At 41.0% G+C, this 144179-nt stretch overlaps 6 protein-coding genes and 1 pseudogene across 9 annotated transcripts in view; 2 read left to right on the forward strand and 5 right to left on the reverse strand.

The window, feature by feature from the left end:
- Positions 1–22671: 22671 nt before the first annotated feature.
- Positions 22672–69368, reverse strand: ppp1r37 (protein phosphatase 1, regulatory subunit 37). Its single transcript, XM_034097081.1, has 13 exons — positions 67570–69368; positions 46134–46231; positions 35019–35064; positions 34807–34907; positions 32197–32316; positions 29553–29703; positions 29262–29417; positions 28390–28502; positions 26467–26608; positions 26213–26379; positions 23961–25668; positions 23761–23846; positions 22672–23473 (listed from the first exon to the last, which is right to left on the reverse strand). The coding sequence occupies exons 1-12, from the start codon at positions 68321–68323 to the stop codon at positions 23770–23772; spliced, it is 3633 nt and encodes a 1210-aa protein (XP_033952972.1). The 5' UTR covers positions 68324–69368; the 3' UTR covers positions 22672–23473; positions 23761–23769.
- Positions 69369–70718: 1350 nt separating this feature from the next.
- On the reverse strand, positions 70719–77609 carry LOC117457580 (uncharacterized; annotated as a pseudogene).
- A 10524-nt stretch (positions 77610–88133) lies between these two features.
- Positions 88134–88920, reverse strand: LOC117457579 (late histone H2A.2.2-like). The gene is made up of 2 exons (XM_034097732.1): positions 88841–88920; positions 88134–88606 (listed from the first exon to the last, which is right to left on the reverse strand). Exon 2 carries the CDS (start codon positions 88597–88599, stop codon positions 88183–88185), a length of 417 nt encoding a protein of 138 aa, XP_033953623.1. The 5' UTR covers positions 88600–88606; positions 88841–88920; the 3' UTR covers positions 88134–88182.
- A 2799-nt stretch (positions 88921–91719) lies between these two features.
- Positions 91720–92477, reverse strand: LOC117457578 (late histone H2A.2.2-like). Its single transcript, XM_034097730.1, has 2 exons — positions 92427–92477; positions 91720–92192 (listed from the first exon to the last, which is right to left on the reverse strand). Exon 2 carries the CDS (start codon positions 92183–92185, stop codon positions 91769–91771), a length of 417 nt encoding a protein of 138 aa, XP_033953621.1. The 5' UTR covers positions 92186–92192; positions 92427–92477; the 3' UTR covers positions 91720–91768.
- Positions 92478–110415: 17938 nt separating this feature from the next.
- On the forward strand, positions 110416–112095 carry LOC139434939 (general transcription factor II-I repeat domain-containing protein 2B-like). The gene has a single exon (XM_071205168.1). The coding sequence runs from the start codon at positions 110416–110418 to the stop codon at positions 112093–112095; it is 1680 nt and encodes a 559-aa protein (XP_071061269.1).
- Positions 112096–114326: 2231 nt separating this feature from the next.
- LOC139434995 (THAP domain-containing protein 6-like) lies at positions 114327–117261 on the forward strand. 4 transcript variants are annotated; one of them, XM_071205280.1, is made up of 6 exons: positions 114327–114430; positions 114707–114899; positions 115037–115150; positions 115617–115825; positions 115940–116066; positions 117173–117261. In XM_071205280.1, the coding sequence occupies exons 1-4, from the start codon at positions 114351–114353 to the stop codon at positions 115812–115814; spliced, it is 585 nt and encodes a 194-aa protein (XP_071061381.1). In that variant the 5' UTR covers positions 114327–114350; the 3' UTR covers positions 115815–115825; positions 115940–116066; positions 117173–117261. The 4 variants fall into 4 exon arrangements, 3 of the variants coding, with proteins under 3 accessions (XP_071061381.1, XP_071061380.1, XP_071061382.1); XM_071205279.1 differs by lacking the exon at positions 117173–117261 and adding an exon at positions 116149–116298; XM_071205281.1 differs by lacking the exon at positions 117173–117261 and adding an exon at positions 116149–116298 and having other exon boundaries at positions 115617–115748.
- Positions 117262–143501: 26240 nt separating this feature from the next.
- Positions 143502–144179, reverse strand: part of LOC117457439 (uncharacterized) — a 2270-nt gene continuing 1592 nt past the window's right edge. The window contains exon 4 of the mRNA XM_034097531.2: positions 143502–144018. Within this exon, the coding sequence (XP_033953422.1) occupies positions 143788–144018 (231 nt within the window). The 3' untranslated portion in view covers positions 143502–143787. The remainder of the gene's footprint in view (positions 144019–144179) is intronic.

Genomic DNA, 144179 nt, shown 5'->3' on the forward strand with positions numbered 1-144179 from the left:
TGACGTAATCGCCTGTGTTGAGCGTTCGCCGTATTTTCACCCTTTTCAAAGCTTTTTTCTCTCTTTTGAGTGATATATTAGGATTAAACAGCAAACGGCTGAATACATAATGTGCATACAATTGCGAGGAGGCTCGTTTTAAGGACACGTTTTTCAGATCTGTCACAATCTTCGTATTGGAATAAACTTACGTTTTTGAGTGTATAGTCCCACTCTGTTATATTCCTCCTTCCTACAGAACAGACAATGACAGGATAATATGTGATTTGTCAATAGTCCTATTTCTTAAAACCTTCTCTGTTGTATAAGTGTCTGATAACCACGAATAGTAAGCAATGATATAACAGTAATGCTATCACATATATGATCATGTCAGACACTGTGTTATTTTCAATCAAGCCTAAAAAATAATGTGTTCAAACTGGCTTCACTCACTTGAATTGCTCCTTTGAATATCCTTTTTATATATCCCTACTCAACACATGTTTGTATTGTAATGCCACTCCTATTTTTTTTCAATTGTATTTTAAGGTGACATTGAATGTTTTGAAAGGTGCCCTAAAATAAAGTGTATTATTGATCTTGTATCTGTGCCTCTATTACATTACATTTCATTTTCTATCACACTATTAATGTTCCTTATTTTAGACTAGGTTAATCCTGGTGTCAATAGGGAAGATCTGAACTGTTCTCTACATAACATGTTCAGAGCAGGTATTTCTCCTGCCGGATTTGGAACCCCCCCTATATCTTTCTCCAGGATAGTCACAGACTCACCAAAATTACACTGGTGCTGGCTGTTCCCCTTTAGTTTATGCTCACAAAAGCATTTCACACTGGGACCAGCAGGTACAAAAATAAATAGGGGCTTCAAAATCCGGCAGTGCAGTTGCTAAAGTACCGGCACTAAAGTACCACGGCACTAAATCCGCCAGGGGGCTAGTGCCAATCGCATTCACACCGCAGTACTTTCCCTGAGGCACGATTACGCTGACGTCACTTCGTCTTCTTCTTCTCTGGGTTTACTGGCAGGCCGCAAAACCACTTCACGGCGAGTACAACAAAAAAACGAGAGAAGAAGAACTACACGGGGGGGGGGTGGGGAGGGGGTATAAAGCCCATCCGCTGTATGAGGCGTTTGTTTACTTTCCGACCTCAGACATGAAGGAGTTCATAAGGGTAATTTACAAATAAAATACCCCATTATAACAATGGACTTTATCTTTATGTATTTATTATATATTGACCCCTCAGGCTGATTTTGGAAAAGGACATCAACCCTTGTTTGGTGTTTTTCCCTTATTTATCTAAAACAAATGACATGATCAATTACTTGTGTTTATGTGTGTAAGACTTGTGTTTCTGATAAATTCAACCACCGCCTGTCTGCTCTCACATTCTTCTATTCTGCAAATTTGGGGTGGGACACAATAAATAAAGCTTCGCCAGTTTGTTTGTTTTATTGCACAGTCAAGACATAACAATAACGGCATCATGCTGTTCCAGGTGTGTCGTATGCATGTAAATTGAAGTTAAATAACAGTGTGAAATGTAAAATAAAGTGTAAGTAGTTTCAAAACAATGTAACAGTGGCAATATATATAGCAGCAGACACGCCTTAGTGCAAGTTAGGTGTCAGTATTAAAAAAACAGTGGCAATATATATATATATATATATATAATAACAATAGAAAATCGTTGCCACTCTTATTATTGTGGTCTTTAATTTTTTTATAGTCCTGCCTGAGTTTCTTTATTTTTACCCGGCATCCGTGTGCACTGTGCACGATTCCCAGCTCAAGTAGCGAACATCGCTCAAAACATTTGGAGTTTGGAACTGCTTTCTGTAGAAGCTGCTGCATCCCGTCCTTGGAGTAAATTGCCAGAAGCGCCGACACTTCCTCATCATTCCACCGCTCCGGTGTTGTAGTACGTGTGGTCATAACTGCTTTAAAGTACAAAAAAACTACTCGCTCAGGTGTGGATGTGGTTTTGTAGCGAGGAAAAAAATGGCTGCCTAACAAAACAAATTCAGAGTCTTAACGGGGCGTGGTTTGCAATTCGCCCAGCCAATAGAAATAGAATAGAAATTGGCACTCTTTTGTCACCAGGTTCGTACCACCTCTCTAGCAGGGACTAAAAAGTACCAAAAGAGTTCCAAAAGAGTTCCCGGCACTGAGTAGTCCCGGCGGTGTGAACGCGACATTATTGGTACTAACGGAACTAAAGAACTAAAGTACCAGGGAAAGTCCTGCGGTGTGAACGCGGCTATAGAGAGATGGGCTCTGCGCTGGGGTATTGCTCTCATGTCAAGAAGCATCAGATCAGTGCATGCACTAGTGATGTGTCGGTCGCGAACGAGCCGGCTCTTTTAAAGGGAAATGGAAACACTTTTCAAACTGCTTTCCATGCGACAATATTACCATTAGGAAATGTATTTATCTAGTCTATTTCCAATGTAAACGATCGAGATACGCGAATTTACTTTTTGAAATACGTGCCTAATGACCATGGGCGCTTCCATTGCTCCGGGACTTTTCCAGTGACGTCACTGATTGGGTACGGCTTCCTGGGCCAAAGCTCAATAACAAACAACATGGCGTGCAATGCACCAGTAGTTTACATTACAAGAAAACGGTCGTCGTCAAGACAATGACAGTGTCAACAAACGTGAAGTTCGAGCCACCAAACGAGTTGCTTCAGCTGCCGAGAGAGAGGTAAATATTGCAGCACTACCAGATTACTAGCTCACACATGTATTTACTGACACAGTGTGACCTTATTAATTAACGCAATCGCGTCCAAACTAAATGGTAGCTATTATTATGACGCACAATAGAGAATTGGGGGTGTTCTATAGCTCAACTAATTAAACTGGCATACACACGCTCATCTGTCGAAAACAGCCCTAAAAAGGCTAGTATTGCTATTGATGGATGGTATTGCAGGACCCAGAGCGCACGGAGCACAGAGCGGACAGCAGATAACGGAATTGCAGTTGTATTGCTTATATTATATTGATTATCAGAACATTTCAAAGGGGACACAGCCCCATTGGATATTAACCTATGGATTAACTACATCATCGTTTTTATCGTTGTAATGCCATTGAAGACCAGTTTAGACCAGACAATGAGGAAGGTAAGCCGTTAGCCTGGCGTATGTTAGTACCTAGCGCCACTTGTTTTGATGTACGTTTTTGTGGATAACCTCGCGAGTTTGTATCTTTCAGTGTTGAGGTGGGCACCGTTAGATTCTGTGTCTCCTTGCGATCATAAACGATGTGTTGGATGTGCGGCTAGGATAAGTAATAAGGGAGCTAGGAGTGATTTTCGGTGCAGTAATAGGTTAGCATTTTCGCTCGGGGCTAATTCAGAGGCTCACTGTTAGCATTGTGTTTTTTTAATTTTTTTATTCCGGATCGTATGCCACTCTATTCGACCGAATCGGTTCATAAGCATAGGCCATGGGATGCCTGGTAACTGTAGATGCTTCCACATCAATGTCATCTCCCGACGAATAGTCAAATTCATCGTTCAAAACGTCGATCTCATTGCAAAATTCCTCCATCGCTGCCATATCTGCTACGTTGTGTTGACTTTCGGTGGAGCGAAAACACAGCCAGTGACGTCACCATTTGGGACTCCCCTAATGGCGGCGGCCTGGTCCCGGAATTCCCCACCCAGCCGGCGGATAATTAATTTTCTTTTGGCGAGTAATATCATATACAATAAATATTACGATCAATATCCATTGTAAAATGAATAAACTACCGGAATATTATAACTGTAATTGGTGTTTCCTTTCCCCTTTAAGTGAACGACGGGAGCTGGCTCTCGCCCGCGAACGAGCCGTTTTTTGTTTTGTTTTTGCGGAGGGATCTAGATCGGCATGAAGGCACATAATGCAATGTGGACATTATCCCGCTTATTACACATGGCCACATTCTCAACAAAGTAACGACATGACTCCCAATAATAATTGAAATGCTTTTACGGATTTAGAAAAAGATTTTATTGATTTAAAAAATAGTTTTATGTATTGATTTAAATTGACATGCATCCGCTAAGAAAAGTAGTCCGTTGTTACTGTTTGAACTAACGTAACAACGGCAGGAACTGCTTCTATAGTGTTTTTGAGGAGCTTTTTGATTACAGATTTGAAAACATCGTTGCTTGCTTTAAAAGTAGCACAATTCATTATGTCAAACCTTGGAAAGTATCTAGATATCCCTGCCCTAATGCCAAAAGTAACTGGCAACTGAATATGTGTCGCCGTTTGATGTCTATGTATGGACCGCTGCGTAAAAAGGAAGGTTTCTGCCCCATTACTTCTCTTCTTACTTCTATATGAATAAAACACGGAGGACGGAGATCTCTTTTTGTCCCCGCTGAGAACACTCATTAACCCTATGTAACTGGTTTGCAGTTAATAAATTATCCCTTAATGTGGCCAAAACAAATTACATGTTATTCAATACAAAGTCTGAGAGTAGAAATGACTGTATTATACGGATTTGCAATACTGAGATAGAGAAAGTTGGTGCATGTACATTTTTAGGACTCATTGTTGATGAAAAACTCAACTGGAAGCACCATATAAATTATGTACAAACTAAACTGTCAAAAACAATAGGTATTTTGTATCGTACTAAGAACATTCTCGAGGAAAAAATACTCAGAACTCTTTATAACAGTCTATTTCTCCCTTACCTTTATTACTGCTCCGAAATATGGGGAAACACGTACTCAACAAATCTACAAAAAATAATAATATCTCAAAAAAAAGTATTACGAATAGTCTGTGGTGTTGGTAAATATGAACACACAACTCCCATATTTAAAAAACTCAATCTATTCAAATGTGTTGATATAGTTAAGCTTTAAACAGTACTGATTGTGCACAACATATACCTGGGCAGGCTCTGTTTGTCAAAATGCCTTCTAACATACAAAAGAAGTTCCAAACCACAGTCAGGAAATACCCAACTAGGCATCCTAACTGGTTGTGTAGCAAGCCCTGTAGAACAACCATCAAATCACACAGCTTATCCATAATCAGAGTTAGAACGTGGAATGGACTTCACCCAGACCTTTCAAGTATTACTAGTCATCAACAATTCAAAACTAAAGTAAAAACAATTCTATTTGCAGCTAACAAATATTGGATATTCCCAGTATTATTTATATATGCATTTACTTTTTTCTTGCCCTAACTTTTATTTTATTTTTATTTTTTTTCCAGTTTTCATTAGTTTTCTTTATTTCTTTGTACTCCTTAATTTCTATACGCTTTTGACAAAATAAATGCCATTGTTATATTGATGCTAATGATGATGCACGGGAGGGCTACTCCCCATAAGCTATGCTTCAGCCCTCCCACTTCTACTAATTTTGTTCATTTGTGTGTGTGAATTATACGTTTTTGTTTTTGTATGATTTTAGTAGAATAAATAAAAAATAAAAATGAAACAAATAATGTCCAGTTTCTTCTTACCTTTGTCGGAGGAAATTAAAATCTCTGTGGATCTAACAAAACATCTTCTCAGAAAGAAAACATTTACAGACTCTGGACCCTCAGGTCAGAGCCATATAATAGAAGAGTTACGACAACGGAAGTCCAAAAACGGTTATCGTCACGTGGTTCATGTAGACGAGGGCTGCAGTCGAATAGTCCAAAGATCAGCTCCTAAATTCTAACCCTATCGTCTATTCCTTGACCTCTGAGTGAAACGTCACGGGGTTAAGGGATAGTGGACAGGAGAATTCAAAAGGACTTAGGAGAAGAGACTGCGGTACTTTAGAGAATCCGAATGCACTTTCACTATCCGACGTGTTTATGATGCGCCAGCGGACGTCATGAATGTGCGTCTGCTGCTGTGGGGGAACTATGGAAACTACAGTTTTCTATACGGCGGACTACAACATGGATGTTTAATAAGAACGAGGGACTACTGTAAACTCATCTAGAGACTCTGCACCGTGCTCTGATGCTGTTGCTTTGCTTTATGAACATGGACAACAGAGAAACATATTCTTCATGACCAAAGTTGGAATTGAAATAAAAAAGGAAAGTGAAACTTATGCTCGTCACCCTCTCCCTCCGGTCCACATTAATACCAATGATCCCAATATGTATGATTGTATGAACTAAAGATCTTAAAATCAATACAAATGTATTTATTATAAACGTTAGTCCTTAACATCTATCACTGTGTATATCACCATTCAAACATCTTTTAAAAGTTGAACAAACTCCACACAGCTCAGTAAAGACTGAAATGTTGACTTTATTTGATAATTTCAGTAAAAACTAACGTTCATATTTCTCTTTTTGATTATAATACTGATGAACGTTCAAAACAAAGCACTTTGGCAACTTACCACCTATGTTTTAAAATGCTTAATAAGCACCGTAACTTTCATGATATAATTTCTCGGTCATAATCGGTTGTTTCCGTGAACGGCCGACTGTTGAGTGACGGCAAATGCTGCGGCTGCAAGGCATTGTGGGGCAGCATTTTCGCTTCTCCTGTCGGTTAGGGAGGTCCAGTGGTTCCTAAGCTAAAGGAGGTTATAAAGGAAGTTTGAAACCTCCTTTCCTATCATTCTCATCATTCTAGAGAATTCGAACGGCACTTATCATGGCTGCCACTGAGGGACTTCCGGGTCATTTCACTCCTTTAGGAAGGTTCCTAAGCTAAATGGACTATTCAACTTCAGCCGAGGATCATTCCCCGGAAGTTAATGGCGGGCAATGTGAATGCATTGATAACAGGAGATAGAACTACGATTTTTGGTAATTATTAGTGAATAAAGGTTTTGATTTGCAATATTTATACAACAAATCGATATGTGTATGTATTTACATCAATATGTTTTAAAAAATAAAATCGAATTTGCTAATATTAAGTGATAATATTAGGATTAGTGTGAACAACTAGTTTACATGTTAGGCTGTTGCTGTTTATTTATAGCTTTGAATTCTTTCAAACCAATATTATCTTCTTAAACTTGTATGGTAGTCAGGAGCATCACTTTCTAATGTTTATCGATACATTTAGAGGGAGGGGATCTAAAGTAATGCTTTAAAATTCAGATTAGATTCATTTCTACCATGTTCTTAAATTCATGGTAGTTTCAGTAATCCCCTGGTAATTGAGGACACAAGCTATCTAAATGACTAATGTCATCTTTATGGCTTCAGAAAGGACAGGAGACCGACAGGTGACTATCAAAGGACTAGCAGCAGCAGCAGCAGCAGCAGCAGCAGCATGATGATGATGATGATGTTAAATGTGTTGCTTTAGGAACATCCATTGCAAATACATGGAATTCAATAAACATTGAATAGCATATCATGCAGTTTGTCGGTGCCTTTTCCTCCGTGTTGTCCTGGTTTGCTGTGCTGCCTCCTAGTCGCCACCATGGTTTGCTGTGCTGCCTGGGGATGCTCAAATCGCTCAGAGAAAGGAGTACGAATGTACGGCTTCCCCACTGACACAGAGCGGAGGAAAAAATGGCTGGCTCAAGTCAGCAGGAGCAATTTCACGACCAACAGCAACAAAATATGTGATGTAATTATATACAAACACTGCATTTGCACTTTTTCACAAAACGAAAACCACACCATTGGGAAAGCTTAATGTTTTGTTTAATACAAAAAAACAGGGAAAGGCTTGAAAAACACTGAGAGTTGAGACTCAGGGTGCAGGGTGAGGGTCTCAGTGCAGGTATTCAGGCTCCATTGAATCCCCCTCTGGTTCTTGTGCTGAGAGAGGGAGTAACAGACAGGAGAAAGGGTTATACACACCTATATAGCACACCTATTGCCTTGGGGAGATAAGGTGTTTACTTATATAAAACAGTAGTATTAAACTTACCTTGTGTTTCACTCTCACTTAAGTCCCTCTCCCTTTGCCATCAATCCAGAATCAGCTGAGCGGCAACATTATACAGACGGATAATAATCAACAGAATCACAAGGACACAATATGGCTCTGCTAAAAACACTCACTCTTACACGCACCAAAGTTATATTTATCTAATATTTAACTCCCTCCACCCCCGCATACAATCCCGTTTAGAAGCCCCTCTTCTCTAATTCAACATGTTGGACGAAATGACATTAAGAGAACGGAATTTACAATTAAAAGGCTGTTCAACGTGTGTTGCTAACTTGCTTCGGTATGCTAGCTTAATCTGTTATCTGTAAACGTTCCCTAAATCTACTAATTTAGGGATAATCCACTGACATCCTTTGATACACATGTTAATTTGAATCACATGTACTGATTAGTGATGTTACGTATTGCGCCGAGGCTTCGGAGCGTGTGTCGAGTAATCCCCGAAGCTTTTTGTGAAGCATGTATCGAGGCTTCTATCGTTTTGGGCCAGTGACGTCATCGATGACAAACGAAGCCTCGCTGCCTGTCGATACCACATGACTGCTTCACGAAGCGATTCAGATCGGTTGAACCGTTGAACCACGACGCTCATATTACCCATGTATAATAAGAACCATATTACCCCTCCTGTACCCGGGCCCGGTGACACGATGGAATCAAGAGAGCTCAGACCCTCACTTATAGAGGTCGGAACATGTCATAAGTATAAATAGATACAAGCATAAATAAATGTAGGAATAAAAACATCAATAAATACAGCAATAAATATGTTGCAGTGTTTTCAGGGAGCTTTAGTGTGTGTGCTGTGGCTCAGCTGGAAAGCAGTTGACTCATGACCGCAGGGTCCCTGGTTCAACGACTGGACAATACGTATTTGTTGTTGTTTATAAAAGCTACAGCTAAATGAGATAATGTAGTTAATAAATGTATTCTTTGATATGGTTTAGCCTTTCTCAGGCTACAACATGGTTACGTTTATGAATATTATTAAGGAATACAAATCCCTCTTTGCAATGTGTCAGCCTCCTTAGGATTTTCAATCACAATCATTAAACTGGAATAAATACAATATTGTTAACATGAAAATATGATTTTATGTTCGTTCGATGTATTCTAAGGCTTTACTCAATGGGAACTCGGTATGAGATAGAGCACACTGTTGAGATGTCCAATCGGCCTGTTTTACACACTTTGACCAACAGGGGGGTTTGTGTTCAAATGAAGCCCATGATGAAGCCTCATGAGATGAACCCTTTTGCGAACCAATTGGCTGGAAAGCTTCAAAGCTTCATAAGGCTTCATCTCGCCATCACTAGTACTGATAATATCCGCAATATAAATCTTTAAACTTCTTCTTACCTTTAAAAGTCCGTCACGAACGGTCTATTATGCTGCAACTCCACAGCTCTGCCAGCCTTGGCGCTAACTTCCGGGGAACGATTGAGAGGCTCCACGATCCGCCATTGCTGTAAAAAAGTGGTCCATTGGAGTGAACGGAGATGTCGTAACTCTTCTATTATATGGCTCTGCCTCAGGTGCTCACTCACATGTTTCATGTCGATGTGAACAGAGACAGCACCTCAGGAGCTGCTCTGGCCACATGAGTCGTGAAAACAGAAAACAGAAGACAGAACATTTGGAAATGTTGTAGTTCAACAACAAATGTACAGGAACCCCAAAAAGAAGACAAACCAAACCTGTGCTGCTCCTTTTATCACTCAGTCCCCAACATAATGCATCATGTGCACTGAACAGTAAATATACAAAAAACACACCAAACAGTAAATATACAAAAAGCACACAGAACTACAACAAACTGCAATCACTGTTTATCAGGGTTGTGTGTGCTCGGTTTTGAGGCGATATTATGAACCACGTAAAGCGGAGGTGATAGGGGCTAGCAGAGCTTGACCTTTTTCTGGTGCAAGGGTACTGAAAGGTATGGAAGCCTGTTTGCGCCACTGGAAAAAAAAATAAAAATCTTGTAAGTCATTATAATGACTTACTATCTCATTATAATGACTTACTATCTCATTATAATGACAATATAATAGTATATAGTCAATATAATGAGATAGTAAGTCATTATAATGACTTACAGGATTTTTATTTTTTTCCTGTGGCGCAAACAGGCTTCCATAGTATGGGGCTACGGCTGCTACTGCTTAGCTAAACTTTATGCGGGTTGGATAATTTAACTGTCGCGGGCTGCGCATGGGCAACAGCGCTGCTGATAGGAGCCGACGTGTAGTGGTGGACAACTTGCTACAAAAATGTGACATTCTATGCTTGCAAGAAACTTTTTTACCAAAGCAGGATTTGGGAAAGTTGAACTCTCTTATTAATGACCATGTTCACGGGGCTGGTGAGTCTACTACGGACCAGGGCCGTAAAATATATATTTTTTAAATTTGTATTCTGCCTAATTTTCTGCCCTTGATGTAATACATTTACATTAAAGGGCCCATGTCATGCTTTTCCGGTTATTACCCGTCCCCTTGTGTGTTATGAAGGTTGTAAGGGAAACTTCTGTGTAGCAATGCAGTGGGAGTCACCGACTCAGGAAGGAGACACGGTAGAGCAGGAGCTTTGATGTCAAACACTGGAGGTTTATTTGGAGTTACGGCCGGAGAATTCACATCACAAGTCACAGCAGTCACGGTCTGACTGCACGGGTGGATTGCCACGTCAATTCTGGAGAACCTCTCTCTCGTTAGCCCATTTAACTGGTTTCACAGAGAGTAATCAACATATTTTGTTAAGATAGTTTAACCAGTTGGGCACACTGAGTCACTTGCGTCCGTCGTTTATGGCCTTGAAGATGTCATACCTTGGAGTCCACAAACAACAAATAATTCCTTACATTTATTATAGCGCTTTTCCAGATGCTCAAAGCGCTTTACAAAGAAGGAAGTGTCCCAGTGCACCCACAACAACAGACCATCTGTGACCTAGTGTTGACCGGTCACAGAATGGGAACAATAACATTATGGCTCAAGCAGCCTATGTCCTTAAAGGAGATAAACAGACGTCAGGGTTGGTCCTGTACATCATATCTAGGAGTCTAGGTCAATAATTTCCCTAACAAAGGTTTTTATGCATGTGAACGGTCTGCAGAGTCAAAAACCCTTAAAGTACACCCTGTAGCGAGTAAAACTCTAACACAGTCTATGCTGCCCCAGAACGCCTCGTTGGAGATTTCTCATTTTCCATTGTTTGCTTCCTGGGTTCTCTGACGCGTGAACACCCAAATCAACAACAAATGACCGGATTGGCCCAAATGGACCAATCCGCGGAGCACCTCACACACCAGGATCCCTTGGCTAACTAACAGGGAGTCCCCATTGACTTGCAGAGCTCCCTGAACGCTGGGACGAGTTGGGATCGCGGAGAAATGCTCTCCGCAGACCCATTCTCACAGCATTACAAACCTTTTTCTTACTCAATAGCAAGCCACACTTATTGTTTTTACTTCGGCTGTGAGTGTTTGTGTGTGCTCAGGATGAGTTTCGCTTGTTCTCGCTGTATCGCCGACCCGGAAATCTGTCCGCTCCTCGCAGCAGCTGCTTGCAACAACGAGCTTGCAACGTCCGGGGGGGGGGGGGGGGGGGGGCAGGAGCTCCAACAAGCCGTTTAGGACAGAGAGTGAATACAAATACTATACAGAGATGCTCTATGAGAAACCAATTAATGTTCATACAATAATTAATACATTTGAAACCTTTATGTATATAACCAACATGTCAATACGTTTTTGTTTTTGTAGTGTATTGGTCTTTTGTAGAGATTTTTCATTTATTCTTTATATATTCTATTGTGTATTGCTTGGAGGGGGGGGAACCAAATCATAATCTCGTCTAGGGCACCAAAATGTCTAGGGCCGGCCCTGCTATGGACCTATCTCTGGGAATAGTGAGAGGAAGGATAGCAGGGGGCGGGGCTATCCCGTGGCACAAAAAGCTGGACGCTGTCAAATGTCATCAGGCTTGAAGTTGACTGGTGTATTGCTGTGCAGATCAAAATGAATAACAAGGAGTTTAGCATTCTCAATGTATATACACCGTATGACTCACACCATAATGAAGATGAATACCTGAACAAACTTGCTTTTATAAATTCTTTTATTTGTGATAATCATTCCACCAGTGTTTGGGTGATATGAATGCTGACCTATCAGACAAAAGTTCCTTGTTTGCTAAGCATATGCTACAGTTCTGTGATGATAATCTTATTTTATCAAGCCAAATACCTTTGCCTACAGATAGCTATTCATATATAAGCGAGGCCTGGCACACAACTTCATGGCTTGACCATTGCATCAGCACTGCTAATGCCCATGACATTGTAAGATCAATTGAGATTGTGTATGAGGCATCCATGTCTGATCACATTCCTTTTGTAATGTCACTAGATTGTGATAGTCTCCCTGAGATGTCTCAGGAGGTTAAAAATGCCTGTAACATTAAAGTGGATTGGTCCAAGCTCACAAATGAGGATAGGCTATTGTACTATGGGAGAACTGATGTCCTATTGAGTGATGTATATCTACGCAAAGTAGCAACTCTGTGTGTTGATGTGGGTTGTAATGAAAGCTCTCACCGTGAAGACCTCTGTAACATGTATGATTGTATTGTGGGAGCTTGTGATGGCCACAGCCACACAGGGTAAACCAACTACACTGCATCCTCACCTTCAGTAGTTTTGCTTTAGTGCAGCTACAATAAAACATGCCAATTAACACCACACATTTGCTCTAGATGTTAAACTTTTTATTTGATTGTAATCTGACATTACTTCAAACATTTTAGCACAGCTAAAACACAAGTATTTGTTCGCATTAATTACATTCTTTGTCTCTTGAGTTACCATGTCCATTGGGGGAGGTTACTTCCTGGTTCAGCAAAGTGTGTGGCCGAGCGCTGAGGGCTCATAAATACTGCAAGGAGCCAATTGGGACAGATTGGGACAAACCACCTGCTTCCATGTCAAAGGGGGGATTTGGGTTTTGTCAGTGTCCTGTGTATGATGTGACTATTAATTATCCCTTGGGTTCAACTTGGTTTGGCCAAGCCACTATATAGGTTCCTTGGTGTTTCATTGTAGCAGGTCCGTTTGTTGAGTTAACACCTGTTATGTTTCTTTGAGGTATTTTCTGTTGACCTCCTTTATAGGCCTTGCTATTTATATGATGTTTTGTGGATTTTTGGGTAAATAAAAACCCTAGTTTATTTAAACCACTCCTGTGTCCTGTTGTCTTACTGCTTGGTCCCTGACAGAGCTGTATGTGAGGCCAGTAGACCGTGCTATACCTACTCTAGGAAGAGACACAACGTCAAGCCAGGGTGGAATAAACAAGTGGCTGATCAATATGCTGAAGCTAAGAATGCTTTTGGGGCCTGGGTCCAGGCAGGAAGGCCCAGAGAGGGGCCTGTCCTGGATCTGAAAAAGCTTACAAATGCTAGATATAAATATGCAGTTTGTTATGTCAACAAACATACACAAACATTGAGAGCGGATTCTATAGCTGAAAAGCTCCTTCATAATGATGTGACTGGCTTCTGGAAGGAGGTGAGAGCTCTGAACAGGGCCAGTACGTCGTTACCGTGTACCATAGCAACCCAGTCTCACGGCATTTCGTGTTCACCAACACGATTTTTAATCTATTGATTCGTGTTCACCAACACGATTTGCCCCTTTTTTCGTGTTGCACAGCACGATTTTAAAAGCAATGTATTTCTACTGCCTGCAGCACGTCTTTTTCTCCGGTCGGGTCGAGGAAGACCGGAAGCTGTGTGGTTCATAAAAACATGTTCTTACTCAATATCAAGCCACAATGATTGCTTTTATTTTAAATCGTATAATTTCGGACTTTTGTTGCCGTCTGTGAGGAAAATAAATGGGGCTCAGACAATAAATGGGGCTCAGAGCCTCAGAATACTGAAATCTGTATTTTTTTTAAATCTTTTTTTCCTGCTAATTTGTTATTCTTTTCAAAATAACACACTGTTATTTTCTCACCAATAACACTCAATTATCCTTGCTTTTATTTATTGGTTTAATTCCATAATCTCGGGCTTTTTTGGCGTCCGTCAGGAACTGAATTTCAAAATAAAAATAACCGGAAACAGACGTAGGCATTTCGAGCGATTACCCAAGATCCTCAGCTATGGTTTTAAACTCGCTTATTGGATGTTTTAGCCGCAATGCATTTTAAAAGAATAAAATAATACTTAATTCCGAGTGTTCTTGCTTTTCTCTTTGAAAGTCATCACATAATGGCATTGTAATACACGGTTCGGCTGCATTGTATATTACAGATCTGCCGTAGTTCTTTATTTATAGAGCCCTGATGAGAAGACCTTTGGAAAAACTGAGAAAATGCCGCCGAAACTGAATACTTGACGTGGATCATAAATATATTCAACAATTAAACAACATCTTCAATTTCTCTTCACACAATACGTCTCCTTGCAGTATCAACACTAATTCGGCTGACTTTTACATTTGATCTAATTCACAGATAGGTTATATTTACACCATAACGGTGCACAGCTGATATAAAAGGACTGTAGTTTTTAAAGATATTACTGATTTTCTTTGAATGTAAGAATGTAAATACTGAGTCTGAAATCGTATAGCAATATGCTGTAAAATTATGTGAAAGCATGAATAAAATGTGTCCTACACTGATAATACAAAGTTATTATGGCTGTGTGTACCTTGTGTGCACCGCCTAGTGGTTAAAGCATGTTATTGAATTATTGTTTTGATGTGTTATAATATAACACATATAAACAATAATGTACTCTTAATATTTTTTTCATCAAATATTATTTGAATATTTGAATAAAAATATGAAGAGTACATACTTTCATAGCGGGAAAGTAGAAGGTCTGTGATAGAAATATAGAATATAAAAAATCAAGAAGATACTATAAGTGATCTCTACAATAAAACAGTTTAGTGTAGGATGTATAAAGATATTAATAGGAGGAGGTGCAAAACAGAAAAACGAATTAACCTTTATTTAAACATTAAATAACAGATTAAGGTCTTCTTTTAAATAAGAAAAAAACTTTGGGGGTATCTATCTACAGATAAATATTAAGCCTGACAAAGTACTTAACGTCTAATATATTGCTTTCCTGCAATGTTAACTATGTTGAAGCACTTATTTTAAATGATATTATACACATTAATTATACTCTTATGTATGTAGATAGAATAAGAAATGTGCAGAATATGAATATGTTTAATGGTGGAGGTATACACATATTGATAGATGTCTTGTAATGCACTGTTGAGGAACCTGTGACCCAAGTGTTTGCAAAATAGCCATAATATACAGTCTTTAATTAACTATTAGTAGAGAATAACGAGTAATGAATATACTTTATTACTCGTTTCCATTCATGTCAATTGCAGATGCATGTTTAGTCTTCTCAAGCACCAACTATCAAATATCTCTCCTGATTGTTGGCACTTGACAATCACCTTACCTGAATTTTACTCAGGTCACGTGTAACTAAAGTCTGATTTAAGGGTTGTTTATATTTCACATAATTAATCAGAATCTGCAAAGTAACTCAAATAAATGCAGTGGAGTAAAAATACCAGGTTAACCTCTGAATTGTCCTGGAGTAGAATTACAAAGTAACAATGAGCTGTCATGTGGGTATATATTAATGCTGCGCATTATGGACACAAGCGATTTTCACCCATTTATTAATTATATGTTTTACATTTGATAACACCAATGTGTTTAATACTGGCAACTTCTAATTGTGGGAAAAACGAAAACCTTCAGTAGAGACGTCCCATAGAACATTTTGCGAAACACAATAGCCAGCATGTGTAGTTCTGGGGGGGCGTTCGATTCCAGTTTTGGATAGTCTGGCGTGGTTTCGTTCCATTTCACACAGCTGTTTGACGCTCTGCGTAACCTTACGGGGACTGTAGTCCTAAACGATAGCTGGGGATTATGGGTAGTGTAGTGTCTTCGGCCATCCTAAACTCAGACATTTTGACAATCGCAATGATGCTCGAAATGTCCCTTATAGGCCTACGTCTGTTTCCGGTTATTTTTATTTTGAAATTCAGTTCCTGACGGACGCCAAAAAAGCCCGAGATTATGGAATTAAACCAATAAATAAAAGCAAGGATAATTGTGTGTTATTGGTGAGTAAATAACAGTGTGTTATTTTGAAAAGAATAACGAATTAGAAGGAAAAAAATATTTAAAAATACAGATTTCCGTATTCTGAGGCTCTGAGCCCCATTTATTGTCTGAGCCCCATTTATTTTCCTCACAGACGGCAACAAAAGTCCGAAATTATACGATTTAAAATAAAAGCAATCATTGTGGCTTGATATTGAGTAAGAACATGTTTTTATGAACCACACAGCTTCCGGTCTCCCACGACCCGACCGGAGAAAAAGACGTGCTGCAGGCAGTAGAAATACATTGCTTTTAAAATCGTGCTGTGCAACACGAAAAAAAGGGGCAAATCGTGTTGGTGAACACGAATCAATAGATTAAAAATCGTGTTGGTGAACACGAAATGCCGTGAGACTGGGTTGACCATAGAGGGAGTATCTGGAGCCGTGAAAAGTGACACAGTGGGAATCACAGCTAAAGAGGTTTATCGAGCAATTGCACAGCTAGCTGATAACAAAGCAAGCGGCTCTGACCGAATCACTGCAGGGCACCTTAAACTGGACCTATCATGCTATATTTGAATAATATATTGTAGGGCCATACCTATATAAAACATGTCTGTGAAGGTTTTTTTTCAAAATACCAAACAGATCATGCATTTTAGCCATGCCTCATTTCGCTCTATTTGCGCTATGGGGCGAGGCACGAGCATCATGTTATACCATGATGTTACCATGCTGTTACCATGCTGTTACCATGCCACGCAACCTCTCATTCCCCTGATAGGTGGAGAGCAGGGGCGGACTGGCCATTGGGAATACCGGGAGTTTCCCCGGTGGGCCGGTGCTGTGTGTGGGCCGGAGGGCCAAAAAAAAAAAAGTTAATAAAAAAAAAAAAAAAGATCTTTTTTTTTTTGCCTAAATCCTACCGGCCCACATTTGTAAGTGTTCCGGCCACTCCCTTTTTTTTTTTTGCTTACCTATATCCTACCGGCCCACATTTGTAAGTGTTCCGGCCCAGCCCAGCCCAGTGGGGTGTGGCCAGGGTTGGGTTGTAACGGAATACATGTAACGGCGTTACGTAATCAGAATACAAAAATCAAGTAACAGTATTCAGCTCGTGTTACATTTGAAAAATGAGTAATTTGATTACAGTTACTTTCGTAAACCTGAAGTGAATACATTTTGGATTACTTATTGGAATTATTGGTGGAAAGATTTCCTCACAACATGTAATATTCATTACTAAAGGTACAGCCTCGTCTGGTTTCTTACTCAAGGGCACCACGGCAGGGCAGGAGGTGAACTGGGACCTCTCCAAGTAGAAGTCCACACTCCAAATAGGTCTGGTAGGGGACCCTACGGCTCACAGTCCAAGCCCCTACTGACTGCAATAGATTTAGTGCCTAATTTTGCTCTCAAAATGGACCAGATTGATGCATTTAACTTCAACATTTAAAAAAAAATCTTCCCGGGGGAGCTTGCCCCCGGACCCCCTAGAGGAGGTGAGGTCCATCACCTGCCCACACCCCCTGTTAAATTGTCTCACCCACATTGAGGATGCTTCGTACGTCGCCCATGTTTTATTCCATGTGTCGAGTCAGGCAAATTGGGTCAAAATGTTATTGCATCAATGATCTGTTAACATTAAAATCACTAAATATATGCCGTAACTATTTTTGCTCAAGGCAACTCAAGGGCTCAATGTGATTACTATATGAATAATTGTCCAAAATAACATTAAAACCATAGGGTTTTTTGTTAAGTACTTTCGTCGCCGGCCGGCCGATACATGCCGCGCATTAAGTGGGCCTGTCTGTCAATTAATCCCCAGGCCACTTTTTCCCCCCAGTCCGCCCCTGGTGGAGAGTTGCCCATATAGGCGGAGCCCTTTGTTTCTGACGTCAGAGATATTTCAAATCTGTATCAGTCTGTATCAGATCCGTTGCAGCCCCGTTTTTAGAGATTGGGGTATGGAGGAAAAGAGAGAGGGTTGTGTTTTCTGACACTTGGTGAGTTCCCTGACACACCGGGGACACATATTCATGTATAAAAGACGTACAAAATTGCATTTTGCATGATAGTTCCCCTTTAAACTGGCAAGCTCAAAGGTTGCAGTTCTTCTTGCCATTTGTTTTACCGGCCTCATGACTCATGTTGCCGGACTCCATGTTGTCTGTTAGTTTGGTGCCTGTCATTAAGGACAAAGCGGGCAAGGTAGGGAGCTTGGATAATTATAGACCAATTGCTCTAGCCAGTGTGTTATCCAAAGTCCTGGAAATAATTTTGTTAGACAGATTATGTTCTTATTTATGTACCTCAGATAACCAGTTTGGCTTCAAGGCTAAGCATGGTGAGCTATGCATCTATGCTTTGAAGGAAATGGTAGAAACATATAGAAGACAGAATTCCACTGGTTTTATTGATGCCAAGGCTTTTGACTGAGATAATCATCATAAACTGTTTTTAAAATTGAGATAAAGAGGTGTGCCCAACAGTATAATTAGGATCCTGGCTTATTGGTATGCCAAACAGAGCATGCGGATAAAATGGGGGAATGCAGTCTCGGCGGCTCCTCTCACCATGCCTTTTTAATATCTATATGAATGATCTATCAGATGATTTAAGTGGCTGTACAACCTTGATTTTCCAATATTCTACCTATCAGGACAGGTGCTGTCTGTTTGCTGCAAAACTAAGTATCTGGGAAACATCATTACAGATTAAATGGCTGATGATGATGACATGTAGCGGCGTGTCTTATATATACAAGCTAACATGTTGGCTAGAAAATTCTCTTGGTGTTCAGATAAGGTTAAGGTGAACCTCTTTAGAGCTTATTGTACTCCTCTTTATACGGCCCCCATGTGGGTCAAGTTTAAGAAAGCGAGCCTCCAGAAGCTCCAGGTTGCTTATAATGATTGTTTGCGTATACTGCTTAGAAAACCAAGGTGGTGCAGTGCAAGTGAAATGTTTTGTAATGCACGAGTCAACACGTTCCATGCACTCTTGAGAAATCTAATGTACAAATGTATCTGTCGATTGAATGTTTCTCATAACTCATTATGCTGCTTTCAAATCCGCCTCTCAGTGCTGTACGATACCAGTCACCTCTGTGGAAACATTGGTGTAACTGCATTTTCTTATTGATATTTGAGTGTTGTATGTCTTTTGGAAATGGACCTAGAGTCTCTTTAATTAAAATAAAAGCTGAATATCCATAGATTTAATACACTGGCACATGGGACAGACACTTCTGTTTCGCAGTATATAGGTTTTGTGTGAGCTGACAAATGCACACTATAACCTTTAAACACTCAACAATAATAAAAAAACATATTAAACAATAGGTTTTCCTCCATTTAGACCAGTGGCTCCCAACAAATGAAACCGGATCCTTTAAAGGGGCCACAAGACAAAATATCTGATCTTCACAGCTGAAGCTTTAATTAAACGTTCTTAATGGTTAAGTAAAAGCATTTCTTGGTTCATACCTTGGAAAAAGATTTAGGCAACTATGATCAATCTTTATTCAACCAGATGAAACCAGATAGGATAAAACCTCTGGTGATCTGGCCGTGAAGGCAACCAAGTTAAACGTCAACACATAAATACAAATAATCATTGCTACAGATGAAAGGCAGAGGACCCTGTGTTACATGTCAGACATTTGACTCACTGGGGTTGCCTGGTAATGTTGAATGGAAGTTGAAATAACAGTTGAATATCTTGTCACTGCTCCTGGGTGGATTAGTGCACCACAGGAGAGTGAGGGGGAGAGGGGGTTTCTATGTTTGGTTGGAATCATTTTAAACATAAATGATCCCAAATGATTACAAGACATTTTAGAGGAACTTGTGAAAAACACAGGTTTGGGAAGCAGAAACATGTTTAATCCTGTAAATCTTCTTTTTGGAAAAAGATGATTATCACTATTGAATATTTTACATGTAGTTTTAGTCTAGCAGTGTGGCTCTTTGGCAATGTCATTTTGGTTCACCACTTTTGACCAATATATCTCAACAACATTTGGAAGTAATACCTCAATAATAATATTCCCATAAGTCTTAGTTTACTTTATTGAGTGCTGGTTATCGTCAGGTTTACCAAACATTTGACTCATTCTCTATTTTTGCACTCGCTACAGACAGCATTCCTTCTTCTCATCTGACTGAGCCATCGGGATAAAGAGGCACTGAGAAATTTGCCTGCCGGCTACGCAGAATTTTACCAAAACATTTACAACAAAAAAAGCTATGCAGTTTTGGGTCAAGAAGTCTCAATCTGCTGAAGAGGAAAACATCATTGTCCTTTCTGTGATCTCCCTCTGGCCTTCAGGAATACAGATACAAACTAAATCGTAGCGCTGTTTAACACAACGTCACAAACATTTTGGGGAAAACAACAAATTACTTATTTACACGTTTGCTAATGAGCAAATTACAGTGGTAGATACATACATGTAACCGCTCAGTCAAGATGAGTCATCAATTTGCGTTTTTACTGGAAGAGTAGAAGAGGGATTTTTATATAAAAATATTCAGAAATGATTTTTCAACACAAACTACATTGCAAGACATACATGAACAATTAAGGTACAGAAAAAGAACTTTTATTTTTCATTTAATTGTTTCAAATCATGGTTTTCCCAAATGCCAAGTTCATGGAGGCTATCTGTCATTTTGACTAGGAAACTTGGATTTAAAATGATACAGAAGTACTTGAAAATCAAACAAATATGGACACCTTATATGTGCAGGATTTTAATCAGTATCACACCTCTGTTATCATACAGCTGTGTTTATGATGCTAAAGCTTGCAAGTTCTCAACATGGGAATTGTTTCTATCCATAACATCCGTCCTATAAACTCTGCATAAATACAGCCCGACTGACTCTTGGTCTTTGTTCATCTTCGATAAAACAACAGATCATTATCAGAAGACACCAAAGCAAAAAGAGAAATGTCTAACAGTTTAACCTTAAGTTGAAGAATTGTTTATTACTATCTTCATGTTCCAGTGTCAGGGGCAGTTTGTTACAGAAAACACCTGACCAAACAAAAAAAACATTGTCTGTAACCAAAACTCCCTGAACTGAAAAAACTGAAGCCTTGACTTTGATTAAATGTATTATGTCCACACATTTCATATAACTGTAGTTGTTAGTTGAAAGCAATAGTATTAAGTTGAGCCTAATATTTTATTTAAACATAACAGTATTGCTTTCACATAACTTAATGCAGTTACGTGAAATCTGTTGACATAATAAATTTAATTGAAGCCAACGTTTCAGATTTTTCAGTGTGCAGCAGATGTAAGTGTTGTTTTGGTATTTATTAACAAAACATTTAAATACAAATCTACTTCTATGGCGACTGTACCTTTCAATCTTGTATTGAATAACCAATACTGTTTTATAGAAGTGACGTTTGGACTGTTCCCGGCAAAGCATTTCGTAGTGGTTTAAAGAGTCAGCAGCTGAGTCCAAAAATCTGATCACATATCTTCTCCTGCAGTTCAGACATTGAAACATTCAGTCATATAATTTAGTCATTACATGCATTTATTTGAGAGGAACACATTTGCCATACATATCTTTGTGATTACCAGCACATTTCAATTAAGTTAACAAATTATTATTAAAAATGTCTAAAAATCAAAGTATAACAAACAGTGGGCAGTGGGGGCAGACTATCTGTTGGGTGGAGAGGAGCAGGAGGGTTGAGTGCTGCTCCTTTGAAGAAAACAAACAAACAAACAAACAAACAAACAAACAAACACCTGCCTGTTTGTGCCTCAGGAAGTGATCAGAGCAGCTTCAGGACAGGAGCTGGATTTGGGCGGAGACATCAGCTGATCAGATGTGATGTCTTTATTTCTGTCTCCTCTGAGGGAAGAACCACCAGCGCCCTCTCGTGGCCACAGCTTCACCCAGCAGAGTAAACAATAACAACAACAACAACAACACTTTGATATGAAATAAAGTTTGCTGCCTCCTTGTGTTCGCTTTCATTACTGCACCCCGACTGCTACCATATAGTCAACTATATTTACCTTTCCCTCCAATACAGATTACCCAACCCCCCCAAACACAAAACAAAAACTAAATATTTGCTCTAATTTGAATCTGAAATATACATCAAAAAATATGGGGTTACTCTTTAAAAGCAAACCCCAAGATGGAAAATAAATGACAGAATGAGGATGGGGGGTGAAGAAGAAAAAGGGGGGAAATAAATCAAGAGAAGGCTCGTATAGCTATACAATAAATAGAAAATAAGTGATTTCTCAAAGCAGCCCAAACAAAACGAAGACTGAATCTGGTGAGTTTTGAAGGCAACATGAATGATGAGAGCGGAGAGATAACAGACAGTACCAGAGGAAGACTGGGGGGGAGGAAGAAGGGGGGGGGGGGGGAGGAAGAAGGGGGGGGGGGGGGAGGAAGAAAGGGGGGGGAGACCATATCAGATATTTCACTTTCCCACAAGTTCTGGGTTTTTCAGCTGGGAGCAAAATGGCCGACTTTCAGGAAGGGTTGTTTTGTTATATTAGTGTAGAGACCGTTTCAGCTCCTCCACATCTGAGGGGGACGCTGATTCCTGAGGGGCCAAAGTGAGCAAAGGGGGAGAAAACAGATGGGGGGGAGGTCACTTTGGCAGAGTTTCTTATTTTTTTCCAGAAGGGGCAGAAATGGCCGGGGGAGTAGGGGGACACAGACATAAAACGCTGACATTTAAACAGACATATTAACACCCCCCCCCCTTAGATATAAAAGCCTCTGACAGCGACATACTTCCCCCTCTAAACACACGCAGGTCCGCTCAGCAGGGTCCGTTATTTTGTCTCGTGACTGTGCCATCAACCCCACTTTCCTCTCATTGCCGATATATCTTTGTGTCTTATGAGGAAAAAAAACAAACTTTAATTGCTAGATATTTTACCGAGTACAGTGGAGATCTACACAAGAGGGCAAGACGAGGGCTGTGAGGAAGGTCTGTTCTGTCTTTGGCTAGTGTTTTATCCCCCAGCTGTCTTTGCTCTCACGTACAGGCGGCTGCTTGGGTTTAAAGATTGCAGATTGACAAAATGTAGTGATGACAGTGTGATTTTATTCCTTTACCCCCCTCATCCTCATAGTGTGCATATGTATGTGTTTCAGTGGTTGATGTAGTGTGGACGTGAAAGGTTCCTTATTGGTCACAGCAAAGCTCCAAAGTAGATTTGAGTCCTCCTGTGTCTTTCCATGATTCGCTTGTGTAGAGATTCGGCTGTAACACCAGTTCTTCTGGCCTTTGTGGAAAGGTCGTGTTGGTGGTAAAGTCAAAGGAATGACGAAAACATTGTAGGGCAATGCACGTCACGTGGTAGAGCCAGACAAACTATCCAAGTGCTTTTTGTCTTCACCGTCCCTGTGGGAGCACAAGAGAGAAGATACAGTATTTCTAATTATTCTAACAACTAAATAGCAAACATTATAATCCATGATTGATACAAATCTACTTGAGGGTAAACTGATGCCCAATCTTTGCTCACTGTAGTGTCAATTTTTTTGTAGTACATTTTTGTCTTTTATGTTACTTTAGCTGCACCAATACATGCACATTTTCTTCATATTTAGACCAATATTCAGCATGAAGACACTGATGGAGATGAACTACTTTTGAAGATTAGCCTGTCTGTACAGATAAAAGTTTACCTCACGACCTCATGGTGCGTCTCTCCCCGTCTCCAAACTGGCTTCCAGCAGCAGCTCCTCCAGCTCCTGTCCGCAGCCGACACTCACTACACACGGGACACACGGGACAAATTCAACCAAAAACATCTCCAACCTCAAACTAATGCACATGTGACTCCTCCTCCCATAATAAGCAGGGATCGGCGGTTACAGAGACTCACCGTGCTCCATCACACAGCTGCCGGGCTTTGGGCTCTCAGCGTCGAGGAGATGGAGGGAGAACTCTGGCTTCAGGCCGTTGGGTAGAGCTGAAGCGATGATCTGTTCCTCCGGGGCCTCGGCGAAAACCTCGTCCTCGTCCGCAGAGCTCTCCTCCAGTGAGTCTTCGTCTTGGACTGCAGAGACGGACTCGGCTGCGGCAGGTTCGGTCCTCTGTGAGGCGTCTCCTGCTGCAGGGTTTAACTCCTGAGCTGCTCCCTGAGAGACTTCCTCAGTCTGGACAGAGAGGACAGGCTCTACTTCCTGTTCATCGCCCTCAGTTTCCTGCTCTGGACATGGTTCCTCTTGTGTTGGTTGGCTGTCCTCTATGTCTGTTAAACTGGGTTTTGCATTTTCTGAAAGGTTGGCTGGTGCTTCCTGTTCTTCCTGTAGTGGAAGTGTCTCCTTCTCTTCTTCTTCTTCCGTTTGGTTCGGTGCTTGCTGCTCCTCTGAGACAGATTCTACCTCCTCCTGTATCTCTTCCTGCTGCTGCTCTGTTTGAACCGCAGGGATACTAGTCTCAGTTTGACTCGGTTCCTCTAACAGTTTACACTCTCCTTCTGTTCTCCCTGTCTCACCCTCTAAACGGCCTTCCTCTTCCTTCCCCTCCTCTCCTTCCTCTTTTCCTTCTTCACCAGTGGGCTCATGTGTGAAGTCTTTAATGCTCTCTGCCTCCTCCTCAGTGGGCTGAAGCGCTGCCTCCTGCACTGATGAGGAATCTGAAGGCAGAGCTGGTGCTTGTTGACTTGGGTCGGTCTCCTCTGGATCTAAAGTGCTGGCTGTCACCTCCTCTGAGGGCGGACTCGTAGACTCTGACTCGATCTCAGTATCTAGCGCTACAGGACTCTCCTCTGCGAGCGTACAGTCTGTTGATGGAGCAGCTGGGGTCTTCTTCACCTCCTCCTGGGTCACTTGTGTTTGGGATAAAGGCGGGGTCTGCTGTGTTGAGGGTGTGTTCACATCTACAGGCTTCTCTGAGGCCTCTTTCGGCTGGCGGGGGGCTGCAGGGGCTCTCGTCGGAGGTTGAAGAAGCTGAAGCTGCTGCTGCTCAGGGGGGCTCTCCACCCGAGTGACCATGAAGATCTTGTGCCCCCTCCCTGGACTAGAGACTGATATACAGCGCCCAGGAGAGGGAGGGGTCCCGGGGGGAACTGTTGCCTCTGTGACGGTGATGCCTGATATAACACTGGGCCCAGGGGCGGGTGAGGCAGGTGGGGGGCAGGATGTGGCTGAGGCACTGCGGGGGGGCTGGGTGGTCTGGGTTTGAGCAGAAGTCTGGCTAAAGCGAGTGGAGGAGTTTGATGTGGAAGAAGACTTCGTCACCACCTCCTCTCCGTCCTCATCATCAGTGTCCGAGTCCGAGTCCAGGATCATCTGAGGAATGCTCGTCTCGGTGCCCTCTCCTGATTGGCTGACTGTCTGTACTTCATCTCCTGTTGCTTCAACTTTTCCCTCTCCCTCTTTCCCCTTTGCGTCCCCTCTGCCCTCTGCTGCCGGCTGCTCCTCCTCTTCTTCTCTGGTCCCATCCTCTGTAGCGATTTCAGCCATGGACGCCGACTGCCTCATCATCTGCTCGGTTTCCTCCTTCTCCTTGGCCAGGATGAAGTTCCTCTTGCAGCCGTTCTGGATCTCAGCCAGCAGGGCGCGCTGGGTCTCAATGAAGCTCTTTACCTGAGGGACAAAAAATAAAGAAATGTCAAAAAAAAAAAAATGGGACACAAACCATAAGAAATCAGAATAAACAACTAAATCAAAACAAATCCTGTGTCTTTCTAGCCCTGAGGCTGCTTTAGGTCTTTACTTAAAAACATAATGCTCTTCAAAAAGCCATAGCCGACTGCGCTACGGTTACCTACGGGTTGAGGAGACTTCCAATCTCTCTCTCTCTCTCTCCTCATTTCCTGTCCTCTCCACACAGCTATTTATTAAGATACATATTTAGTTAAGACATGTTCGGACGCACGCGCGCACACACGCGCACGCGCGCACACACGCGCACGCGCGCACACGCGCGCACGCGCACACTATCTTTGGCTACTTTTTTGAGTTTGATGGAGCCGTGTTGCACTTTTGCCCCAGAAAAAAATCCCCTTGGGGAAAATAAAGTATATCTTATCTTTACTTCCCATCTTTTTTTATTTTGTTAAACAATTTTTGTTACGTCCCTTTACTTCCTCTCCTCTATCCCCTTCCCTCTGTATTTCCCCATGCTCACAGTTTCTTTCTTGGGCTCCCGGTCCAGGTCCAGGCGCAGCAGAGAGGTGTTGACTTTGAGAGCGAGCGACAGGGCCATCAGTCCGCCCGTCTTTATCTCATTCTCCCGAAGGTCCAGGCGCAGCAGTCTGGGACTCTCAGCGATGAATTCAGCCACAGCCACAGCTCCTAGAGCACAAACAACAGAAGAAAGAGGAGTTCAAAAATAGCCTAACAGCAAAACCTCCACAAAAAGTGACAGACACTAGTCCCCACCTTCGCAGGACAGTTTGGTGGAGGCGAGGCCCAGCCTGAGCACAGAGCGGTTTCCAATCAGTCCGTCTTTCAGCTTGTGGACCCCTTCGTTACCCACGGAGTTATGGCCGAGGTTCAGGGTCTCCAGACTCTGCGTGCATGGCTGAGGGAGACAAACAAACATCAGAGATATTGATGTGTTGTAATGGTGTTTAAAAAAAATAAAATGTAAAGCTATGGGAGAAGGCATTTAAGTTTTAACATTTCTGTCAGTGTGTTTCATGGTTTTCAAGAAATGTGTGTACTATCATATGAACCATTTTCAAAAGACTTTCAAATATGTAATGTATTTTATAGGGATGTAACGATACCAAAAACTCACGGTACGATAATATCGCGATAAAAAGTCCACGGTACGATATTTATCGCGATATTGAAAAATAAAGAAAAAAATGTAAAAAAAAATAATTATTCTTTTTTCTTTATTAAATAATAAATCTGATTTTTACAGCATTTTAGTAGGATAGTAGTATTTTAAAGTGTCAATATCTTTTTCAGTGTATAAGAAATGTCTATTTCTCTGTTCATTGTCAGCGTAAAGGCTTTCTTATGATACTGTTACTGTTAAATATCCAACGTCACCATCTCACGCAATGTGGAGATAACTCGCACTGTGGTTATGATTCACAGTCATGGGATGTCCTTTATCAGAATGAATAACGGTTTTAAGTGCATTTCGGTTTGTCCTGCAACATCTCACAACCATCAGCCTTAGACAAATTACTTGGGAAGAAATCTCCAGTATATACACAACCATGATGTGTTACGGGAACACTTTCATGCGTCATAATTCTCCATACATAACATCTAAGAGGTTGAAAGCATTCATTTGGCTGTTTTTGTTTGGTAAAATCATTTCAGCTCTAGTGATTTCTCTAAACATGCAGAATTATAGGCATTCAATAATCGCTTCCAAACTTGCGAGTTGGTTCTAATAATACGACACAACCGTATTAAAATGGCCGACTTAATGTAGACGCTGTCCTACCAAAACAATGACTAATTGTAATTGATTATCTGTCAGACTGCTGTGAATTCAAAACAAGAGGATGAAGAGAAATGGAACACGCTCCCAACTGTTCACTGAGTGTCACACGTATTACTGAGGAGGCCACGCAGAAATGTCCAGGAGAAGCAGACATCACAACCCCTATCTAGACTGCAGAGGCATCCCTCACCTCACAGCTGTCACTCACACGTTTACACAGGTTAATCAGGTAATGGTTTCTCTAGTGAAATGCATACATGAGTCATTCATCTAAGAATCAAAGACGTTTGTTTTGAACAAGATCTATCAGACACTAAGGAGGTTTAAAAGAAACATGATCAAATAATGTGTTCAAATCAGATTATCCCTTTGTTTTACATTGACATTAATGTGGAGCAGCTTCACTCTCTGTTGTCAGTGAAACTGTGTATGTGTGTACAGGGCTTTTATTGTGAAAGGTAAGAGCAGTTAATGGTTACTGTGATGATCTTTACAAGGTGGGATCAACTAACGAGTTAGCCGTCTTGGTTCAGACTACAGATCATTGTGTTATTTTATTGCCTTCCGAAGCAAAGACTTAACTCGAGCGCTATCTTCCTTTCCCAGAAGTCAAGAGTGGGCTTAAAGTGCGGCTAATAGGGAACAAATATAAATGCTTATGATGTCATTATTCTACAGCAATTTCAGTGTGCAAACAACATTTATTTTATAATGCTACAGTAAGGAAAAAAACTGCGTTTTCCTTTTTTTGGTTTTAAGTGGTAAAAACTCACATTTGATTCATCTTAAAGCATCTGATAAGTGAGTGTGTGAGTGGATGTATTGTCCCACAGTGTGTGTGTGTGTGTGTGTGTGTGTGTGTGTGTGTGTGTGTGTGTGTGTGTGTGTGTGTGTACCAGTGCAGCAGCGAGGTAGCCCATGCCATTGTGTGTGAGCTGGTTGTTCCATAGCACCAAAGTGACGAGGCCTTTCCTCTGCTCTTTTAGCCCTTCACACACGTAGGCCAGACCTGCGGTGACAAACAGAGGCAGACACATTTAGTACATCTGTGTTTAAAATATCAACAACATATCATGAGAATTATAAAAAATGTGAAGTGTTCTGGTCCACTAGCAGCAGCTTGAGTGCACTTTTGCATTGCTTTGTAGAAGAAAAACATTAGTTATTTTAAACAATTTTGATGCGCTCAGCTATTCTGTAACACAACAACAACAACATCACATCCTATGTATTTGCATGCAGAAGTGCTGAGTCTGAGAAGAAGAGGGAAAATACTGTATTTATTGGTGGAAAAGTTTAAGAGAAAGCAAATAAAAGGGCTAAATGTAATACTTTGCTGTTTTGCTGAGAGGCAAAAAAGTAAGTTAATCATATTGTGAATTTCAATGAAACCAAATCATTATAACAAAGTTAGACTGGTGATGTGTTTAACGCAGTGAACAGATGATCAAAATCCTTATTGCTTTGTGCTGCAGCTATAGAATACACAGAGGCACATTTTAAACATCTGAGGTCAAGGCCCACTGGTTTCTATTCCCCTGCATGCCACAATACTGTGTATAAAAACATGCTCATATGTAGAGTAATGAGTATTTATGTATCTGTACAATACTTGCATGGGTTTTATTATGTTGTGTTTGTTATATTATTTTGCATTTATGTGGGTCAATATACTATAATTTTATCTCAGTTTGTGAACAAGGCAATTAATAAACACGTCTTTTTAACCAAATAACGCAAACTAAAAACGTGCTACAGTGCATTGTACCAGAGTCCAGGATGTGGTTGTTGCGCAGGTCCAGGATCTGAATGTTGTAGTTGAACTTGAGTAGGTTGCCGAGTTGAGCAGAGTCCTGCAGGCCGTTGAGCTTGTTGTCTGCCAGGTACAACTCCCGCAGGTTCATGTTCATCTTCAGAGCCGTGGCTGTCCGGAAGAATACATTATAAAAAGGTAAGGTGCAGGAAGAAGAAATACAAAATGTCAGGAACAGAGGAACACATTCAGAAATGGGGATTATCAAACACTGGGTTGAAAGAGAAAGCACTCTGGGAATCTTACACAGTAACATGAGCGGTCTGCCCGACAGACCGGCGTTCTCCAGGTGGAGCACTGCCAGGCTGCCGCTGATTCTGAGCGCTCGTGCCACAAAGGGAGCCGAGTGGTCCAGCAGAGGAGTGTTGCGTGCATCCAGGTACTGCAGGGAGCTCGTCTGAGGGGGAAACACCAGCAGATATTCATTTACCATGCAGGATTAAAGTTGCCAAACTCTTCTTCTAACCTACAAAGCACTAAATGGAAAGGCACCATCATACATAAAAAGATCTTTTAATCCCCTATTGTCCCTCTAGGCCATTACGCTCCAAGAGTGCAGGTCTTTTAGTAACTCCCAGAGTCCGGAAACCAGATCAGGAGTCAGAGCTTTCAGTTACCAAGCTCCCTGGCTCTGGAACCAACTTCCTGTTTTTATTAGGGAGGCAGACGGTGTCCAACATTTTAAGAGCTCGTCGAAGACTTTCCTTTTTAATAAAGCCTTTATACTTGGAGCTGGTTTTAGATTTCCCTATGTTTGTCATCCTGACTCCATTTTATTGGTATATTATTTAATTGTTTTTACTGTCTTTTTGTTGTATTTGATCTCGTTATATATTTATGTGGTTCTTAGGTTCAATAAAACATGTATACAGACAGAGAGTACATTCAACAAGTGAAATGGAGATTGATATGAGCGTGTTTTGAGGATTTTAAGCAATCAAGTATGACATTAGGTGACCTATAACACCTGGCTAAAACACAGAAATATCCTTTGTCCTTTATTCCTAATCCTGTATAACCTCTTGTTAGCCGTGATAACAGCGTTAACCACTGAACAGTTAGGAGTCAATCAGATTCCATAAGTTAAACATTATCAAATGAACACTGTTGCCTCGATGAAAGAAGTTCAATGTTGGTTTCCATGTGCTACATCCTCTGCCTCCCGCAGGGAAACAAAGACACTCTTGTCAAAGTATAAGTGCGTTAAGATCTATTGGGCTTTACTGAAATGAGCTACTGTGGCTTTTTATTGACCGGCAAACTACACGCTGGTGTCTGCTCTTCATTAATCATGAGGCTGGTAAGAGTGTAAAGGAGTGCTGTTTATAAACCCTGATCAGATGAGAAATGAGCTTCTCACGCAGTCATGGTTGTGATTAAAATACCACTGAGGTTCGGTTATGTATAATTAGTTCCTGTGATTATTAATTGGTTGTTTTCCCTTCAGGAAGAACTACATCTTAGATAAACAAATAAATAGGCCACAATATATATAAATAATAAAGACTGACAAGTAATTTGTGGTTTGGCAAACAGATTAATGTTGTTCACTGCCGTGCACAACACAAAACACATCCACAGCTCCACAAGCTAGCTCCCTAATATACTTTACATTATCTTTTTATTGATTTAACATTTGGTTTAGTATTGTTCTTTACAAGTATCATCTAACACTTCTTCTTACACCTGGAAATCACAGTATTTGTTTGACTTCACCACCCTCTCTATTCGTCTGAAACAAAACAACAAGTTCCTTCACATGGTTCGTTTCACAAAATCTAACCAGCAGCTGTTGGTATCGATGTGTCTTCCCACACATTTTGCTCGAGAGGTTGAATTAATGTGTTTGCATGGAAAACCATTTGAATATCGACATCAGTGATGATTGATGTTGAGGAGCATCACAACTGGCACATGATAGACGTGAGGAGCAAGCGAGGACAGCTTGAAACCCTTATGTCTGAGTGCTGACAGAAAACAGCCCAGCAGGAATTTAGCCAGAGATAAAAAAACTATGATTAGATCGATCTACTCTCCTGGGCACAGAGCTACTAACTGAAGTAGAGACTTAACGTCAGAGGTAGTTGGGACAATACTGTACACCTTCTTTTCGGCAAAACAAAATGACATAGGATAAAGTATTCGGCCTTGCCACTGAAGAAGACAAACACTCAGACCGGTGTACTTTTTCTTTTACCTAGAATTGTCCGCTATAACTCTCCCCTTTGAGGAAAGAAAATCACTTTCATAATCCTGTTTACTCTAATTTAGCACAAAAGGGGCTTGAAATGGTTGTATGCCACTTTCTAAGAATACGGGAGGCGTGTGGCGTAGTGGGTTGTCCGTAGGTGTTCGGATCAGGGGGTCACAGGTTCAAACCCCGCTGCAGCATGTCGTTGTGTCCCTGGGCAAGACACTTCACCCCAAAGTGCTCCTGTGGGGATTGCCCACAGTATTGAGTATGTAAGTCGCTTTGGATAAAAGCGTCTAACAAGTGACATGTAATGTAATGTAATATACATTAATAAACGCATGACACTGACCCTCGTGGTCAGTTATGAAGCGACCTGCAACTGTTGAAACTGATATTATTCGTTGTAGGAATCCAAAATTACACCAAATAGCTACAACAATGTGCAGAACAGTAGTTTTCTTATTCTGTACATATTACACCAAATGGTAGCATTCATAACGTTTATGTGTTTGGTTTTGTATTTAAGAACGAATTTAGTGTTTTTTACATCATAAAAAAAAAATCCTGGGACCATTTTGGGGTAAAAGTGTCCTCACTTTTGGATTGGAGTACTTTGTTGATCCATAAATAAATCATATCCTTTCCCATCATGTCCCTTTTCTCTGCAGACGATGTTTTCCACTGATGGTCTCTCACCTTTCTCATCATGTGAGCTGCGGCCTGCCATCCCCGGGTGCCGATGTGCTTGTTGGAGGAGATGTTGAGATGTGTGGCGGACTCGTAGTACTCGATCATGTCAAACAGAGCTGACGCACCCTGAGGAGCACAGACGGAAAATAAGGGGAACATATGAATTACATTTCAGATTGAAATCATACAGTTTTAAACAAAGTCGCCGTGTCAAAGTCCTTGAAGGGATGTTAGGTGATATAATGTGGAGCAGCTGTAGTTGCCACGGTAACAGTCCCTGGGAGTAGGTGAGGTACGGTCTATAGTTGCAGATAAAAAGTCAGTGGACCTTTGAAAAAACGGCTACCATCTTCTAGATATCATTCGGAATGAAAGTGAGTAGGGCTGTGACTGACTTACTTTCACTATTGATTAATCAGCAGAAATTTCCCTCGATTAATTTTTTTGTATTAAAAGTAATTGAACATTCGGCAAAGATTTCTCACTATTTTTCTTTCTTTGTCAGATCAACGGTCCATTCATGACCCCCAAAAGCTTAACATCCTTACATTTTGAGAACCAGCAAATATTTGCCTAAACATGACAAGTTAACTATAACAACAGTTGCCCATGTGTTTAATGTTGTATTTGTTGTATTTAACCAATCAATTGTTTAAAGCTATGTTCACTGCATTTATGACACGCCTTGAAATTGTGCAACAACTTGGTGCATGTCGTCTTGTTTGGCAAAGGAGCAGATTAAGGATTTAAGTCGATTGTCAGGTGATGCATTCAAAGGCCTCATGTGATCACAGTGGTTTAATCTCGTTATAGTTGTGGTAGTGGGGATGCATCTCTCTCATCTATCACAGACTACGTGAAGGTGTTGACACTGGACACTTTTGTTTTTTTCTCAACAAGTTATTAGCATGTTTTAACAGTAAAATTAGCTATTGGGTCTTGAGCAGTCATGAGAGGATTATTTGTCCATTGCGTCTTCACACAGCCACAGCTAAAACCTCAACACATCAAAAACCAAAAGCCAGAGGTGAGTTCTCTCCCGTGCAGCCAATGGCAAAATGTGACTAGCAGATTAAGAAGGGAGTATGAGTGTATCCTCCACTGAAGCTGATGAGAAGTAACACAATCAGACAGGCTGCAGCATTGCGTCTCATAACCTTTCCCTTTTGTGTGTGTACACTTGGAGACTATACACAAGTGTGTTTATCTAAAGGGTGGGAGAAGATTAGTCACAACCAGCCAAATAAAGGACAGTCTGTGTTAATGCTCCCTTAAGCTTCTTAAAACATATCTTCAAAGCTATTTCTCTTGCTTTCATCCTCCCATATCATTCCCAACAAGACGCTGTTACTGTTGCTCTGCCAAATCACACTGTATGTCTGTCACTCCCATCTTCTCGCTTTCCCATTTGATTCGTCTTCTATCTCTCATGACTCATTTTCCCCATAAATTCCTCTTCTCCTTTCAGAGTTTAATTCAAACTGAGCCCGAAGGGAGACACTTGTCAGACTGTTCTATGATGACTCAGTCACTGGCTCAATTATCTCATTCATGTATATTTCCGGGGCAGAGCTTCATGTTGGTGGAAACAAGTGCATACGTCACTCTGCATTTGTTGAGATTATGTGAAGCTCTGGATTGTGTTGAAAAAAGTATATGTAAATAAGTAATATATAATGAAACCAATTAAGACTTCCGACACTTCAATTCTCTAGTGATTGGTTGCAAGTGGAGTATAATTACACAATAAAATGTACCTGCATGCGACTGTGCAAAGCCGGACATAAATTCACCTCGACGGGGTGCTATATTTGTCCATCCCATGTTCTGAGGCTGGACTATACCAGATAAACCATATACACATCCAGCCATCCATCTCAAGTCTAACACAAGTAGAGAACACGTGGCTTGAAACCACAACTAAACATTTATAAGTGAAATAGTAGAATACCATCTGCAGTGTGTATCCTGGTACATGGCAAAGAAAAGAAAAAAACGTTATTAACTTTCCTGTAAAAATTAGGAAACACCTATATGACAGTTTCAAGGCAATGTGGCAGCTGACCAAATTATCCTTTGATAACAATTATAACTAAAGCTACAAGCTAACAAGCTGCAGGAAATGAGGGCCTGAATGAGTTCTGCAGCAAACGGGTGAAAGTACTGACATTTCTTTGCCAGGAATAGAATAATGAGCAGTCATTAAAGTGACCCTTCCTACCCTAAAGAAACGTATCCTATGTGGCACTGGTTTAAAGCAGAGCCCCTGTCTGTGCGTCATGTGTATTTGGAGCTTTGTGTGAAAGGAAGTAGCCAAGGCCTGTGTCCCTCTGCCCCACACTGTGTCTGTCTGTCTGTGCGTGTCAACAGCCCAAACGTCCCTAATGGTGTTTACACAAGTGGACATCTGGAGTAATCAGAAAAGCCATGGCAAACACCCGACATCCTGCCAGTACAGAGTGAAAAAGAGGATCAGCATGCGACCGGGGGCAGAAACAGAAGACAGAGAGAAAAGGTGTGAGTTATCGATGAAAGATGGAAGTATGCTAGCTGCACTGAGGAAGATGAAGGACGGGAATGGGATGGAGACAGTTTTCAAAGACAGGATCTTCTTACATCTTCTTCCAGGTTGGTCTGCTCCAGGTCTATCACTTTAAACTGGACCCTCTTCAAAATCTCCTCCAGAGACTCACATGCTTTGTAGTCCAGCTTCTCACCTAAAGACATACATTGATAAAGTGAATCTCCCAATTTAGTAAAAAGATGTCTTGGTATCTGTTGATTCCCACAAGTTGAATTTAAAGTCAAGCTGATGTATTAGCGCTTACCTTTTAGATCCAAGCATTCATTGCGCTGAGTCAGGTCTTTCAGTTCCTGCAGAAACAAAAAGAAGCAGTGTCAGTACGAGTTGAGTTTGTGTATCACTCAAAGTAAGCAAACTTTTCACGTGTTGAAACTTTCACATCACACAGGAGGAAATGCATTAGTGCTGGGGCTTAAACACAGATCTAAGATAAACTTTTAGTGCAAAGACAAGCATCTGGCCTTAAAGCACCTCAACTATCTTATGCCAATGAGCATGTGTGTTCAACTTGACCATGACATGTATCCTGTCATGTACTCTGACACCACAGAAAGATATTTCGCCTCTTGTCCTGGTAAAACATGCAACCAGCCCAACAACATAGAGTGCTGCTCTAAAAACTATGTACCAGCAAATCCCTCTCTCTAGTCCACTGCCCGGCGCATTCAGCATGAACCCGATAACCTCTGCCCTCGTGCCAGACTGCCATCCCTAGTCTGTGCGTGTCTGAACATACGGATGAGGGTCCAGCTGTATAGACCTGTATGGCCTCCTGCATGACTCAACAATGCTCAAAAACATGATCATGCTGTGTGATGAAACATTTCAAAAGCTTCTTATTACACTGAGCAGGAAACACTATGATACTAAATGTAACCGACTGTAGTAGTCATGAAGATAATTCATCTATGAAACCGACTGAATCATTCACTCTCGGAAGCATTACATGAGAAACCATAAATGGAACATTTCTCCAGTGTTTTCTCACTACCTTCTGTGAAATATGGTTTAATCAAAAACTCTGGATGTTCGTCATTAACCAGATGGTGTTGAATATGTCAATACATCCTGACGCACATTTTAGGAAATTTCACAGCAAGCAGTCTTTGTTTGATTGGAGCATCTGTCAGTGAGAATGACTTATCAGTGTAAATGCCTCCCTGACAAAACCCAAAATAGTGCATGACGCATTGTGTGCCTCTGCACAAGTGGTGGTATGTGTGTGTGTGTGTGCCTATTGTGGGTGGTGGACACCATCAAGCAACTGTTCTGACCTTGTTCTTTAGATTCTGTGCTTCTATGTTATACATCTTCACTGTTTTCTTCAGTTTTTTACTTGATCAAGTTTGTTATAGTTAAATAAGCTGCTTCAAAACCAATTTCCTTAGCCTGAAGTCAATAAAGAAACGTGATATACTCGGGGTGTATAGAAAACACAGGTGGAAATGGATGACATAACTTCCTGTGACTGTACAGTTTAAGCTTGGCATAGACTGTACGATTTCAAACCATTTCTGACCTTTTCTCAAGGCTTAAATCGTACAGCAGTGTGCGAAAAAGTACACGTCCCACCGTCCGGGACGTGTTATTTACAATATCGGACAAGTAGATCCTTCAATTGACTTGTCCGGCGGACAAGTGACGCTTTTCGGCCTGATTTATTGACAAATTATTGATACATTCAGTTTACAAAAGGCAGAACTCATTCGCAAATTGTACGTGCCCGCCATTGTTCGTTTAGAAATGTTAGTTTCGGTTCTGCTTGTCGATTCCTAAGGAAATGCATCTCGCCGCTTTCTGTACAGTTAGACGGGGGCGGGGCGGAGCGGGGTGGGAACAAATAACAATTGTCCGGTACCGGGATTAATAAGAGTTGTGAGGACAGGAGGCGAGGCCGAGCCCCGCGGACCGCAGCTCTCTCTCTCTCTCTATGCTCCGTATCAGCTGATCGCTGCGCGGTGCAGCTCAGCGTCTTTCTCTCTCTTTCTACACACACTCTTTCTGCCCGTTTAACAGCCTAATCTTTGTCAAACTTTCTTATGTTCTTTCTCTAACACATAATGAAGGTTATTAAGCGTTTTAACTCCTATGTTGTTAATATTGCCCGCCATTTCCTTTATGAAGTAGCCTCCCTGTCTGTGTCCTCGCCCTGTCCTCACATTCCCGGACCCCCAGACTCGGAGGAGCACAGGGATGTCAGTATTGTTTATGAAGCAGGGTATAGAAAGTACATTATTGAAATGAAAATACTATTTATTTACTTTTACAAACAGTGAGCAGCTGCAGCATGTGTATTGCAGGCAGGGCCGCCCCTGGCCAACTTGGGGCCCCAAGTGACATTGTGAGATGAGGCCCCCCCCCCAACCGACAGGAGTTAACTTTTTTTTTTTCTTCGAAACAAAGTAGGCTAATATAATAATATAAATATAATTCCTGTTTATTATTATTATCAACACTTTTGTATGCAGTGAGGTAAATGGTTGTGCATGTATGTCGTTCAGTATGCGTTTACAGGTGAATACGTCTGCATTTCCTGCCAAATACTATTCTCAAAAAAATTAAAATATAATTAATGCAAATAAACAACTTCTATTAATAATAGCGGCCCTGATTGCAGGACATGTGTAAGCGTGCAAGCATCTTTGAGTTGTAGAAAAGCGCTAGGCCTCTAGGCTATACATCTAATGTGTCATTATTATTATTATTATTATTATTATTATTATATGTCCTATGTGTTGGACATGTGTGGTTGGACTCTGTCTCACAGGCAGGTTGCAGTGTAACATCAGAGGAGACTGGGCCAACTGTACATTCTCAAACTGCACCACTTAGAACTAACTAAACAATGCAGAGATTATTTTTATATAATTGTATTCAATAACCGAAAGAAATTAAACAGTATGAAGTGATTTGTAAATAGGAATACAGATTTTACTTAATGTTTTCATAAATATATTTTTCTCCCAGTTTGTCATGGGACTTATTTTTACCCTCTCAAAGAACCGGAATCGAGAAACAAAAATAACCGGAATCGAAAAGCAGAACCGGAATTGTTAAAATCCAAACGATACCCAACCCTATGTGTGATGCATTAAAAGCTTACCGCTCACTTACGTTAGCGGTGTCGTAAAAACCGTAGGAAAATGTAAAATACGATGGCGAAGAAGAAGATTCCAGTGGCCCCACATTTTTGTCCATTCTGGACAAGTGAAAAATGTATTCGGACAAGTAAATTGCCAAACTCACTTGTCCATGGACAAGTACTCTGTAAAAACTTTTTCTCACACTGTACAGTGTATACTGCAGAGGTGTGGACTCGAGTCACATGACTTGGACTCGAGTTAGAATCGAGTCACCAATTTGATGACTTGAGACTCGACAAAATCACAAAACACTTGCGACTCGACTTGGACTTGAACACCAATGACTCGGGACTTGACTTGGACTTGAGCCGTCTGACTTGAGGTGACTTGATCATTTAATTCAGAGGTCTCCAACATGCCGATCGCGAGCTGCCACTAGAAGAAAAGACTTCCGTCTGGGAGAGCAGAATCTTCAGCCGCTTCTACTCTTGCTGAGAATCCTTGCAGGCAGGGGCGGGACTTTATTTAGCTGGGCCACCAAGCGGCCAATCATATGCGAGGACACACTAGGATCATACCATTATGTGAAAGAAGGGTGGGGGGCACAGAAGGTGTAGTGGTACAGGCCAGCTGCACAGAGCGACGGGGAGACGGATTGGAAAAAGTCAAGAAATTAGCGAAAACCGAAAAAAGAAGCAGCATCTGGCTGCATTTCAATGATATTGGAGATAGCAAAGCTGAGTGCAGGATTTGTAAAATGAAAATAACCTTTTTTGGTTACCTTTTTTTTTTTATAATCACTCAGGATTTACTGTCAGAGGTGGGAGAAGTTCAGATCTTGTACTTGAGTACAAAAGCACCAGAGTGTAGGAATACTCGGTTACAATAAAAAGTCCTGCATTCAAAATGTTACAAGTAAAAGTAGAAAAGTAATGGCATCAAAATATAGTTAAAGTACCACCTGCAGAGGGATCTAGATTCAGGTGTTCTTTTCCTGGCTGCACATTATCCCTGGCTTAAAGATAGATTGTGGGTCCCTTACAACATGTTGTACACAGTGGAAATAAACATTCTGGTCACCTCAACATCAGGGATCGTATACATTAAACTCCTTCTGAATCAAACCGTCACGGTAGCCTTAACTTACTGATCCCTCTTAAAATAGAAAAAAACACGTTACTTTACCAGCAGAGAGAAAATGGATTATTAAATTATTAATGTGACTAATAAAGAGCAGTTTGATTATTAAGTATATTCTGTTGATCGATGTCATTACATTTGGTGAAAAACACATAATGACTTGTTTATGACTCGTTTTGTCAAAGTTTAGGACTTGGACTTGACTTGAACTTGCCCATCCTGACTTGAGACTTGACTTGGACTTGAAAAACAATGACTTGGTCCCACCTCTAGTATACTGAGCTTTTGTCCAAATGTATGAGCAGGCCTTTCCATAATCCACGCCCCTTAAAAGGTCTCCTTTAAAAGGTCCTACCTTACAACCATAGAGAGAACGAGTTAGATAGAAAGTCTAATGTTGTGTTAATGTCAGTTTGATTTTTAGATCATCACAAAGACGGGAACAAGCTATCCTGGCTCTGTCTGAAGGTACAATCTACTAACACCTCACAATTTCTAATTAAAGAGACAAGTTAACATTCAATGCCAATTTGTAAAAAGTACAATTCATTCATTCAGTGGTGCATCAGCGTTCTATCATCTAATCCACACGGACTCCGTCACGATTGGTTGTAACTGCCGGTCTCAGACATCTGTCAGCAGCAGCAGGCTAACCTGCCTCCATCAGGCTAACCTGCCTCCATCAGGCTAACCTGCCTCCATCAGGCTAACCTGCCTCCATCAGGCTAACCTGCCTCCATCAGGCTAACTGACAGTAGAAATGTCATAAACCAAACTTGTTTTATTGTGGCTCCACAAGAAGAAACCAACAACTTTAGACAAACTGGGAGCTTTGATCAATTATTGCATATATGGCTAATAAATTCAAAACATTCTTAAATAGGAATATTTAGGAAATGTGCAGATTAAGATTCATCAAACCCATCAAAATAGACATGAAGCAACAAATTCCAATCTCAATTAAATGAACATGTCTGTTCTTGGAGATGCACAAAGTGGACCAAAACACTTCTAAAAATGCCTTTCGCAGTTGAGTGCAACACATTGAAAACACAATTTTAGCTGCTTGCCTTAGAAATGGTTTATCAGTCTGTCTAGACGACATCAAAGGGTCCACTTGCTTAATATAGATGCAGCCTGCATGACCTTCACATTGTGTCTCTAATGAAAATGTTAATATGTCTCACTGCTTGAATGCCATAATAAAAGCAGGAGACTCTGCAGAATGTGGATGTTGACAAGTCTCAAAATGTTCATGCACAGCTAAATATATTAACACATTTTGCATAGAGTTACAGTATACTCTCTGCAAAACAAAACTACCTCCTTCCAGATGAGCCACGATAGAGGGAGCAAGTTCCGGGACATTTAGAGGAATAAAGCGTGCACATGGGCTGCGTGTGAGTCATTGCATAACAGGGAAACCACTTGTCCCTGAGGGAATTGCTGCAGCAGAAATGTGACACAAGGCTACCAAGTGTCCGGGTCTTAAGACTGTTGGGAGTAACTGCGGAGCAGGCATTCAACATGCAGCTTCTAAATAGTGACCCTTATAAAAACACACAGAAACACAAACAAACTACCAGAAATGTACATAACCTATTGGGCCCCTGGAACACTGCCACACGTACAGCGCAGTTGGACTTAATAAAGAAAGTATTTAGTGTAGAGGAAAAAAAACTGTAAAAGGCGGAGCTAAACCCCCCTCACACTGGTCAGCCATTTGGTCTGACTGGCTTGTTTATGTGGCTTAGAAGAACGCAAGGATGACTAAGCACGCAGACATGAGAGGGGGCAGCAGTGGACCAGAAGACTACAGAGGCAGCGAGGGATGGACGGAAGCCAGACATGAGCAAACATGAGCAATCACCAAGCATCACAGCCTCTTGTGCTTTTCCACAAGTAACTGAGACTTCTTTCTCTCAGCTGACCAGGCGTGTGGAGACTTCATGCGGAGTCTCTCTCGGATCACAAATGTGTTCCCTTCAACATCCCCTCACACACATGGACACACACCTGCAGGTGCACATGTGCAGATCTCCAGTGGAGAGGCCCAGTTAAGGGGTTTAAGAGTGTGTGATGCAGCAAATGTACATCAGAAGAGAAGCACTGCCACTCCTCCATCTGACTAGAGGGGAATTGGTTAACGGGATGTTCAAACACAAATACCAGCAGATAACAGGCAGCTATCGGTTTACATAAACACAATTCTGATTATCGAATATATGTACATTACATTTACAGAATCACTGGGGTATTTATTTAATTGGATGGATATCCTCGTGGATTCATCTTCCTAATACACACATGCATTTCCAAACATTTGGACTACCTATGTTGCAAATGTATTATCTTTTCAATTTACACACGGCATCTATTGCACGTCTGTCCGTCCTGGGAGAGGGATCCCTCCTCTGTTGCTCTCCCTGAGGTTTCTCCCATTTTTCCCTTTAAACTGGGTTTTCTTCGGAAGTTTTTCCTTGTACGATGTGAGGGTCTAAGGACAGAGGGTGTCATATTGTCATACTGATATTCTGTACACACTGTGAAGACCACTGAGACAAATGTAACATTTGTGATATTGGGCTATATAAATAAACATTGATTGATTGATTGATTGATTGATTGATAATAAAATCTTTTTTAGACAGAGGCTTTCATTTGAACAGATTGTTATTTCTTTTGACACTTTAGACCATTTGGTACGGCCCTCGAGGTCATTTATAAACACACGCAAAAAAGAAAAAAATTAAAGAAATCTAGACCGCAAAAGAATGAAACAAGCGAGTGCCTGTTTTTCCTGGCCAAGGACAGGTTCCTTGAACACAACACGAGCCTAACATGGTATATGTCTCGTCTGACAGGGATGTAGCGCTGACGGAGAGCACCAGAACGCCGCTCCGTACACATGCCGCAGTTTTTGCGTGGCTGTGTCTTTAGCTGAAAGCCCGGTGGCGATCTGCTCATCTGTCATACTGATCATACAGTCAATAACTTTGTTTTTATTAGCATCTGGTTAGCTAGCTATGCTAACGAATATAAGAAGCTTTTTCTACAACCAGTGAGGTAAAGGCACATCTTTATATGATTGCAGTACTTAATTCAAGCGGTAGTTTTAAGTTATGGACAGTATACCTTGAGGTCATGCACCCGACAAGCATTTGAAATATTGTCTGTCTCACATGGCTTGTCTCCGTCTGGCCACAAAAAACAGGAAACTTGCTCCCATTGCTTCAAGAAAACTCTACTAAAACTCTCTTATATATATACAAAACATGGACCATCCTCTAGCATCAGGTTACCAACATCATTAAAAGTGGGTAACAACAAGTGGACAGTTTTAGGTTGTCATTCTGCTTTACGTGACAAAAAAGCTTGAAAAAGTTAGCATTTGAACATATTAATAATCACAATACAGATAAAGGACATACAAAAGCACACGTTTGGAAGGGGTACAAAGAAACAGCCCTGAGGCTTCCCCCACTGGTTTTGAAGAACTGCTTGAGGGATTAAGAGACACATGACTGTGCCGGCTAACCGACAAGAGAAGTAAAAAAAAGACATGAAACACTCATCTGTCTGTTGGGAGTAACAACCACTCTAGGCTCACCTCCACTGGATACTATCGTAGCACCTGACCAGAGTCATGCCATGGTGCATCATGTCGTGCCTTCAAACCACATTACTTGCCTTTAAAGTGCTTTCCTCACCAGAAGCAAAGGTTTAGGGTGTAGTAATAACCAACCTCACAAATAAAAATCGTTTTCAATTACAGCAGTTGTAATAACTCTACAACTTATTGTTGTTATTGTTGGCTTTACCAGGACTTCCGTACAGTTTCCAGCCAGCTGCACAATGCTGACTCAACTGGACTAGTATCTATTATCATACATGTTGTACAGCTTTGTGATATACGTAGTTATTCGCACTTCAGAGGTTTGGACTTTGCCCAGCTTGTACACTCTAGAGCAGGGGTGGGGAACCTTTTTCCTCTCAAGGGCCATTTCAATTTTTACAATATCCTCCGAGGGCCGCATACAAGTTATTGACCTCTGCTTAAAAATACTAAAATCACAGATTAATTTTGCCTTTCTTTCATGCGGTGCAAAGAAAACGCAACCTCTTAATCCAGATATCTTACCATGACTCGCGCACGCATGCATGCACGGTTGTAGCATGACCACTAAAACAGAAATATATGGACACAAGATGTGTGCAAAAATATTTAGTTTCCTATCCATGTGGACACACACACACACACACACACACACACACACACACACACACACACACACACACACACACACACACACACACACACACACACACACACACACACACACACACACACACACACACACACACACACACACACACACACACACACACACACACACACACACACACACACACACACACACACACACACACACACACACACACACACACACACACACACACACACACACACACACACACACACCTCTAGTGGGGTCCGGGGGCATGCTTTGCGGGAAGTTAAAAGCATCAATCTGGTGCACTTTGAGAGCAACATTAGGAGATCTATGGATAATCTCTCAACACCCAGATGAAACAGAACTGTAAACAGATTTATTTTTATTTATGGATATTTTACAAATCACTCCCCTTTCAAACTGTATTCTTGTTTATTAATAACAACTTTTTTTTACTGTCATATAGTATTTTATACCTGTTTACTTTATTCTCTTGTTCTATAATGATCATATAAAGATGTGCCTTTACCTCACTGGTTGGAGAAAAAGCTTCTTATATTCGTTAGCATAGCTAGCTAACCAGATGCTAATAACAACAAAGTTATTGACTGTATGATCAGTATGACAGATGAACAGATCGCCACTGGGCTTTCAACTAAAGACACAGCCACTCAAAAACTGCGGCATGTGTACGGCTCCTTATGGGTACTGCAATTTCTGAAGTGCCGGAGCCACGTTCTTGTGCTCTCCGTCAGAACTGCACCCCTGTCAGACGAGACATATACCACGTGAAGACACGTTAGGCTCGTGTTGTGTTCAAGAACCCTGACCTTGGCCAGGAAAAACAGGCACTCGCTTGTTTAATTTTTTTGCGGTCTAGATTTCACTATTTTTTTTCTTTTTTGCGTGTGTTTATAAATTACCTCGAGGGCCGTAACAAATTGTCTCGCGGGCCGTATACAGCCCGGGGGCCGGAGGTTCCCCAACCCTGCTCTAGAGTCTAGACATTGAGAGGCAGAAAATTAGTCAGGACACACTTCAGCTAAACTCCAGCTAAGGTTGTCAGTCAGTGAACTTGATGTTGCTTGATGTGAGCAGCACGCCCCCATGTCTACAGCTCTGTCAATACACGATAAGTGTTAATTCTCTGAAATGGCTTTTGCAAAACAATTTAATTTGCCTGCTTGGTTACCAGTAGGGATGCTCCGATCCGCCCACTAAAGGTCAGAACTAGGGATGCTAGTTCGATATCGGCCGATACTCACTCTCTGCCGATCGATCGGTGCTCTCTAAAAATGCCGATCGTGAGAGCTGATCGCATGACGTACAATTATGACGTAAAATACATGACACTTTTCTCTGTGCGCGGCAAAACTAGCTCGCCAAAATGGCTTCACTAGTCTGGCAGTATTTTAAGGTGTCCGAAAATGACAATAAAATAGCGGTATGCAGAAATCCTGCAGCTCCACCCACTGCGATGGACCGGTGAGCGGAGCGAAACACACACTAAGAGTTAGACCTAACACACTTAGCTATTTTACCTACCTCTGGAACTAGCTAAACTAGTTATACATATATTTACTCTTCACTGTCGGGTCACTCATTACTGGATCAGTAAGCTGCATGAGACGGATACTAGGGATGGGTATCGTTTGAAATGTATCGATTCCGATTCCGGTTCTGCTTATCGATTCCGGTTCTTATCGATTCCCCGTTTCGATTCCAAAATTATAAAAGAAAGAGGTCAAACGTTTAGATAACAAAAATATCTTTATTCTTTTAAGCTTTAACTGAAATTGTTACAAATAAAAAATATACATGCAATACAAATGTATTGCACAATAGCTGTGCTTTATTTGAACTGAGCTATGCCTGTGGCAAGCTATTAACAGGCATTACACTGCGCCTTGTCTTTTTCTTTTTTAGTGTAGTGGAGCCTCACTTCAGAGCGTTTACCGCGACCCATCTTTGGTGTTATGAAGTGGCTGAGCTCGTGAGTCGTCTACAGGAGGGCGGGGGGAGCCTCGCTGCGGGGCAACTGTAGACCTCTGTCGCCTGTCAGCGCAACTTACATGATGCCGTTTAAAAAAATTAAGGGCGGTGCCGGCCGTCAGCGAACCGAGCCGCCCTGTATTCCACCGGGTCACCGCGGCGCAGACGGACCTGCTGGAATACAGGGTCTACCGTGTTTAGGAACCGTTAAGCAGAACCGAAATTGTGTATTTTGTATGGGTACCCGGTACCCGGCATTTTCTTATCGGTTCTCACCTGGAACCGAGTTTCGGTTCCCAACCCTAACGGATACTGACAGGCTGTCAGGAGAGAGAGAGAGAGGGCTTCCGCTCATTTCTCCCGTGATATTATCCAAAGTTAAAGTAAACTTGAATAATGTACTTCATTTGAATGTAATAATTATGTTGGTTGTTGTTTGTGGAAGCGCCAGTGAATGAGCCCCATGAACTGAGCCCCATGAACTGAGTTTTAAACATCACTTTAAATGGAAGATCCCCATAGGCCCCGCCCACTCGATCAGATCGGCGATCAGTATCGGCCGATACTGATTCCGGCGATCGTCGACCCCAAAATTGGCGATCGGAGCATCCCTAGTTATCAGCAGGGGGACCTTAGGGTTAGTGGAAACGTTTGAACACATTATGATCTCCCGTTAGCAGCGACGATCGGCGAAGTAAAAAGGGAATAAGCCACATCAATCTGGAGTAGAAAAGGGGTAAAAAGTAGGAGCTCAGCAGCTGGAGAACGTGCAGGATTTTCCACTTTGCTAAGAGATATAGGAGATGAAGACATTAACACTTTTGCTTGTGTTATAAATGTTGTGCGAGTGTCTTTGTGATTGCCCCGATACATCTTTTCATCTGTGTTTTGTGTTGGCTTGCAGCTCACCTGTATCTGTTTGAGCACTTTGGATATGGGTTTACAGTTGAGTTTCTGACAGGCTTGTTTGTAGGAAGAGAGGATCTCCTCCACCGTCACATTCTGAGCTGCAAAACATGGAAACATAGAAAACAAGTTAGGATTGCTTTTATTGCTTTGTTTATTTGAGAAAACAACCCATGCTCACACGAGAAACAGTGGAAATGTTACGAAAGTGTGAGGTTAGTATATTAATATATTAAGCTGCACAGTGCTTGCATGCATTAAAGTTAATAACTCAATTTAACTATGTTTGACAGCTTAAGAGTCAGCTTTCTTTAATAATATGGGGACTTTACAAGCACCAAGGTTGCAATATGACCCTGTAATACATGCAAAAGGTTTTTATTCTCACATCACTTACTGCTGCATGTTTTCTTATCATCAGTTTAACTGGTACTTATTTATTTGTGTGCTCTGCAGTTCACATCCCGTGCAAACAGTACACCCCATATCAATAACAAAATCTGAAAACAAACGAAGCATCTGAAATGGACTGTGTTTCAGCTCTGGAGCTTATCCTGCAGATCAACCCCCCTGACTCTTGCATATGATCAACATTATGAAGTCTAGGACTGCAACACAAAATGGTCCTGGGAGCACTCTCTTAAGGGCTCCCCTACTTAAGTAAGCAAAGGAGGTATTGTTCTTGGTGTGTGAGTGGGTCAGCTGGCGCTGCCTTCCCAGACTGTTGCAGGGCTAACTCCAGTCAGATGACTGGGCAACATTCAGCCCCACTGTTCTGGCTGAGAGACTCTGCTGGGAAATGAAGTGAGGCACTTGGGGAGAGAAATATAACGAAAGAATCAAAGAAGAAAGAAGGGAAACATCAGTGGTAGGGTGGGGTCAGGGTTGCTGTGAAACTCATAGCCGAGGCAGCGCACCACCTTCACCACAGGCCTTTCCCAGCCGACCTATAGCAACGCAAAACTGAACAGAAATGTGATCACAGAGAAAGGATCCTGAAAACCGCACTCAGACATCTACCCTTACAATTTAGAAGTTTAAGTTCTTCATACAAAGCTGATTATGAGGCTGGTACAAGCCCACCTAAGACAGTAAGTCATTTATAAAACCAGGCAGCAAAAACGTTGACATTGCGCAGCCTGGGACGTTACTATTGCGCATGCACACATCGCAAAGCCATCGCTGAAACGATAAATTGTGCTGCCTGAGTCAGTACATCAAATTACATTAACACAAATGGGATGCTATACATTATCCCAGACCTAGTTTAAGCTGTGAATAAGGACATATTAAGAAATTCAGGGTAAGCAGTACATGCTGACAGACAGACACTGTCCTATGCTTAGACTGTACTACAGTACTGACTGTACACATAGGGCTAGTGTGTGTGTGAATATGACTTTTGCAGCAGTCAGCATTTTGGTTCCTCTCACCAAGGTGACAATTTGTCCGCTCCACTTTCAGTTGCCTCCATCTCGTCTCCAACAGTGTCCTCCGTAAGTTTCACACAAGTTCATCACCCACCCATCTGCACCAGGTAGTGGCAGAACAGACTGTACATTTGGATGCTTGCATCTGTAAGTCTTTATGTTTGTCTATTTTGTCTGTAAGTTTATATGGTGGGTCAAAGAGGCAGTTCTGCATGAGCAGCCACTCATGTCTGATCAACTGAGTTATAAATTCAGCATCTCTATTAACCGCACGTCAGACTGTGGATGAAAATACTGCGAGAGATGATTCTGCAGTAATGGTGTAAGCGTAAACGTGACTTAATGTAATTAAAGGGCGAGTCAGTGCCACATGAATGAGATGAGAACAGCCACATCAACTCTTCCAGTTGCTTTGAGACCAGGACCAAAGAGCCACTCAAATGGAAACCAGTCTTGTTTTGCAGCAGGAGTTTGCTCTTACCGAGTGTACACAAACAAACATAAGAACACAATTAACAGGTTACATGAGGACATGGTGACTGCTGCGTTCAGTGACAAGATATATGAAATGATGCAGGTTCAGGACTGAAATATGATTCGACTGTCTGCCTCAGGTTTGAAAAAGGATACTTTTTGAAACCTGTTAATTACTTGCTGTGGTGGTTTTAATAATATGGTTTTCTAAAATGTGAGCAAGCTTCCAGGATTTTGTTGGAAGCAAATGCAGTACTTAACTCCTGAAACTCTGTTGCAATCAAGTGCCACTTCATTTACCCGAATATGTGCTTCTCTCTAAAAAGAGGATTCTGGACACAGTACTGTAGATTTAACCCAAAGGCCTCTCCTGACAGGTTGTGAGAGTGCAGTCTTGTAAATGTGTGCAGAACAGTGAGTGTGTTCCAGTGAACACTGTGTCCTTGGAAAAGTGTTATTGTGCAGAGTCGCTGTGTGTGTGTAAACATTTCCTGAGGGAAGGGTGGGGGGTAAAGGGTGGCGAGGGTCCGATGCCTACTCCACAGTATTTTTTCATTAATTAGAGAAAGAGAAGGGAAAATAATAAATAAAAAGCTTCTACATGGTCTAATCTATCATTACTGTGCCTAAAAGCAATGCAAGCAGTGAAAGAAGACTGAGATTTAACAACTCGGCATAGGAAATGGTGAAAAAATAAACTGAGGAGTCAAACGCTTCGTGTTAAACAGAGAGCTTCTGCCCTGCAGGCTCATTAAGAGCTGAACTACAGCTGTTGCTCTGCATTTCTGCTTGCTTTGTCTTGGTTTTATTGCACTCCCACCAGTGCTGCTAATACAAGTATGGAGGGAGTGGTGGTGAGGAGGTACGTAATAGGGGGGGGAGGGAGGGGAAAACACTGCTCCAAACAACATCTTTGAAAAATCCGGTTGAGAGGTAGCAGAGAAGTAACGTTTGATTCCAATGAGTGTACAAAGAATCACTAAATAGTAAATACACCTCTTCCTTTGAGAGACTACCAAGATAAACCAACCAGTTTAGGAGCAGAGTTCAGCTGCAAATCCTCACACTTTACATCAATCCAATTAGCTCGGACTATCCCTTCGAGAAAACCAAACCTGCTCTTCATGTTGTGCTGAAAGAACACTTTGGATTAAGATTTCAGGCCAAAGAGACAAATGAGTGAAGGGAACATGTCCATCTCGTCTCTGACTCAGTGAATCTGCTAAATGACACAAAGGAGCAGCTCTCTCTCCTTGTTGTTGTTGATGGCCCCTGTCCACTGTGCAACAACACACACTAAATCACTTGCTGCTACCATCGCTGATCTTGTGAGGGAAAAAAACAAACAAACATAAAAACAAACAGTTCCCTGCAACAATAGCATCTAGCTCGCTGACTCGGATCAACAGAGGTCCATTTAGCGCAGTGGGCTTTATGGAAAAGATAAGAAATATTGACGAGGTTCTGACCGTTATCTCAGCCTTTAGTGGAGCAGACATTTTGATCAATGGGATCAACAGCAGGATGGAGTTACTTATGGCGCATTTCCACTGCAGGGCCTCGCACGGCTTAGTACGGTATAGTTAGGCCTTGGTAGGCCAGGCTCACTTTATGTTGCGTTTCCATGACAGTTTAGGAACTGGGGTAGTAACTATAGTAACGCAGTGTAGGCGGAGCCGTGACCTCATCTTCAATGCGAAACACAAAACCAACATCAGCCATTAGCTGTTAGCACTCAGAGCTCACAGCTCCTCATATCTGTTCAGGAACTAGACAAAAGTTAAACAAGTACAAACCACAGACTGTCTGTGTCATGGCGAATACAGTCACTGGTTTATTTATGTCTGTATAGGCCGTTGTTGTGAGTGTGGACGGTCGGAGCATATACAACGTTAGCTTAGCCGATCTCCATTCAGAAAACACACATTTAAAAAGGTTTTTCGCCTGCCGTCTGTCTGCAGACTTGTCAAAGCATTAATTCATGGTTTTTACTAACCGATATCAGTATGTTGTTACTTCGGCATCATTTTGAAACGTGTATTACAATTAAATCACGGTCAAATATGTTCATTGTGTTGTTGTTGCCAGCGATTCTCTCACTAGTTTAGCATATTCAGCCCGGTTGTTAGCCCGGAAAGAACCTCAATTTTTGAGAGCCAGAAAAACTGTGAAAAAGTACCCGCTAAAAAACGGGCCGGGCATGGCACAGCACGCTTACACGGCGCTGTAGTGGAAATGCGCCATTACTGTATTTGACACGATGTGGACATGTTTTCTGGTAGTTCAATATATAAATAGTTAACACAAGGTGACTGCTATTTTTGTAGTATTTCTCATGTGAATAGGTACTTTAGTCCAAAGTTGACATGCATACCCACAAAGGCAGAGAACCAGATTATGACAATAGTTGACTCAAAATGTATGTGATATTTAAGTAAGAGTGTAAATGTTAGTAGAGGTTAAGACGATGTTAACAGGTATCATCCTATCTGGATTTTATCACTATACAATTCCACCATGGAAATAAACCTGCCATAAATGAAATCACTTATTTAAGCTGAACAAGCAGCAGAGCTGCAACAAGTAGAGACACATTATGTAAAGAGAGAGAAGGTCTAAAAAGCTTTCTAAAGAACAGTTTTACAGTTAGGCACTGAATGTTTGCAGATATTCAGTTACCTGAAACCTGCTACTTCACGTCCACACCTTACTTACACTTGAGCTAAGAACAACAAGGTGAGGTCAAGGTCTTCAGTGAAAAAAGAACACGCCATTTTAATTCAGCAAAGGCAGGCAGGCTTCAAGCAGCAAAAACATGGTAAGTATAAAGATTGTAATTAGTAACTACAGTATTGATTTATCACCCAAACTACTCCACATTGGAGCTTAGAGACAGGGTTTTAGGCCAACACACACACGACTATGGCTTAGCTTGAAGTACACACAAATTGCCATCTCTGTTTCCCCATTGATGTGAATTCGTCTCATGGAAACATATCTACTTGATGACTGTGAAACCCTAGAAGTAATTAGCTTTCAGATAACTTAATAAGGTTGTTCATTTTAAATGACTTTCAATAATGCTACCTTATTAAATGTAACCAATTGTAACCAATTGTTCACATCACCTCATCAGTGTGACACATTTATTTTAGATTTTCAATGAACACAGCCTGACAAGCCTCTTGCCATGTAAGTATGATAAGTCATCTAAAAAGAGGCACCATTATTAAATGCATCAGCTAAAAATACAGGACTTCTCCTCAGCTTTATCCGACAGCATGGCGCTGCTGCAGTCACAGCCTCTACCGCTGCCCACTAAAGGTCAGAACAGATGGAGAGCCACCAGTGGGAGAAGTGGGCTTTAACTCCACACTACTGGGACAGATGGGCCTATGACCCTATGGATGCTCCATAAATTGTGACTATAAAAGGCTTTACATGAGATATGAATCTGAATAGTTAATTTATCGCTCATTTATAAATCTTTGTTTTTGTCAAATACTTTTGAAGGTAGGGCAAGATGCTACTTAATATCAAAGCAGTATAAATTGGGAACAGGAACGAAAATACTAACTTAAGAGGTGGTGAAGAACTAGCATTGTTTTGTGTGTAAAAAGTTAAATAACATTTTCAAATAATAAGGAATCGACCTTGAACAGTGTCGATTGAGAGGAGTTTGTTTACACCAATTCACCAGGGCGGGAAGATTCTGGAAAAGGCTGCATTACCAACAAATTGTTAGTTCTGGAAAGTTACAAAGACATTTGGCAACAACCTTTCTCCTTTCCACTGCTTTCAGTCTTTGAAAAATAAAAGCATCTAAATAGAAACATGTAACAACCCTTAGTTCTTTGGAACACTTGAAGTGGAAGCCAAACCTTTAGGGCATGTAATGACATGTGATTATTACAGTGGGGCAAAAAAGTATTTAGTCAGCCACCAATTGTGCAAGTTCTCCCACTTAAAAAGATGAGAGGCCTGTAATTTTCATCCTAGGTACACTTCAACTATGAGAGACAGAATGGGGGGAAAGAATCCAGGAAATCACATCATAGGATTTGTAATGAATTAATTGGTAAATTCCTCAGTAAAATAAGTATTTGGTCACCTACAAACAAACAAGATTTCTGGCTCTCACAGACCTGTAACTTCTTCTTTAAGAGCCTCCTCTGTCCTCCACTTGTTAACTGTATTAATGGCACCTCTTTGAACTCGTTATCAGTATAAAAGACCCCTGTCCACAACCTCAAACAGTCACACTCCAAACACCACTATGGCCAAGACCAAAGAGCTGTCAAAGGACACCAGAAACTAAATTGTAGACCTGCACCAGGCTGTGAAGACTGCATCTGCAATAGGTAAGCAGCTTGGTGTGAAGAAATCAACTGTGGGAGCAATTATTAGAAAATGGAAGACATACAAGACCACTGATAATCTCCCTCGATCTGGGGCTCCACGCAAGATCTCACCCCGTGGGGACAAAATGATCACAAGAACGGTGAGCAAAAATCCCAGAACCACACGGGGGGACCTAATCAATGACCTGCAGAGAGCTGGGACCAAAGTAACAAAGGCTACCATCAGTAACACACTACGCCGCCAGGGACTCAAATCCTGCAGTGCCAGACGTGTCCCCCTGCTTAAGCCAGTACATGTCCAGGCCCGTCTGAAGTTTGCTAGAGAGCATTTAGATGATCCAGAAGAGGATTGGGAGAATGTCATAAGGTCAGATGAAACCAAAATAGAACTTCTTGGTAAAAACTCAACTAGACGTGTTTGGAGGAGAAAGAATGCTGAGTTGCATCCAAAGAACACCATACCTACTGTGAAACATGGGGGTGGAAACATCATGCTTTGGGGCTGTTTTTCTGCAAAGGGACCAGGACGACTGATCCGTGTAAAGGAAAGAATGAATGGGGCCATGTATCGTGAGATTTTGAGTGACAACCTCCTTCCATCAGCAAGGGCATTGAAGATGAAACGTGGCTGGGTCTTTCAGCATGACAATGATCCCAAACATACCGCCCGGGCAACGAAGGAGTTGCTTCTTAAGAAGCATTTCAAGGTCCTGGAGTGGCCTAGCCAGTCTCCAGATCTCAACCCCATAGAAAATCTTTGGAGGGAGTTGAAAGTCTGTGTTGCCCAGTGACAGCCCCAAAACATCACTGCTCTAGAGGAGATCTGCATGGAGGAATGGGCCAAAAATACCAGCAACAGTGTGTGAAAACCTTGTGAAGACTTACAGAAAACGTTTGACCTCTGTCATTGCCAACAAAGGGTATATAACAAAGTATTGAGATGAACTTTTGTTATTGACCAAATACTTATTTTCCACCATAAATTCTTTAAAAATCATGTGATTTTCTCCCCTAATTTTGTCTCTCATAGTTGAGGTATACCTAGGATGAAAATTGCAGGCCTCTCTCATCTTTTTAAGTGGGAGAACTTGCACAATAGGTGGTTGACTAAATACTTTTTTGCCCCACTGTATCTCCCAAAGTGCTGAAAAAGGAGCTCGCACTCACCTATTGAGCACCTGCTGTTATATAAATGTAGACAGTAATCAGAAAGCACTTGCTCCACATTTGCACAATAAGATATGTTCAAGATTCTGTTTCTGCACTCAAGGATAAGTAATTGTAGAGAAAGCATTTCTATACATGTCAACGTCTGTTTATCGTCCTAAGCCTTGCCATCCTGTGCCTTCATCACTCACCATTATTCTCCTTCTAGCTGACAAGAAACAAAGAGAAAACACACAGTCTGCAAGTGAAGCGCTTTCTCCCTCACTCTCACAAAAAGGAGGAAACAAGCCAAGACACGTGTTTGCATGTGAGCAGAGGAAGACGCAACACTTTTTTGCAGACTTGTATAATGTCTTGATTTGTTTCGGCTTACATTATACAATCAGGTTCCTCTGGTAAAATAGGATGCAGCAAAATTACAATCACACAAGATGACTTGGATATACTTTTCAATAAAAATGAATATAGTGGCTACAAAATGATACACCAATGTTGTGAATCATGTTGCAAATTCCAACATCAGTCAGGGAAAAAGAATGCTGTGTGTGTGTGTGTGTGTGTGTGTGTGTGTGTGTGTGTGTGTGTGTGTATGTGTGTGTGAAGAGCTTAAGATAAACTTTGGCATTGACTGGAAATGTGGCGAAGACTGTACCAGCCTCAGTCATGCTGCGGCAGATAAACACCTGACCTGCTGTCTGCACACATCTAGATCTGCATCAACAGCAGGGCTCTCAGCGCAGAATAACGCTAAGTTACACAACAGCAAGGAAAGAAAGAGAGGACTGCGGTCAGAAAAGTTAGTCAGCCTGTTGACAACTGACAACCAGTTCAAGAAGGATAAAGTGAGGTCTCTGGAAAACCCCGACCATGTACTGATCATTTAGACAACATTTAAGCGCTTAAATGTCTGTAATGAAAGGTTACCACAGAGAAAACAGTTTTTACAGTTGACATGCTCTAAGAGGAAATTATTTCATTTCATTTCATTTCAAACCTTTATTTAGACAGATTGGTCCCTTGAGATCATGGATCTCTTTTACAAGGGAGACCTCCCAGCCAGCAGCAAAAAGGTGATCTAATATAGAAGATTGGACACAGAGCAACCAGCAACACATGGAGGCCAGGTGTCCAATGATCCACTGTTTCAGCTGCAGGCCCACATCCTCAGCATTCGATGATGTTTGTTTTCCTGTTATAACTAAAACCATTTAAGTCTGAGGGTGAGATGCCGGGTCATGTGTTTTGTAGGGGTGTTGAAAATAATCGTTTCTACGATGCATTGCGATGCGGACGTGGACGATTCGATATCGATGCAGTGACGGAAGATAATCGGTTATAGAGTAGTAACGTTGCTTCCTGATTTTCCGGCCGCGGTTTTACTATAACGTTTTTTCTGTCACTTTAATATCAAATCGGTCGGTGACGCAGAGATCAGGGAACAGACGTGACAACGGCACAGCGGCACAGCAACACGGAGCAGTCTGCTTTATCCACCAACACAAGAACACCAGTCCAGAACCAACAGCAGAAGGACCCGCTCTGAATCACTCCGTGTCGCTGCGGCTCAGAGACACAGGGATTTATGTTTTTCAAAAATAATCGCATTACAATCATGTCAGGTTTTTGGTGGATTTAATTAAGTCTTGGATTGCAAAGTATGAATGTTCTCTAGCAATTTTCAGACGATACGTGTGTAAAGTTTGTGAAGGCAGGAGGAAAAAAGCTTCCGTGATCACCGTCTCCTCTCCGTTCCTCCAAACCCCGCCCTGAAAATAATGAGTGACAGGCTGATAGTGACCCGATAGAAACTTTATTATTCACTTAATCACTGAGATATAATGAAGCTAATTTAATCTCATACATTCATGGGATTTATGTAACAGTAAAACAGAGAATGTAAGTGTGCACCCACATGCAGTATTTTTGTTTGTATATGCTGTTGTAAATACTCCTGTTGTCTGCTGTGTTCAGACTCAAGTCCTATGTGTGATGCCTCATTCAGGACATTCAGTGTCCTTTCTTAACAGAAGACCGTGGCTAGAAGCTGCAGCTAGACTGCAGAAGCATTAGCTTTTTGTTTTTGAGGATGGAACAACTTCACACACGGAGGCTAGACCTATACAATTAATTTATTTTGGTTTATAAATTAATGTCAAGACATTTATGTTATTGATTTCTGAAGCACTTTCTAAATAATAAAAAGAGACTTCATATGTATTTACTGCATGCATTGATGAAAAATAAGCCATGTGCAGTAATATAGAAAATTGAGGATGCAACGCATTGGTATGAATCGTAATGCACCGGGATATCGAACCGAATCGAAGACAGGATAATCGTAATCGAATCGTGAGACCAGTGAAGATGCACAGCCCTAGTGTTTTGGTATTGACCAGCCACTCAATGTTGCATATTAGAACATTCTAATTATTCCTCTACAGGGATTCAAGAAGGTTTAATAAGCAAAAGAAAGATAAATAAATACATTATGTAGTCCCTCATATAACAATGCATGCAACATAGTAGTGATACACTAATCTCACGATACGATACGATACACGATATTCAGCTCACAATACGATATATATCACGATATTCAGCCAACGATACGATTCGATACACTTATATCATTTTCTGAAAGATTTTAAAGGGACAGTGTGATTTTGGTGACATCTTGTGTAGGGCTGTGGCGATACACTAATCTCACGATACGATACGATACGATACACGATATTCAGCCAACGATACGATACGATACACGATATTCAGCCAACGATGCGATTCGATATAATTCGATACACTTATATCATTTTCTGAAAGATTTTAAAGGGACAGTGGGATTTTGGTGACATCTTGTGAGTGTTCCAGTGACTTGGATTGAATTAATTCAACTGAAAACTGAAAGCATCAATTATACAATATATGGCTCTGACAGAGCGTCTCCAGCTTGCAAATGCTGGACAAAATGAATCAAAAGATGTGGTGAGAAAATTAGTTTCATTTATTGAAACAGTGCAAACTGTAGCTGTAAAGTGCAGTATCACAATGGACAATGGAGAATTAAAAGGTGCAGCAGGTGGTGGAACACGGGGGATTTGAATGGGACTTGTTAGAAATTAAAATCAATGTTTTGATGGCATAAAGTACCATAAACATACAGTCAGTTTAAATGCTGTTTTATACTGAAAAACCAGAAGTTGTTGTGCACAACCAGTTGTTGAGCTTTTATTCTGAAAATCCTTTATCTCCGGTTAGCATTTAGCATGTGGCTAATATACAATTTCCTATAGAGGTGAATTTAGTAGCGATATGACACGGAGTGTTGCACACCGAAACCTACTGATTTCAACACTACAACTATAGACGTCGAGATATTATTATTGCTGAATATTAAATGAAGGTACAGTTTATTTGAATACGTTTGTTTACAGACGTGGGTAGCATGAGACAACATTCGGAACTACCGGAAATGATACCAGCCGTGAGGTATTTTTGGAGTATTGATTACAGCGTTTAAAATGTATTAAATGAAACGTCATGAAAGAGATAAGGAGGAGAAAAGGCGTGTTTAGTTATATATTTAATGTGCAATGTCTGAATCCTCTGTAATGCCCAACAACGAACATTGGAGACGTGGAGGGCCGATCCCCAGCAGCGCCAACCGGCCCACAGGGAGGATTCAGCAGAGGATATTCAACAGCTGGAAAGGTGGAGCTCGCTCTCTTCCCTTCGCTCACGAGAGCCAGAACACAGCTTGTAACATTACCGCTCTTTTTATTAATTAAAGTATACATTTGAACATTCTCAGAGACTCAATTAGTCTCCTTTTTAAAGCTTCTCTCCTGGACGCGAGTATAACGAACACAGTTATCAGACTTAATGTATCGATACCCGCGGCTGAAATATCGATACTTTCTCGGAAAACTAAATATCGATATATATCGCAAGATCGATTAAATTGCACAGCCCTAATCTTGTGAGTGTTCCATTGACTTGGATTGAATTAATTCAACTGAAAACTGAAAGCATCAATTATACAATATATGGCTCTGACAGAGAGTCTACAGCTTGCAAATGCTGGACAAAATGAATGAAAGGATGTGGTGAGAAAATTTGTTTCATTTATTGAAACAGTGCAAACTGTAGCTTACAAGCCTTTGAAACGTAAGTACATAAAGTGCAGTATCACAATGGACAATGGAGAATTAAAAGGTGCAGCAGGTGGCAGAACACGGGGGACTTGAATGGGACTTGTTAGAAATTAAAATCAATGTTTTGATGGCATAAAGTACCTTAAACATACCGTCAGTTTAAATGCTGTTTTATACTGAAAAACCAGAAGTTCTTGTGCACAACCAGTTGTTAAGCTTTTATTCTGAAAATCCTTCATCTCCGGTTAACATTTAGCATGTGGCTAATACACCATTTACTATAGAGGTGAATTTAGTAGCGATATGACACGGAGTGTTGCACACCGACACCTACTGATTTCAACACTACAACTATAGACGTCGAGATATTATTATTGCTGAATATTAAATGAAGGTACAGTTTATTTGAATACGTTTGTTTACAGACGTGGGTAGCATGAGACTAGTTAATTTAGTTTTAGTCTTAGTCCTGTGTTAAATTTCCTTTTTAGTTTTAGTCATATTTAGTCACCTTCATCCTGTTTTTATTTAGTCAAGTTTTAGTCGACTAAAAGTCTGAGCATTTGTGTCTTATTTTAGTCGACTAAAACAGTAAACATTTTAGTCAAGATTTAGTCGACTAAAAGTCTGAGCATTTTAGTCTTATTTTAGTCAAAGAAAACTAATTATTTTAGTCTACTTTTTGTCAATGAAAACTGTTGAGTCTTTTTTAGTCATCAGATTATATAGAACATTTCAGTCAAACTAGTCTAGCCAAAACCAATAATTTGTCATTTTAGTATATAAATAAATAAGATTATCTTGTCCTTATTTGATGAAAAACACAGGTTGAATGATTTAAGAATGCAGCTTTGCAGAGAGTATCTGGTCAGGTTTGTGGTGGCCACATTGCTTCCCTTCTGATGAAACAATGCATTTGCTTTTTTTCTCTGCCTCATTGTAGCGAAAATGGGCCCAAATATCACATAGTTTCTTTCTCCCAAGCAGTGGTGGCTTTAGACTTTTTCGGTGTCAGTCATTTTGACGGACAGGATTATAACATTTCCGTCATAATCCATTATTACCCGTTGAGTGCACAATGTATCACTCACTCGCGCTGACGGGGGGGTATTTGGTTAACGCGAGTGCGACCACTGCTCCTAAGCCCTGTTGTTGCCATTTTATTTTCTCTTAAATAAAGTTAGTTAGACCATGAGTTAGACCCGAGTCTTCCTGACAGTTCATATTGTGCCGCTGCCCGGTGTAATTCAAATGTACCGCCGCGCACAGCACAGAAACAGCTGCTGCTCTGCCGCAGCACCGGAAATGGAACTGCTGGGAGAAAAACTGACTATCAGAGATTTAACGTTATCTTTGATAATATTTCGTCTCCTCATTTTTCGTCAACGAAAGTAAAGAGAGATTTTGTCATAGTTTTTATTTGGTAAACTACATTTTCGTCTCGTCACTTTTCGTCAACGATATTGCATGATGATTTCGTTACAATTATTGTTTACTGCCGTCGGTGCCGTCTCGTCATCGTCTCGTTTTCGTCATGGAAAAAAAGGTCGTTGACGAACATATTTCGTCATAGTTTTAGTCAACGAAATTAACACTACATGAGACAACATCCGGAACTACCGGAAATGATACCAGCCGTGAGGTATTTTTGGAGTATTGATTACAGCGTTTAAAATGTATTAAATGAAAAGTCATGAAAGAGTTAAGGAGGAGAAAAGGCATGTTTAGTTATATATTGAATGTACAATGTCTGAATCCTCTGTTATGCGCAACAATGAACATTGGAGACGTGGAGGGCCGGCCCCCAGCAGCGCCAACCGGCCCACAGGGAGGATTCAGCAGAGGATATTTAACAGCTAGAAAAGTGGTTCTCGCCCTCTTCCCTTCGCTCACGAGAGCCAGAACACAGCTGTTTTTCTGACTGAACCATCTTCTGCTTGTAACATTACCGCGCTTTTTATTAATTAAAGTATACATTTGAACCTTCTCAGAGACTCAATTAGTCTCCTTTTTAAAGCTTCTCTCCTGGACGCGAGAATAACGAACACAGTTATCAGACTTAATGTATCGATACCCACGGCTGAAATATCGATACTTTCTCGGAAAACTAAATATCGATATATATCGCAAGATCGATTAAATTGCACAGCCCTAATGCAACACAACATTTGACCTCTTACTCGATTTTTGTGAAAACAAAGGAAGTTCAGAAGAAGAAAACTACATTTTAGGGAAATATTGACAAACACTAAGTTGCCAGTTACACATTGCTAAAACTAATACATCACAGTCCTGCCACAAATCATGAGTTTTTTTTACATTGTGTTAAAAAAGTTGTTGTTTCAGAGAGATGTTGATTCCACCTTGTGGTATTTTTGTGGTGTAGTTGAAATGAAACAAAGCGATGAAGAGATATGTTTTTGCTTTTTAGCCTACCGTAAATGCAGAAGACAAATCCATCAACACCTATCAGTATAACGCAATACAATTCAACAGCACCAAAAACCGCAGTTAAGCAGTTTTTATACAGGGGATCACAGAGAGAAGGATTTAGCTGGATTTAGACTTGAGTCTAAAGCAAAAACCACCATCTTATTGAGGTGACTGGGTTTTCACAAGACAACAATGCATGAAAAAACAAACCCAAGCCTTTGGGCAAGCCTCCAGAGAGAGATGTAGGTATGTTGTGGGTGGAACATCGAAGTGTTGCCAGCTCCTACTTAACATGAAAGTGCCAGTGTTCAAAATAGCCCCCCCCCCCTCCCAGTCTCCAGCCCTGTTCCCTGCCATTTCACACTGATGTTCTGTGGATGGTGACAGGAGCGTCATTCACACATGACAGTTGGCTGCCTGGCTGGATGGGGTTTGGAGGGGGGGGGGGGGGATTGTGCCACTGCTGATGTGTGCCTCTACCAGTCAGAATGACAAGACGGTAGTCGGTAAACACACAGAAGGAACGTTTTATAAAGGGAGCACTTTAAGCCTATAACAGATGAGCCCAAAGGTTTAAACAACCACCTGAAACCCCTCTACTCAACCTAAGTCATACTGTATCAGCACAGTGGGTCAAGAGTAAACTAAGTGATTGAGATGTCACGGCTTCTAATAAAGTGTCTCAGGAAACATCCAGACTCTGCAGAAGTGTAATTATGCAAAAGCTGTGGAATCGATTCCAAGTAACTGCGTGGGGGTTAATTATTAACGGATAGCCCACTTGGGGAAGACTGAAGAAGAATCTCAATAAATGAGCACAGCTGCAGGAACCAGGCTTTACACATCCTACACAATATCAGCCTTTAAATGAAATATCATCACGCAACAAAGAAAGCATTTTAGGTTTGTTTCCATAATACTGCAGACACAGCAACCGCAGCATGGCAATATATCCAAACATCTTTACTTAATGCCTTCAGCAATGTAAGACATAAGAGCGCCTCAACAGCAGTCCCCCTCTTGGTATAATGAACTATAGTGATAAAGAGGAAAGCAAACGAAAAAACTGAGCAGCCATTTTAAACTATCTCACACATGAAACCAGGCTTGTGTCTGAGAGAGAAAAGCTGCCAGACCAGATGGAGAATGACATGAGCAAACAACAGTTTATACTCTATTTTTAAATGAGGGGGCACCATTTCAGCCTCCTCAGGAATGATGAGAATCAGGAGAGTAAGAAATGTGTGTTTCATCAGGACAGAAAGTTCTAGAGTCATTCGAACAGGAGGAGAAATCATCACTAGACGTCAGCTGATGGCTAATATTTCACTTAGACTTGCATGTCAATTCAACCATTTATTATAAACCCCAGATCTGTTGGTAGAATGTATCATGGTGTAGAGCTCCAGTGCACACAGACAAAAGGTTAAAGGGCAGGCATACTCATAAAACAAACGCCAAACAGACGCAAAGTTCTTTCTCAAATGTCCAAGACAAGCCAAGGTGAAGCATGGACAGGCAGAAATGCATAATAGATGACTGAGAGTACAAACGAAGGCTTTCCTGCAGGTCATATTGTATCACAGACATATCGCATGAGTGGGCGATTAGGAACAAAACTATACACAGACAAACTATTTAGAAACAGTGTCATCATCATGATATCGTTTATGTAGCCAAGACACCAATGTTTACAAAACTTTGCAACACATTGGAAGCTGTGTAATCAGACACTGGTCCTTAGTCTATTGGTCGGTAGGGATGTACCTGTCATCAGCTCTAAAACTCATCATACATATTAAACCCAACCAGAGGTAAAACGTATAATAAAATGCAGAATAATAAAATAATAATGATTTATTTCTATTACAGACTTTACACCTTGTTAATGTGTCTTGTTATCCTGTTACGTCTTCTATTGCTGTGCACTGTATCCCTCACTTTTCTTAAAGGTGGGGTAGGTCATTTTGGAGAAACCAGCTCGAGTGCGCTAGAATTTGAAAATACACAGCCGGAACAAATCTGCCACTTCCTTACAGAGCCCCTCCTCCAACACACACGAACGCGCACATGACCAATGAGGGCACGAGATAAGTTTGTGCACAGATGGAAGGCTGACAGGCAGGTAGGCCATCCAGTTATTTTAGCCGGGCTGGTCGTGCTATTTACAGTTTTTTTTATGTGCTTTTTACAGTACTACTACTAGTGGCTTCCACAGATGACATTTTTGTATGGATTTTTTGTCAAAGCACTTAAAATATTCATTGCTATCAGGATGTTAAGAGCATTCCATGGAATATAACAAAAAGTGTTTCTGAAAAAAATTACATACCCTACCTCCTAAGTGTTTATGGAAAATGGCCTGTAAATGACAAAGGTGTACAAAAGCTGGCATTAACAGCTGGCATTTGACTCTGTTAACTTGGCCCTTTTGACTCAAATGTTTGCAGCTATGTTGTTCCCAATGGGATGAAAATGTGCTTTAGATGACTTACAACACACAGTCCATTTATACAGGACTTCACAACAGTTCATTAAGCCTTTACCTCAGAAAATCCAAACCAGGTCTTCCTCCTGCACAAACTGAACTAACCATGTAGTACACTGAAAACCTTTTCTTATCAGTATGTCACTTGGTCCACAGCCATAACACATACCATTTCATGGGTCACCAAGCCTCTAATAACCTGTTGCCAAGTGGGCCTTGGGTCTGATGACATGAGATGGAGCTGCACGTAGGCCACAGAGTTTGGCTGCTTGCAGAATAAACAGACATTAATGTGAAGGAAATGTCTGCACTGCAAATAGGAGGGTTCAACTTTCTCCTCCAGAAAGCTGTATCACAATACCTTAACATACTCTATCATGCTCTATCCTTCTCAATGGTAGCAAGCACCATGACTCAACAAAAACTCTTTCGGCATTGTTTTCAACTGATATGTGTTATAAAATTAATTACTTTGCAGATGAACCAATATGATCCAGGGCTTTTGTAATGGCATGCTTTGCTGTTATAACACTGATCTGCCCCATAACTGAATTGGCCAGCCAGGGAGGAGGAGAAATAAGGGAGGAGAGGCGAAGGGAGCAGGGGAAGCAACCCAGCATGTTGGGAAGTTCAGGAATCTCAGGATATGATGTAGTATTTGCCCAGGCCTTGAGGGAAAGAACAGGCGTCCCTCAAGCCTCAACAGGGAGAGGGGGAAGGGAAAACATCCTCAGGAAAGATATTATCAAACTCAGAACCAAATGACATCGATATTTCTTACCACTGTCGGCAAAAGGAAACTCATGATAGGACAAAGGTTGTACCCACTAATGGTGTTTAAAGCATACATTCTTGCCTCACACTTTGTATGCCTGCTGATGCAATGAAACTGGCCATCAAATGTGGTCAAATGAGTGCCAAGGAAGAAATTAAATATTTCACCTGATATTGATACGATTGTTCCCTCCTGAACCCCAGGTGTTGGTTCTGAATGACAGCTTTTGCTCTTATCAGAGGCTCATTTCGTGACAGCTTTTAAACCAGATATGTTTCGCTTTGCAAGGCATTCAATAGCCATTTAGCAAATTCTGCCCTGTGCTCCTCCAGCAGTAACTCACACTGTGCATGGATGAAGCTCCAGGGTCTGTGAGCTCCAGCTCTCTTTGCTGTTATGTTTCGGACAGATCACATGAGATAGGGACCCAGAGAGCCTGACACTAGATCTGCAGATAAAGGGTCTGGATAGGTCAGGGAGCTATTGTGGCCCAGCGCTCACGACAAAGCACGGAGGGCCTTGGAGTGGCGGATACATTTCATTTCCTGGGCTTTGCCTGAGAAACAAACATATTTAGATAGCCTGTCCCATGTGAGAGCTTGTCCTAAACATAGAGGGCAGCATCAGGACACGGGAGAAGATATCCAGGTGAAGGTCAAAGGTTCAGGGAGTTGACCATTGAGTTGGAGAGTCAATTCAAACATTTTAACTTTACTTGGCAAACAATAAGGTAACAACACACAAGTCCGTGGCCTTGTGTTGCAGCTCCAAGGGCTCAGAGTGTATAGTCAAAGTGTGGCTTAGTACTGGATCAGCATAGATCCGTTTCTTTTTATCTCAATGGTGACTTATCTGCAAACCACTAAAACAGTACTCTGCATGGTTTTACGGGGAGTTTCTTTTAGTCCGAGAGGGGATCTTGAGGGATGTGTCCCCTCTATGATATTACAATCAGCACAGATGCTACTTACAGGTTTACTACAAGTGGTTTGTGTTTGCAATGTCAATCAATGAAATTGGTTTTAAAGTTATTTTCTCTTTGAAGTAGCATTTCCAATCTCCTTCGAGCTTGTTGTCATTTAAGTGGCCATGAGCCGTGTCTCTCATACAGGAATATACTATCTCTTACTTCCACCTAGAAAGCTGGCTTGTTTTTTTTTTCCCAACCCAGGAATTTGCTGTGAACGAACACATCAAAATGCCATTTAAATCACTTAAAGGAGAGGTGTCATGGCCATTTCCACTGATCATAATTCCATTGTTGAGGTATACTAAAATAGAAAAATACTGTGCAATTTTCCAAACTCACATTGGTTTCGCATACAGCATCTCTTTAAAGTATGTGTATTCAGCAGTATTCACTTTCTCCACAAAACGGCTCGCTGCAGTTATTGCCCCCCCCCCCCCCCCCTCCCTGTGAGCACAGTGTGCTCTGATTGGTCGGGACCAGTCGGGACCAGTCGGGACGTTGTGAATCGCGCTGAGCTCCGTGGAGGTGTGATTTCCTTGTTTAGCGATACACAGCGAAACACAGCCAAACTCACCCTGAGCACACACAAAGTCACAGCCGAAGTAAAAACAATAAGTGTGGCTTGATATTGAGTAAGAAAAAGGTTGATAAACGCTGTGAGAATGGGTCTGCAGAGAGAATTTCGCCGCGATCCCAATTGTCTGTTATCAGCCTGCAGCCAGGGAGGAGAAATCAGCAGAGCTGCCTGCACTGAGTGTGTGTGTGTGAGGAAATCGTGGATTGGTCAATTTGGACCAATCAGCGGGGGCTTAACGTAACGGCTCCGCGGACGTAACGTAACGGCTCCACGGATTGGCCCATTTGGTTCCGGGTACCGCATGACCGTATCGCGTCATAGTTCTGGGCGTGGCTACTGGGGGCTTCTACGACACAGCACCCAGGAAGTAAAAAATGGACAATGACGTTTCACCAACGAGGCGTTTTGGGGAGGTATTTTCTGTTTTAGAGTTTTACTTGCTACAGGGTGTACTTTGAGGGTTTTGACTCTGCACATCGCTTACATGCATAAAAACCTTCATAACACACAAGGGGACGGGTAATAACCGGAAAAGCATGACATGTCTCCTTTAACATTAAATGATTTGACTTTGGGAGCAATCTACAATTCACTGGTATCAACGAGAACAAAACAAAGAGGGTAGGCACCGATAAAATGTTTCAAAACATAAAGGTGAGAAAATGAATTCCTTAAATCTGATCTTAATGTAACTATACCTGGACTGAAAACATAGTCAGAGTATTTGGAATTCAAATGATTGTAGTTTGATCGGTTGGATTGTGTTATATTTGGAGTATATTGACAGCAGAACACTCTGTACCATGTGATTAACTTTACTGCCACCAACTGTCTGTCTCTATAACAACGGTGCAATAAACTGGACCTTTGGAATTTAAATAAACTTCATGATAAGTGTGCTTGATAATAATCTGAGCCACAGATCATTACATTCATCTTGACTGTTCCCAGTGCTAAGGGTTTCATAAGGTCCTAGAAATCCCTGCTAACTGGGTTGGACTTTTCCCCCGTGGAGTTTGGCTGGAGATATTTCATGTCCAATTTCCTATCAGACTGGTTGACTGGCAAGTGCAGCGTAAACTGATACAAAAACATGTAAAAGCTTAGGAGTTACGTGACAACCAGTGAGGGTCATGGATGCAATGAAGATGTCAATTATTTGAGTGGTTAGAAAATAAATTAAAGTAACAAGAAGCTTAATGTGTGAGGATAAATTAATTAATTGGGGACCACATAAGTGTTTTTCTGAGTGGATGTCTAACCAATTACAGTTGTGTTAATAGACCAATTTATATTCAGCTGAACATGAGGCAGTTTTGTATGCAAATGAACCTTGAAGCTTTATTTGCTTCTTTTTTAGGCCCCTTCCCCCATTCTGGAAATCTGGCATCACTGACCCTTGCTTTGGCCTGCATGGCCTACATTTTTGACTCTCTGTGGCTTACCATTAAAACCACACATATCACAAAGACACTGTACGGCCAGCAGTATATTTTCTAAATAAACATCGTATCGGTCTGCAATCAACTGGGTAACTATCACAACGGCGGCCACAGTACTCTGAGCAAACACATTTGCACACTATGACTATTTAACGTTTATTAAATGATGCTCATTGTTCACACCACATGTAGGAGCATGTGAGTCACTGTCTGATCATACTTGACTTGCCAGTTCTTCCAAGGAAAGATTACAACATAGAACTACTGGATACTAAAAGCAGTATACATCTATATAAGATGAATCAACAAAAACAAAGAGACAAATAAAATATGAATTATAGGACCTGGGAACAGTATATTAATTATTATTAGATTCAAATCATTCCTGTGGATCAATACAAATAAAAAAATAAATGTTACTTTGTTAACTAGTAAAAAATATATAAAATGCATTGCATTGTTGTCAGAAGCTATGAGAATGGCATTTCAAATTAAATCTACTTTTCAGTGTATTGAACCTCACTCCTTGCAGTAACAAAGTACAATTGTAAATTGTAAAGGTAATAGTATACTACATACTGCTTAAGCTTCCTTTAGACATGTTTTCACTGAACAAACAGGAACTGACAGCGGTAAAATGGCACATCTCAAGGAGTGGTGGGATATGCTCACAATATGGCTTACTGCACACGTACTGGGACCATATTTAGATATATACACTGTATACTTAGGCTGTTGTAACAAGCACTATACCACTATTTGTATTTGACTATTTAAATTCAATAAATGAACTTGTTTTTTTAAATGGGGGCGCAGGTGCTGCATGATTACTAAATACTTTGTAGAGTGATCATGGAAAAGGTGAGCGTACACAGGGGAACATTATTAAAAAGGGCAGATTGACACACCTCATGTATTCAAGTTCATAACACGACATCAATCCATCTCACCCTTTTACCAACTACAAACAGAATATGGATCTTGAAAGGGCATCTTTAAATCCTTTTTAAGTATGGACTTTGAGAACACTGCTGTTAGAAAGTCTTAAGAGAATTGATCCTGGCAAACCATGTGAAACTGACGTGTTCATACAAGCACTAATAGACAAGAAGAATAAATAGAGTTCCTCACACATACAAGTGTAGGCACAGAAACAAACACAAAGTATTACCATGCCTCCAGGGGTCCTTGGGCTCCACTGCTCCAGATATAATATCCTCATCTGAGGGAAATGTCACCCTTTTGCCAGTTGGTTTGTGTTTATCATTCCCCTCCTCCACTGAAGGGTACAGTCCAGCCGGGCCCGTATTAGAGGCTTCTGTTCTGCCTGTCTGGCCTGCATCTGACAGGCTCTCTGCCGTGCAGCCAGCTGGGACATCCTGAGACGTGGACTCTGAGTCTAAAATATTGTCTGAAAAAGATTGGACATTTGTTGATTCCGTCTCCAACACCCCACTCTCATCAAGACTCAGATCCACACCTATGTCCATGTCCCCACCATCATCCCCTTCTTCAACAACAAATGTTGCAGGATCAGTGTCTTTTTCTTCCTTCATTTTCTCAACCACAATATCGTCCTTGTGCTGCTCATCATTAGAAAATATCAAGTCAGTAGGATTCACAACAGCAAGGGAGTCTTGAGCACTGCCTTTTGTATTTCCATTGACCTCGTCAATTTCCAGTGTGTCTTGTGCCTGGTGATTGTCCTCCTCAGCTGCCTGAAGGTTGTCAGTGAACTGAGGCATCAGGTATGTTTCTGGGGCCCCTGTTGGAACAATGTTTTGTATTTCTGTGGTACTGTCCGTCATCAGTTCAGAAATCCGGGGGCTGACCCCTTCAGTGTTGTTGGTAGTGTTGTGATCATCGTCCACATTGCTTTTTGTCTTGACGTTGCACAAATCTAGACACTGCTCTTCGATATTCATGTTTTCATTTCAAGTGAAACTCAGTCTTTCACTGTGCCAGACAGCCTGGATACTGGATTAAAGAGTAACTAGTAACCCACTGACACGAATAAGACTGTTTCTGGTCTTTGTCTCACAACAATGTACGCTAACGTGCACCTATCCCTTTCCTTTATGGACCAAATTATATTAAAGTGCAATTAGGAAATTAATTATATGTTTAACTAGTTTGTTGTACTTTTTATAATAGTTTTCAAAAACCACAGGTGACTTTGGTGCATCCTTAAAATGTGATAATTAAAGTGCAGTTGAACACAAATATAGTTTAAAGAAATACGTGATGCACATGTGAAATAGATATTCAGCCAAACAAGACAACTTTGCACAACCAGGCAGGCAACCAACACACTTGATAATGTATGTGTTATTGCTCCAAGTGGAAACCGACGAAACGCTCGCTGTTCGTCAGCACATTGCCAGCAGTATTTAAGAAGAACAGGACAGTCAATTGAAATAAACAAGCTGTCAGGGTGCATCCATTACGCTAGCAGAGGGAGCTTACTGCCTGACACCAAACCAATTCATTTGCATGGATTTGAGGCGAGCTAATGTTAGCTAGCTTGCTAAAGTTGTTGCCTAACGATGACGTCCAGGCCCGGATACGGTCGCATGTCAGCTTCTTTACGTGAGCCCGTCTGTTTCTCCACCATTCTTCAGTGTCAAGAAAATTATTTTTCCGGTTCTTGTCTCACCCTCTGTCGTGCTGCAACTCGGCTGCTCGCATCACAACCCTCGACCAGCGGCAGCCAGAAAAAAAACAGGCGTCACAGTCCGAGCATTGAGCATGTTTCGGTGGCTAACGTTAGCGCTAGGCAACCGTGCCGAAGCTACACCTGCCGGTACGAACCGTGCTGTTTAGGATGATGTTATGAAGCTGTTCAGACCGCTCCGGTGTCGTAGATTTCCCTCTGTCCGGGAGAAGTACGTTGAACCTATTTTTGTCTAGCGTTACCATTCGCTAGCTTGTTGAAGTCCAACAACTGTTTGTTGTTCACACGTCTGACGTAAGCACGTCGTTAACCACAGGGGTGCGTTCAACAGACGCAGAGTTACGGAGTCAGACAGTTGCACACAAATATATATGTTTATAATTGTTAAAAATGTATGGACTATGGAGGAATATTAAGGTTACAGAATACAGCTCAAAAACAATGGTGGGATGTAAATAAATACATTAAATAAAAAACTGTACTAAAGTAAAATAGAATTACTGCGAAATTGTACTTGAGTTTATACATTTCCCAACGTTATACTTCTACTTCATTATATTTATATGATAGCTTAGGTTACTAGTTACTTGTATTATGAATACAACATAAATCAATAAATCATAAAACATTTTGTTTTAATTTAGTAGGCTAACATGCAGCAGAGGTGGAAGAAGTACTCAGATCTTGTAGTTGTACTTCTTCCACTTCTTCAACTCACTTAATACCACGGTTTAAAGATATGGAGCGATATTTAGGTAAAGCATTCAGTTGTAATGTAAATGAAAACATTTTACATACTTGGGTACAGTTTTGCAGTAATTTTATTTTACTTGAGTATTTATATATTTCCATCATTATACTTTATTTATATTTATGTGACAGCTTCAGTTAGTACTTTTATTGCAGACTTAAATATATTTAAATTAATAAATCATTAAATATGTTTTTAATTTAGTAGGCCAACATGGGATTCTTAAATGGGCTATTTAAGCCCTGTACAATATACAATACAATACGAATACTGAAGGGCCTTTTCTTGTTATGGTGGTATTTTTATTTAAAAAAAACTTAAGCATTGCTACATTGACTTAATTTAAACTTTACAAAAAACACTAATGACAGTGATGCTTAATTTGTATTGTTATACTTGCTATCTGAAATGCATCATTGCCTTGATCATATTATTGCACATATTCCAAAAAAATAAAATGTATAAAATCCTCCCAGGTAAGGTTTAAGGTCTGATTACATAAAGCAGCCAAAACAAGTCAGGTTGAAATGAATACTTTTGGATTAGCATGCGTTACTGACCAGACATGTAAATCATGAGCGGTGCCTAATAGTAAACTGCAGCAATGTCACTTGTTTCTCAACAGCATGTGGCTAGTTGGACAGCAACATATGTCTGCAGACAGAATTGCATCTTTATCCTAAAATAAAAATCACAATCTAGGGTTACTGTTGGCAGAGTTTATCCTACAAATAATCAGTGCAACTTAGGATTCCTCAAAGTGCATGCAGTTTCCTTAGCTAGGAAGAAAGACATTGAGCACTTTTCTTAGCATTCAACCAAATGTGCTTATCTGCTATGTAAGTGTCAAATAAGGCAATAATCAGTTTAAAACACACAACACTTTATTATAAAATTAGCAAAACATGTATATTATTAAAACTCTTGCGACTGAACATCTTTAGCTGGACTCTCGTCCCTGGGCGCCTTGGTCTTCTTCTTGGGGACAAGGATTGCATGGATGTTTGGGAGGACACCACCCTCTGAGATTATGACTCCTGCCAAGAGTGTGTTGTGCTCTTCGTAATTTTTCACTGCCAACAAGATGTGTCCTGGAGCAATGCGATGCTTCTGGTTGTCACGGCAAGCGTTTCCGCCAACTCCAGGATTTCAGCACAGAGATACTCCGTGGCTGCTTCGAGGTACACTGCTGAACCATTGCCGATTTGAATGGCATATTGGCCTTTCTTAAGCAGCCTGTGGATGCGGCCCACTGGGAAAGCGAGACCTGCTCTGGAAGACCGGGACACAGATTTTGGTTTGGACACAGCTTTCTTTCCACGGCCAGACATCTTTAATCTGGAGTTGAGAGAAAAGTGTAGAGTCAATTCAAATCAACACATATCCCCCTTCAACTAGAGATCCCTAACAAAGAGCTGCTGTCTAAAATTAAGGCCTACAGAATTGTTGAGTCATAAGGCTAAATGGCTTTCAAGCTTGAGATGCATGCGCTGTTAGTGGTAGCAGAATTACCTAAACACACAAATATTGTTAGTGGAACATTTCATTAAAAATCATTTATGGAAGTACAACCTCCTAATGAATCAAACTTTAGAGATCCCAAATGTGCTAGATTAGATTAATACACTTTAAGCAAGATTTGTTTGTGTAAAGTGAAGTGGTCTGTAACTAAGAACAAGAAGTAAAGTAAGAGCCGTTTCTTTCTTTTTTTACTCCTACAAAATTTCATCAGAATATCCTGACGACAGAATGACGATAAGTTATTTATACTCTCCAAAGCTGCGCTGGAGTCAGAGCAAATGACCACTCGCATTGGCTGTACTTTTTCTATCCACTGAAGTGCTAGTGAGATATCCTCTCCACTGTGTACACTGTGATGTGATCACTCGCAAAGTCGCAATAAGGATAGGCCTACATCTATTACAGGTTGAGGTAGTAACCATGGTGGAACAGCTGATATCAACACAGTCGGACTAATATTCCATTCCTTAACTTTGAATTCCTTACATAATTCTGAAACACAAGCACACAAACTTTCTTTTTTAATTTTGTTACTTTTCCAACTTGCTTTTACAGTTTGTTTAGTAGGGTGAGTATCTTCATGGCCCAGTAGATTTGCCCAGTAATTAACAATTAACTGTTTTCTCCTCAAATAAATGGATATTTCTCCGACCTCTACCTGAAGTGCCGACACTGGTGTAGATCTGACTGCCCCACAACATATCCTTAGTGCTTGTGCCTGGACTCTATCCAATTTTTGTAGAGAAGAGTATGCAGCTGCGCCATACACTATTAGTCCGTATTCTATGACTGATGTAATTAGGGCTGTGTATACATTCCTCAAAGCAGCTTTATCAGCCGCCCACTTAGTGCCTGCCAAGCACCTCATAACATGTAAACCTTTTTACATTTATCTACTACTTTATCAATATGAATACTCCATGTGACTCTCTCGTCCAACCATATTCCCAACAACTTAAAAGTCTTCACTTTCTTTAGTTCTTGTCCATAAAGTTTTAACACATAAGTCTACCAGTTTTATTAGCGCTTTAAATTATATTTGATGTAAATTGCTCATTTATTTCATCAATACTTCCTGCCATATCAATCTTATCAATTTCATTACAACACAATTTAGCAAACATCTCCCAATTTGTTTTAGCAAAATTCCATCTCATTATACCATCTAGCTCAACCACGTTAGTTACATCAAACTTGATTACAATGGGAAAATGATCACTCCCAATACTGTTATTTGCCAATACTTCCCAACTGCTATCAGAAGCTAATTCACTTGAGAGTTAGATCTATCGCAGACTCTGTTCCATCTCTAAAATTGAGTTTTGTACCTTGCCCATTATTCAAACAAACTAATTCCTTTGCCTCCATTAAATCCTCCACCACCTGTCCATTGTAATCTGTGGACCCCCCCCACATTGTATTATGTGCGTTAAAATTACCACAGCATATTATTTAATTTCCTTGACAAAGTCTGTCTAATTTCTCTATTTTGAGTTTATTACATGGATTGTAAAAATTCAGGACACTAATTTTCCTTTTATTAGCCCAAAGCTCTACACCCACTATTTCTAAATCAAGACTGTTCTTAAATGTTAGCCTACTATAAGACATTACTTCTCTGATAAAGATTGCACATCCCCCTCCCTGACCATCATTTCTATCTTGTCTTATTGCACTATATCCCCCAATAATGAAGTCCAAATGAGTCTTCAGCCATGTTTCTTGAATGCAAATAACATCTGGTGTTTCTTTTATATATATATATATATATATATATATATATATATATATATATATATATATATAGTGTCACAACCTTAAGGAGAACCCAAATGCAGCACTCGAGAAACCAAGGAGAATTGGTAATAAACTTGATTAGAGATTCCACTGGATCTGAGGAATACCAACCGAGCAGTTTAACGCACCGGAGGACAGCGGGCAGAAGGTGAGTCAGGGACAGGCAGAGAGTCAGGGAGTAAGCGAGGCGGTCAGCGTAGATACAGGCAGGGTCGGATAACAGGCCAGGCAGGATAGTCGAGGGACAGGCAGGATCAGGGAACAGGCAGAGCAGGCAGATCGAGGACAGGCAGGGTCGGAACCGGGTAGGCAATCTAGTATCAAACGCGGGAAAGACAAGCATGAGGCAAAGTACAATCTGGCAAAGAGTGTGTGTAAGGTGCGGGTTTAAATACTGGCAGAAGCTAATGGGTGCAGAAGAGAAAGAGAGTGAGCTAACGAGTGGGTGTGGAAAACAGGTGAGACAGGTGAATGGAAAACTACTGGTGAATGATGGAGCAGACTATGACATATAGATCTTAAATTCTTGTCCATTTGCAATAAGGCTTCTAGCATTCCACTGCAGAATGAGAAAAACCATTAATCTACTCACTAATCTTCTGTGAATCATCATTATTGAGGGCTAGCATATCATGTAGCATTTCAACGGTTATATCCTTTATCTCCAAAATGCACCTGCTGCTTCCACTATTGTTTTCAGTCTTGACCTCTTTTTTGTTTGTTGAAAAGAAACATTCACCACTTTTCCAATAAAGGCCACACATTTGTACTTATTAACAATCACTTGTCTGCCACATGCCAAAACCTTTGGCATTTAAAGTACCGCAGAGGTTTAGGGATGAATTCTCTTACTGGAAAGCTCATGCAACCTATCATTATCTTCTGTTGAATTGTTTCTTCAAACTGAAGAAGAACAGACAAACTATCCACTACCCTGATACCTATAGGAAGACGCTTAACTACAGAGACTTTTCCCCCTTTAATTTCTTTCTTGAGTTATTCAATGCTGATTTCTAGCAGAACTCCACTGATCACTCCACGTATTTTCCAATTTGCTCCGGGAACAAGGCATTTAATTCAAACTTCAACTGGGTCTTCATTTTTTCAGTAACTTTTCCTGTTGTTTTGCATTTATAATTTCTATCAACATCCGTCCTTTGCTCAGAAATCTTGCTTGCTTTATCGAACCAATTTCTTTGTGAATCGCTTTAGTCAAGGCCACTGGGTGTAATTTAGTTGCGGATTGTTCACCAAACTCCACAATCACTTTCCACTCTTCATTCCTTTTCTTTGTTCTTTTCATTTCATTCTGAGAATCAGACTCACTGAGACTGTCAGTTGACATGTCTATCTTCTTTCTTAAACTTCTTTCCATCCTCCTTCTCCTTCAGATGCACTTTCCATATCCTCCTCTCCAGGACTCAAAGACGCCATTCCACCAGCTGCTCTCAATCTTGCACTCACCCGAAGCACTCCAAACTCTCCGAATCCACAGCAGGAAGACTACATTAAGATCTAGGCTGCAGTCGGATAGTTTAAAAATCAGCTCCTAAGTTCTAACCCTATCGTCTATTCCTTGACCTCTGAGTGAAACGTCACGGGGTTAAGGGATAGTGGATAGGAGAATTCAAAAGGACTTAGGAGAAGAGACTGCGGTACTTTAGAGAATCCGAATGCACTTTCACTATCCGACGTGTTTATGATGCGCCAGCGGACGTCATTTTGTGCGTCTGCTGCTGTGGGGAAACTATGGAAACCACAGTTTTCTATACAGCGGACTACAACATGGATGTTTAATAAGAACGACGGACTCATCTAGAGACTCTGCACCGTGCTCTGATGCTGCTGCTTTGCTTTATGAACGTGGACAACAGAGAAACATATTCTTCATGACCAAAGTTGGAATTTAAATAAAAAAGGAAAGTGAAACTTATGCTCGTCACCCTCTCCCTCCGGTCCACATTAATACAAATGATCCCAATACGTATGATTGTATGAACTAAAGATCTTAAAATCAATACAGATGTATTTATTATAAACGTTAGTCCTTAACATCTATCACTGTGTATATCACCATTCAAACATCTTTTAAAAGTTGAACAAACCCCACACAGCTCAGTAAAGACTGACATGTTGACTTTATTTGATAATTTCAGTGAAAACTAACGTTCATATTTCTCTTTTTGATTATAATACTGATGAACGTTCAAAACAAAGCACTTTGGCAACTTACCACCTATGTTTTAAAATGCTTAATAAGCACCGTAACTTTCATGATATCATTTCTCGGTCATAATCGGTTGTTTCCGTGAACGGCTGACTGTTGAGTGACGGCAAATGCTGCGGCTGCAAGGCATTGTGGGGCAGCATTTTCGCTTCTCCTGTCGGTTAGGGAAGTCCAGTGGTTCCTAAGCTAAAGGAGGTTATAAAGGAAGTTTGAAACCTCCTTTCCTATCATTCTCATCATTCTAGAGAATTCGAACGGCACTTATCATGGCTGCCACTGAAGGACTTCCGGGTCATTTCACTCCTTTAGGAAGGTTCCTAAGCTAAATGGACTATTCGACTTCAGCCCTAAAATCAACTGAAGGCTATAAGTCAAGATGGATGTAGGCCTGACACAATTATCATCTTTCCCACTTGTGCTGATAAAACATCAACAGCAGATGGCAGCACAATCTTCAGATTTAAAACATGCTCATTGAGACCCAAGTGCACCTGATAGGATTTTAACAGTAAAGATGTGAACAGCGCCAAACGTTTAAGTTTTAAACCAAAATGTCAGCCCTTGAACTTAGACTTAACTTGAACTGTGTCTTTGCTCAGTTTTGGTTGCACAGTGAGGATACTTATACCATTGGAATCCCAGCTTTCATGTGATATCTAGTTTGTGCAGATCCGATGAAGTATAACATATTTCTACCGTGAGTTATGTGCTAAGTGCGTCAGCACTCTTTCGCTTAGTGCTGATTCAGACGCTCGGCGTTAGAGTTGTGTTTTGTTTAGATAAAAATGGTTCATATCGTCAGGTAGCTGAGTTTCTTCCAGTTAAGTCGGTATGACACATTAATAAGTTGTTAAATGTTAAGAAGCCCTGAGACACAGTTTCGTGAACACTGTTGTTTTTAGCCCGGGGGCGGGGGGTCTGGGCTAAACAGGTTTAAGGTGGTAATTCTATTTTAAAACTTAAGTATTGTTACATTTACTTAATGTAAACTTTTACAAAAAGACTAAGCACAGTGGAGCCATTTTATGGGTGATGCTTGATTTCTATTGTTATACTTGCTATCTGAAATACATCATTGCCCTGATCATATTATTGGACATATTCCACAAAAAGAAAACTGTATAAAATCCTCCCAAGTAAGGTTTAAGGTCTGATTACATAAATCAGCCAAAACAAGTCAGGTTGAAATGAATACTTTTGGAATAGCATGCGTATTTAAACTGTTGAAGTCAATAACTTCACATGAGAAACTCTAAGTTTTGAGATGTATCCAAATTGAACTACCAGGTCAACCTTTTGTTCAGTTGTTGCTGATCAGAAATGTAAATTATGAGCGGTGCCTCATAGTAAACTGCAGCAATGTCACTTGTTTCTCAATAGCATGTGGCTAGTTGGACAGCAACATATGTCTGCAGACAGAATTGCATCTTTATTCCAAAATAAAAATCACAACCTGCACATATTTAGGGTAGGGTTGCTATGTAAGTGTCAAATAAGGAAAGCATCAGTTTAAAAAACACAACACTTTATTATAACATTTGTAAAACATGTATATTATTAAAACTATTTAGACTGAACATCTTTAGCTGGACTCTCGTCCCTGGGCGCCTTGGTCTTCTTGGGGACAAGGATTGCATGGATGTTTGGGAGGACACCACCCTCAGAGATTATGACTCCTGCCAGCAGTGTGTTGATCTCTGCGTCGTTTTTCACTGCCAACAAGATGTGTCGTGGACTAATGCGACGCTTCTGGTTGTCACGGCAAGCGTTTCCTGCCAACTCCAGGATTTCAGCACAGAGATACTCCATGACTGCTGCGAGGTACACTGCTGAACCATTGCCGATTCGCTTGGCATATTGGCCTTTCTTCAGCAGCCTGTGGATGCGGCCCACTGGGAAAGTGAGCCCTGCTCTGGAAGACCGGGACACGGATTTTGGTTTGGACACAGCTTTCTTTCCACGGCCAGACATCTTTAATCTGGAGTTGAGAGAAAAGTACACATATCCCCCTTCAACTAGAGATCCCTAACAAAGAGCTGCTGTCTAAAATTAAGGCCTACAGAATTGTTGAGTCATAAGGCTAAATGGCTTTCATAGGGACCTCTTGGAACGTTTAAACATTAGAGCCATCACCATTTTATAAAGCACAACATAACAAATGATACTCAAAACTCTTGCTGCAGAACAAAATCAAACATAAATAAACACTCACCAGTATTCTGCACTTCCTTCAAGTTGAGACCAGAGCTACACACTGAACCACAGACTACTGGTTTTATGTGAGTCAGCCAGTAATTGGTTGATTAATTACACCTGGCTCCTCTGCTTCATGGATGTCCTTCAATTAAACCAGACAATGCTAATGATCACACACTAAGTAACACTGCAAGGACTTTTGTTTTTTAATCAAAGGAGTCAGTTGTTACTTAAAAAACAATGATTTATTTGAAGATTTTCAGTCTGGCTTTAGAACACATCATAGCACAGAGACAGCTCTGGTTAAAGTCACAAATGATATTCTAATAGCCTCAGACAAGGGACTTGTCTCTATTCTTGTTTTGCTCGATCTTAGTGCTGCATTTGATACTATCGACCATGATATCCTATTGCAAAGACTAGAGCACTTAGTTGGCATACAGGGAACTGCTTTAGGCTGGTTTAGGTCCTATCTATCTGAACGCTCTCAGTTTGTACGTGTTAACGATGAATCTTCCACGCAAACCAAAGTTAGCCATGGAGTGCCACACGGCTCAGTGCTCGGACCTATTTTGTTCACATTATATATGCTTCCGTTAGGCAATATTATAAGGAATCATTCTGTAAACTTTCATTGTTATGCGGATGATACTCAACTATATTTATCAATCAAGCCTGATGAAATTAATCATCTAAATAAAATTCAAGACTGCCTTAAGGACTTAAAAACGTGGATGACCTTAAACTTTTTGATGTTAAACACGACCAAAACTGAAGTTATTGTACTTGGCCCGAAGAATCTACGAAACAAATTATCTAAAGACATACTAACTATGGATGGCATTAATTTGGCCTCCAGTGAGACTGTAAGGAATCTTGGTGTTATATTTGATCAGGATTTATCCTTTAACGCCCACATAAAATCAATTTCAAGGACCGCCTACTTCCATCTACGTAACATTGCAAAAATCAGGCATATCTTGCCTCAAAACGATGCAGAGAAACTAGTCCATGCATTTGTTACTTCTAGGCTGGATTATTGTAACTCTTTATTATCAGGGAGTACTAAGAAGTCAATCAAGTCGCTTCAGCTGACTCAAAATGCTGCAGCTCGTGTACTAACCAGAGTTAGGAAAAGGGACCACATTACTCCTGTTCTGGCTGCCTTACACTGGCTCCCTATAGAACACAGGATAGAATTTAAAATTCTTCTTCTCGCCTACAAAGCCCTTAATGGGCAGGCGCCATCTTACCTTAAAGAACTCATTATACCCTACTGTCCTACTAGGGCATTGCGTTCCAAGAATGCAGGGTTGTTGGTTGTTCCTAGAATCTTTAAAAGTACAATGGGAGCCAGAGCCTTTTCTTATCAAGCTCCACATTTGTGGAATCAGCTTCCAGTTTGTGTTCGGGCGGCAGACACCCTATCCGTTTTTAAGAGTGCGCTTAAGACCTTCCTTTTTGATAAAGCTTATAGTTAGGGCTGATTAGATTCAGCCCCTAGTTTTGCTGATATAGGCTTAGTTTGTCGGGGGACATCTTACTTCTTCCTTCTCTCTGTCTATACCCGTGTACACTCATGTTCCGATTAACCCAGCTTCCCCAAATGTCTTTCTTTTTGGTGTCTATATACGCTGGGATCCGGAGTCATGGATGATCCTGCGGTCCTGTGTCCTGGATCGCGAGCGCTGGATCTTGAGTCGTGGCTGTGGTCCTGGATCATAGGTCCTCGATGGATATCCTCGTGGATTCATCTTCCTATTATACACACATGCATTTCCAAACATTTGGACTACCTATGTTGCAAATGTATTATCTTTTCAATTTACACACGGCATCTATTGCACGTCTGTCCGTCCTGGGAGAGGGATCCCTCCTCTGTTGCTCTCCCTGAGGTTTCTCCCATTTTTCCCTTTAAACTGGGTTTTCTTTGGAAGTTTTTCCTTGTACGATGTGAGGGTCTAAGGACAGAGGGTGTCGTATTGTCATACTGATATTCTGTACACACTGTGAAGACCACTGAGACAAATGTAACATTTGTGATATTGGGCTATATAAATAAACATTGATTGATTGATTGATTGATTGAGTTGTGCTTTCTGCACATCAACGTATTCAGCTATGGAGAGGTCAAATACCAAACTAAAACCTTTGTGAACTAGATCCCAATAACAGCCTAAAAAATATCCCTTCTAGCTTTAGATGCAGAGCCGTATTCACCATATATATTGGGGGGGACACATCCCCCCCAATATTCAGATACACTCCAAATGTCCCCCCCAATAAATAGCAACAATTTTTTTTTTGATTTTTAAAATAAAAATAAAATTGCTATTCTATAACTTCTTTATTTTGGTTATTTGTATACTTGAAAATCTATATTTTCTGTTATTGTGAACTTCACCAAAATGATATTTCTTTTCATATGTAAATTGGTTCCTTATTTTGTACCCGGGGGTGTATTTCCCTGTTGCACGTCTGCGTCCACCTTCAGTTAGCTTGATGCTCCAAGCAGGTCAGTCATGTTTTAATTTGCCCTCCATCAGTTCTGGTATCTTTTCTAGTTAGCCCTAAAGTAATCTATATTATTTTATTTCGTAATGGTAATGTTAATGAACCCTCCGTTTAGCTTCTTTGTGTAAGTAACTTGTAGTTCTGATGTTAAAACCGAACTTTTCAGGAATAGTAGCTAACTAGCTGTGGGCTAGCTGGTTTCAGTTGTTAGCCAGGGTTTGGCGGGCTAGTGTCAGCTATGTGGAAAATGACGGTGTCGTTTTTGGATGTAATCCAATAGATATTTATTCATGTGGATTATTTCTATTTTATTTTGTAATTTGTAGGGTGTGGAAAGATTTAAAACTGTGATGTGAGACACTATGGAATACCAAAGGTGCCAGAATTAATTAAATAATAAATATTCTACAATTATTATGAAATAGTATTTCATAATCGTCAGAAGCATTTAAAAGATACTCACACGCAGGAGGTTTGCAGTGTGCATCATAGCTTGTGCTGGGTTTAGAACGCTCAGAATTGCTAATAAACATGTTTAATGATCTTATATCCAGCGCTGCTGACCCGTATTCATCACATCAGCAACTGCAGATCGCCGAGGTCAAGCTGTAAGCATGAGCAAGAGGAAGGGTGGCAGTGACATTAGACAGTTTTTTGGGCAACCTCAGAAAAGAAAAAAAGTAAGTTAAGAGCAGTGAGAAAGTGAGTATTGTTTCCAGTCAGATAGCTTGTTTACTGATAATATTTCTTCCATGTTCACTCTGGTGTGTTCAGAGTAAAGAGAGAGAGGGAGAGAGAGAATGTGAGCATGGCGACCAGACAGGGAGAGTGTGCGCTGGTGACATGGAGGTAAGTCAGAAAGGAGCTATATTGATGGTTAAAGGAATGGTATGCTCATGACACTCATTTTAAAAAAATTATCATCCGATAAAACAGACCAGTCTCTGCCAGTCTCTCTTTTTTTTTTTTTCATCCGATGACATTATCAGTGATTTTAAACTGATTATATACCGAAATAACATCAACACTGTGGGCGCCGCCATTTCCCGGACGTGACGTAATCCATGCGTTTGGTTTTCGAAGACACGTTGATCTCCATGTTATTTACTGTAGTTTCTCTCTTCAAATATGCCTCACTGTATCGCAAAATATTGCCATAATTCGGATAGGAACAATCCACGGAATGCTCGGTTCCATCTTTTGCCAAAAGGTAAGCATAAGAAGTACATTCGGAGGCAGTGGCTAGCGAAATGTGGCCGGCCCGAACCGAGAGATTTACAGGCTCATGTATGCAGCAAACATTTCACATTTCCGGACGACTACTCTGAGAGTATGATCAAACATAACATGGGATTTAAAGAACAACCATTACTCAATTGAGATGCAGTACCATCGGTCTTTCTGGTGTCATCATCACCGACCAGGACACCAGTTCGGCCAGTAGAGAAATCGCCCTCTGCAAGTGTGAAGCGACGGAGGAGCAGAAGTAGTGCTCGGAGTAAGAATAAGGTATGTTATAGCGCATTTCCATTGCAGCGGCTAGCCCCGTTTTAACGTCCAGGCCAGGACAGTTTTTGGTGGCCTTTCCATATAGCGTAGTACCGACTAGTGTGTATTTCCCCCCAGTTTTTCCGGCCCCATAAAATCGTGATTCTATGGCCAGGGACAACGAAGCTGAGTATGCTAAACTATAGAGAGGGAATCGCTAGCAAGGGTGGTACTACATGCATACATATAGTATCTTATATCATCTTCCCATTATACACACATGCATTTTCAAACATTTGGACTACCTATGTTGCAAATGTATTATCTTTTCAATTTATACACGGCATCTATTGCACGTCTGTCCGTCCTGGGAGAGGGATCCCTCCTCTGTTGCTCTCCCTGAGGTTTCTCCCATGTTCCCTTTAAACTGTGGGTTTTCTTCGGAAGTTTTTCCTTGTACGATGTGAGGGTCTTAGGACAGAGGGTGTCGTATTGTCATACTGATATGTATGGCTGAATTCCCCCATCCAATCTCTTCACATTGGTCAAAACTTGTTCCTCTGCTGACGAGTCCGAACTGAAATACTCCACCATGTTTCCGTGTGTTGACAAAGTGAACGCATGGATGACGTCACGACCATCACGTGACTACTGAAAATGGCAAACATGGCGGCGGCCAGACGGAATATACAGGTCTTGATAAAAAAGAGCTATAAAATCATTATTTACCGGGGAATATCGCTGATTTCTTCAGGGTATGGTTTAAACATAACGTTTCACTAAATACTGAAGTTTTGATTAATTATCTAATGAGTGGACCATTCCTTTAAGACAGAATAATGACAACATAGCAGTCTAATGTTAAAGGGGACCTATCATGCAAAATGCACCTTTGTACGTCTTTTAAACATGAATATGTGTCCCCGGTGCGTCAGGGAACTCACCAAGAGTCAGAAAACACAACCCTCTCTATTTTCGTGCCCAAATCTCTAAAAAAGGGGTTGCAACAACGGATCTGAAAAAACGGATCCAGATTGAGCACTGTCCTGATGTCAGGACGGTGGCGCTAAGGCTATTGGGCCAACTCCACCAATCAGGAGGAGACAGCCACGTGCTTTGCCGTTCTAAAGGAGAAGCTGTAGAAGCTGTAGTACATTTAAAAGGCCAAAAGATGGTGCTGTTCTCACTGAATCCAAAATGTCAGGCTCAGTGTTAATTTGAGCGAAATGAGGAATGGCTAAAATGCATGATCTGTTTGGTATTTTGAGAAAAAAAAAAGTATAAATATGCCTTATATAGGTATGGTCCTACACTATATTATTCAAATATAGCATGATAGGTCCACTTTAATGTACAGACTCCTGTGTCCCCCCATATGTATAATGTGTATCAACAGTCTTTCTAGTCAATAGTTTACTGATATTTCTTCCATGTTCACTCTGGTGTGTTCAGAGTAAAGAGAGAGAGGGAGAGAGAGAATGTGAGCATGGCTACCAGACAGGGAGAGTGTGCGCTGGTGACATGGAGGTAAGTCAGAAAGGAGCTATATTGATGGTTAAGACAGAATAATGACAACATAGCAGTCTAATGTTAATGTTAATTTAAGATGAGATCATCCTCATATGTATTTCAGATAATACCATCAAGCAGGGAGAGTGAGTTTGACAATGAGAGAGAGAGCAGCCAGGCAGGCGAAAATGAAGGTACAGGAAAGGAAGGGGAGGAGCTTGGACTTTGCCCAAATCATCCAAATGTGAAAGTCATACCCAGTCAAACCCTATCAAATAGAATACTCTACTTTCAGGAGAAGTGGTTTGAAGATCATACATGGCTCCATTACAGCCCCTCTGTAAAAGGGGTCCTCTGTTTCTATTGTGCTAAATACTTTGCAGCACAAAAGTCTAAGCTTGCGTCAAAAGCAGATTCAGCGTTTGTCAAGACTGGTTTTAACAATTGGAAGAAGGCACTGGAGAAATGTAGTGTGCATAAACACAGCCAGTGTCACAAATTAGCTGTGATGATTAGGATTCAGGAGCCAGAGCCTGTTAATGTGCAACTTTCACGTGAGCTTGAAAGACGGCAGCAACAAGCAAGAAGAAATCTGATGAAGATTGTTGAGGGTGTGAGGTACTTGGCGCGGCAAGGTCTAGCTTTTCGAGGTGATCAGAAGGAGAGTGGGAATCTAAGCCAGCTTCTAAAGTACAAGGCAACGGGCGATGCAGAGCTGACCTCCTGGCTAAAAGGTCCCCTCGATTTCACCAGTCCGGAATTGCAGAACGAACTGTTGAAGGTGATGGCCAATACAATCGTCAAAGAAATTGTGTCGGAAATAACATCAATGCCAGTGGTCCAGTTCGCAATTATCATTGATGGCAACCAAGATATATCAGGAGTTGAGCAGGAGTCAATATGTGTGCGCTCTGTAGATGCAGATCTACAACCAAAGGAAGAATTCCTGGGAATCTACCAAGTGTCATCAACAACAGGGCAAAATATAGCCAAGATGGCATGTGATGTGATGACGCGCCTACAGCTTCCTCTGTCTCAACTCCGAGGACAAACTTATGATGGTGCCGCAAACATGGCTGGACGATTGCAGGGAGTACAAGCCATTTTAAGGAAAGAACAACCGCTGGCTGTGTATTGTCACTGTGGTCCCCACTGCGTGAACTTAATTACGCAGGCTGCCTGTGGAGCCTCTCCACTAGTAAGAGATGCAATGGGTCTGGTCCATGAATTGGGAGGCTTCTTTAATCAATCTGGCAAGTTCAAGTTGATTTTCCAGAATATCGCAAAATCAGAGCATGGTTCAACTTTCACCTCATTGAAGCCTCTCTGTCCCACCAGGTGGACTGTAGGTACCCCTGCCATCCGCTCAGTTCTCAAGCAGTATGAGTCAGTGCTGATGGCCCTTGAAGAAATGGCATCATGCAGCTCACCTGAAACTTCAGCCAAGGCCAATGGTCTTCATGGAACATTTCTTAAAGGGAACACTGTGCTCGGCCTTTTAATGGCTGAAGACCTGATGGGGGATTTGGAGTGCCTGAACACCTCCCTGCAGCTTAGGAAACAGACCGTTTCAGGCATGTTGGAGGCTGTAGACCATGTCAAAATAAGCATGCAGGTCAAACGAACGGAGGAGCATTTTGATGTATTGTTCTCGAAAGCAACTGCTGTGTCAACAAAGTTGGACCTACAACCAATTCAGATCCCTCATGTCCGCAAACCTACAAAGCGTTACACGGGTCAGGCTGCAGCCCATATCCATCCCGATGCCCAGTCCTTGTACAGAGTCCAATTCTACAATGCCTTGGACACAGTGAATACTCAATTCATAGAGAGGTTTGAACAAGCTGGATTCCACAAACTGCAGCAGCTTGAAAATGTGCTGCTACACGGAGACATGGACAAGGTGGTAGAAGAGTATCCTGAATTGAATTCAAGACTACTGCAGGTGCAGCTGGCCATGTTTGAGGCTAATTACACCTATGAAACAAGCTCAGATGTTGCTAGCATTATTCGGGAAATGGTGCCAGAGGTGAGAGGTCTCTTCAGTCAGGTGGAAGCTTTAGTAAGGCTTCTGTTGGTCGTCCCTGCCTCTTCTGCAGAGGCTGAGAGGAGTTTTAGTGCCCTGAGGAGGCTTAAGACATGGCTTAGATCATCGATGAGTCAAACAAGGCTGAATAATGTGGCCATATGTCATGTGCACCAGAAGAAACTGGACAGACTGGACCTTGAAGGAATATGCCAGTCTTTTATCAGTGCCAACGATAGGCGCAAAAAGGCTTTTGGGTCCTTTACTTGAGGGTTGGGCTTTTTGGGCGGGTGTCTGGGAGGAAGTTGGGGGTCTTTTTGATTTTGAATGAGCGGCAAGCAGCTAGTGCGAGTCGTGGCTGTAAAACAAAAGGGCAATAAAGTGTTCCTGTTTCTATTGACATTGCGTGGCACAGACCTTTCTATGGATTGAAATGCTTTAATGTGATTATGGTTATAGTTGTATTTTATTCATCCCTAATCTCTGCCATTACAAACAACAAAACAAGAAAAGCTAAACTAGATAAAATAGGGCGATGTAATACAATGCACAATTAGACATTATGGTAAAACATTTTAACCAGTTAAGCCCCAAGCCTGTTTTTCAGGTCTCAGGTTTGAAAATGACATTCCCAGAACAATTGACTATATCTTCACTTCTAAAATGGTTAAACTAATAATCTTTTTTCTCAAAGCAATGATATGTGAGTTGGATGTAGAAAAAGTCAGAATCAATATAGATGTTTTTAAAGTAAATTCAGATTGAAAATAGTAAAAAAATGTAAATGATAGTGTCCGTGCAAAAAATAAACCATTACTTATTGTGAAAACCACTCTTGAATGATGGGATAGTAGACTAAAAGCTTTAGGAATCCAAAGTACAACATATAATAAGTACCCTGTATCAAGATTGATGCAAAACAAGTATTTACAAGGTTCACCTTTATATGATCATTATAGTTATACAAAATAAGAGAATAACAGAATAACGAAATCATTCCAACTCATACTACAGTTTAAAAAGGGAGTGATTTGTAAAATATGCATAAAGAAAAAGTAAATCTGTTCAGTTCTGTTTCAAATGGGTGTTGTTGAGATGTATCCATAGATTTAGTCCCTAATGTTGCTCTCAAAGTGCACCAGATTGATGCTTTTAACTTCAACATTTAAAAAAAAATCTTACCGGGGGAGCATGCCCCCAGACCCCCCTAGAGGAGGTTAGGTCCCCCCCCCGTCAAATTGTCCCACCCACATTGAGGATGCTTCCTACACCCATGCCTGAGACACAGTTTCGTGACTATTGTTGTGTTTTGCCCCCACGGGCAGGGGCATGGGGTTTAACAGGTTTTAAAGTATCCAATGTGTTAGTGATTTTTTATGTATTTTCCTTTAGAATGGCAGGAAATTAGTATTCAAACTTGTATTGAATTTTTGGTCCCCCCCAATGTAGACTCCATGAATACGGCCCTGTTTAGATGTATGCACTGTTAGTAGTAGCATAATTACCTAAACACACAAATATTGTTTAAATTAGTGGAACATTTAATTAAAATCATTTATGGAAGTACAACCTGCTAATGAATCAAACTTTAGAGATCCCAAATGTGCTAGATTAGATTGGTACAATTTAAGCAAGATTTGCTTGTGTACAGTGTAGTGGTCTGTAACTAAGAACAAGAAGTAAAGTAAGAGCTGTTTCTTTCTTTTTTTACTCTAAATTAAGATCTAAAATCAACTGAAGGCTATAAGTCAATATGGATGTAGACCTGACACAATTATCGTCTTTCCCACTTGTGCTGATAAAACTTCAACAGCAGATGGCAGCACAATCCTCAGATTTAAAACATGCTCATTGAGACCCAAGTGCACCTGATAGGATTTTAACAGTAAAGATGTGAACAGCTCCAAACGTTGAAGTTTTAAACCAAAATGTCAGCCCTTGAACTAAGACTCAACTTGAACTGTGTCTTTGCTCAGTTTTGGTCGTAGAGTAAGGATACGTATACCATTGGAATCCGTGGAATCTCAGCTTTCATGTTATATCTAGTTTGTGCAGATCCGATGAAGTATAACATATTTCTACCGTGAGTTATGTGCTAAGTGCGTTAGCACTCTTTCGCTTAGTGCTAATTCAGACGCTCGGCGTTAGAATTTTGTTTTGTTTAGGTAAAAATGGTTTATATAGTCAGGTAGCTGAGTTTCTTCCAGTTAAGTGGATATGACACATTAATAGGTTGTGAAATGTTAAGAAGCCCTGAGACAGTTTCGTGAATACTGTTGTTTTTAGTCCCCCGGAGGCGGGGACTCGGGGCTTAACAGGTTGAAGGTGGTAATTCTATTTTAAAACTTAAGTATTGCAACATTTACTTAATTTAAACTTTTACAAAAAGACTAAGGACAGTGGAGCCATTTTATGGGTGATGCTTAATTTCTATCATTATACTTGCTATCTGAAATGCATCATTGCCCTGATCATATTATTGGACATATTCCACAAAAATAAAACTGTATAAAATCCTCCCAAGTAAGGTTTAAGGTCTGATTACATAAAGCAGCCAAAACAAGTCAGGTTGAAATGAATACTTTTGGAATAGCATGCGTATTTAGACTGTTGAAGTCAATAACTTCACATGAAAAACTCTTAAGTTTTGAGATGTATCCACATTTAACTGCCAGGTCAACCTTTTGTTCAGTTGTTGCTGATCAGAAATGTAAATCATGAGCGGTGCCTCATAGTAAACTGCAGCAATGTCACTTGTTTCTCAATAGCATGTGGCTAGTTGGACAGCAACATATATCTGCAGACAGAATTGCATCTTTATTCCAAAGTAAAAATCACAACCTGCACATATTTAGGGTAGGGTCCTAGGGTTACTGTTGGCAGAGTTTATCCTACAAATAATCAGTGCAACTTGGGATTCCTCAAAGCGCATGCAGTTTCCTTAGCTAGGAAGAAAGACATTGAGCACTTTTCTTAGCATTCAACCAAATGTGCTTATCTGCTATGCAAGTGTCAAATAAGGCAAGCATCAGTTTAAAAAACACAACACTTTATTATAAAATTAGCAAAACATGTATATTATTAAAACTCTTGCGACTGAACATCTTTAGCTGGACTCTCGTCCCTGGGCGCCTTGGTCTTCTTCTTGGGGACAAGGATTGCATGGATGTTTGGGAGGACACCACCCTCTGAGATTATGACTCCTGCCAGCAGTGTGTTGAGCTCTTCGTCATTTTTCACTGCCAACAAGATGTGTCGTGGAGAAATGCGATGCTTCTGGTTGTCACGGCAAGCGTTTCCTGCCAACTCCAGGATTTCAGCACAGAGATACTCCATGACTGCTGCGAGGTACACTGCTGAACCATTGCCGATTCGCTTGGCATATTGGCCTTTCTTCAGCAGCCTGTGGATGCGGCCCACTGGGAAAGCGAGCCCTGCTCTGGAAGACCGGGACACGGATTTTGGTTTGGACACGGCTTTCTTTCCACGGCCAGACATCTTTAATCTGGAGTTGAGAGAAAAGTAAACATATCCCCCTTCAACTAGAGATCTCTAACAAAGAGCTGCTGTCTAAAATTAAGGCCTACAGAATTGTTGAGTCATAAGGCTAAATGGCTTTCATAGGGACCTCTTGGAACGTTTAAACATTAGAGCCATCACCATTTTATAAAGCACAACATAACAAATGATACTCAAAACTCTTGCTGCAGAACAAAATCAAACATAAACGAACACTCACTAGTATTCTGCACTTCCTTCAAGTTGAGACCAGAGCTACACACTGAACCACAGACTACTGGTTTTATGTGAGTCAGCCAGTAATTGGTTGATTAATTACACCTGGCTCCTCTGCTTCATGGATGTCCTTCAATTAAACCAGACAATGCTAATGATCACACACTAAGTAACACTGCAAGGACTTTTGTTTTTTAATCAAAGGAGTCAGTTGTGCTTTCTGCACATCAACGTATTCAGCTATGGAGAGGTCAAATACCAAACTAAAACCTTTGTGAACTAGATCCCAATAACAGCCTAAAAAATATCCCTTCTAGCTTTAGATGTATGCACTGTTAGTAGTAGCATAATTACCTAAACACACAAATATTGTTTAAATAAGTGGAACATTTAATTAAAATCATTTATGGAAGTACAACCTGCTAATGAATCAAACTTTAGAGATCCCAAATGTGCTAGATTAGATTGGTACAATTTAAGCAAGATTTGCTTGTGTACAGTGTAGTGGTCTGTAACTAAGAACAAGAAGTAAAGTAAGAGCTGTTTCTTTCTTTTTTTACTCTAAATTAAGATCTAAAATCAACTGAAGGCTATAAGTCAATATGGATGTAGACCTGACACAATTATCGTCTTTCCCACTTGTGCTGATAAAACTTCAACAGCAGATGGCAGCACAATCCTCAGATTTAAAACATGCTCATTGAGACCAGGGCCGGACTGGGACAATAAGTCAGGCCGGGAATTATACACCCAGCCAGGCCACTACCAGTTTTTTTTGTGCCATTCTGCTGGATTTATTTGTAAATATTTACAGCGTAGCTGCCCATAGTGATAGCCCTATAGTTTAAATCTACCCAATAATAAACATATGGACAGGGGTTACTATTTAAAAAACTGTGCAAATGTATTTGGGAACCTATCCATGTGAACATATTTTAAGTGGGGGTGGACCTCAAATCCTCTAGCGGGGTCTGGGGGCATGCCCCCCGGTAATATTTATTTTAAAATGTTGGAGTTTAATGCATCAACCTTTTGAGGGGAAAATAAAGAGACTACACCTGGAACACCTATATGAAACAGAACTGTATACATTTCAATAATCATAAAATCATGGCCATAATCAATAACATATGAAAAACACTGAAAGTTATTTATTTATTTATTTATTTTTGGTTCATTTATAGTTGTGAGTGTGTCTGTGCTCCTGAATCAGCCTCCCCTGTCTCCCTCCTCTCCCCCCTGCTCTTCTTTGAGGCAGCAGCAAAGACTAGTTTTAGCTCTCAACAAGTTTTACAAGTGTATCTTACCTTCTTTCTTTTTATTCATGCATATTTTACTAATCACTCCCCCCTCAAATGGAAATATGGGTTTACATAAATGGTGACCAAACAGTTTGAGCCTCGCAACCGTGCCGCGCCACACTATGCGCCGCATAAGCGCATAGGTGCGCCGTAATTGCGGCTCCCTCCGCGAGGTGAGGCCCCACGCAGTCTGTGTGATCAGCCTGTAGGGAGGGACAGCCCTGTCGGCAGGCCACATCATGTGTGGACAGACAGCACCCTGTGTGAGGCAGACCCACATTTGCGCAGCGTTGCGTTCACAATACATTAAAAAAAAGGAAAATCGCCAGGCCAGCAGGCCACTTAACAGGCCAGGCCATCGGGAAACCTCCCGGTCTTCCCGATGGCCAGTCCGGGCCTGATTGAGACCCAAGTGCACCTGATAGGATTTTAACAGTAAAGATGTGAACAGCTCCAAACGTTGAAGTTTTAAACCAAAATGTCAGCCCTTGAACTAAGACTCAACTTGAACTGTGTCTTTGCTCAGTTTTGGTCGTACAGTAAGGATACGTATACCATTGGAATCCGTGGAATCTCAGCTTTCATGTTATATCTAGTTTGTGCAGATCCGATGAAGTATAACATATTTCTACCGTGAGTTATGTGCTAAGTGCGTTAGCACTCTTTCGCTTAGTGCTAATTCAGACGCTCGGCGTTAGAATTTTGTTTTGTTTAGGTAAAAATGGTTCATATAGTCAGGTAGCTGAGTTTCTTCCAGTTAAGTGGATATGACACAGTAATAGGTTGTGAAATGTTAAGAAGCCCTGAGACAGTTTTGTGAATACTGTTGTTTTTAGTCCCCCGGAGGCGGGGACTCGGGGCTTAACAGGTTGAAGGTGGTAATTCTATTTTAAAACTTAAGTATTGCAACATTTACTTAATTTAAACTTTTACAAAAAGACTAAGGACAGTGGAGCCATTTTATGGGTGATGCTTAATTTCTATCATTATACTTGCCATCTGAAATGCATCATTGCCCTGATCATATTATTGGACATATTCCACAAAAATAAAACTGTATAAAATCCTCCCAAGTAAGGTTTAAGGTCTGATTACATAAATCAGCCAAAACAAGTCAGGTTGAAATGAATACTTTTGGAATAGCATGCGTATTTAGACTGTTGAAGTCAATAACTTCACATGAAAAACTCTTAAGTTTTGAGATGTATCCACATTTAACTGCCAGGTCAACCTTTTGTTCAGTTGTTTCTGATCAGAAATGTAAATCATGAGCGGTGCCTCATAGTAAACTGCAGCAATGTCACTTGTTTCTCAATAGCATGTGGCTAGTTGGACAGCAACATATATCTGCAGACAGAATTGCATCTTTATTCCAAAATAAAAATCACAACCTGCACATATTTAGGGTAGGGTCCTAGGGTTACTGTTGGCAGAGTTTATCCTACAAATAATCAGTGCAACTTGGGATTCCTCAACGCGCATGCAGTTTCCTTAGCTAGGAAGAAAGACATTGAGCACTTTTCTTAGCATTCAACCAAATGTGCTTATCTGCTATGTAAGTGTCAAATAAGGCAAGCATCAGTTTAAAAAACACAACACTTTATTATAAAATTAGCAAAACATGTATATTATTAAAACTCTTGCGACTGAACATCTTTAGCTGGACTATCGTCCCTGGGCAACTTGGTCTTCTTCTTGGGGACAAGGATTGCATGGATGTTTGGGAGGACACCACCCTCTGAGATTATGACTCCTGCCAGCAGTGTGTTGAGCTCTTCGTCGTTTTTCACTGCCAACAAGATGTGTCGTGGAGAAATGCGATGCTTCTGGTTGTCACGGCAAGCGTTTCCTGCCAACTCCAGGATTTCAGCACAGAGATACTCCATGACTGCTGCGAGGTACACTGCTGAACCATTGCCGATTCGCTTGGCATATTGGCCTTTCTTCAGCAGCCTGTGGATGCGGCCCACTGGGAAAGTGAGCCCTGCTCTGGAAGACCGGGACACGGATTTTGGTTTGGACACAGCTTTCTTTCCACGACCAGACATCTTTAATCTGGAGTTGAGAGAAAAGTACACATATCCCCCTTCAACTAGAGATCCCTAACAAAGAGCTGCCGTCTAAAAATAAGGCCTACAGAATTGTTGAGTCATAAGGCTAAATGGCTTTCATAGGGACCTCTTGGAACATTTAAACATTAGAGCCATCACCATTTTATAAAGCACAACATAACAAATGATACTCAAAACTCTTGCTGCAGAACAAAATCAAACATAAATAAACACTCACCAGTATTCTGCACTTCCTTCAAGTTGAGACCAGAGCTACACACTGAACCACAGACTACTGGTTTTATGTGAGTCAGCCAGTAATTGGTTGATTAATTACACCTGGCTCCTCTGCTTCATGGATGTCCTTCAATTAAACCAGATGATGCTAACGCTCACACACTATACCAAACTAAAACCTTTGTGAACTAGATCCCAATAACAGCCTAAAAAATATCTCTTCTAGCTTTAGATGTATGCACTGTTAGTGGTAGCAGAATTACCTAAACACACAAATATTGTTTAAATTAGTGGAACATTTAATTAAAAATCATTTATGGAAGTACAACCTGCTAATGAATCAAACTTTAGAGATCCCAAATATGCTAGATTAGATTAATACACTTTAAGCAAGATTTGTTTGTGTAAAGTGAAGTGGTCTGTAACTAAGAACAAGAAGTAAAGTAAGAGCTGTTTCTTTCTTTTTTTACTCTAAATTAAGATCTAAAATCAACTGAAGGCTATACTGTAAGTCAAGATAGATGTAGGCCTGACAAAATTATCATCTTTCCCACTTGTGCTGATAAAACTTCAACAGCAGATGGCAGCACAATCCTCAGATTTAAAACATGCTCATTGAGACCCTAGTGCACCTGATAGGATTTGATCAGGATAGTATAGATGTGAACAGCGCCAAACGTTGAAGTTTTAAACCAAAATGTCAGCCCTTGAACTTAGATTTAACTTGAACTGTGTCTTTGCTCAGAAAAATACTTCTCATCCCTCCGCTTCCTTGCTTAGGATAGGTATTGACATGACGCCTACACTCCACACATACAAACACAGCCTTTATATTTACAGAGCAGTATATTTTAACCAAAGGCATATTGAATTTTCAATGGGCAGGCCATGTATTAGTGTTGTTGGGGGATGGGGGTTCTTACAACCCAACTCCTCACCGCGTGTTGTTTTGACGAGTCCTGCTTGAAATCATAACAGGGAGGGAATTAGAAGACACCAGGATACCAGTTAAACAATAATCCGTTTTAATTAAACAAAGTAATAATGCAATACGATATAATATAATCAGTGTTGGGACTAACGCGTTACAAAGTAACGCGTTACTGTAACGCCGTTAATTTTGGCAGTAACTAGTACTCTAACGCATTACTTTTTAAATTCAGTAACTCAGTTACCGTTACTACATGGTGCGTTACTCCGTTACTGCGTTAGTTTTTTTATATAGTCAACAGCCAGGTGAACAGAGATGAGAACTGTACTTAAGTACAGTACTTGAGTAAATGTACTTAAATACTTCCTGTGTCACATGCGGAGACGGGCTGTGGGCGTGTTTGTGTTGTTTACTAACAAGACTATCATGGCGGCGGAGCTCAAGTCTAGTTTCTCCACCTGGAGATATTCTCACTATTTCACTTTTGTCGAGCACAAAGAAAATAACGTTTTAGTTAAATGTAAGTTGTGTCCTGGCGGGTCAAAGAGCCTATCTACTGCCCAAACCAGTCATTCAAATCTGTTAAAACATGTGCAAAAACAACATGCTGGGACGAAGCTAGTAGCTAAGACCACAGAGACTCAGCCGACGCCACTCCACCTCCACCTGCACCTAAGCAACAGCGGCTGGATTTTAGCCAAGGGACTGCTAGCCAGGGAAAAGTCCATAAAGCCATTGCACGGTATGTTGTAGAACACATGCAGGCTATTGCTACAGTGGAGTCACCCGCTTTCAGAGAGCTAGTTAGCATGATAGCATGTCCGGGCGGCACACGGCATATGAAACTACCTGGAGAAAGAATATACAAAAATGTAAAGCCAGCTAATATCGATGCTATCCAGATTGCATATAATGCATGTCAAGTTGATCAACAGATTGTATTATTCTCCAATGCAATAACAGTACTGAAATGAAGGCTATAAGGGCATTAATATAATGGGAGCCGTTTTTTAAGTAACTAAAAAGTTACTTTTCACAGTAACGCATTACTTTTTGGTGTAAGTAATCAGTAAAGTAACTGAGTTACTTTTGAAATGAAGTAACTAGTAATGGTAACTAGTTACTGGTTTTCAGTAACTAGCACAACACTGAATATAATACATTACTATACAATTCAAAGAATCATATAAGCAACGTGTGGAGTACTCCCGCCCTTATTCACGCGCTGCGGACATCCTTTCGTCTTGTCAGCGCATGGAGAGAGACCCAACAACAAGATACACATTTCCCTAATACTAAGAAGGGGTGGCATTTCATTTGGGAGATACCAAAACGCTATCTCACAGGGAATCAGCGCATGGCAGCTATGAAAGCCACAGGTGTTGGGAAGGCCTGCAGGATGCACCTCATTAAAATCAGGGGAAATGTCCCTCCCAATTTGCAAAGCCTATCGATGGTTTAACCCAGAAAAACATTCTCAGGGATAATCTTTACACTCAAAACAGAAATCACCATTAATTCTGCATCTTCCTTCTTCACAAATAGCTTAAAACACTCTTTTGATAAACAGGTAAACAGTCAAAGAAAAAGACTATTGCGCGAATCTACTTTTAAGAAAAAGGGAACATTGTTTCAGGAATCTATAAAAAACCTCTCTATATGGTAGAGGAAAAATGTACTTTTTGTTCCTTCAACTATTAACACACAGGAATGTATAAACCCACACATATACTATTCAAGATATGTAGACTTCCCTGAAACATGAAAATGCTTGAGATCTTAAGCAGCATATACTATTCCCCCACCTAGCACCCTGTCCTGCATACCTTCACCTCCCCCACATGGCAATAAAACCCAGTTTACTCTTAACAGCCCTTTGTCTATCACCATTTTAGTCCTCACATTTATGAAAGGATAAAACAGAGAAATCACTATAAAACACAAACACAGGTATTGTTTCAACAGTATTCACTTAACTGCTACTATTGATAATTACCAGAGAAACTCAAAGGGACCTCTTTTAATATCTGGAAATTGCAACAAGACTTTCTGCCATTTTAAATGTAACACCCTTCTTCGGTACAATATCTCACATCAATTTCCACAGTGTGTATCCGTTGGTACCAGTTTCAACAGCATATTTATGGATGACAACGATTTGGCTGTCTTGGCTGAAGATATGACAGCCTCTTTCGTGGCAGCATATGTAATAGTGTCCTTTTGTGGGAAAACCAAGCATCTGCAACCCTTATAAATAAAAGTCAAAGAGACGTGATGGACCAATAGTTTTAAACTTGCGCTTAGTCGGGCCTAGTATATTATGTTAAGTGTGAAAACATCCATATACAAATCCTCTTATGTACTTTTGTTGTGTTGACTAAATACATTTAACTTTTGCATTTAGAGTAGGTGAATATAGCAGATTCTATGAAAAGTGGCCACATACAAAGGGTTCAGGGATAATATTCTGTGCACTCGTATCACTTTTTTTATTTAACTTTTATTTAACCAGATAAAAAGCATTGAGATAAAATCTCATTTACAATGCAGACCTGGCCAAGAAGGCAGCTACGTTACACATTATTACACATAACACAGACATTTAAAATACAGAGAACATAACTAAGTAATCAAAAAGACGTTTACCTGGAACCGTATCCAGGCACTGGATCTGAGGTTGTAAGAATCACAAACTGGAGCAAATCTGGCCCATATACAGTATACAGTGGAAGCTTACCTAAAATGGATTTATACATTAATAAAAAAACAATGCTGCATCCTACGCATACTAAGTAAGGACCATCCAATTAGGCTATACAGTTTGCAATGATGAGTCCTATAGGGTGCATTTGATATATATCGCAGTGCAGCATGGTAGAGTGGGTCAAGTTTGGCCAAAACAGTGGGACAGGCAAATCTATAAATTGTATCACTGTAGTCAAGCTGGGACAGGAATAAGCCAGAGACCAACCATTTACGGGAAGAAATTGAAAAACAACATTTAAGTCTGTAAAGGAAGCCAAGAGTGAATTTCAATTTCTTAATTAGAACTTCAATGTGGTGTTTAAAGTTTAGATTTCTGTCCAACCAAAAGCCCAGATATTTGTATGTATCGACAAACTCAACGGAGCTACGTTACACATTATTACATCAAGGGTGTCCATGGAGAGGCTAGAGGACGCTGACTTGGGAGCATGAAAGCATTGCTTTGGTTTTCTTACTGTTCAATAGCAGTTTTGAATCAAGAAGTGCATGCTGCAGCGTGATCAAATCTGATTTTAAATTAGAAACGGCCATATCCAGAGAAGGAGCACATGAGTATACAATAGTGTCGGATTGCATAGGGTTAAGGAGGTTGTGTGAATTTAAAAAAAAGTTTTAGCTGAGTAGAAACTAGGGAATCAAGAATCTTTGATAACACAGAAAGATTTGAGATACAGTAGGACGATAGTTATTCAACTCAGTGGGATCACCAGCTTTTAAGAGGGGCGATACAAGAGCTTCCTTCCACACAGCTGGCAGTGTGTGAGTGGACAGGGAGAGATTACAAAGATCAATAACTGGTTGTGCTATAATCTGAGCTGACATTTTTAAAAAGAAAGGGTCGAGGCCGTCAGGCCCGGGCAGACTTTTTAGGATCAATTGAGTGCAAACCGTGTAAGACTTCAGAGACCGAGAAAGAAGCGAAATCAAAAACAGGGGAGTTCATCTCTTGACTATGGCTGTGAGTACGACCATGCAGAGAGTAATATTATTATTATTATATTATAATTATTATTATAAAATATTAATAAGACAAATACATCTGATTGACACAAGCTTCAATCCTGGGACCATTACTATTTTCGCTCTATATAAATGATTTACCATCTGTATGTCCTGACACAAACATCCAAATGTATGCAGATGACACTGTAATATATGTACATGGAAGCAATATGACACAAGTGGCTAATGAACTGACAAACACCATGGTTCATGTAACAACTTGGTTGTAACAATGCTGTTTGCAACTAAATATTTGTAAAACAGTATGCATCTTCTTCACCAAAACAAAGTCCTCTTGTGTTGCGCCAGATGTTTTTGTATCAGGGGAGAGGCAACATACAAGTACCTTGGAGTCATGATTGATTCAACACTCAATTTCAAGGCTCAGGTTAAAAAAATATGTAATAGGGTCGAATTTTAGGTTCACCAGAGATTACATGTCAATTGAGGCATCTCTGATGTACACACACTCTAAACCTACTGTTTAACTACCTGGGGCCTATGCTACGAACCTGGTTCAACCTAACCTGGATATGTTTGAATCCAAAACATACGCGCTCTCGCTAAACTGTACTACGACGCTGGTTATCAAGTGGATCGCTCAAGCCAGCCGTGTCCTATCTAGTTAGGTGCGCGTTCACATGAAAGGGGTGGTATTTGGAGCATTCGACCAATCACAAACATGGAGAAGCGCACTGACAGCGCAGCGTCATACTTCCTGAATGAAAAGTGAACTTTAATACTAGTCAAAAATGAAGAAGTTAAACTTTAAACATCCATGACTTAAACACTTTATCCAGGATAAAAGCCACATAGCTGCACCTGCAAGGTGAATACAGCTGGAAAAAGAAAAAGTGTTTGAATGCGTACATTAACAGGTTTATGATATCACTGCCCCGTGTAAAACACGATCTGACTTCAATTACATTTGTCTCGAGTGTTTCGTCAACTTATGTGTTGCTTAAAATAATACTTCTGCATACAGTATGTGACACTGTGAGTGTTGCACGGCCAGATACGGCTCAGCTGACTCAGATAAGGAGATATATGATACATTATGAAGTGATGTGCCGCGGACTGTACTTAATGTTACTCTGATCCGGTTACTTATGTTGTGGCAGATATTTAAGTAAGCTTTCTTAACGCTAATGTTATAATAGTCAGATTGCTCTGAAGATGGAGGTGATATTCTATTAATGTTCACGTTCACACAGTCGGTGATTTTTGCCGGCCGTCTTTCCTGCAACGGCAGTTTTTCTGTAATTCCTTTCTCCTGTAATATGACTTGATCGCTTTAAACTCCGCACACTGAGCTCTGATTGGTCAGCAGGCGGTGCTTTCACTGAGTTGAGCTCTTAGCCTGCAACCTAACCTGGTCCCGACCAGGTTAGCTGCTTAGCATATATTACCATGGAGATCTAGCCTGCTAAAAAGAGAACCAGCTTCGGATGACCAGCAAGCCGGAGTTTTCCCTGAATTTAGCCGGCTAAGCGAAAATCCTGCTTCGCAGTATACCCCCCAGGTCACATGCCTGGTCGTTTTTTTCGCATCACTGCCCAATACTCAAAAAATACAACTTGCTAAGCTGGGTGGGAAAACCTCATTAAACATGCAAATGCTTGCCTTTTCTACAAGATTGTCAACGGCCTTATCTCACCTCCTCTTATGCGGCTTTCACACCAGCGCTTTTCCCTTTCTAGCTCCGAGCGGGAGCTTTTCTGATTCAGCTCCGGTTTCCCTTTTCAGCTCCCGCTCTGTTCACACCGCCCACTGGCGCCCCAGAGCTGCCCCTGCTGCGTCATGACGTCACCATTTACATCGCTGATTTGCTCCCCAACGACAGCCATTACGGCGCTCACAACAACAACAGCAACAACAATGGGGAACTGCGTCGGGTCGATGATCGTGTTGCTTTTAATCACACGAAGCCAGAATAAATTGAATAACGACTTCTCCAACCTTATACTTTGCTCCAGAGTGCCGTGGTTCATTGTTTATTAATGTGTTTCTGCAGCATTTACCGACCGCTGCAGTGCTGCTCTTCCACGGGAGTTTATTCCCCCGTTAGCTCCCGGTTAGCTCACACTGCAGCGGCCGCTCTAAAGTATTCACTGTCCGACTCACACAAGCAGCTGATGCATATCCCCAGTTCCCCTTAGCCTAAGTGAATGTGTGTCAGTCTGAATTGACGCTGTTTGGCATCACAACGCTGTTATGAAAGTTTCTCTGGTATAAAACGGGTGATGTTAGCATAGCAACCGAAGCTAAACGGACTACTTGCATCCGATAGCTGCAATAATACAAAACAACACGTCTGCCTCTCTCCACAATGATCGATAACAGTGAACGGATGGTCAAAGTAAGGTACAAATAAACAGAATCACACGAAGCCTGGTTAGTGTTGCCTGACTTTATAAAGTGTGTTTATAAGCACTACTGCTTGAAGGCAGGCATGACAGTCGACCCATGTTCAGGGGCAACCCAGCCTCACGGCATTTCGTGTTCACCAACACGATTTTTAATCTATTGATTCGTGTTCACCAACACGATTTGCCCCTTTTTTTTTCGTGTTGCACAGCACGATTTTAAAAGCAATGTATTTCTACTGGTAATGTGTTTCGTGCCTGCAGGCTGCAGCACGTCTTTTTCTCCGGTCGGGTCGTGGAAGACCGGAAGCTGTGTGGTTCATAAAAACATGTTCTTACTCAATATCAAGCCACAGTTATTGCTTTTATTTTAAATCGTATAATTTCGGACTTTTGTTGCCGTCTGTGAGGAAAATAAATGGGGCTCAGAGCCTCAGGATACTGAAATCTGTATTTTTTAAATTGGTTTTTCCTTCTAATTTGTTATTCTTTTCAAAATAACACACTGTTATTTACTCACCAATAACACACAATTATCCTTGCTTTTATTTATTGGTTTAATTCCATAATCTCGGGCTTTTTTGGCGTCCGTCAGGAACTGAATTTCAAAATAAATATAACCGGAAACAGACGTGGGCATTTCGAGCGATTACCCAAGATCCTCAGCTATGGTTTTAAGCTCGCTGATTGGATGTGTTATCCGCAATGCATGCTGGGATTTGGTGTTTATATTATATGAAATCCGGAAAACATTTTAAAAGAATAAAATAATACTTAATTCCGAGTGCTCTTGCTTTTCTCTTTGAAAGTCATCACATAACGGCATTGTAATACACGGTTCGGCTGCATTACATATTACAGATCTGCCGTAGTTCTTTATTTAGAGAGCCCTGATGAGAAGACCTTTGGAAAAACTGGAAGAAATGCCGCCGAAACTGAATACTTGACGTGGATCATAAATATATCAACAATTAAAAAACATCTTCAATTTCTCTTCACACAATACGTCTCCTTGCAGTATCAACACTAATTCGGCTGACTTTTACATTTGATCTAATTCACAGATAGGTTATATTTACACCATAACGGTGCACAGCTGATATAAAAGGACTGTAGTTTTTAAAGATATTACTGATTTTCTTTGAATGTAAGAATGTAAATACTGAGTCTGAAATCGTATAGCAATATGCTGTAAAATTATGTGAAAGCATGCATGAAACTATACATCTTCAGGTGTTGTACATACACACTAATAATACAAAGTTATTATGGCTGTGTGTATCTTGTGTACACCTCCTAGTGGTTAAAGCATGTTATTGAATTATTGTTTTTATGTTATATTTGATTAAAAAAATATTAAGAGTACATACTTTCATAGGGGGAAAGTATAAATATAGAAATATAGAATATAAAAAACCAAGAAGATACTATAAGTGATCTTTACAATAAAACAGTTTAGTGCAGGATGTACAAAGATATTAATAGGAGGAGGTGCAAAACAGAAAAACGAATTAACCTTTATTTAAACATTAAATAACAGATTAAGGTACAAACAAACAAAGTACTTCATGTCTAATATATTGCTTTCCTGCAATGTTAACCATGTTGAAGCACTTATTTGAACTGATATTATACATATGTATGTAGATAGAATAAGAAATGTGCAGAATATGACAGTTTAATGGTGGAGGTACACACATATTGATAGATGTCTTGTAATGCACTGTTGAGGAACCGGCTGTGACCCAAGTTTTTCATTCATTGCATAACTACACCGTAGTTGTGTATGATATGTCAATAAACCTTTGAAAATCTTGAAAGGGATGTGCAAAATAGCCATAATATACAGTCTTTAATTAACTATTAGTAGAGAATAACGAGTAATGAATATACTTTATTACTTGTTTCCATTCATGTCAATTGCAGATACATGTTTAGTCTTCTCAAGCACCAACTATCAAATATCTCTCCTGATTGTTGGCACTTGACAATCACCTTACCTGAATTTTACTCAGGTGTAACTAAAGTCTGATTTAAGGGTTGTTTATATTTCACATAATTAATCAGAATCTGCAAAGTAACTCAAATAAGTGCAGTGGAGTAAAAATACCAGGTTAACCTCTGAATTGTAGTGGAGTAGAATTACAAAGTAACAATGAGCTGTCATGTGGGTATATATTAATGCTGCGCATTATGGACACAAGCGATTTTCACCCATTTATTAATTATATGTTTTACATTTGATAACACCAATGTGTTTAATACTGGCAACTTCTAATTGTGGGAAAAACGAAAACGTTCAGTAGAGACGTCCCATAGAACATTTTGCGAAACACAATAGCCAGCATGTGTAGTTCTGGGGGGGTGTTCGATTCCAGTTTTGGATAGACTGGCGTGGTTTCGTTCCATTTCACACAGCTGTTTGACGCTCTGCGTAACCTTACGGGAACTGTAGTCCTAAACGATAGCTGGGGATTATGGGTAGTGTAGTGTCTTCGGCCATCCTAAACTCAGAAATGTTGACAATCGCAATGATGCTCGAAATGTCCCTTATAGGCCTACGTCTGTTTCCGGTTATTTTTATTTTGAAATTCAGTTCCTGACGGACACCAAAAAAGCCGAGATTATGGAATTAAACCAATAAATAAAAGCAAGGATAATTGTGTGTTATTGGTGAGTAAATAACAGTGTGTTATTTTGAAAAGAATAACAAATTAGAAGGAAAAAATATTTAAAAATACAGATTTCAGTATCCTGAGGCTCTGAGCCCCATTTATTTTCCTCACAGACGGCAACAGAAGTCCGAAATTATACGATTTAAAATAAAAGCAATAATTGTGGCTTGATATTGAGTAAGAACATGTTTTTATGAACCACACAGCTTCCGGTCTTCCACGACCCGACCGGAGAAAAAGACGTGCTGCAGGCAGTAGAAATACATTGCTTTTAAAATCGTGCTGTGCAACACGAAAAAAAGGGGCAAATCGTGTTGGTGAACACGAATCAATAGATTAAAAATCGTGTTGGTGAACACGAAATGCCGTGAGACTGGGTTGTCAGGGGAGGTGGGTTTAGTTTCCTGCACGCCTCGACGTAAGCGACGCCACCTCTTAGCTCCGAAGCTCTTGCCTCTAGACCGACAATTTTTTGGAGCTGGAAGTAAACCCGATTCCGGAGCTAAGAGCCGGCGCCGCTGCGGTGTGAACAGGAAAAACCGGCGCTTTTCAGGCTCCAGCTCCGAGCCGGAGCTGAAAAAGCGCTGGTGTGAAAGGGGCATTAGACAGTTTATTAACATACGCACAACTGCAACTAGGGTAACAAGAGGTGCAGTGAGAGGAGATTGCATTATTCCACTCAGAAAAAGTTCTTTCAGTCAGTCTTCATTTTCTGTTAAAGCTGCTCAGCAATGGAACTCAATCGCACCTCCAATCAGAGACCAGACCACATTCAGGTGATTTCAATTAAAACTCAAAACATGGTTAGTGAGGAATCAGCTCTGCCAACACTGACCCAATCTTCTGCTCCTTACAACCCACTGCCTGTGTTTTAACATGTTCTTTTGTTTTGTTCTGTTTTATTGTTCTGTCTTGTAAATTGTTTTATTTAAGTATTCCAGTAATGTCTGTTGCATGTTTTAAATGTATTGTATTTGTTTAAAATGAAATGTGTTTTAGGTTGACTTTTAAAATATGTCCAGGGACTACAGATGAAAAATAGCCTCTTGGCTAACTCTGGCACATTTACAGAAATGTTCATTAATGTGCACTGTCCCTGTTAAATAAATGAATACATAAATAAATGACTTTGCTCATCAAAATTGTGACCAGCCTTTTTGAAGTGAGCATTAATGTTAGGATTTGTCTGTGTTGGTATTTTTCGTGTCCTTTTCTATCTTTGGGTTTCCTATTTTATTTTGTAAAGTGTTCACCCCGTTTCCTGCCTGTTTGCTTTCTGTCGGTTTCCCTCTCTGATTACCCAATTGTGTTCACCTGGTACCTATGTGTTTTCTCCTCCCTCCTCACCTGTCTCGTGTTTATGTGATTAGTCCTGGGTGTATTTAAGTTCTGGGTTTTCTGTCTCTCTTTGTCGGGTTGTCTTGTCCTCGGTGAGTGTTCTGTTCTGCCTGTGTATATGTAGCCTTGAAATAAAGGAATTCTTTTCACTTTAATCTGCATTTGGGTCCTACCTGCTTCACACACCGTAACAATTAAAGGCGTTTGACATATCATTTGTATCTGAAATAAAAGAATCACTGACCGTATTCTTTGAGACTAATTCAATGCCAATGCTGCTTGGGCAGTTTGTCTATATTGTTTTTTACTGAAATTACTTATTCTTAATGAAGGTGCACTTATAAACCACCCTTAGTGGTGTCATGATCCTTCACTTTATGATTAGGTGCTTGACAGTCTCTGTCTTTCTGAGCGCCTGATGTGCTTACTAACTAACTTCATGATGACTCATCTCATACCACTGTGTACACATCATTATTAAGTGTTTTATTACACCCACAGATCACAGAGAGATAAACAGACATTAATTCCTGTGTAAAGGTCTCAAAAGTAAATAATGCAACAAGTCCTCCAACTCATACGACCAAATAGGTTGATTGTTCAAGCCCTTATTACGACCTATAATCACGTTTTAAAGTTTTCGACCTTTAGTGCTCCCTTTGAATGCTAACGCTACGCAGGGTCGTATATTCACAAATAACCCTCTCTGGAAAATACAACATTTTAGGATAGTTTGGCCATTAAATGCTTTTTGATTAGATTTCTAGCGAGAAGTGTATATTGTACTTTCAGAATCCACGTCCAGTGGATGTGTAGGATCTATAGTTTCATAGATATTACGAAGATGATTTGAGATCTCGCCAGGAGAACGTGTTACATATATGCGGCAGCCTCCATGTAAAGTTAGCGTCAACACTCACGGGGTGAAAACAGTATTACCGGTCTCGAGGTTTTCATAATTAAACCGTATTCCCCCCACTGTCAAATGATTTTAAAGCTATATCTGCAGTACTCATCTACTAAAATCAGTTTATCCTTGTTAATTACACAACATTAATTGGTTTAAATTGTGTACAATGCTTGTATTTTTCCCATTGTTTTTTTTTTTCCATTCTGAGAGAAACATTTCTTTTTTCAGAGGTTTTGATAAAACATCGAACTTGAAGCTTGGTGATTGGATGTTTAAGCCGCAATGCTTGTTGGGATATGGTGTTTATGCGATATTTATCCGAAACCCCATGCATAAACAAGAAAACAGCATTACATTAGCAGTCTCTAATGTAGTGACCACAATGCATGAAAGGCTTTTTTTTTTTAAAACGTTGTTACTGAAAAGCACAAGCACGGATCTTGAACCCTTGGTGATTCTAGAAATATTTAATATTGTGTTTTCTATTTAACTTATTGTACTATGATTATTTTTGTAATCATGCATGGTATTTTTTTTATTAACCTTTTTTTTTTAATCTCACGTACCCCCTTCAGTACCCCAACGTACCCCCAGGGGTCCGCGTACCCCCATTTGAGAATCAACTAGACTACTGTTTTTTTAACCTGCACCGCTTAGTGGTTAAAGCACGTTATTGAATTTAGTTGTTGAATAAGTTATATTTGATGAAAACATTTAAATTTGAATGTTACGGTGAGTGAAGCAAGCAGGACCCAAATGCAGATAACGCTGAAAAATACCTTTATTTCAAGGATAAATAAAAATAACTTGGACAAAACAGAACTCTCACCGGTGAACTCATTCACAAACAAAACTAGGCCCACCAGGGTGGGTGGAGGGGGTCTGGAGGACGGGTTTTTGGGCTGACAGCCCAGGAGCACAGCGGAGGACCCGGAAGGGATCTCGGGCGGGCGGACGGCCCTGGGGAAAGGCAGAAGCCGAGAAGGGGGACTCGGGCGGACGGCCCGGGGGCAAGGCAGAGTCCAAGGTGGGGGACTCGGGCAGACGGCCTGGTGGCAAGGGAGAGTCCATGGTGGGGCGAAGGCCACAGCGGGCAAACTCAGGGGGCCGAGCATGAGGGCGAAGGCAGTGGCAGGAAGAGTCAGGGGGCCGGGCCTGAGGGCGAGGACCGCGGCAGGAAGAGTCAGTGGGCCGGGCCCGAGGGCGAGGACAGCGGCCGAGGACCGCGGCCGGGAAAGTCAGGGGGCCGGGCTCGAGGGTGGAGACCGCGGCTCTCAGGGGGCCGGGCTCGAGGGCGAAGACCGCGGCTCTCAGGGGGCCGGGCTCGAGGATGAAGACCAGACAGCTCTGGAGGCCCGGGCAGGAAGGCGCTGACGGGACAGCTACAGAGGCCGGGCAGGACCCGGTGTCGGCCGGACAGGAACCGGAGCCGGTGGGACAGGCTTCGGCAGGATCCCCCACGGAAGAGGACCAGGAGTTGGCAGGACCCCCGGCGAGACAGGTGACGGCGGGACCTCCAACGGAACAAGACATGGGATTGGCAGGACTCTCAGCGGGTCCTCCAACGGAACAGGAAATAGGGTTGGCAGGACCTCCGGCCGAAGAGTAGTCGGCGGGGCACCCAACGGGACAGGACATGGAGTTGGCAGGACCCCCGGCAGGAGAGTAGTCGGTGGGACCTCCAATGGCACAGGACAAAGGGTTGGCAGGACCCCCGGCAGAAGAGTAGTCGGCGGATCCCTCAAAGGTCTTTTAAGTGGAAAGGCATACGCAAAGTCCCTCTTTTGCCTCAAAACTGTGTGCGAGTCAATGGAGAGGCTGTTGATGGAGCGGTTCATTGAGGAGGAAAGCATCCTTATCACTGACCCTGCTGCACTTCTCAACATGACCCAGTCTTGCAATCGAGAGCACCTCGATGAAGCCCTCAAAGACCGCTCAACTCTAACCCTCATCGAGAAGTATCACGCCTATGAGGAGAAGGTGCTCAAGGGTCACCTGGGAAAGACAGCTGCCTTATGGATGTCATTTATTAACCACTGTCATCTTGTCTTCATGCTACTCCACTTCGTTAAGACCAACAACATCCAGTTGTTTCACAAATGCAATGGAGAGATGGCAAATATCTTCTTTGCATTTGATGGACACAACTACTCAAGGTTTGTGCTATTTACATGACAATTTACCAAATTGGCATTATGAGAAAAGTTTGAAAATAAATGTTTCTATGTGTAATCTGTGCATTTCCTTATCTGCAGATATCTGACTTGGCTGGAGGTCTATCTGACAAACCTGGAGAACACACACCCTGGGGCCAAAGAACTGCTTTCTAAGGGTGCAATTGCGGTGGCCCGCTCAATGATACCAGGGGCACTTAGTGCAGTCGACAAGACCATGGAGGAAACGTTCATGCGCTTTGCCAAATCATCAGGTACATTTCGATTTTTACCCAGACATTGTGTATGTACATGAACAGATATACAGACATTGTATCAAGATTATTATATTATATAATACAATTGTATACTGCTCTCACAAAACTATATTTTATTTGATGATTTCTGAATTAAAATGCATGTAGCTTATTGTGTGGGAGCAGTAGATCACATATTTGTTTCATACTTTTAAGGTGGCTTCACTGGACTATACAGCCAGTTTGGGGCATACCAGAGGTGGTATCGAACAACCTCCACATGCGCACAGTTTTATGAAAAGACCCTTGAGATAGTGGACCTCATCAAAGACCCAGACTGCCAAAGGGCGGGGAAACATCGGGAGCTGGAGAAGGCAGAGGTCAAAAAGGGGGAGGCCATTCAGCGAACCATCGAGACAATTAGGAACTTTACGAACCCCTTCACCATCTCAGACAAGGACAGGCTCTACTCCCTGGCTTCTGGTGCTCCTGTCCTCATGGAGGTCGAGATGGACGTGCTACAAGCAGAAACTGTGGGCAAGGCTGCTAAAGCTGAGTTCATCAAACGGCTACAGAGCAGAGAGCCAGGTAGCTTCTTTGACCCAATCAAAAAGAAGAAGCTCAAGACCATGGAAGCTTGTAACAAAAAGGTCACCCTCACATCCTCACAGGGAAAGGTAATGAGATGTTCCAATACCTGAGGTCTACTATATTATTGAAATTAAGTATTTGAATAACCTTTATTTTGTATTGTTGTGACCCCATATTTTGTTAATGATACACTATCAATATCATTCCAGGTCATCCAGTATCAGGAGCAAAGCAATCTTGCTTTCCTGCTTCTTGTCAAGTCACAACGTGCAGAGGAGCCATTGGACTTGGAGGAACTCATGAAATATCCCCTAATGCCTGTGCCCCCTAGCCTTGGGACACCAGATGGGTTTTTCTCCAAGACTAATAAAGCGGCTCTTCTGCACTACATTCTGGAGGACACCACCCCAAAGGATCTGCCATACCCTAAGGATGCCCTGTTCATCCAGGATGGCATGGCTCTGCTCCATGTCCTCACCAACCTTCCCTCAACCTGTGGGGAGATATGCCTACAAGTGCTTGATCAGATGGTGGCCAAAAAGCACTTTTTGTTCTCGACTGACAGTTACCATCCAGGATCTATCAAAGCACAGGAGAGGTTGAGACGTGGCAGTTCAGAGAAGATCATTTTGGCTGGACCAGCAACCAGGAAGTCATATGACTTCAAGATGTTTCTCACAAATGATGACAACAAAAAGCAACTCTGCCAGCTCCTGCTACGAGTATGGAGTGATCAACAGGCAGCTTCAAGGCTGGAGAGAACAGAAATGGCAGTGCTGATCGTGGAAGGGAGAGCCCATCAACTTCTCTCCTCAAATGGCAAGGTAAATTGAAAGCCCATATTAAAAGTGATTGATGGTTAAATTATACTCTAAGTGATTATCTGTGATTTGTGTCTAGTCTCTGTCATTGTTGATCAAAGTGCAATGTCCCATTGTGTATCAGGTTGAGGTACGTGAGCTCCCCACAATCTACAGCAACCAGGAAGAGACTGATACAAGGGTGGTACTCTACCTTCATCACGCTGCTGCACTTGGGTACAATAATGCTGTAGTCAGAACACGTGACACAGATATCTTTGTGATTCTTCTTTACCACGCTCATGCCATCAGGCTGACTATATACCTGGATACAGGGTCAGGGAAACATAGACAACTTCTCAACCTCTCTGAGCTCGCAGAATCCCTGGGAGAAGACTACTGTGCCACACTTCTTGGATTCCATGTGTTCAGCAGAGAAGACTGCACCGGTGCCTTCAAAGGGAAGGGGAAGGTGGGGCCCTTGAAAAAGCTGGAGAAGAACCCGAAGTCTCACAGGGCGTTCAGTCAACTCGGTGACAACTGGAATGTCAAGCCTGAGGTGCTGAAGCAGTTGGAGCAATTCACCTGTCTGATATATGGAGAGAGTCGTGAGTCTTCAGTGGACGTAGTCCGTGCCAAGTTGCTGCGCAAAATGGTGGGGCAGGACGATAAACTCACTGCCAAGTCTAAGGTTGACCTGGCTCGCCTTCCTCCATGCTATGATGCTCTGAAGCCGCACGTCCAACGTGTGAACCATCGCGTCGCCCTGTACAAGCGAGCTGATGAATCAATTTTAGAAAAACCAAACCCCTATGATGAGGAGCAGGGATGGATGAGGACTGATGGAGTGTTGAGACCTGTGGTCCTGTTCTGCCAACCTCCCTGGTTGATCTCCTGGACACGACAGAGCGTGAACAGGAAGACGAAGAGGAAGAGGAAGAGAAAGAGGAATTTGACTCTGATGATAGCATTGAAAACGATGATTGAGTATTAATCAGATAGTGGAGAGCCAAACTTTGACTGCTTATCTGGAATGGGAAAGAGTAGTCACATACTTATATTATGATGTTTGACCCTTGCTGTACGCTAGTACAAAACAAATAAATATTGGTTAAATACACAACATCTGTCTTGACACCTTATTTGTTCACTTACTGTACTGCAATATTGGCGTCTCTTAATTTGCATAGCATGCCACAGATACATGTGATCACTTTGGGAATAGTTTTATTGTGATCTTTGACCATCAAAACATGGGTCTAGACACATTATTTGTTCATTTATCTGCAATATTGGCTGAGATAGAGTGAAAAGTGTGAAAATTCCGTTTTTGGTAATTGTGACACTAATTTGCATAAAAAATACATGTGGGACATCCAGACAACATTTTAACATAGCTCATCATTTTCTACATACTTATTCTACTTAGGAAACACTGATTATAAGAATATTTCTGTGTCGTTGCAAAATATACCCTTCTTGGTACAAGACTGAAATGCTATTTTCTTGTAATGGCGGCACTAATTAGCATAATAGCATGCCACATACACATGTGATCACTTTAAGAATAATTTTATTGTGTTCCTTGACCCTCAAAACATGGATCTGGATACCTTATTTGTTCAGTTATCTGCAATAATGGCTGAGATATAGTGAAAGGTGTAAAAAGAGTGAAACTCGATTTTTAGGGTAAATAAACACTAATTTTGGAAAAAATATATACGTGGGACAATTTGCCAACTTTTTAACATAGCTAATCGTTTCCTACACAATTTTTCAAATCTAGAAAAGCTGATTAGAAGTATATTTCAGGGGGGTGCATGATACCCCCTTCTACCCACTAGACCAGACCTGGGCATTGTACGGCCCGCGGGCTATATACGGCCCGCGGGCTGATTCTGACCGGCCCGTGTTGGAAATTACAAAATAAACATATTTTCTAACTTTACCTCATGCATGGACTAAAGCTGCATTGCTTTTATTTTGAAGTTGTTTTTTATTCACGTGCATAATGACGCAATACGTATATCAAGACGTGCACATGATTGGATCCTTGTCACAAGACGACTTTAGCCCTCAAAATGTCTGCTAAAAAAAGAAAGGTAGATGCTGAATGCAGGGTTTTCAACACAAATTGGACTGCTAAGTATTTATTTACTGAAGTCGGAGGTAAAGCCGTGTGTTTAGTTTGCGGGGAGCAGATGGCCGTTTTTAAGGACTACAATGTGATTCGGCATTACGAGACGAAACACGCGGAGAAATATAAAAACTTGACTGACGCTGAAAGGGCGCGGACATCGGAAGCTTTGCTAGCTAAGCTGCAAAAGCAGCAAGGCTTTTTTACCAAGCTTCACACATCCAGGGATGCAGCAACCAAGACCAGCTTTGTGATATCCCACAAAATCGCTAAAAACAGTAAGCCGTTCTCGGAGGGGGAGTTTGTCAAAGAGTGCTTGGTGGACTCTGCAGCACTAATATGCCCTGAAAAAAAAGCCGCATTTGAGCAAGTCCCGCTGTCTAGGCGAACCGTGACTAGAAGGATCGAGGAAATTGCGGGGAATCTGGAGCTTCAGCTGCAACATGAAGTGGCAAGTTTCGCCTTTTTCTCCTTGGCTTTGGACGAGAGCTGTGATGTCCGCGACACAGCCCAGTTACTCGTATTCGTCCGCGGGATAACACCGGACTTCAAGATTACAGAGGAGCTGGCAGCAATGCGGTCGATGAAAGGGACGACGACAGGGAGCGATCTGTTCACAGAGGTAAACGAGTGCATGGACACGCTGGGACTGAAATGGGACAGACTGGCAGGTGTCACAACGGACGGTTGTCCAAATCTTACCGGAAAAAATTTCGGACTTTTGAAACGTATGCAGGATAAAGTGACTGAAATCGACGCGGATCAGAAACTGGTATGTTTGCATTGTATTATACACCAACATGTGTTGTGCAAGTCTGTGCTAAAAATTTACCATGTTATCGATGTTGTTACTAAAATAGTAAACTTCATCAGAGCACGGGCATTGAACCACAGACAGTTTGTCGCACTTTTGGAGGAGCATGAGACTGAGCATCGTGACATCGGCAACCACACAGCTATCAGATGGCTCAGCCTGGGCGAAGTGCTGAAAAGAGTTTGGGACCTGAAAGCAGAGATTCAAGAGTTTTGTGAGAAGAAAGGCAAAGACTTCCCAGAGCTGTCAGATGAGAACTGGATGGCAGATTTTGCATTTGCTGTTGATGTGACTGCACTGATGAATGAACTGAACACCAAACTTCAGGGCAAGGGCCTTTTTGTTCATGAAATGCACAGCCTGGTGAAGGCTTTCATGACGAAGATGCAGTTTCTTTCAAGCCAACTGGAGAGCAACACTCTCACTCACATGCAAACTCTGAAAGAAGTCACACCATCAGCTGATCACCTCCGCAGGTACTCATCCATGTTGGGAGCATTGCATGGAGAGTTTTCAAGGCGATTTAAAGATCTCAGAAAAATCGAGGATGAAATGCAGCTGGTTTCCTCTCCCTTTACCTGCAGTGTGGATAATGCACCCAGTGATGTTCAACTGGAACTCATCGACCTGCAGTCTGATGCAGTACTGGCAGAGCACTTTAAGTCAGCATCTCTGCTGGATTTCTCCTCTTCTCTCAAGGAGGAGAACTTTCCAAACATGAGGAGACATGCTCAGAAGATGTTGGTTCTCTTTGGCTCTACCTACATATGTGAACAAACATTTTCAATTATGAAGTTTCAAAAATCCAGGTATAGATCCTCCCTCACTGATGATCATCTGTCAGCTGTGCTTCGCATCTCCACCTCAGACATTCAACCTGACTTCGATGCACTCGTTAAAGCTCAGCAGAGACTAGATTTCTCTCACTGAACAAGAAAAGAGAACTTAAAAACACCAAATGAGGTGGTTAGACTACAAATGTTGGCATTTAAAGGCACCAACTAGCAGTGAACTGGGACACTTTCTTTGGAAGCCTTTTTTCTCAAAATCACAGTTCAGTGATGTTTAGTGACAGTTCAATATGATATATCTTGCTTAATATTTGGAGTACAAAGACAATATTGTGATGTCTTTAGAATGCTAAGAACCTCTTTCCAACAGTAAATGAAACTCAAAATGTGTTTGAGTGAATGTGACTGAAAATGTTTACTAATATGAGTCACAAATGGTGAACAACATTCATTTTGTTTACCATTGTTTTGGGAAATTCGATTTAATAAATGACATTTTTTTGTAAAGCAACCTCACTTTTTCATTGCTTAACTATAACATATACTCTTACCAGCTTGTCAAAACAATGCTATTTACTGCTTTTTATAAAGAAATACAATTAATATTATGCAGAATTGAGTTCAGCCTTTTGGCCCGGCCCTCCACAATATTTTCAGTTTCTCATGTGGCCCCATGGAAAAAATAATTGCCCACCCCTGCACTAGACTATAAGGCTTTATTTAAACATTAAAGAATACTTTAAGTTAAGGTCTTCTTTGAATAAGAACACAACTTTGGGGCATGGTTTCCGTTAGCCGGTAATTACCGGTTTTTAGATGGTAAAATGTATTAAAAACCGGTAAATTCAAAACCTGCCGGTCAAAATGTCTGGTAATAATTAGGGAGGCTCCAATCGATCGGCCGCCGGTCATTATCGGCCGATATTCACTCTTAATAGTTTGATCGGTGCTCTCTATAAAGGCCGATCAGGAGAGCTCAGGGGCGGATCTAGACAAATATTCATGGGGTGGCAAGAGGGTGGCAGGAGATTTTGAGGGGTGGGAACCCCTGACAGAAGTATATGCTGATTTAAATCGCAATCATATAAATCAATTAGGGTACGTAAATGTTTGTGAACCGTTACACCCCTACAATCAATTTTAACTTGGAAAGCCACAATATTAATATTTTAAATCAATCACATAGGTGATATTATTGTGGCACATCAGTAAAGCCTTACATATAAGGTGGCAGACGTAATTTAATGAATTTTAACTGAACAATAACTGAATGAGTTTGTCTCACTCTTCGACCAGCAGGGATACCAAATATATGCAGACTGCTGCAATAAGTACATTAATTAACTGTCTCATCGATGTTTGTCTGAATGAATATGATCAACAATCATATTATTCCTATCAGCTGTCAATCACTGTTAATAAATAATAATAATAATAATAATAATAATAATAATAGATTTAATTTGTTAGCGCTTTTACAGGTGCTCAAAGACGCTTTACAGATATAGTGAAGAACTGTTATGATTCACATATTCATTTATTATTGAATAAACTATATTTTTTGGAGGAGTTAATGATGAATATTCATCAAGATGCTTGCTCACCCTCCTTCAAATTTGAAAAACAAGTAATTATATAATTATTGATATACAGTTACAACCTTGACTTTACATCAGAAAGAACAAACATTAAAGAAGTGACTAACTGCATCAGTTAGGGTTAAAAAACGTGTATTCAGCTAAAACATATACATTACATCGCTGCAGTTATTATCCAGTGGAAGGTCCTTACCTACTGGCCTAGTTAAATCAAAGTGGTTACTTTCTGTTGGCTGGGCAGTGTAGTTTTACACACTGTCTGATTTTACTTTCTCAGGACTTAAAACTGTTTTTTGGGGGCAGACCCCCACAAAGAAAAAAAATATATACACGCATACAAGGTCATCATCTTAACAGTTTGTTATTCTCATCGAGTCATCCGTGAGCAGAGCATCAAGTTGGCATGTCTAACAGCTGAATGCAGCGATTACTATTTTGTTCAGCAAAACGCCTCACAAACTATTAAGATCAACAGCTGTAGTGCGTTTTGATTCAATGCTGAGTACAGCCAAACTTGACATTCTCTTCTCTGTCATTGTAGACCGCAACTACCTCATTCCTTCAGTGCTTGGGTCCGAACGAAAGGCTTCTCGTTTTGCGCCGTTCCCCCGTTCAAGTGAATTCGCCACCAATCATATTTCCACTCTCGCGCCAGGACCGGGGGGCGTCTATCGTTTTTCACATAGACATATAAAGAGTAGACGCCGCATTGGCTGCTGGGGCGCAAGAAATACGGCCGCCATCTTGGACCGGTCATCCTACAGACATTCTACCCATAGACAGCAGAGGTTTCAAGATGCCAGAGCACTGTGCAGCATATTGCTGTGCAAATCGGCGGACGATTGCGAACAGGGGTCGGGGGATTACTTTTCACAAGTAAGATTCAACATTATAATTGGTTGTATTTTGTAAATAGAATATTATTGTACTGTATTGATGTCCGCCAGCGAAATCGTAGCCAGCAAACATTATGTTCATGGCCAACTGAGACTTTATAAATCGCTGCTGTAACAAGTGAATGTCCCCGTTGTGGGATGAATACAGTACAATCTAATCTAATCTATCTAGGAAGAAGAAGGAAGAAAATAAACTTGACCTCCTTCTTAAAATGTTTTTGTGTTGACTCTCAAATCTCCCGTTTTTATTTTGAAGGTTTCCCAAAGACAAAGATATGAGAAAGAAGTGGGAAGTTGCTTTGAGGAGGGAAGGGTTCACTGCAAGCGAGTCATCCGTGATTTGCAGTGAGCATTGTAAGCAGGACGAGTTTGACAGGACAGGACAGATTGTCCGACTCAGAGATGGTGTTATTCCCTCCATCTTCAGCTTCCCGGTTCACCTCCAAAGAGTAGGTGTATCATCATACGGTTATTAGCATTCATAAATGTAAATATTCTATTATCAATAACAGGGCAGGGTGACATGTGTGTGTGTGTGTGTGTGTGTGTGTGTGTGTGTGTGTGTGTTTCTGCTTTTTCATTTTAGCCAGAAAAGGGCAGGACTACGTCTCCTTCCAGAAAAGCTGAAGAGAGCCTGTCTGTGGCCCCTCAGGACGACCCAGAAGCTTCAACCTCACACTCACAACCTCAGCCTAATGATGTGAGTATTTCTATTTTCAACATCATTCATAATGGTCCTAGACAAAGTCAAATCTCTCTTGTTTGCTGCCACTCATATTAAACACACTCACAAATAAACACATACACACACAATTGAAGACATGTTGAACATGCATTCCTGGCGCACACTCACACACGCACACACACACACACACACACACACACACACACACACACACACACACACACACACACACACACACACACACACACACACACACACACACACACACACACACACACACACACACACACACACACACACACACACACACACACACACACACACACACACACACACACACACACACACACACACGCATGATGCTGGCAGTGGCTTTGACAGGTGATGACTATAAGAAATAATGTGGGCCATACTCTAGTTGTGTCAAAGTGATGTGTGTGAAGTGAAACATCACTCAAACCATGTTCATCCCTCTTTCTAGGATCATAGCTATGTCTCGCCTGCTTCTCCTACTGCTCTTAAGGCCAGACTCAATGAAGCTTTAGCAAGAGTGGAGAGTCTCGAGCGAGAGAGGAAGAATGCCATGGCTAGAGAAAAGAGGGCAGAGACCACAGTGAGGACTCTTTTGGGGGATTTGAGGGAAAAGAACCTCATTAATGAAGAACTCAAAGAGGCTTGATTTCTACTCAGGTAAAATGAAATTAGCACTTTGAAATTCATGTACATCTTACTCTTACACTCTTTATTAAACTCCTTTGTTATTATATGAAGGGGACTTATTAATTTTTTCTCATACAATTTCAGATCTTCAAATAGACTTCAAGGCAAAGCAGGGCCATGAGTACTCCAAGGACCACAGAGAATGTGCCCTCACACTCCATCTACATGGTCCAAAGGCATACAAATACCTCAGAGAGACTACAACAAAAAGGTAGTCTTAATGTTGTTCAATTTCATTTTTGGAAATTACGGTTGCAAGTACGTTAAATAGCTACTTCTCAATTTTTTTACAGGTGGCTGTGTTCGGTGGATGGCAAGCCTGGCCTGAACAAGATGATGCTGGATATGCTGGAGAGAAGATGCCAGGACGACCAGGCTAAATATGGATGTGTTTCACTCATGTTGGATGACATGGCCATCAGAAAACATGTGCAATATAATCCACATAACCAGTCAATGTCTGCTTTTGTAGACATGGGTGATGGAAACAATGAGACCGATGCTGCTACTGAGGCTCTTGTGTTCATGGTGGTTGGCCTACACGGACATTGGAAGGCTCCCATTGCATATTACCTGACGAAGTCTTTGTCACCTGAAACACAAAGGGTCCTAATCTAAATCTAAAATCTAATCTAATCTATCTAGGAAGAAGAAGGAAGAAAATAAGCTTGACCTCCTTCTTAAAATGTTTTTGTGTTGACTCTCAAATCTCCCGTTTTTATTTTGATGGTTTCCCAAAGACAAAGATATGAGAAAGAGGTTCTCAGTCATGCTTTGGAGGAGCCGCATGCACGGGGCATTCGGGTGTCATGAGCAACTTTGTGTAAATATGGTTTGGGCGGGGTGGTGTCATGTTCTTGTGTTTAACTTGAACATTTACATTTTTTATATAGATGTAGAAGTACATTTTCATTTTTTATGACATAGATATTCATTTTTACTGATATATAACTTCTGTCTATGTATAATGTATTATTGTTTCTTCATTTTTCAACTTATTAAAATAGCTGAGTATAGGCCTACACAATATGCTTCTCTATCATATATAGACCATTAGTGTTTTTTTATGTGTGTGTGTATATATTATATATCGTGTGTCTTTTGCAAAATACCTATCATACATAACATAGGCTATCAAATACCAGAATATTCTATTGCTGTTAAGCCTACTATGAATATTAAAATACGCCGAATCATGTGTCCGGTATCATGCCTACATATATGACGTTTGCAGAAAACCCCCCCCCGTGAAAATCAGTTTTGTATTCAGCGAGTTCTGATTGATAAAATGCGCTGACACTTCATTGCGCCTGCCAGACAGATTACACTGAGTGGAGCGGGTGACCGGTCCAAGATGGCGGCCCCACGGCTCGTCAGCGCCAATAGGCAGCAGCGGTCGATGCGGCGTCTACTCTTTAGAGGCTTCTCAATACTCAAATTTCCCCTCCTCGACTCCCCTCCTCGACTCCCCTCCTCGAGACTTAGTCCCGCCCACAGGAGATGCGAGCGGAGGACCGAGGAGGGGAACCGAGGAGAGAGGAGGGGAAGCAGCAGACGTTTAAAGAAATGAGAACTCCTCTCCTCTGAGCGGTCATATTAAAGCGACGTCCGTTCATTATTATGTGGCAACAGCTGCATCAGCTGTCGAGTGTTTTGTCATATTTTATAATCTCTGTTAGATCAGCTGAACATTGTTCCCCCACATATTTACCTTGAATTCATTGAGAGTGCGGTATAATGAGACAATAACAGGCTACAGATGCGGACACACACACACAAATATATTTATATAAATATATGCAATTTAAAGTATGAGAGCACTCTCATAATAACGTAACACAATCAGAGACTGGATATATCCCCCCCCTCTCTCTGGTCGCTGAAATGGGGAATTGAAATTACGGGCCAAAAGTTGTATTTGCAAGTATTAAAAGTAAGCAGAGGACACCAAACCAACTAAGACCTGTCTGTCCGCCGCATCTGCGCACACACTGTACCACACACACACCTACACACTGTACAGGACACACCTACACACTGTACCACACACACACACACACACACACACACACACACACACACACACACACACACACACACACACACACACACACACACACACACACACACACACACACACACACACACACACACACACACACACACACACACACACACACACACACACACACACACACACACACACACTGTACCACACACACCTACAGCTCCTAAAGCATAATCAGGCTACAGCCGTTGTGTATTTTATTATGTGAAGCACTAAATGGTTTTAGAAAAATATCGACTCTTTGTTTGTATATATCTACTAAACTAAAGCAAATAAAGAGAGTAGGTCTGTTATACTGAGTGATATTTATTTTACACACTGCTCTGCTTTCTGCAGGGCCTCACAGCTGTTCTCACTGTAAACATCGCGTTGCGATGAGAGCAGTTTCTAAAATAATATCCAGGGGATGCATGCAGAGCTGTCATTGGCTGAGATAAGTCCGGCCGTGCGTCACGCCTCCACCGTTCCCGGAAATGCATCCGCGGAGGAGCCGTGGAGGAACCATCAGTGTATCCTCGGTTATAGCTCCTCCAGAGAGCCTCCTCGACGCTCGATCCTCGGTCCTCGGTGTGCATTTAGAGAAATGAGACGTCCTTCAAAATGGCGCGCTGAAATTCATTTCCGGGTCACTACCGGAGGACCGAGGAGTCGAGGAGGGGAAATTTGAGTATTGAGAAGCCTCTTGAATATGTCTATGGTTTTTCAAACCCAGTTTAGATCCCACTTCCGCATTACGCAAGCATCGACGCGGCCTTACGTCACAGCATCAACCTGGCGGTTACATCCCTATGGTTACATCACTGCCTCACGCGGCACACCCGCGAAATCTGAATCTGCGGCACACCCGCGAAATCTGAATCTGACAAGCGAAATACCGTCCTTTTAAACGCCGCATAATTATACAATATAATAGTGCTTCTTTGTCAATATGACTGACGACCACAACTATGCAGTGCTGAGGTAATGTTAATTCATCATTTAATATTAATTCCTGATGGATAAGAGGGATACATTAGCAAACATCTGTAGGCTATAGCCCAGGGGTCGGCAACAGGCGGACCGCGGTCCGGATCCGGACCCAGACACCGACCTATACGGACCCGGAGCTATTATCAATACATTAATAGGGGATTTTTCGGCGCCTCCCGCTTTTTTAACGCTGATTTTGGTGACTTGTGTAATTCGTGGAGAACCGAAGAGTTTTCGTTTTGGGGGTGGGGGGGAGGGAGTCAGTCCGACAGACGGACAACTTCTCACTTCAAAAAAGAAGAAGAAATCTAGACCGCAAAAATAATTAAACAAGCCTGTACCTGTTTTTCCTGGCCAAGGACAGGTTCATGAACACAACACGAGCGTAACGTGTCTTCACGTGGTATATGTCTGAAAGGAGTGCTGACAGAGAGCACCGGAACGCCGCTCCAGCCCTTAAAATATTGCAATACCCATAAGGAGCCGTACACATGCCGCAGTGTTTGCGTGGCTGTGTCTTTAGTTGTAAGCAAAGTGGCGATCTGTTGTTATTAGCATCTGGTTAGCTAGCTATGCTAACGAATTTAAAGAGCTTTTCTACAACCAGGTGGAAGAGAGCTCTCTCCTGAGAGGCTCACATAACCTCAGCTCAGTGAGGTTAAGGCACACCTTGATATGGTCATTATAGTTATTAATGAGACTAAATGAAAAACAGGTATAAAATACTATATGACAGCAACAAAAAAGTTGTTAAAAACAACAAGAATAGAGTTTAAAAGGGGAGTGATTTGTAAAATATCCAAAAAGGAAAATATGCTACAGTTCTGTTTCATATGGGTGTTGAGAGATGTATCCATAGATCTCTTAATGTTGCTCTCAAAGTGCACCACATTGATGCATTTAACTTCAATATTTAAACATTACACATATCCACAGTATTTAAGTAATGTTAATTGACAATAAATATTGTTGTTTTTGAATTGTACTTTCTTTATTTGATTGGCAGTCAGTTGTTGATTACATGCAGACGTTGATAAAGCTACAGCTACTTCAATATATATCACACTAATTCATGAAGCAACATCCGGACCTTTGCATGGGGACATTTTCTCTAAGTGGATCTCGTTGAATTTTAGTTGAAGACCCCTGCTATAGCCTATATAATGTTTCGTTTTTTTGTTTGTCATGTAACATATTAACGTTTTGACCTTCTGTTTAGGATGTAAAGGTATCTATTTAATATGTTATTTAATGTCTATTTTGTTATATAATACAACATGTAAAATTTGACATTAATAACATATTAACGTTTGTAAAATGTAAAAATGAAATGTTGGGACATTTATAAAAATGTATTCCTTTACATAAAAGTGCTTTCCAGAGGTGTAAGAAGTGATACGATCTTGTACTTGAGTAAAGGTACAAGTACCAGAGTGTAGAAATACTCAAGTATAAGTACTAAAGTATTAGCATCAGAATAGTACCTGAATAACTATAGCTCTTTTTTTTGCTTTCATTTCAGACCTCGTGTTTTAGTGTGCTCTGGAGGCACACAGAACAATATGGAGTACCCGCAGTTGAAGGTATCTGATAAGACCTATCTCTCAATACTATGATGAACATCAAATTACATTGGATGTGTTTGCTCATATCAATGCCTCACCTACACATAGATAGAGGGTGTCGTTTTTTCTCATACTGATATTCTGAACAATCTGTGCTATTGTATTAGCTGTAAAGTGTCTCTACTGTAGGCTATTTTTATTATATGTACAGCACTTTGGCTCGACCAAAGATCGTTTATAAATGTGCTATATAAATAAAACTTGATTTTTCTTTCAGTCTTTATTTCGAACAGATTAAAAAAAAATAACAAATGTGAAAAACAGAATACCGTATTGTTATAATACAGTATTTATCCACATTCATGGTAATATTTGTACTGTATATTCAACAAAAAAATGTCTTCATATTAATAATAAATCATATGTGTCCGAAAGGGAGTAGGAGGAAGCAAATGCTTATTAATTCCCACCCCTTACTTGATCAATGATTGTACTTTAAATAATTATTATAATATTAAGTTATTCTTACATACATTTACATTTATACATACATACAATCATTCCTCATCTTCAATCACCTTTCTTCATTCTCATATTTTTCCAAAAAAGTGTTTCTGTACATCCTTTTAAACTGAATTATGCTTGTGCTTTGTTTTAACTCCTGCTCCAAACCATTCCATAAAATCATGATTTGATTACACATCATCATCATCATCTAAAACTATACCACTTAATAACAGACTTATTGTCCAGATAAAAGACAAGGCATTACAAAGAATAACATGCAAGCACATGAAGTACATTTAAAGAGAATAAACATTTTAGCATAACTATACCAATGTTTTAGGATTTTGAGGGTTGGATTTTTATTTTTCAGACTTTTTAAGCCTGCCAGTATAATGTGTATTCTACTCTAGTTCTAAGTAAAGTCAGTACATTTTAAACCTCATGGTCCTCTTTAGTTCTTCAGATCATGGCACAACTCTTACTGGTATTCTGAGCTGACACAGTATTATGTGTGTGTATTTTAATTAATAGTTGTCTGTTTCCTTGTAGGGTTGGCTACCAGGTGAGTTCAGATACCAAGTGTGCCAGTATGAAGAGGTGGTTTCACTGGGGGACCACACTGGTTTTGAGGCCACTTTGAGGCTGGATGTCCACACTGTGGAACAGGTCAAGGAGTGGGTACAAAAGCTGAAGGGGTGACATGGAGGGTGGATGTTACACGACCCAGGTTGGGGAAGCGGGTGCTTTTCAAAGTAAGTGTTGTCTTGTTGATATTTCTTGAAGTTACCTTTTAATGATCCTTTTTACTTTGACCTGCACTATAATAAATCTGCTTTATTTTGTTCAGGCAAGTTATAAGTGTCAGCATAGGGTGAACCCGAGAGCAGCCAAAAGCAGCAAGAATACCTGCTGTCAAGCAAAAATGCACACGACACTCAAGAGTACTCGTGGGGAAATGAAGTGAGTTTACTGATCCACATACTTATTATTTCACGTTTAGCTTTTTTTTACATAATATTGATATATATATATTGATTTATGTTATAGGACCGAAGACCCACACATGCCTGACCTACCATTTAAGGTTATTCTAATAAACAGGCACAACCACAATCTTTTTGTTGCGCACGCCATCCGCCACCGAGATGTTGGGGAAAAGGCAAACAGCATACTCACAGGGCTCTTTGAAATTGGCCACACTCCAACATCTGCACTGGCGGTCCTGAAACACGACCTCCAAATGGAGTATGGGCAGCGATATGTGTATGTGTCGGCCAACAGGGAGATTTGCCCCGACCTGTCTTATGTACAGAGGTGGGTATCACATCTGGAAACATGTTCAAGATACCTACTACCCACTATATAAATAACGATGCAATAAAAACTATGATGTATTCAGTGAATACAAATACGCTTTTCTACTGCATGTAAGTGACACCCATACCAACTAATTCATTTTCTACCCAGACTGTTCCACAAGGTGTGTAGGGAGGAGTATGGCACGCAAACAGGTCCCACGATGTTGGCAGCGATCAAGCTTCAAGTCGAGATTTACAACAATAAATGTAATGACACCTGTGCTCTCCTGGGAACAACTTCCCAGGGAGCTCCTCTTGTGGTTGTGTGTTCTCCACTGATGAAGATAGTGCACCAACTGAAGCACAGTGGGGAGCTGTGCTTCATAGATTCCTCAGGGAATATGGACAGGGAGAACTGCAGGGTATTCCTCCTCCTGACCCACAGCTGTGCAGGTGGCCTCCCTCTGGGCATTCTCCTCTGCCAGTCTGAGGATGAGCAGACTATTGCTCAAGGGCTGGAACAGCTAAGACAAGTTGTTGGAGAGAAGGGCTTTGCTGGCAGGGGACACGAATGGCCACAACTGGTCATCACAGATGACTGTAGGGCAGAGAGGGGAGCTTTGGGAAAAGCATTTCCTAAGGCCACACTTCTCCTGTGCTCCTTCCATCTGTTACAAGCAGTTTGGAGGTGGCTGTGGAGCAAGGAGAGCGGGGTCACTCACGGAGACAGACCGGCACTTTTTGCCATTGTAAAAGAGATGCTTTACTGTCAGGAGATAGGCAGTGTGGATAGGCTTTACAGCGAGGCAAGAGGGCATCCATGCAGTTGCAGCCAGGTTAGTGTTTAATGCAGACAAGTTAGTGATGTTTTGTTTAGCCATATGAGAGAAATTGACTTATTCTTATCAAATAACATCCAACACCCAATGTAATGAAGTGATTAAGCTTTACTGTTTGGATAATTTTTTTTGTTTTAACCAATTGCAGGTATGAAAAGTTCCTCAGGTACTACTTGGACCGGCTGTACGCCAGAAGAGAGTGTTGGGCCCTCAGTTATAGAGGCAGTTTCCTCACCAGAGGAAACAATACCAACAATTTTGCAGAAGTGGCAATGCGTGTCCTCAAGGACAAAATACTGCAGAGGACAAAGGCCTTCAACCGTCCTCAGCTGTTTGATCTGCTGACCTCGAGGCTGGAGACCTATTATGAGGCACGCATCGTTGATGTTGCCCTTGGACGCTGGGAATCATTCCAGCGAGCAAAGTTCCTCCCCCAAGATGGCAACATTGCAGCATCGCGTATTCAGCAGGTAATGGATATAACAGCTGAAAAAACATAACATGCTATAGGTTTATCACTACAGAATCAATACGCACATATGTCACTTGTGTAACAAATACATGTATCCTTGTTTGGCTTGTGATTTTGCAGATTGAGGTCAAGAAGTTTGTGGTGAAGGGATCTACACAAACTTATGATGTAGACATGGATTTGGAGCTGTGTTCTTGCCCTGCAGGACAAACAGGAGCGCCTTGTAAACACCAGGCAGCAGTGATGAAACATTACAGCTGTTTGTCACACTCTTTTCTACCGATAAACCCAGAGATGAGAGCAGAGCTGATGAAACTGACCTCGGCAGGTAAAGTCAATATTTTAACAATAACTGGTGTAATGAAACTGCCAACATTTCATGTTTTGATTACAAAATAAAGGATATACACTGTTTATTTTTGAATTTATGTTGATCCCTTATTAATGTTTTATAGAAACCATCTCTTTGGATTTCCTCCAACCCCTCAGACTTGAAATGCAATCATGTCAGTCGTTTAGAAGTAAGTAATACACAAAACTTAATTAATAATGGTGTAATTATATAAAATAATTGAAACTTTAAATCAAAATAACAAAGTAGTTCTATATTATCCATGTCCATCACTAATACCATGTGAGACACACATAATTGATGTATCTCTTGGTATCTGTAGGCACTCATGAACCAAGCACTACGCATCAGGAGCAACAAGATGAAGGTTTGTTATGAACATTTCAACTGAACAACACAAGCACACACACACACACACACACACACACACACACACACACACACACACACACACACACACACACACACACACACACACACACACACACACACACACACACACACACACACACACACACACACACACACACACACACACACACACACACACACACACACACACACACACACACACACACACACACACACACACACACACACACACACACACACACACACACAATATATTTATACCTAGACTTTTATTTCCCCTTGAACCATAACATCAGAAAAGAGGCACTCAGTGCCCCTCTACACGCTCTGACTCCTCTTCACCGCCATCCCTCTGTTTAGAGGCAGGACACTGGTATTCAGTGCCCCTCTACACCCTTTATGTACCTGTTTGTATATGTGTATGCCTTTCTTTCTCATTTGTTTTTCACCTTATGTCTTTGTCATATCTTATCCCATTTATGGCCTGTACCTTGTCGTGGTAAGTGGGCTTTTTACCAAATCAGGCCTCAAGGTGTATCTCAAATGCTGAAATATAACCTCCCTGTTAATACAAATGCATTACCCACAGTATTACATGGCTAAAGGTCCACTGCCCTCTGCAGTCATGACATCTTTCCAGAGGCTGGTGTTGATCCAACCTAAAGGACATCAGATGACCCCTGCTTGACCTCCTGCAGTTGATGCAAACAGGTAAGTGGATCATGCAGTCAACTTGGGATTGTGGGACTTCAGCATTCAGCAGTCCCCTGTTCCTTTCTCACCCCTCCCACTGTCCCAGCCTTCACCTGGTGAGACATATACACCAATTAAAAGGCATGATTATTACACAGTCAACCCTTATTCAGAGTGCCTAATAAATGTATATATTTTTTTACAGTGCGGATTTTGGCTTTTTTGGGACCATCGCACATGTGTGTAAGTAACAAGTATGCTGTATCATCTGCAACAACTGTCAGGTGGTGTTATTGATTATCTTTACAAAAGAGCCCCCACCAATATTGATTTTGAAAAATATCTTTTAATTGAAATATGGGAGCAAAAACAAAAGGGTAGAATTGATCATACCATATTATGTTATTGCAACTGTTTTTATTATATTGTGTTGTTTTGTTTATATATATAAGTGTGTGTGTACAAATGAATTAATATAAAGTGTATATATGTGAGTGTGTGTGTGTGTATAAATGAATGAATACATCTGTGTGTATACATGAATAAATACATGTGTGAGTACATATAAGTGTGTGTTTATATGTTTATAAATGAATAAATGTGTATGTGTGTATATATATATATAAAACAGTATCATTAAATAATGCTGTGTGTGTATAACTGAATGAATAAATCTGTGTATATAAATGAATAAATACATGTGTGAGTACATATAAGTGTGTGTTTATATGAATAAATGTATATATAAAATAGTATCATTAAATAATGCTGTCAGATAAATGAAGTACACAGTAATAGTCAAGGTTATATTCAATATTCTGCACTGACACCAGCTGATAAGATATTTAAAACGTCTTTTGTTTGTCCTGAAAACGACATTTGAGAATACACACAGGCTATTTATAGATGATAAAACACCAGTAATACAATCTCAGGACTCTTCGATATGGCTTTGATTACAGGATCGTTTACTTTCAGTCAACAAATCCTTTGGAAAGACAAAACACAACTATTCAATATCCTGCTTTACCGCGACCGCTATCGCCGAAGATGAAGTCTATGACGCTATCGCGTAGAGCTATGTTCTTGCGTAATGCGGAAGTGGGCGTGGTTAAATCTAAACTGGGTTGGAAAAACGATAGACGCGACCGGGGGAGGGGTTACATGACGTGCATCTTGTGGTGCATTCACTTGCACTCGGACATTAGAGACCTTCTCTCATAAATGTCCGATGAGCCACAACTTTTCTTTCAAAACAAAGATGCCAACTGGGGTGGCAAGGCTATTGTTTAGGGTGGCAGTTGCCACCCCATGCCACCCCGGTAGATCCGCCCCTGGGAGAGCTGGATCTGATCGATATGGACATAAACGCGAGTGAAGTGTAACCGGACGCGAGAGAGAGATCAGATCAGCTGCTGAGTCAGACCGAGACACGCAGCTCTGCACAATCACCTGAAGCCCCGCCCTCTGTTTAGCGAGCTGCAGGAGCTGCATGAGAAACTGACGGGCTGTCAGGAGAGAGAGGGAGGGAGAGGGGAAAAGAGAGGATCTATTTCTCCCGTGTTATTATTCAAATGTAATGTAAACTTTTGAATAATGTACGTTATCTATTACAAGTAGTTTGTTTGAATGTAATAATTATGTTGTTTGTTGTTTGTGGAATAATTTATTGAAAAATGAATCTGAATTTTTCGATCTGTTACGATTATAAACTGAAGCAATATAAAAATGAGCCCCGTGAACTGAGTTTTAAACTGAAGCATATCTGCTCATAGTCCGGTATTACCTGCTAACGGAAACTCTGCTACACAACTCTTATTATTATTATTGAAATATGACCGGTAAGTTTCAAATTTGTCTGGTAAAATAAATTCTGCCCGGACATTTGACCGGCGAGAAAAAATCCTAGCGGAAACCCTGCTTTGGGGGTATCAACAGATACATATTAAGTCTGACAAAGTACTTAACGTCTAATATATTGCATAGTTTATTTTGGCACTTGACAATCACCTTCCCTGAATTTTGCTCAGGTGTAACTCAAGTCTGATTTAAGGGTTGTTTATATTTCACATCATTAATCAGAATCTGCAAAGTAACTAAACTAAATGTAGTGGAGTAAAAATACCAGGTTAACCTCTGACCCGTCCGAGTCCAGTTCTGGATAGTCTGCCCTGGTTCCATTCCATTTCAAAGAGCTGTTTGACGCTCTGCGTAACCTTGTCGCACTGTCACGCCAACATCCAATCACAGAGCTTGAGGACTAATCACGGGGTTTGTAAAGCAAAGCGGATGTTGTAGTCCCAAACGATAGTTGAGTATTCTGGGTAGTGTAGTAGTGTCTTCGGAAACTCGGTAGTGTCTAAACTCCGAAAAAACTATTTGTTTCTCCGAATCGAAGGTTAAAAGCACAAAAGCATTGTACACAATTTAAACCAATCAATATTGTGTAATTAACAAGGATAAACTGATTTGTATTAGTGGATGAGTAATGCAGATATCACTGTGTAATCATTTGACAGTGAGGGGAATACTTCCGGTTTTATTATGAGAACTTTGAGACCGGAAATACTGTTTTCACCCTGTGAGGGTTGACGCCAACTTTACATGGACGCTGCGTAAAGACGTACACGTTCTCCTGGCGAGACCTCACATCATCTTCGTAATATCTATCAAACTATAGATCCTACACATCCACTGGACGTAGATTCTAAACGTACAATATACACTTCTCGCTAGAAATCTAATCAAAAAGCATTTTAATGACCAAACTATTCCACAATTTAGGATTTTCCAGAGAGGGTTATTTGTGAATAAACGACCCTCCGCAGCGTTTGCAATCAACGGGAGCATGTTGTTTCTTAAACGACCACTAGAGGTGCTACACTTTAAAACGTGACTATGGGTCGTAATAAGCTGCTGAGCAATCGACCTATTTGGTCGTTTTTTGTAGGAGGACAGGCCAAACTTGGTATGGCCTGTGTTTATATTTAAAGGGTAATTATTGGGCTGGTATTTCATATTAGAGTTGAAACACTGTTTAAACTAAGCAATATAGTTAATTATTGATCTTGGAAATGAGAGTTTCACACCAATCCTGAATCAGGCTCAACTAAATGGCTTTTTCAATCGTAGTACATCAAGGTCAGCTGTTAATATTTCATCCATAGATGTTTTATTTGCACCTTCACATAATGCATATCACACTATTCAGCTTAATATAGCTTAACTTAACTTGCCTTTCCATCCATCCATCCTATCTGAAAATGAGGACCATGTTCTACAGTTAAAAGAAAAGGCTATGTGTATATACATTAAGTGGAAATTAAACTGTTGAATTAAATCGAAAGAGGGCGTTAATGTTATTTGATGAGGTTAATGTCAATTTTAGAGCCTGAGTTTAAAACACTTATTTCTGATCAGAGAACCAAGACCTATTGTTAGTACAAGTGATATTTATTTATTTGTATTTGTTTTAGATACACTGTCATTTATATGATATGACACTGTAGGCATTAGTAAATCAGTCAGGACATTTCAACAATGCTCCTAAGTACTTCAGTTTCACACTTGAAATGAGAAGCATTGATAAAGCTGAGCTAAAATTGTATAGTTTAACATCACACTGGAATCACCCTCATTGTTCTTTCAACGTTTCCTCAGATTTTTTTATGATCTAAGCCAGGGGTGCCCAACCTTTTTTGAACCGAGAGCTACTTTTAAAGTTGCCAGTCTGCAGAGATCTACCAGTCCAAATAGAGAGGCGTAGCTATTACTGACAGCCTACTACCAGGTAAATACACACTTCTACTTGTATAAAACTGACCTTTGTACGATTAATACTTCATAAAATACTGCAGATCCTTCATCTTACCTCTTTCTAATCTACACACATACAAGTATTTAACTGAAGTTACACAACAGTGTTGTTGATACAGAGTTGGAGTTTATTCACACGACACTACAGTGGGAAATGTTTTCAAGAAACATTGAACAGTGCTGCCACATATGACACAGGGAAAAGAGAAAAGACTCTGAACCCTTTCTTTGCCATTATATAAAAATAGTGTTGCTACAAAAGTATAAATGAGGCTTACTAATAAGACAACTCAGATCTGAAGCTACTCAGGAATCTGCTGCCAAAGTGCAATAAAAAAGACAAAATTAATAGAATCAAACCCTTTTTTGTATCATTTTAGTAGATTATAAAAAGAAATGCCTTTAAAATAGGATGCAAGCAACACTAGTTTCTTAACCTGAATTGATAATAGACTATAATCAATTTAAGTTTGCATTCTTATACCATTTTGTACAATAATTATAAGGAATAAGTTCAAACAAACTAAAACTCACAGCTGATTAATAACGGTATCTAACTTGAGTTTTTATTATATCAAAAACCTGTTGAAATGCTTCTGTTATTTTTATTACGCATCGGCAGCCTCCAGGAATGCTTCTTTCACAACTTCGCCGTCTTTAAAAGACTTCATGTGTTTCGCAAGAACGTGACTGACACGATAAGATGCTCTGGAGCAGCCTTGCTCTTGTTGTTGGGCCTGGTGAAAATGGACTGCTGTGCATTTAGCTGTCCTCTCAGGCCCCTCCCCTTTTGGAGCGTAGGGCAGAATCAGGGAGTAGCATGAAGCTGCAGCGTCGGAGACAACAGTTACAGGACCGCACTTGTAGAACCGCACACACAGGTCCCGCGTCACGGCGGCACGTGACGGAGCACGTTCACATGAATGTGAACGTCAACGCAGAGAATGTGAGTAATGTGAAGTGCTTTTACAGTTTTATTTGTTTAACATTAATAACAATTCCGGTGTCTTGAAATGAAGTGTGATTAGCTAACATTAACTATGATAGTGTTAAGGCAATACAAACAAACATCTGTTTGCTTATGATAGCTTCTAACCGTATTAAAGTCTCTAAAAACAACTATTCGTTAGCTATAGCCGCGTTCACACTGCGGTACTTTTCCCACAAAGGTTCATGCAAACTTAGTTCATGATCGCGTTCACACCAAAAAGAGCCGGTACTAAAAGTAGTTACTAGCCGCGTTCACACCGCAGGACTTTCCCTGGTACTTTAGTTCTTTAGTTCCGTTAGTACCAATAATGTCGCGTTCACACCGCCGGGACTACTCAGTGCCGGGAACTCTTTTGGAACTCTTTTGGTAATTTTTAGTCCCTGCTAGAGAGGTGGTACGAACCTGGTGACAAAAGAGTGCCAATTTCTATTATATTTCTATTGGCTGGGCGAATTGCAAACCACGCCCCGTTAGACTCTGAATTTGTTTTGTTAGGCAGCCATTTTTTCCCTCGCTACAAAACCACATCCACACCTGAGCGAGTAGTTTTTTTGTACTTTAAAGCAGTTATGACCACACGTACTACAACACCGGAGCGGTGGAATGATGAGGAAGTGTCGGCGCTTCTGGCAATTTACTCCAAGGACGGGATGCAGCAGCTTCTACAGAAAGCAGTTCCCAACTCCAAATGTTTTGAGCGATGTTCGCTACTTGAGCTGGGAATCGTGCACAGTGCACACGGATGCCGGGTAAAAATAAAGAAACTCAGGCAGGACTATAAAAAAATTAAAGACCACAATAATAAGAGTGGTAACGATTTTCTATTGTTATTATATATATATATATTGCCACTGTTTTTTAATACTGACACCTAACTTGCACTAAGGCGTGTCTGCTGCTATATATATTGCCACTGTTACATTGTTTTGAAACTACTTACACTTTATTTTACATTTCACACTGTTATTTAACTTCAATTTACATGCATACGACACACCTGGAACAGCATGATGCCGTTATTGTTATGTCTTGACTGTGCAATAAAACAAACAAACTGGCGAAGCTTTATTTATTGTGTCCCACCCCAAATTTGCAGAATAGAAGAATGTGAGAGCAGACAGGTGTCGGTGGTTGAATTTATCAGAAACACAAGTCTTACACACATAAACACAAGTAATTTATCATATCATTTGTTTTAGATAAATAAGGGAAAAAAACCAAACAAGGGTTGATGTCCTTTTCCAAAATCAGCCTGAGGGGGTAATATATAATAAATACATAAAGATAAAGTCCATTGTTATAATGGGGTATTTTATTTGTAAATTACCCTTATGAACTCCATCATGTCTAAGGTCGGAAAGTAAACAAACGCCTCATACAGCGGATGGGCTTTATACCCCCTCCCCCCCCCCGTGTAGTTCTTCTTCTCTCGTTTTTTTGTTGTACTCGCCGTGAAGTGGTTTTGCGGCCTGCCAGTAAACCCAGAGAAGAAGAAGACGAAGTGACGTCAGCGTAATCGTGCCTCAGGGAAAGTACTGCGGTGTGAATGCGATTGGCACTAGCCCCCTGGTGGATTTAGTGCCGTGGTACTTTAGTGGTACTTTAGTGCCGGCACTAAAGTACCGCAAGTCCTGCGGTGTGAAAGCGGCTAATGCGAACCTTTTTACCCCCTCGAAAGTCCCTGCTAGAGAGCAGGGACTTTCGAGCGGCTCTTTTTTGAGAAAAGAGCTATATTCCTGATTGGCTGGGCGAATTGCAAACCACGCCCCGTAAAACTCCCAAAAAGTTTTGTGAAGCCGCCATTTTATTATCCTCGCATTAGCATTATTAGCATTAGCCCAGCGCAGAAACGCAGAGAGACTAATTTATGGCAACACAAAATAAAACATGGGAGCGGTGGAGATGAGGAGGTGTCGGCGTTCTGGCGATTTACTCGGAAGGCTTCAGTAGAAGCTGCTGGGAGTCCCAGCAGCTTCTACTGAAGCCAGTCCCCAACTCCGGGGACTTCCGGCCGGGGACTTTGGGCGGCAGTATACGCCGTGAAGTGGTTTGCGGCCTGCCAGTAAACCCAAAGCAGAAGAAGAAGAAGTGACGTCAGCGGCTTCATTTGCCTAATCCACCCCCAGGGACTTTTTCTGGTGTGAACGCAATCTGTACTTAGTTCATGCGAACTAAAGAGTGCGCATGAACCTTTGTGGGAAAAGTACCGCAGTGTGAATGCGGCTTATAGCTTTCGGCAAAAGCATTACCAAAAGCATTAGCTTCGTTAGCATATTTGATCATTTGTTTAATGAAACTAGCGTGATTTTGCCAAGCCCAACTAGGTGTCATAGTTGAGTAATTGAATCACTAATTACAGTAAGAGTGTGAGTAATGTGAATCATGTTTTTAGTTAACAACTATTCTGTTGTATTGAACAGCCATACAAGCAACAAGTGCTAAATGTAATCTGTTAGCCTATGATGACTCGCTGCAAAACCAACTGTTAACCATTTTGTTTATTTGTTTAATGAAACTGTATGTTATGGTTATGTTATTTGACAGAGGCTTTTATCCAAAGTGACTCACAAAAAACATAAAATAACCATAAATAACATTAGAATTTCAATATAAATAGTTACATAGTCAAGTTACATTGCATATTACAATTTAACAGGGTAATTACTCATCTGTAACCTACTACATTTAAAAAAAATAAACTTCCCAACCCTAATGATTAATTATAGTCAGCTAATTAATTAAACTTCAACGGATGACAAAAGCATGTCAATATGTCCACTACATTAAATCAGCAGTAGCCTAAGTTCTGTCTTCAGTGTAAATGGTTCTTTAATAGTCATTGTATTACAATTTGAATTCATTGTAAATAATCTTTACTGTGCTGACTGCCTGTTTACCGTTTATCAGACAGTGTCATCATTTTGACATGTTTTTTAATATTGCATGAGGTGTTTTAGTCAGTTATTGTTGAGATTATTAATGCATATCAATTGTGCACCAATGCCTTAGCCTATGCAATACTTTAGATGACGTCTTGTTCTTATTGTTTCAAAGGCATGGCCAAAGGTTTGCCTTCTGGACTCTGGAGGCCAGAAGCTTGCTGGAGGGAACCCTTCAGCCAATATTCAGAGTGCCACGACACTCTATCTCCCTCGAGAGGGAACAGCAGACCCCGCCTCAACCCCAGTGAAGAAACAGCAGACCCCGCAATAAAAATAAATACAAATGTATTCTGAACTGAAATGCCTCTCGGTCAAACTGCTTGTTTATCTTTTGCAGGCTGGTGCATGAGCACACTAACAGTTGTTTTTCAGTAATCTAGCACCTCTTCGAAGACACCTTTGATTTATTAATAATAATAATGAAACGACAATTATGATACTGTAGAAGGAACAGTGTTTAACAGTGTTGTTTTCTTTTGAATAATAATGAAACGAGAATTATGATACTGTAGAAGGAACAGTGTTTAACAGTGTTGTTTTCTTTTGAATAATAATGAAACGAGAATTATAAACATACCCAAAACTAAATTAACAGTGTTGTTTAATATACATATAAAAGACTATATTTTTGAAATTCTCAACTAAATTAACAGAATATATATATAATAGGGGTGTAACGGTACACGTACCCGTACGAATATAACGTTAAACGTAACAAATTGAGAACGTGAACAACTTCTTGGAAGTAATCTCATGAGCAAGTCATTTCATTGGACGAGCTGGTCAGAGGGATGCGTTCAAATGTAGTCGGTAATTTGAGGAACTGTCGAAATGGCGAACGCAGATAAAGTTGAGCTCGAAAATCCTCCAGCATCATTGAAGTCTCCGGTTTAGGAACATTTTGGTTTCGCAGTTACGTACAAGGATGACGGACAAAGACAGGTGGACCGAACCAAAGCTGTTTGTCGGCATTGTTCAACTAACATTGGTTACGCGGCTGGCAATACATCAAACTTGCACACTCATTTGAAAAGGCATCACCCGAACGTGAATATCACCGGTACCAAAAGACTGAAGTGCAAACCCAACTCCCACGAGCATTTAGCCTCCACCACTCGCAAAAACTTCAGACCGAGCCAAAACTATTACAAACGGCAAATATCCTTATGTTGCCATGTTAGCAAAGCGCTACCTGGCTGTATCTGCTACTACCTCTGTCCCTAGCGAGAGGGTGTTCTCCACAGCAGGAGACATTGCTAGTGCCAGCAGATCTGCCCTTTCGGCAAGCAATGTGGACAAGTACATTTTTCTTTAAAAAAACATGAAAATACAATGACAAGCAAGTCCTAATGTCAAACTGGCTGCTTAGGTACAGTACAGTTCCAATACAGATTATTTCAGTCAATTCAAAAGCTGCACCTTAAATGTTCATTTTATTTTATATTTATTTCAGTGAATATTCATAGTTTAATAATAATTAAAAACCCAAAACTAATAGTTTATGTTTTGTGAGTACTAGTACAGTAAAGTTCAAATACAGATTATTTCAGTTCATCGAAATGCTGCACCTTAATGTTTATTTTATTATATTTTGTATTTATTTGAGTGAATACATTATTCACAGTTTAATAATAATTAAAAAAAAATATGTTATGTTTTGTGATAATTTTTTCTGCTGTACCGAAAACGTACCGAACCGAACCGTGACCTAAAAACCGAGGTACGTACCGAACCGAAATGTTTGTGAACCGTTACACCCCTAATATATAAACATTCATGTGAACGTGCGTTGACCGTCACGTGTCACAAGATACGTCCCCAGCTGACCCAGAAATCGACGCAGGTTCTGGTCCAGGCTCTCGTCACCTCACGCCTACTACTGCAACTCCCTCCTGGATGGTCTACCTGCATGTGCCATCCGACCTCTGCAGCTCATTCAGAATGCAGCGGCTCGTCTGGTCTTCAAACTAAATTTTCCCACACCACTCCGCCCCTCCGCTCCCTTCACTGGCTTCCGGTAACTGCTAGAATTCACTTCAAGACACTGGTACTTGCGTACCATGCTGCGAATGGATCTGGCCCTTCCTACATCCAGGACATGGTTAAACCGTACACCCCAGCGCGTGCACTTCGCTCTGCATCAGCCAAACGACTCGCTGCACCCTCGCTGCGAGGGGGACCCAAGTTCCCATCAGCAAAAACACGTGGGTTTGCTATCCTGGCTCCAAAATGGTGGAATCCCCATTGAAATCAGGACAGCAGAAAGCTTACACACCTTCCGGCGCAGACTGAAAACTCATCTCTTTCGACTCCACTTCGAGCGATAGAATGACTAACAAAGAACTGCTAAGAGAGCACTTATATACTAATAAAGGACTGGCTTATCTAAAGCCAGTTGAGTAGCACTTGAAATGATTGGCTCTATGAAACCTGATGTACTTATATGATTCTGTTTTCCTCAAGGTTGTGTCTTCCTGGTCGAATGTACTTGTTGTAAGTCGCTTTGGATAAAAGCGTCAGCTAAATGCAATGTAATGTAATGTAATGTGTATGGAAAGCCTAAAGTGCCACTATTCGCGTAATACGCGCGTTTTGCGCGCATTCTTGACTCATAGAAAACGCGCGTTTTATACGCGTCAAAAACGCGCGTTTTTTTGTTTAAAACGCGAGTTTTTCGTGCGTTCTTGACGCGTAAAAAACGCGCGTTTTTTAATATGATAATGAGCCCCACCTTATGTTTTGCATAGCCAGTACATTTAAAGTGTGTGCAACCAATCAGTGAAGAGTTAAGCCAGACTAAAGCAATCTGTTGATGAAAAGTTCCTGTAACCTACCCCATTGTGAGATTTAGATCAATTTAGATAGAAAGAATAATCACAATAATTAAATCTAAATTAAACATTTACAGTAAATAATACAAAGTATAAACATATCTACAGGCACAATTTCATTATTGTTATGCATACTTTCTGTTATGTAGTTTATTAATGGTCCCGTGCTTTCAGTTTCCATCCAGTAATATAATCACAATGCTATTTTGAAGGTGGGTTCAAAACAATCTATGTAATGCGGGAGCCGCTTCATCCAACACAGTACTCCGGTTAGAGAGATGACACCTGATGGGAAATACAGTCTCAATTGGTACACACTGTGAATATGAGTGGGAGAAATGAGTGTAATAAATGCTTTTTAGACAAGAAATATAAAGTTAACTCAACTAGTTGCTCAGTATTTTTGTATTGTCAATACTATTACTGCATAACTAATATCTCACATCTGAAGGTTTAAAGAAAAGGCACCTTAAAATAAAGATTGGTCTTTCAATACATTAGCTGGTTGATTTTGTCTTTTCAATTGTTTATCTAAAATCAAGGAGCTATAACTGGTACTTATCGTTTGAAGATACAGTCTGGTTATAATGCTGTTTGAAGGAGGCACACAGTTACGGCCCGTCTACACTACAGCGTCGACAGCGTCGAAAACTCCAATCTGCCCATTCACTTTGAATGGGGTGACGTCATGTAGCCTTGCTTTTTCGCCGAACTGAATTGTGGGTAGCAGAGCGGTCCGTCTCCGCCGTCAGAAGTTGAACAATGTTCAACTTCTGACGCCGGAGACGCCGGAGTAGCCAGCACCAGCCAATCAAATCCCGTTTCCCAAAATCTGACAGCTGAAGCCATAGCCAATCAAACCGCGTCTAAGCTGGGAGAGATATCCCGACGTTCATTTCTATATTTCAAAAAAAGTCGGAGGAGAAACTAACTATCGCCGTAGCAAATCACCCGGTTTTGTATGACCAGACCCTCTTCACCTACCGGGATACAAACCGGAGGAACCAGGCATGGAGGGAGGTGGCAGAGACAGTGGGTGAAACTGGTAGGTTTTCGCCTGTTTGGGGAGCTTATATATATATTGCTCCCATAAAATCCCCGGGGTTTTTTGCTCTGTATGTCAGGGGCGGGAGATTCATGTGATTGGTTGTTGGTCGTGTTGCTTGAATAAAATCCCCAAGCTCCAGACAAGCCCAGCTCCAAGCTTTTTTTGAAGCTGTAGTGTGGACGCTCCGTAACGGCCCGTACACACTACAGGCGTCAAAAAAGGCTTCCAACGCTTCGCCCATTCATTTGAATGGGGTGACGTAGGATATTTTCAAAATTCGCCGAACTGCATTGTGGCTAGCATGGCAAGGCGTTGCAAGCCTCGCGAGCGTCTATCGGCGTCAAAAGTTCAACAATGTTCAACTTTTGAGGCTCGAGGCTTGCTCGAAGCTGGCGTCAGCCAATCAAATCCCGTTTTTGAATTCCCGTCATTACAAGCACCAACCAATCAAACCGCGTGTATGCAGGTCTCGACTATTTTCCTTATGTCAGAAAATGGAGGACAAATTAATCATTTCCGTGGCAAATGTCCCAGTCTTGTATGACTGTACTCTGTTCACCTACCGGGACCTAAACCGGAGGAACCAGGCATGGCGGGAGGTGGCAGAGACAGTTGGTGAAACTGGTAGGTTTTCAACTGTTTGGAGAGTTTATATCCAGTTTACTTCGTTTTAGCATTGAACAGACAGCTAGTAATGTAGCATAATAACATATTGTGGTGACCACCTTCGATCGCCTCCGACTCCCATATCTCTCGGCACTACAATATCATATATATTAATAAAAAAATATTATAAGTATAATATATAACATAACATATAATACATGCACAGCTATCAAGCATAGGCAGTATATTTAGCCAGCTAGTAATGTAGCATAACATATAATATATATTAATAAAAAAATATTATATATAATATAAGTATAAGCATAATATATAATATAACATAATACATGCAGAGGGTGTCGTTTTTCTCATACTGATATTCTAAACAATCTGTGTTGTTGTATTTGCTGTAAAGTGTCTCTACTGTAGGCTAATTTTATTATATGTACAGCACTTTGGCTCGACCAAAAATCGTTTAGAAATGTGCTATAAAAATAAGACTTGATTTGATTCACAGCTATCAAGCATAGACAGTATATTTAGCCAGCATGGAATGTAGCATAAAAATAGCATTCATTAATGGAGGAATAATTTAGTAAATTAACGAAATTCACTTTATTATTTATTAACTTTATTATTTCATTTCATTAGAGAACGTCTGCAAGAAAAGATGAAAGAAGTCTGCTGTCTGCTGTGACCAATTGCCCAGCCAACCCCACCAGTGGTGGAGGAGGACGGGGACTTTCAATTCTTCAAGAGCCTCTTACCCACCATGAGGCAGATGACAAAGGCACAGAGGGCAAGAGTCCGCCTCGGGGTACACCAGCTCATTTTTGAGGTGGACCAGGAGAACAATGTATAATTTTATAATTTTTTCACACATACTGATCCACATTAAAAATGTTTACACTCATCACACACACTTCACTCAAATTCACCAAATAAAACATTATTTCAAGTATGTTATGGCTATACTGTGTCTTCACTTGTTCATGTGGTTTGTCAGTTGCAACATACCAGAAGCTTCATGTATGTCGGTATATATAATGTGCTTTCTTCTGTAATTGTTCAGTGAAAACCTGTTGAGTGGTTTATCAGTAAAAACAGGGCTGAAAGAAAAAGGTTGTTAGTCATATCATAATATAATAATATCAATTCAAGAAACATGTTTATTAGCAATGTTTGATTTTAAAATGGCTCATTTGGAACATTTGCTCTTTAAAGAAAATGGGTAGCTCTTAAAAGAGCTTTTGGTTTGGAGGAGCCATGGTGACCCTACACCACGTTATGCTGCCATGACACTGCACCCTCCTCATTCACATAGGAGCAGAAGGTCTCCCGCAGTTGGATGGATCGGCGTGTGGCGTTGTTTGAGCCCATCATAGGTGCAGGGTTGGAGCTTCATCACTCGACTTTGCGACGACAGGTGTGCATGATGACCTTCCTATTGTCTTCCTGCGGAGGACGTTGTGCAACACACAGGTGGCCTTCACAAACAACTCTGTTACCTCCGGGCTGGTGGTGATGACACGCCGGAACATTCTCCACGGAGATGAGAGGATGCCAAACGCACATTCAACCACCAACCTGGCCGAGGCGGTAGTTGAACAGCCTCCTGTGAGGTGACGTCCAGGGAACGGACGCAGCAGGTTGTCCAGCAGCGGAAAAGCCTCATCTCCAACGAAGACACGGGGGAGAAGGCCGAGCCACTCTGCTCCTGGGATGAGGGTGTCAGGTGGTAGCTGCAGACTGCCATCTCGGAGGCCCTCTCCAAAAGCGGAATTCCGCAGGCTCCCACCGTCGCTGCTCCTTCCAAAACCTCCGACATCCACTACCCTGAAGAGGTACTGGGCATCCACGACAGCCAGCAGTACCAAGGAGTGGGTGGACTTGTAGTTGAAGTAGAGGGACCCAGAATTTGCCGGAGCCTGGATCACCACGTGCTTCCCATCAATGGCACCAACGCAATTTGGAAAGTTCCAGCGCTCCTGGAACCCAGCAGCGATGGCTCTCCAGTCCTCGGTCTGTGGTACCGGCATGGTCTCCTCGACCAGGGCGGTCCAGATGGCACCCGCAACCTCCTTGACGATGACAGCCACAGTTGCATGCCCGACCCGATAGCTGAATGCTATGGTCCCGTACGAGTCACCGGTTGCCAGGTACCTGAGAAAAAAGTAATATACAAGATTTAAAAAAAAAAAAGGTTATACGCCACGCAGACACACAATTACACCACAGGCAGACACAGACACACACATCACAGACATACAATTACACCACAGACAGACACACACATCACAGACATACAATTACACCACAGGCAGACATAGACACACACATACAATTACACCACAGGCAGACACACAATTACACCACAGGCAGACACAGACACACACATCACAGACATACAATTACACCGCAGACACAGACACACACATCACAGACATACAATTACACCACAGGCAGACACACACACACAATTACACCACAGGCAGACACAGACACACACATACAATTACACCACAGGCAGACACAGACACACATCACATACATACAATTACACCACAGGCAGACACAGACACACAATGACAGACACAAATCACAGACACACAATTACACCACAGGCAGACACAGACACACATCACAGACATACAATTACACCACAGACACACACACACACACACACACACACACACACACATCACATACATACAATTACACCACACACCCACACACACACCCACACACACACACACACACACACACACACACACACACACACACACACACACACACACACACACACACACACACACACACACACACACACACACACACACACACACACACACACACACACACACACACACACACACACACACACACACACACACACACAATACTGCGTTTACCTAGCTATCTTAATTAATGTCATTCATCTGAACTAAATCACAGACTTCATTCATCCATTGCATGCATTCTCTTTCTTTATATACAGAGTCATATTAAATAAGTAGAAATACACAAAACGTACCGTAGGCAGATGGCGAGTCTTTGCTCATCCTGAAGTACTGCTGAAACAGTTCACCATCCAGGCGGAGCTCTTGGACAAGAACGTGGTATTCCCCCCGTTGCAGACGTTTTTTGAGTATCGGATGTACCCAACAGCGACGCACTTTACGTGGCCTACTGCGATACATTGAATAAACCAACGCTACCGTTGCTACAAAACCGGCATCCATTTTGGCAATAGTGAAGAAGAGCCGGGCTGAAGTCGAATAGTCCATTTAGCTTAGGAACCTTCCTAAAGGAGTGAAATGACCCGGAAGTCTCTCAGTGGCAGCCATGATAAGTGCCGTTCGAATTCTCTAGAATGATGAGAATGATAGGAAAGGAGGTTTCAAACTTCCTTTATAGCCTCCTTTAGCTTAGGAACCACTGGACCTCCCTAACCGACAGGAGAAGCGAAAATGCTGCCCCACAATGCCTTGCAGCCGCAGCATTTGCCGTCACTCAACAGTCGGCCGTTCACGGAAACAACCGATTATGACCGAGAAATGATATCATGAAAGTTACGGTGCTTATTAAGCATTTTAAAACATAGGTGGTAAGTTGCCAAAGTGCTTTGTTTTGAACGTTCATCAGTATTATAATCAAAAAGAGAAATATGAACGTTAGTTTTCACTGAAATTATCAAATAAAGTCAACATTTCAGTCTTTACTGAGCTGTGTGGAGTTTGTTCAACTTTTAAAAGATGTTTGAATGGTGATATACACAGTGATAGATGTTAAGGACTAACGATTATAATAAATACATCTGTATTGATTTTAAGATCTTTAGTTCATACAATCATACGTATTGGGATCATTGGTATTAATGTGGACGGGAGGGAGAGGGTGACGAGCATAAGTTTCACTTTCCTTTTTTATTTCAATTCCAACTTTGGTCATGAAGAATATGTTTCTCTGTTGTCTACGTTCATAAAGCAAAGCAGCAGCATCAGAGCACGGTGCAGAGTCTCTAGATGAGTTTACAGCAGTCCCTCGTTCTTATTAAACATCCATGTTGTAGTCCGCTGTATAGAAAACTGTGGTTTCCATAGTTTCCCCACAGCAGCAGACGCACACAATGACGTCCGCTGGCGCATCATAAACACGTCGGATAGTGAAAGTGCATTCGGATTCTCTAAAGTACCGCAGTCTCTTCTCCTACGTCCTTTTGAATTCTCCTATCCACTATCCCTTAACCCCGTGACGTTTCACTCAGAGGTCAAGGAATAGACGATAGGGTTAGAATTTAGGAGCTGATTTTTAAACTATCCGACTGCAGCCCCGGGCTTTTTTTTGCTTTGTATGCCGGGGGCGGGCGGGAGATTCCTGATTGGTTGTTGGTCGCCTTGGGCGCGAGAAAGCGTCAAGCCTCGGACACGCCCAGCTTCAAGCTTTTCTGACGCCTGTAGTGTGTACGGGCCGTTACGCTTCAAAAAAAGCTTGGAGATGGGCGTGTCTGGAGCTTGGGGATTTTATTCAAGCAACACGACCAACAACCAATCACATGAATCTCCCGCCCCCGACATACAAAGCAAAAAACCCCGGGGGTTTTATGCGAGCAATATATATATATATATAAACTCCCCAAACAGGCGAAAACCTACCAGTTTCACCCACTGTCTCTGCCACCTCCCTCCATGCCTGGTTCCTCCGGTTTGTATCCCGGTAGGTGAAGAGGGTCTGGTCATACAAAACCGGGTGATTTGCTACGGCGATAGTTAGTTTCTCCTCCAACTTTTTTTGAAATATAGAAATGAACGGCGGGATATCTCTCCCAGCTTAGACGCGGTTTGATTGGCTACGGCTTCAGCTGTCAGATTTTCAGAAACGGGATTTGATTGGCTGGCGCTGGCTAATGTTCAACTTCTGACGCCGGAGACGGCCCGCTCTGCTACCCACAATTCAGTTCGGCGAAAAAGCGAGGCAACGTGACGTCACTCCATTGAAAGTGAATGGGCAGATTGGAGTTTTCGACGCTGTAGTGTAGACAGGCCGTTAGAGCACGAACTAGTTAATGTATTTTAGCTTGAATTAAATGTATTTAACGTATAATGAAGTGACTGCAAATAAATGTATTACAAACTTTATAAAAACTTTTATTTCAGTCCACAAATACACAGAATACATTCAGGTCAATGTAGAAAAATAAGAAATACTTTAGTCCCCTGTCTTCCTCATCAGTAAAGGAAAAGTGTGTGTGTGTACAAGATAGATATTAACTTTACTCCACAATTTCCTACCGTATTATTAAATAAGTCTGCACAGCTGAGGGGACACCTGTAACTCAATTCATGTGATTTTTGGGTGATTTATTCAATAAAAACCTCTGTATTTTCAGAGTTAATCAAATGACAGCCACATTGTTACCTAAAGTGTCTCAAACATGTTTACTTTTATCCATGTATTTTTCCTTAATGTTTATTTTATTAGCTTTTCTTTTTTAATGCTTAATGTCTTTCATTTCTTTTTTGTAAAGCACTTTGAATTACCCTGCGTCGAAAAGTGCTATATAAATAAACTTGCCTTGCCTAAGGAGTGCAATGCAACTGAAAGGTACACTAATAAAAGTAAAACGTTGTACCAACAAAAAAATATTAGAGTAATCAATCACACGAAATATTTTACATTGACTCAATGAAAGTCCATTTCTTCAGATCAATCTGTATATTTTAACACCAGAGCACATTTATTTGAATGAAAAACAAGTTGTTCACACAACCAGCTTTGGCCTCTGAAGCAGCCATTACCTGATCTTAGACATGTTAATAAGTACCACAGTTAAAATGCAGTAATATGTGGGCCGCTTCCAAACATCAAACTCTTAGAAAAAACACTTGTCCTTATTATCCACTGCACTTTTTTTAAAGCAACACTGACAACTTGCGCCTGTGAGACATGTCATCTCTGAAAATGATTAGACATGCATAACTTCTACAGTGAAAATCAGTCGTACTGTAAGTGCAACTTCTGAACACAACACTTTTTCGCAAATGTTTTACAATGCATAATGATTATAAAACCTTGGTTTTAGAAACCTTACCATGTAACAATGGTAACTGAGTGAGTGCAACAAAGTGTCTACTCTGGGATGAACAGCTGGGTTCTCAGTCTATTCACTTTTGGGCTCATCTTTTTCCCCTCAAGCTCCATCGATACGTTTTGCACAACTTCAAAAGTGGATTGCAGTTATTTCTGATATCTTAAGTTCAGTCAGACAACTCACGTGTTTCTTTAACATGTTTATTAGAAGCAGCATATAGTTGAGTTTGGCGACTAGGCTCGGGCATCATCACTCCATAGATATACATAGCACGATGAGTGATGATCAAATAACTAACCCCCGAGCCTACAGGTGGAAGCTGGGGTGGTGGTGGGGCAGCAAGCAGCAGCGACATAGAGGTAGCTGCAGCAATAGCAGCAGCAAGCAATGCATGGAGAGAGATATGGCAGGTTAAATAGAGCAGCATATTAAGGAGACTCTGTTTGGTTGGTTGTAGAGTGGCAAGGGGGCGTTATGTATGAATGCAGCATAAGTGCTCGAGTTGACTGCCTGAACTAGCTCGCAGGCATCGCCCCATTTCAGTGCGTATATGAGCCCGAAGAGCATGGCAAAAGCTGTCGCAACCGAGGGCAAGGCGCTGAGGACCTCTGATCCTTCGATGAGAACCTTGACGTCTTTGGGTCGATGAAACTGATCCTCTTTCCCAGTGACAAAGGTTTCCATTGTTGCCTGCCTCAGCGTCCTGCATATCATGCAAAAAAAAGGGGAATGGATGAGGACCACAGAGTGTAGTTCAACAGGCCTGAGGCGCAAATGTTTCCTCAAGTTTGCAGCTACCTTTTAAAAATACAAGATTAGAGTGGATAGATGAAAAGGAAAGTTCTCAGTTCAGTCGGCTCAAGA

This window comes from Pseudochaenichthys georgianus, chromosome 13, assembly GCF_902827115.2.
Source record: "Pseudochaenichthys georgianus chromosome 13, fPseGeo1.2, whole genome shotgun sequence".
Lineage (NCBI taxonomy): Eukaryota > Metazoa > Chordata > Actinopteri > Perciformes > Channichthyidae > Pseudochaenichthys > Pseudochaenichthys georgianus.

Coding starts and splice junctions, on each gene's coding strand:
- LOC117457578 (XM_034097730.1), bottom strand. CDS start 92,185: ATGTCTGGTCGTGGAAAGAAAGCTGTGTCCAAACCAAAATCCGTGTCC.
- LOC139434939 (XM_071205168.1), top strand. CDS start 110,416: ATGGCCGTTTTTAAGGACTACAATGTGATTCGGCATTACGAGACGAAA.
- ppp1r37 (XM_034097081.1), bottom strand. CDS start 68,323: ATGAATATCGAAGAGCAGTGTCTAGATTTGTGCAACGTCAAGACAAAA. Junction 29,704..32,196: donor CAGCTCACATGATGAGAAAG/GTGAGAGACCAT, acceptor TTTCCCCCTCAG/ACGAGCTCCCTGCAGTACCT. Junction 25,669..26,212: donor GGGAGCCCAAGAAAGAAACT/GTGAGCATGGGG, acceptor TTTGTCCCTCAG/GTAAAGAGCTTCATTGAGAC.
- LOC117457579 (XM_034097732.1), bottom strand. CDS start 88,599: ATGTCTGGCCGTGGAAAGAAAGCCGTGTCCAAACCAAAATCCGTGTCC.
- LOC139434995 (XM_071205280.1), top strand. CDS start 114,351: ATGCCAGAGCACTGTGCAGCATATTGCTGTGCAAATCGGCGGACGATT. Junction 114,431..114,706: donor CGGGGGATTACTTTTCACAA/GTAAGATTCAAC, acceptor TTTATTTTGAAG/GTTTCCCAAAGACAAAGATA. Junction 114,900..115,036: donor TCCCGGTTCACCTCCAAAGA/GTAGGTGTATCA, acceptor TTTTCATTTTAG/CCAGAAAAGGGCAGGACTAC.